Source organism: Schistocerca nitens, chromosome 5 (genome assembly GCF_023898315.1).
Source record: "Schistocerca nitens isolate TAMUIC-IGC-003100 chromosome 5, iqSchNite1.1, whole genome shotgun sequence".
Classification (NCBI taxonomy): Eukaryota; Metazoa; Arthropoda; class Insecta; order Orthoptera; family Acrididae; genus Schistocerca; species Schistocerca nitens.
Genome location: NC_064618.1, coordinates 469,285,140 through 469,422,669, shown reverse-complemented (window position 1 = coordinate 469,422,669; position 137,530 = coordinate 469,285,140). Strand labels below are relative to the sequence as shown.

At 42.5% G+C, this 137,530-nt stretch overlaps 1 protein-coding gene across 1 annotated transcript; it reads right to left on the bottom strand.

Annotated features, from left to right (window-relative positions):
- Nucleotides 1-20,319: 20,319 nt before the first annotated feature.
- Nucleotides 20,320-136,056, bottom strand: LOC126259695 (uncharacterized). The gene is made up of 5 exons (XM_049956658.1): nucleotides 135,975-136,056; nucleotides 114,418-114,519; nucleotides 50,091-50,207; nucleotides 45,846-45,956; nucleotides 20,320-21,617 (listed from the first exon to the last, which is right to left on the bottom strand). The coding sequence occupies exons 1-5, from the start codon at nucleotides 136,045-136,047 to the stop codon at nucleotides 21,043-21,045; spliced, it is 978 nt and encodes a 325-aa protein (XP_049812615.1). The 5' UTR covers nucleotides 136,048-136,056; the 3' UTR covers nucleotides 20,320-21,042.
- Nucleotides 136,057-137,530: the final 1,474 nt, after the last annotated feature.

The window sequence follows — 137,530 nt, the reverse complement described above, 5'->3', positions numbered from 1 at the left end:
CTATTGTCCAGGCTATGAATGGCTCTTGGGCTTCACCAAACGCCACTCTGAACTTTCTGTACGTTTTGCAACCAACAATAAAAGGAGTAGAGCTGCAGTTGATGAGCATGTTCTCAGAGAATATGTTGAACATTTGCAAGTTGAACTGAAAGATGTGCCAGCTAGTAATATATGGAATTTTGATGAAACCAACCTAACCGACGATCCAGGGAAAAAGAAAGTACTCACAAAAAGAGGTTCAAAATATTCAGAAAACATCTGTAATTACCCCAAGAGCAGTATGTCTGTAATGTTTGCTGGCAATGCTGAGGGAGAAGTTTTGCTTCCATTTGTTGTTTATAAATCAGCACATCTATGGTCTAAATGGGCAGAAAATGGGCCCACCTGCTGCCTTTACTCACATAGTCCTAGTGGATGGTTTGACAGTAATACATTTAGCGAGTGGTTCACCAAGTTGATGCTACCAAGACTGAAAAGGCTCGAAGGAAAGAAAGTAGTAATCTGTGACAATTTGTCCTCACATTTGACAACTTATGTTCTAGAGCTCTGTGGTGAGAATAACATTTCGTTCATCTGTCTACCAGCAAACAGTACTCACATTACACAGCATTTGGACACTTCTTTCTTCATGGCCATGAAAGTGGCCAGGAGATAGGTCCTTACAGAGTGGAAAAGTAGCAAGCAAGTTTCAAAGACACTGTCTTGCAGAAACAGCATTTCCCATTTCTGTTAAAGAGACTAATGGATATAGTTGGCAAGAACTCAGAAAAGAACCTAATGGCAGGTTTCCAAAAGCGCAGCATTTATCCAATCAATGTTGATGAAATTCTTTGCCATCTACCATCATGAACTTGTGACAAAGATGCGGTACAAGACTCTTTCATTGAAACCCTTGAGAATAAGAGAACTGAATGGACTACTGGTGTTGCCAGTAACGGAGGAAGAAAGAAGTTTCAGTCACACCTGGTAAAAGTGTGACAGTAATGCAGAAAAAAGTTTTGAAGAAATACAGAAGAATTCACAAAAATCAAGATAGATTCTCGAATCAAGATAGTAGTTCAGGAGAAGATTCTGATACCATCTCTCTCAGAGATTCTTCTGAAGATGAGGACTATCTGAAATCTAATGTCAGGTCACCATCACCTGTAGAGTTTGAAGTGGATGAAACCCATTTACTAACCAGGCCTAAGATGAAAAGTCCAGAATTTGGTGAAGTTGTGCACACTGTGGGCCAGTGTGTGATCTTCAAATATGAGGGGGAATATTTTCCTGGATTAATTACTGATGTAAGCGATGATGGAGATACAATAAGTTCAATGCAAAAGTCTAAGAAATCATGGAAGTGGCCAATGCCGAAAGATGAGATGAAGTATGACTTCGATGAAATAATTTGCACCATTCAGCCCCCAAAACAGATAAGCAAACGTGGCTTATTCTCCATACCACAGCTTGAAGGATATTGGACCTATTAACTCACAATATAGGCTACATTTTGTGTTAAATCTTTAATTTGTTAAACTATTTTGGTAATAAAATTTGTTTCTGCTAACGAGATTGTTATTTTTTCTTAATTATGATGGTCAATCATTGCTCCAGTACTCTGTAGTCCTTATTTCTTTAGTAACTGCTTTATTCCCTTTCATTCCTATGATCAGACATTACTCCAGACCTCTGTAATCCTCATTTTTAATGAAATTTAGGCATCCAGTGCAAGGTATCCCCAGGGCAAGGAAACTTTTCACCACTATTTTTAAAAAACAATAAAAAATAGAAATAAAAGGTTATTTTAAGAGATATAAATACATATTACTTTGCAAAAGACTGTTGTAACTAATCAAATCATTTTGAGAAACAAAAACATTAAGGAACCCCTGTTTTTAAAATATTTTCTTAAAAAAATCTGTAAAAAGTGGAGCAAAGTAACCTCAAATTGAGGGTACTAAGTATATTGCTCGTAGACTACGTTATTTTTGTTTGCATCCATTTTCCATACGTTCCCGCATTTAATGGAGAACTCCATGTTAGCAGGTTTACACAGTATTGGTTTTCAGATTTACATAATCTTGGCACGGAATAAGTATATAATTCTGCTTTGAATGGTTTTGCTTCTTGCAGTGTCTTACAGAGTACGGATTTTGGTGTACGTGTAGATGAGTAGGCCATTTGCTTTGTAGTCTTGGTGACTAGAGCATTCTTTCTTGCAAATGCTAAAAATACGGTACAACAGTAGTTATGCAGATGTGTCCACACACCATCAAAATGTATTACAAACAGTACATTTTAGCAATACTCAATGAAAATTTCGTTGACCTCTTTAAATGCAAGACTACAAACAACGGATGGTTTACAAATAAATGCCACAATAGAAACTTATCAGAATAAGGTAGCAGATCTATTTAACAATTACCAGCATAAACAATCAGCTTAAAAATCACAAATAGGAATTCAGAGAGACACCAGTGGCAGGAAGTATATTTTTGACACCAACAAGTGAAGAAGAAATAATTAAAATAGTGGGTAGATTGAAGAATTCTCATGTAGCAGGATATTATGGTCTTAGTCTGGACACTCTTAAGAAATGTATTCATAAAATTGCATCACCTTTATCAGCAATTAGCCTATCAACTTTCAAATGGAAGATGGTCTATTTCCAGATGAGTTGAAAACTGGTCTTCAAAGCCACAAATGGATCAAGAACCCAGTCAAAATCTTCAAATGTCTTCCCAAAGTAAATTTGAAATTGCTCTGAAAGAGTATTAAATTTTTTAAATTGTTGTTGTTGTGGTCTTCAGTCCTGAGACTGGTTTGATGCAGCTTTCCATGCTACTCTATCCTGTGCAACCTTCTTCATCTCCCAGTACCTACTGCAACCTACATCCTTCTGAATCTGCTTAGTGTATTCATCTCTTGGTCTCCCTCTACGATTTTTACACTCCACGCTGCCCTCCAATACTAAATTTGTGATCCCTTGATGCCTCAGAACATGTCCTACCAACCGATCCCTTCTTCTGGTCAAGCTGTGCCACAAACTTCTCTTCTCCCCAATCCTATTCAATACTTCCTCATTAGTTATGTGATGTACCCATCTAATCTTCAGCATTTTTCTATAGCACCACATTTCGAAAGCTTCTATTCTCTTCTTGTCCAAACTATTTATCGTCCATGTTTCACTTCCATACATGGCTACACTCCATACAAATACTTTCAGAAATGACTTCCTGACACTTAAATCTATACTCAATGTTAACAAATTTCTCTTCTTCAGAAACGCTTTCCTTGCCATTGCCAGTCTACATTTTATATCCTCTCTACTTCAACCATCATCAGTTATTTTGCTCCCCAAATAGAAAAACTCCTTTACTACTTTAACTATCTCATTTCCTAATCTAATTCCCTCAGCATCACCCGAGTTAACTCAACTACATTCCATTATCCTCGTTTTGCTTTTGTTGATGTTCATCTTATATCCTCCTTTCAAGACACTGTCCATTCCATTCAACTGCTCTTCCAAGTCCTTTGCTGTCTCTGACAGAATTACAATGTCATCAGCGAACCTTAAGGTTTTTATTCCTTCTCCATGGATTTTAATATCTACCCCGAATTTTTCTTTTGTTTCCTTTATTGCTTGCTCAATATATAGATTGAATAACATCAGGGAGACGCTACAATCTGGTCTCACCCCCTTCCCAACCACTGCTTCCCTTTCTTGTCCCTCGACTCTTGTAACTGCCATCTGGTTGCTGTACAAATTGTAAATAGCCTTTCGCTCCCTGTATTTTACCCCTGCCACCTTCAGAATTTGAAAGAGAGTATTCCAGTCAACATTATCAAAAGCTTTCTCTAAAGCTACAAATGCTAGAAACGTAGGTTTGCCTTTTCTTAATCTTTCTTCTAAGATAAGTCGTAGGGTTAGTATTGCCTCACGTGTTCCAACATTTCTACGGAATCCAAACTGATCTTCCCCAAGGTCGGCTTCTACCAGTTTTTCCATTCGTCTGTAGATAATTCGTGTTAGTATTTTGCAGCTGTGGCTTATTAAACTGATTGTTCAGTAATTTTCACATCTGTCAACACCTACTTTCTTTGGTATTGGAATTATTATATTCTTCTTGAAGTCTGAGGGTATTTCGCCTGTTTCATACATCTTGCTCACCAGATGGTAGAGTTTTGTCAGGACTGGCTCTCCCAAGGCCGTCAGTAGTTCCGATGGAATGTTGTCTACTCCGGGGGCCTTGTTTCGACTCAGGTCTTTCAGTGCTCTGTCAAACTCTTCACGCAGTATCGTATCTCCCATTTATTTTCATCTACATCCTCTTCCATTTCCATAATATTGTCCTCAAGTACATCGCCCTTGTATAGGCCCTCTATATACTCCTTCCACCTTTCTGCTTTCCCTTCTTTGCTTAGAACTAGGTTTCCATCTGAGCTCTTGATATTCATACAAGTGGCTCTCTTTTCTCCATAGGTCTCTTTAATTTTCCTGTAGGCAGTATCTACCTTGCCCCTAGTGAGGTAAGCCTCTAAATCCTTACATTTGTCCTCTAGCCATCCCTGCTTAGCCATTCTGAACTTCCTGTTGATCTCATTTTTGAGACGTTTGTATTCCTTTTTGCCTGCTTCATTTACTGCATTTTTATATTTTCTCCTTTCATCAATTAAATTCAATATTTCTTCTGTTACCCAAGGATTTCTACTAGCCCTCATCTTTTTACCTACTTGATCCTCTGCTGCCTTCACTACTTCATCCCTCAAAGCTACCTACTACCATATTTCTTTCCCCCATTCCTGTCAATTGTTCCCTTATGCTCTCCCTGAAACTCTGTACAACCTCTGGTTCTTTCAGTTTATCCAGGTCCCATCTCCTTAAGTTCCCACCTTTTTGCAGTTTCGTCAGTTTTAATCTGCAGGTCATAACCAATAGATTGTTGTCAGAATCCACATCTGCCCCTGGAAATGTCTTACAATTTAAAACCTGGTTCCTAAATCTCTGTCTTACCATTATATAATCTATCTGATACCTTTTAGTATCCCCAGGATTCTTCCATGTATACAACCTTCTTTCATAATTCTTAGCTATGATTAAGTTGTGCTCTGTGCAAAATTCTACCAGGCGGCTTCCTCTTTCATTTCTTACCCCCAATCCATATTCACCTACTACGTTTCCTTCTCTCCCTTTTCCTACTACCGAATTCCAGTCACCCATGACTATTAAATTTTCGTCTCCCTTCACTATCTGAATAATTTCTTTTATCTCATCATACATTTCTTCAAGTTCTTCGTCATCTGCAGAGCTAGTTGGCATATAAACTTGTACTACTGTAGTAGGTGTGGGCTTTGTATCTACAGGGTGTTTCAAAAATGACCGGTATATTTGAAACGGCAATAAAAACTAAACGAGCAGCGATAGGAATACACCGTTTGTTGCAATATGCTTGGGACAACATTACATTTTCAGGCAGACAAACTTTCGAAATTACAGTAGTTACAATTTTCAACAACAGATGGCGCTGCGATCTGGGAAACTCTATAGTACGATATTTTCCACATATTCACCATGCGTAGCAATAATATGGCGTAGTCTCTGAATGAAATTACCCGAAACCTTTGACAACGTGTCTGGCGGAATGGCTTCACATGCAGATGAGATGTACTGCTTCAGCTGTTCAATTGTTTCTGGATTCTGGCGGTACACCTGGTCTTTCAAGTGTCCCCACAGAAAGAAGTCACAGGGGTTCATGTCTGGCGAATAGGGAGGCCAATCCACGCCGCCTCCTGTATGTTTCGGATAGCCCAAAGCAATCACACGATCATCGAAATATTCATTCAGGAAATTAAAGACGTCGGCTGTGCGATGTGGCCGGGCACCATCTTGCATAAACCACGAGGTGTTCGCAGTGTCGTCTAAAGCAGTTTGTACCGCCACAAATTCACGAAGAATGTCCAGATAGCGTGATGCAGTAATCGTTTCGGATCTGAAAAATGGGCCAATGATTCCTTTGGAAGACATGGCGGCCCAGACCAGTACTTTTTGAGGATGCAGGGACAATGGGACTGCAACATGGGGCTTTTCGGTTCCCCATATGCGCCAGTTCTGTTTATTGACGAAGCCGTCCAGGTAAAAATAAGCTTCGTCAGTAAACCAAATGCTGCCCACATGCATAACGCCGTCATCAATCCTGTGCACTATATCGTTAGCGAATGTCTCTCGTGCAGCAATGGTAGCGGTGCTGAGGGGTTGCCGCGTTAGAATTTTGTATGGATAGAGGTATAAACTCTGGCGCATGAGACGATACGTGGACGTTGGCGTCATTTGGACCGCAGCTGCAACACGGCGAACGGAAACCCGAGGCCGCTGTTGGATCACCTGCTGCACTAGCTGCGCGTTGCCCTCTGTGGTTGCCGTACGCGGTCGCCCTACCTTTCCAGCACGTTCATCTGTCACGTTCCCAGTCCGTTGAAATTTTTCAAACAGATCCTTTATTGTATCGCTTTTCGGTCCTTTGGTTACATTAAACCTCCGTTGAAAACTTCGTCTTGTTGCAACAACACTGTGTTCTAGGCGGTGGAATTCCAACACCAGAAAAATCCTCTGTTCTAAGGAATAAACCATGTTGTCTACAGCACACTTGCACGTTGTGAACAGCACACGCTTACAGCAGAAAGACGACGTACGGAATGGCGCACCCACAGACTGCGTTGTCTTCTATATCTTTCACATCACTTGCAGTGCCATCTGTTGTTGAAAATTGTAACTACTGTAATTTCGAAAGTTTGTCCGTCTGAAAATGTACTGTTGTCCCAAGCATATTGCAACAAACGGTGTATTTCTATCGCTGCTCGTTTAGTTTTTATTGCCATTTCAAATATACCGGTCATTTTTGAAACACCCTGTATCTTGGCCACAATAATGCGTTCACTATGCTGTTTGTAGTAGCTTACCCGCATTCCTATTTTCGTATTCATTATTAAACCTACTCCTGCATTACCCCTATTTGATTTTGTGTTTATAACCCTGTAGTCACCTGACCAGAAGTCTTGTTCCTCCTGCCACCGAACTTCACTAATTCCCACTATATCTAACTTTAACCTATCCATTTCCCTTTTTAAATTTTCTAACCTACCTGCCCGATTAAGTGATCTGACATTCCACGCTCCGATCCGTAGGACGCCAGTTTTCTTTCTCCTGATAACAGCATCCTCTTGAGTAGTCCCCGCCCGGAGATCCGAATGGGGGACTATTTTACCTCCGGAACATTTTACCCAAGGGGACGCCATCATCATTTAATCATGCAGTAAAGCTGCATGCCCTCGGGAAAAATTACGGCCGTAGTTTCCCCTTGCTTTCAGCCGTTCGCAGTACCAGCACAGCAAGGCCGTTTTGGTTATTGTTACAAGGCCGGATCAGTCAAACATCCAGACTGTTGCCCTTGCAACTACTGAAAAGGCTGCTGCCCCTCTTCAGGAACCACATGTTTGTCTGGCCTCTCAACAGATACCCCTCCGTTGTGGTTGCACCTACGGTACGGCTATCTGTATCGCCGAGGCACGCAAGCCTCCCCACCAACGGCAAGGTCTGGTTCATGGGGGGGTTTTTTAAATTAAGTTTGTCAATACGTTACTATAGTCAGTGAGGGGCCATACAGTTGGGAACATATCACTTGGTCCATTTTCAACTGTCTGTAACCACATATTTAATTTAGTAATAAATTAAAATTACACATACTACTCAGAATATTTTCGTTTCTGCCTCGCATTTCTCTGTTTAGTTCGTTTAAGTGCAGGAAAATATTACATCCCCATCACCACACTTTATGTAGTAAAGAAGTTGTGCAGGACTGCCAATATCAGTGGACTTGTCAATCTGAAATACGAACTCAAGACTCTTCTTTATTTTCTCATTCAAAATGTCTTCGATGTCACTGGGCATGTCACCAACTCGGCAGCTAATTATGTCAGCACCGAATTTTTCAAATTGCTGTAGCAGCTACTGGACCAAGAAGTATTTTTACCATTTCTTTAGACGCGGCCATTAACATTTCCGCTACTGTGTTTTTTTTATTTTTTTGGCCTTTACAATAAGTTCGGCTACCTGTACTTTTTGCAATACATGTACCGATGTGGTCATGAGTTTCACTTTTTTTTTTTTCATTTTGTTCCAACACCCGACAAAAGTAATTCATATCTTTACTTAACAGAGATGAATGTATTGATGGCAAACGTACACTCCTGGAAATGGAAAAAAGAACACATTGACACCGGTGTGTCAGACCCACCATACTTGCTCCGGACACTGCGAGAGGGCTGTACAAGCAATGATCACACGCACGGCACAGCGGACACACCAGGAACCGCGGTGTTGCCCGTCGAATGGCGCTAGCTGCGCAGCATTTGTGCACCGCCGCCGTCAGTGTCAGCCAGTTTGCCGTGGCATACGGAGCTCCATCGCAGTCTTTAACACTGGTAGCATGCCGCGACAGCGTGGACGTGAACCGTATGTGCAGTTGACGGACTTTGAGCGAGGGCGTATAGTGGGTATGCGGGAGGCCGGGTGGACGTACCGCCGAATTGCTCAACACGTGGGGCGTGAGGTCTCCACAGTACATCGATGTTGTCACCAGTGGTCGGCGGATGGTGCACGTGCCCGTCGACCTGGGACCGGACCGCAGCGACGCACGGATGCACGCCAAGACCGTAGGATCCTACGCAGTGCCGTAGGGGACCGCACCGCCACTTCCCAGCAAATTAGGGACACTGTTGCTCCTGGGGTATCGGCGAGGACCATTCGCAACCGTCTCCATGAAGCTGGGCTACGGTCCCGCACACCGTTAGGCCGTCTTCCGCTCACGCCCCAACATCGTGCAGCCCGCCTCCAGTGGTGTCGCGACAGGCGTGAATGGAGGGACGAATGGAGACGTGTCGTCTTCAGCGATGAGAGTCGCTTCTGCCTTGGTGCCAATGATGGTCGTATGCGTGTTTGGCGCCGTGCAGGTGAGCGCCACAATCAGGACTGCATACGACCGAGGGACACAGGGCCAACACCCGGCATCATGGTGTGGGGAGCGATCTCCTACACTGGCCGTACACCACTGGTGATCGTCGAGGGGACACTGAATAGTGCACGGTACATCCAAACCGTCATCGAACCCATCGTTCTACCATTCCTAGACCGGCAAGGGAACTTGCTGTTCCAACAGGACAATGCACGTCCGCATGTATCCCGTGCCACCCAACGTGCTCTAGAAGGTGTAAGTCAACTACCCTGGCCAGCAAGATCTCCGGATCTGTCCCCCATTGAGCATGTTTGGGACTGGATGAAGCGTCGTCTCACGCGGTCTGCACGTCCAGCACGAACGCTGGTCCAACTGAGGCGCCAGGTGGAAATGGCATGGCAAGCCGTTCCACAGGACTACATCCAGCATCTCTACGATCGTCTCCATGGGAGAATAGCAGCCTGCATTGCTGCGAAAGGTGGATATACACTGTACTAGTGCCGACATTGTGCATGCTCTGTTGCCTGTGTCTATGTGCCTGTGGTTCTGTCAGTGTGATCATGTGATGTATCTGACCCCAGGAATGTGTCAATAAAGTTTCCCCTTCCTGGGACAATGAATTCACGGTGTTCTTATTTCAATTTCCAGGAGTGTAGTTTCAATTTCCTAGGAACCACAGTAGCATTAGGTACTGAGTTTTGCACTAACCACAACACACTTGCGGATTGGGCATGTTTTGTCACCACATCAAAAAAACACGTTAGGTAAATAATCATCACTCTATTGTCTTTGAACTACTATCTGGATTTCTTTTTTTTTTTTTTTTTATTTTTTGTTTCTACTTATGCTCGATGGCGTAACTACTTGCTCTTGAAGGATCATACAGTTCAACAGACTTATTCATATAAAAAAAATAGTTTAATGAGAGCGTAACAGAAAATACTGGTGTATCAATCATAAGACTCGCACTACTGCAGAGCACAGCTGTGACAAAACTGATATGACACACTCAAATAATGGGAAATAGTGTTGGACTGACATGTTAGATTAGATTCACCAGATCAATAACAACACGATATATGGAAATCGTACTTTGCTTTAACCTTGTACAGTTCTGTGATGACTTCATATTAGCGAAGTTGCTAAATTTCAGGCAAAATCTTTTATTAGCCGTAACTCCGCAACTAAACATTTACGGACCTATGTTTATACGAACTTTTTTCTTTAGTTTTACTTGTAGAATAACATACTAAAATAGTTTCATATCTTCGTGAATCACCCTGTATAAAAGCCACTTTTCTAATGCAACTTTGTTTTCTAAGAATTTTTATCAAATTCTCCAGCTACTTCCGCCTTCTTAAAGTCTTTCAAAATGCATTTTGCTGTTCTTTCTGACAACTCTACCATTTTTGATGCGGGCAGCATTACTTTCTGTAGTACTGGAAATGGAAATTTCGTGTGGCTGTGGCCTCCCGTTGGGTAGACCCGTCGCCTGGTGCAAGTCTCATTTTGAGTTGAAGCCACTTGGGCGACTTGCATGTGGATGGGGATGAGATGATACATATTGATGTTGCCAAGAACCACTAATCAGTTCACTAAAATCAGAGCATTTCACTTACATTAAAAATTTTGAGGATGTGATATGCAAATTTTGAACACCTTTTGTCTATTACATAATCAAATATTCGAGAAAAGGAAAAAAAGAGGACAAAAAACTCGCTGCAGTATCTCACCAAGAGACTGGCTGTTAATTACTCTTCGATTTTTGCAAGCAGTATTTACTACTTTTATGATAAATGTAATGCATTTATGTTAGCTGTAACAAATACAAAATCGGCTAAAATTTAAAGACGTCTGTGCGGCCATTCTGCTTTCCCTTCTGATGAAACAAATTGATTAGTAAACTCGTTTCGCACTTTCTTGACTGGTGGTACCAATTATGTGTGTTTAAGGGTTCCAGTGGCAGTCTTTGTGCCATTCTCATTTTCGGCAATGAATGTTCGCATCGGTACTGAAGTTTGAAAAAAACTTTCACAAAATGACAAACTCAGCAAGATGCAGCTCGTGGTCTCGCGGTAGCGTTCTCGCTTACCGAGCACGGGGTCCCGGTTCGATTCCCGGGGGGGTCAGGGATTTTTCCTGCCATGAGATGACTGGGTGTTGTTGTGTCGTCTTCTTCATCATCATCATTCATCGTCATTATGGTCGGAGGAAGGCAATGGCAAACCACCTCCACTAGGACCTTGCCTAGTACAGCGGTGCGGGTCTTTCGTATCGCTCCCCTACGCTCTGTCCAAGAGTACGAGACTTACATTCCAGCAAGATGCAAGAAACTAGAACGAATTTTCATCCTACAGCGGAGTCTGCGTTTATTTGAAACTTCTTGTCAAATTAAAACTGTGTGCCAGACCAGGCAAACCCGGTCTGGCACACAGTTTTAGTTTGTCAGGAAGCTCCACGCAAGAAACTGTTCACTAATTTGCGAATTTCTTGAAACTTCCAATGGGAAGAGGGGGGAGGGAGGGGTTATGGATATAGTGGTTGCTATATTCCACCCAATTTTGTGATATGTATGGACAATACGTCATACCACAGCAGGAAGTTCGACAGAATGCCTAATAAATTTAATTTCAGGATTACGATGTTAGAGTGGTTGTGAGACAGGCAAACAATCGCGACGACTTAATGAGGAAGACTGAACTGTGGTCTAAAATCGAAAACAAACCAGCCGTGAAAGTGTACGTCGTGGATAAAAGCGCCGAGAGAAGAGGCCACAAAATAGTCCGTTTACCTCCCTGTAATTGTGACCCAAATCAGATAGAATTGGCATGGACCAAAATAAAACGCAGTTTCAGGGAACACATTGTCACTGGTGATATGCCGAAACAAAGAGTGCAGAATGTTGTTAATGCTGCTTTCCTTTCGGTTACTGCATAGGACTGGAAAAGTTACTGCAGGAAAGTGCAGCACCAGGAGGAGGAGTATTGGACACGAGATGGAATAATGTAAATGTTCATCGATTAAGTTATCATCAATACCACGCCCTGAAGCTGTGATGATAATGATCTTGAATCAAATACAAATGACAGTGATCTTCAGTGAACATCGTTTTGACAATTGTTTCAGGTACAGTTAATTACACTTTGTAAACTTTACTGCTGTGCTGTGTTTAATGAACGCAATGTGCAAACAAATTCCAAAAATCAGTTTTTGACCTTCGAGTCATAGTGTCGTAGGTTGTACATTGCACTCCACCACTCCGTCTACAGGCCACAAGTGGCCATCGGGACCTTCCGACCGTCTGCAGAAGTCTGTAGAAGAAACAGGCATTTATGAGGGCCATTTCCAGCATACGTGTAAATAGGACCCAGTACCATTTTTTCCCTCTAATTACCGTCGCATATTTTCCAACTAACCAGTCGTGGTCAACACCTCCCATGTACGCGTTATACGACTTCAAAACGGCGGGTTGTTGCGCTTGTGTCTTCTTATTTGCTTCTCTACTGTACCGCGTAGCTGCTCCCAGAGGTCCAACTTTGTCAAAATTTGTACCAATTGTAACACATCTGTTGTCGTGGCCATCGAACAAATAAGACTTCACCATTCCTGTCGAACTGGTAGTCGTAGTTTCCTCGAACTGTCTTTTTCAGTTCGTTGCTGCTCAGTAGTGGACAGTCACCAACTCGATTCTCTCTGACAGTCCCAGTTGCTCGAAACGCAAATTTCTCAGATGAATCATAAGGTCTCTACTAGTGAAGAAATTGTCAAAGTACACACAATGATTCCCGAGTGTTTCAATGCAGTCCAGCATGTTTAGGACTACTCTTGAACCCAATAGTAGGTCATCCCTTGCAGTATCTTCTGGATCCTTTCCACAGCATAAATCAAATTTGAAACAGTAGTCACTTGCTCCACAAAGAGACCAAAACTTATAGCCGAACCTAATAGGCTTGCCTCAGATAAACTGTTTCAGCCCACTTCATACATAGTATTTGAGTATCATTTCGTCAATTGACAAATTTTCCTCAAATATTCCAAATTTTTGAAAAGATTCGTTTATCATTTTCAACTGTATTATTTACTAATGGGTAACATATTCATAAATATACTTACATAATACGCTGTAAATTTCAAAGTAACTTCATATCCAAAAGAGGGGTCGTTACTTACCTCAGCAACAAAATCTGCTAAAATTACCACGTTCTAAAATGAAAATACATCAGCAGTAGCAGAGTTTCATATTCGAACGTGCAGCAATACAAACAACTGAAATGATAACACCAAGTCCCACTGTCCTATTTCGAGTACACTAAATTTTATAACAATGGAAAACAATGAATATAACTCCAATTGAGCCAACAATGCAAGTAGTTTAAAAGACACATTGTTGACTATAAATAATCACAAAAAGATCTTTGCCACATATTTCAAATATTACTAAATTGTCGATAAAGTAAATAACTGCAATAACAAAAAGTGTACCTTAGTATTCAATAATCAATTAATGGTAGGATTTATTGCTTTTAATTCCTTGTAAGCATACATTTATTATAAAAAGCATCAACAAATGACGTAGAACAGTAATAGTTGCAAATTAATAATTTATTGTGTAGTTATAAATAAATATGTGCTCTGTCCTCAAAATAGGACACTGTTACTTGGTGGGTTGAGCGGGCATATTTCCACGAGTGGCGCCTCCAGTTCCGTGTTAAGCACAAAACGCTGGTAGTGGTGCCCACACTGCTGCAAGCAGCCGACGCTGTCTTAACCTCACCGTTCCTCACCCCTCGGCAGCCATAATGCGGGGGCACAGGCGTTCCCGACAGCCCTCGCGTCAATGGTCAACTTATCGTGGACAAACAATATATGCGCAACTGACATGAAAGCATTGACAGCGATACGTTTTCTTCGGTCACCACTGTAATTGTTAACAACGTCACTGCATGCTTCCTATAGCGTCCACAGGAGGCCTGGTGTAATGATATGTTTGGGCAGTAGCCGTGAAGTGAGACTCTTAAGGGAGAAGCCCCATCGGGCTAAGGGCAAGGAACCATCTGGACGCAGATGTAGTGGCAGAAGAAAAGGATAGGCTGATGAATGGCCAGATACTATAGTCTGTCCAAAATTACTTTAGGATTCACAGTGAAGACGGAAGTGGTAGTGGCTGAAGCCCTTGTGGCAGACCCCGGCCACTTTCCACCAATGCTATTCCACCTGCAGACGCAGCAAACCGCTGAAGATGCCAACTCTCACCCCACCATCACATTTCCTGCTTGCAGTGAGCTTCAGTTGCTGTCAGCTTGCTGTCCTGTGTGATCATTATGCCCTGTGACTTTATGTGTGTTCATTTTTACAGTCGTCGGAGTTATTCTTTTACTTGTTGTTACTGTTATTCTTTGTTGTGATTATGCGTTGTGTGGTACTCAGCGATGTCAGGGGGAAGCTCGTCTAAAGTTATAAGTGGAGAAGTTCAACGATGTTGACATCTTTGGCGCGCGCAGTTTACATATATAGGTACCCACATAACAAAATTATATTGTCGTAAGTTTTGAATTTTAATAAAAAAAATCTTAATAGCAACTAATTTCAAAGGAAGTTCATCTCAGAAATTCAGTCTTCATCGCACAAAATAAATATTATTGATTACAGTATAACTGCTGTGCCAACGGCCTTGCCGCAGTGGCAACACCTATTCCCGTCAGATCACCGAAGTTAAGCGCTTTCGGACTGGGTTAGCACTTGGATGGGTGGCCATCTGGTCTGCCGAGCGCTGTTGGCAAGCGGGGTGCACTCAGCCCTTGTCAGGCAAACTGAGAAGCTACTTGATTGAGAAGTAGCGGCTCCGGTCTCAGAAACTAACATACGGCCGGGAGAGCGGTGTGCTGGCCACATGCCCCTCCGTATCCGCATCCAGTGATGCCTATGGGCTGAGACTGGCTTATTTAAGATATTTTTTCCCACCATGATAAATATGCTTAATGTTATTTTTTGTTGCGTTACAATTAAATTAGCGGATGAGAAACAATAACAGTTTCATTACAAATCGAAACCACACGGGCGCCCGATTAGTAGTTTAAGCGCGAGCGGGCCATTGCGTGTCATATTTAATTCAAATTATCTGGCATTATAGATCTCTGACAGAGTTCTGGTTTCAAAGATATGAAAATATGATGTATTCTTAAGATTTCATTCGCATAATGTATTCACGTAACTTCAATAACAAAGAACTTCCTCACATCTCCAAAATTTTGTAACGCCGTCAGAAAATGCATTTTCGTACTCTGTTCGTATACCCTCTTAATAATTTGTAGCCGCATATAAAATTAAAATCAAAACCTAGTGTAACTCTTCCAGAATACATTGATGCAATTTTCAAATTTATTAAGTGAATAGCTTGCCTGTTTGAGCTAGTTGAATGAAAGGTGTGTTCCTTGCAGGACGTGGCAACTCCTTTCCACGCCTCCATGTTCTCCTGCTGAGGTGTCAATCCTAAATTTTTGACAGACTATAGAGGAGTATGACGAGTGGAAGAGAACGAATAAACATTTGAAAGCAGAGTACATCTCAGAAAGTGGAATAATAAAGACGATTGTACCCTCATTTCTGTGTTAGCATTAACCAACTAAATGTGATAAATGATGAGTAATTGAAACCCTCAGCTGTCGACAGGTGTTGTTGATACACCTCGATGGGGACAGCTGAAAATGTGTGCTCCGACCGGGATCTCCTGCTTACATGGCAGACGCTCTATCCACCTGAGCCACCGAGGACACAGATGAATTGGAGAGAAGCTGCACGGTCATCAATGGTATCTGTTCTTTCGAGAACAGTTACTATCTTCATATATAGCTTAATGTGTTTTGCATAAGACCTTGTATAACAACTGTATAATATTAAGAAACTAGATACCATCTCACACAGTCTAAAATTAGAAAATAAAAAACAAAAATTCCCCGTACACCCAGTATCGAACTCGAGTATTCTGACTCAAACCTCTTGCCCAAGCACAGCTACGGAGTACCGAATGAAGATTAATGTTGCCGAATTGCCAGTCTTTCATGTTCATTTTCTACCGGAAATAAGCTCGGGACGGAATTTTTTATAGACATTTTTGTACTATTTGTATCCACGGAATTGTACTTGGCTTCCAAGTGCGCAAATTTTGGTTCACCCTGTATATCCAATACTGTCATACACTAATGGTTATATTTATCATTCTGTTTCTTTATATATTAGCGACGTATAACTCCTGTGAAGTAATTATTTGGATAACCATTTATTAAACTAATACAAAGTACAACAAACCTTAATCTCTTTATTTATTACAGTAACACATTGTACACCCATTTCTGACCAGCGTTTATGACTGACGGTGTTTGGTATAGTACGGAATGCTGTCGCACACAAGACGTTGCATGTGTGGAAAGAAACAAAGAACCTGTTAGTGTGTTCAGATAGAAGTGTACCCGGTTATTTTTCTGTTAAATGTGATCTGTTGCCGTAACTCAAAGTGTAACTCAGTGATGCTATTCTCTTTAGTGTGTCCACGATCCAAGCGACATGCTTCTTTCCTCACTGTTTTCGTTTCCACCCCGAAGTCTATGATAGTTTCACATTTTCACTGTAATCTCAGGCTACTAAGTCACATGATGCCATGTACAGAACATCCATTCTTGTTTGGGTAGCAGTATCTCTATATTGTCACTTCTGTGCTCGGGATGTTACCTGGCATTGACAAATTTCCAAGGTATTCACTGGTGTCTGAATAAATGATACTGAAATATTCTTCATAAATAATATAATACGTGCACTTAACATTGCCAAGTTTTTCCAGACTGAGTAGAGCGAAGGAGTTTACGGAATCTGATTTTTATCAGTGTGTGCAATGTAATTACTGGAGCATCACGTGGAGCAAAGGCATTGAGTTCTGTTCACTGAAGAGTGCGTGGTTGATCTGAAGCCTAATGACTATTGTAGAAGAGTATGGAAGTGGACAGGTTTCATTACGTGTCTCGCTTGTCAGGTGCACATTTACGCAGGTTCAAAAGGAAGATGGGTCAGTTGTGTTTTGAACCAGTATTATAAATAGATGTTGGACACTTCTTATCACTATCTAGCGTAATATGGGAGCTGGGCAGTGTCCCTTAATGATCCTATAACCTATTGTCCACGCCTCCATTCAACATTTCTGCACCGGATTCGTCTTTCAAGACAACAATGCATGAGCACATCGTGCCTCATTCATGAACTCCCTCCTACAGGAGGCAGGAACCAACTAAATGGAATGGCTTGCAGTATCTTCTGTCAGGAAACCAACTGAACATGCTTGGCACTTCATGGAACATGCCGTGCATCATTGCACATACCATTCTCACATACTGTGTGACCTGACAAGTGTCACCACTGAAGTATGGGGCGAACTTGAGCAGCGACATTTTGACCGTCCTATGGACAGCATATGGAGGAAGCTCCGCCCATGTCACAATGCATAACTTGGAGCAACATTCCTTTGAGTATTATCCAGCAGCAAATTTTGATTTCGCTGATGTGCACCTTCGAACAGGCAGCCTTTATTTTGATTGACAACTTGCCTTTTCTTCTTCGGCCGACGTTTGTTTCAAGATTATTCTGATGTTTGGCCAGCACGAGTAGCTGGCATTATCAAAAATTCACCCTCCATTGCTGGTCGCTGACTGCAATCGAGCTTGTGGCCGCAGATTATATGTACCTGACGCGCCAACATCCAAGGGCTTTCCATAGTCATTACCGCTGCGGTTTTCCTCTTCCTATCTGTAAAGGTCATTCGCTGCATCACGGAAATCCAAAATCAACTCGTCTTGAGGCTTTCTTAATTATTGTTGAAGTTGTTGTCATTTTTATGTATTTCTATAGCTTCCCTGAACAAGCGAGTGTGATAGCTCATCTCTGCAGCCAGAACTTCCATGTCGGCGAATTTTATTGTGGTCGTTCTGACGCAGCGCTTTCTCCACCAAGGCCTATTTCTCCACCTGCCCCAACCCGCCAAGCCGCTTACGTTCTGTGAGTCTGGTGATCGTCTACTCATTCCAATATAGACTTTTCCACATGTGCATAGTATGAGGTGTATTCTCGAGGTTGTAAATGAGTCCCTTTCCTCCGTTGCCGATCTGAGACACTCATTGATCTTCTTTGTCGGCTTATAAATAATCTTTACGCCGCGTTTGCACACTATATGCCCGATTCTGACCATCACTCTGTGACTGCATGGCAGAAAAGTCGTATCAGACGTTTCTTTTTCCGATGTGTCTCTTCGCCGAGTGTTTGATTTTATGAAACTTCATGTTTAACTGATGGAGTACCCATCGCACCTCAGAAACCTTTATGGGAGTTGAATATTGCGTGCGAAGTGCTGTGGCTGACGTATTCGTCTTGCTCGCGTAACGAGCGTTTCAGTCATGCCCCTTTTCTGATTCAGATGGTGATTTGACACTATGTGTGTGCTGTTTTTGATAGTGTGACCCAGATTTTCGCCATCCATCGTGACCAGCACGTCTAGAAAGGGTAGCTGTTGGTCCTTTCCTACCTCCATGGTAAATTTCAAGCGGACATCGAGATTTTTCAGGTGTCTTAAGAAGTCACCGAGCTGTTCCTCACCATTGCTCCACACAACGAAGGTATCGTCGATGTAGTTATGCCACACCTTAGATCTACAAGGTGCCAAGTCAGCGCCTGTGCTTCGAAATGTTCCATGAAGGAGTTGGCCATCACTGCATTAAGTGGACTACCCACGGCGATGCATTCCAGCTGCTCGTAGAAGTTGCCGTTCTACATTAAATACCTCGTCGTGAGACATGCATCAAAGAATTCGATAATGTTTGCTACATTTACATCTACATGGATACTCAGCAAATCACATTTAAGTGCCTGGCGGAGGATTCATCGAACCACCTTCACAATTCTTTATTATTCCAATCCCGTATAGCGCGCGGAAAGAATGAACACCTATATCTTTCCGAACGAGCTCTGGTTCTCTTATTTTATCGTGGTGATCATTCCTCCCTATGTAGGTCGGCCGTCCGTTGTGGCCGAGCGGTTCTAGGCGTTTCAGTCCGTAACCGCGCGAGTGCTATCGTCACAGGTTCGAATCCTGCCTCGGGCATGGATGTGTGTGATGTCTTTAGGTTAGTTAGGTTTAAGTAGTTCTAAGTTCTGGGGGATTGATGACCTGAGATGTTAAGTTCCATAGTGCTCAGAGCCATTTATGTAGGTCGGTGTCAACAAAATATTTTCGCATTCGGAGGAGAAAGTTGGTGATTGGAATTTCGTGAGAAGATTCCGTCGCAACGAAAAACGCCTTTCTTTTAATGATTTCCAGCCAAAATCCTGTATCATTTGTGTGACACTCTCTCCCATATTTCCAATAATACAAAACGTGCTGCATTTCTTTGAACTTTTTCAATGTACTCCGTCAGTTCTACCTGGTGAGGATCCCACACCGCGCAGCAGTATTCTAAAAGAGGACGGACAAGCGTACTGTAGGCAGTCTCCTTAGTAGCTCTGTTACATTTTCTAAGTGTCCTGCCAATAAAACGCAGTCCTTGGTTAGCCTTCCTCACAACATTTTCTATGTGTTCTTTCCAATTTAAGTTGTTCGTGATTGTAATACCTAGGTATTTAGTTGAATTTATGGCTTTTAGATTAGACTGATTTATCGTGTAACCGAAGTTTAACGAGTTCCTTTTAGCACTCATGTGGACGACCTCACACTTTTCGTTATTTAGGGTCAACTGCCACTTTCGCATCATTCAGATATTTATTCTACATCGTTTTTCAGTTTGTTTTGATCTTCTGATGAATTTATTAGTCGATAAACGACAGCTTCATCTGCAAACAACCGAAGACGGCTGCTCAGATTGTCTCCCAAATCGTTTATATAGATAAGGAGCAGTGGGGAAATGGAACCGATATACTCCAGAAAATCATTTAGTGGCACTGGTAAACAAAGAAACAACATCATAGCTGGCCAGGATGTCATTTGGACGAAGTTTTAGTTTCTTCAGCTTCTCAGTCAAATATCATGAGCCCTTTACGTAAATGTCAGCCTCCCACAAGCAGCTGGAGCTCTGACAATGCCAGCCACTAGGGCTGGCAAAATGTCAGAAAAATCATCAAACAATTGTTGGCTGAAGAACCTGAGACAGAAGGCAATAAGCAATTTGCCAAGAAGTGGCCACGAAAGATTTATGAATTTTGATTTTGTTTTTATTTTACAATAAAGTTTTTTTTTAGTTTCACAAAACTTATTCTTACATTCCCTGCTCCAGTTGAACCTGCATCCATACACGTTCGCACTTATGGAGCTGGTGTAAAACTCTTTTTGAGCTGATTAGAACATGAAGTAATTATAGCATAATAGAAACTACAAACAAAGACAGTACACACCCTCTGTAAGAGTGCTGACTGTGTGAACTGTTAACACTGGAAATTAGAAGCAACTAAGAGAAACAAGCAGTTAAGGAAACACATTTAATAGCTTTAGATTCATTTCATTTTTGTGGTATTCCATGATATGTCTATCAGTGAGAAACAGTTCCTGTTTTCATTGTGCCACTATTTTGTTAAAATGTATGAACATTCCGAAAGAGACCAAACATGGTTTGATGCGTGAACAAGTGTGTGCATCACCAGACAAGTTCTTCAACGTAATCCACAAGATTTCAGTGTTCCTGTTTAATGATATTGACTTCTCGCTTCGATATTTCGGCTGACAGCCAGCCAGCCACCTTTGTTTGAATTTTACAAATGGAGACTTGTTGGGTGCATCGCTATAATTGTACTAAAAAATTTTGTGGTGACATATATACATAGCTTTCGTCTATGTGATCGCCCTCTTCCGAATGCTGACATGCATTAAGAAATCTCCAGCTGTAAATTCGCCTGCCTGATTCCCATCCGAAACATCATAGGAATAAGTCATCACCATTTGGTTGCAATCCAGTAATCTCATGGAATACTCATTACGCTGAGAAAACGTCAAGATGCACAGTCAATCCGTGTTTTGCGAGGACATTGGCTATGCCACTGGACAGGTGAGGCCCTCTGAACACGAGCTGAGGCAGCACTGGGGCCAGTGTTGGACAGCGGCCATAGCCCAGCGGCCGGGACTGTGTGGATCCCTCTCATCCAGTTGGGTGTGTACCACTAGGTGGTAGTCCGCCGCCAGCCACCCCGAGGACACACCCATCTCCAGCAGCAGCCGCAGCGCCACCACTGTGTCCTCCCCCACGTTGTTCTTGTTGTAGTCACCCAGCAGGGCTACCTCCAGGCTACAGTTCCACACGGGACTCTGGATTCCACCGACAACGTCCGCACCGCGACCTACATACACGTAGCCGGCTCTATCTATGAGGAAGCTGTGCAAAATGTCAGGTTGCTGCTGGCCACGCAGCACTGGTCCGCACTCAGCTGGACCAGTACAGGACGGACCGGCGCTCTGTGACAGCACCACCAAAGGAGCGGGGTGCCGCAGGCGGGGGAATTCCGCTACAGAGCGGTTGCTCCATGCTTCGTGTGATACCAGCTGCAGCTTGTATGTGGCCGCCCATTCCTCGTCTGCTGCTGACCGCGCCAGTCTCCCCAAGGATAAATCTGTACAATATCAATACATTCACGTTACAAGTCTGGCTGAAACTCACCATTTAATTCTACACTACTGGCCATAAAAATTGCTACACCAAGAAGAAATGCAGATGATAAAGGGGTATTCATTGGACAATATATTATACTAGAACTGACATGTGATTACATTTTCACGCAATTTGGGTGCATAGATCCTGAGAAATCAGTACCCAGAACAACCACCTCTGGCCGTAATAACGGCCTTAATACGCCAGGGCATTGAGTCAAACAGAGCTTGGATGGCGTGTACAGATACAGCTGCCCATGCAGCTTCAACACGATACCACAGTTCATCAAGAGTAGTGACTGGTGTATTGTGACGCGCCAGTTGCTCGGCCACCATTCACCAGACGTTTTCAATTGGTGAGAGATCTGGAGAATTTGCTGGCCAGGGCAGCAGTCGAACATTTTCTGTATCCGGAAAGGCCCGTACAGGACCTGCAACGTGCGGTCGTGCATTATCCTGCTAAAATGTAGGGTTTCGCAGGGATCGAATGAAGGGTAGAGCCACGGGTCGTAACACATCTGAAATGTAACGTCCACTGTTCAAAGTGCCGTCAATGCGAACAAGAGGTGACCGAGACGTGTAACCAATGGCACCCCATACCATCACGCCGGGTGATACACCAGTATGGCGATGACGAATACACGCTTCCAATGTGTGTTTACCGCGATGTCGCCAAACACGGATGCGACCATCATGATGCTGTAAACAGAACCTGGATTAATCCGAAAAAATGACGTTTTGCCATTCGTGCACCCAGGTTCGTCGCTGAGTACACCATCGCAGTCGCTCCTGTCTGTGATGCAGCGTCAAGGGTAACCGCAGCCATGGTCTCCGAGCTGATAGTCCATGCTGCTGCAAACGTCGTCGAACTGTTCGTGCAGATGGTTGTTGTCTTGCAAACGTCCCCATCTGTTGACTCAGGGATCGAGACGCGGCTGCACGATCCGTTACAGCCATGCGGATGAGATGCCTGTCATCTCGACTGCTAGTGATACGATGCCGTTGGGATCCAGCACGGCGTTCCGTATTACCCTCCTGATGCCACCGATTCCATATTCTGCTAACAGTCATTGGATCTCCACCAACGCGAGGAGCAATGTTGCGATATGATAAACTGCAATCACGATAGACTACAATCCTACCTTTATCAAAGTCGGAAACATGATGGTACACATTTCTCCTCCTTACACGAGGCATCACAACAACATTTCACCAGGCAACGCTGGTCAACTGCTGTTTGTGTATGAGAAATCGGTTGGAAACTTTTCTCATGTCAGCACGTTGTAGGTGTCGCCACTGGCGCCAACGTTGTGTGAATGCTCTGAAAAGCTAATCATTTGCATATCACAGCATCTTCTTCCTGTCGGTTAAATTTCGCGTCTGTAGCACGTCATCTTCGTGGTGTAGCAATTTTAATGGCCAGTAGTGTAATAAAAGCTTTAACGACTATTCACCATAGTCAGAGTGGTATGTTAATGGACGGACTGCATGTAAACTTTCTGGTTTTGGAAGCGCAAATCACATCGTTCTGTTGGAGACACGTAAAGTTTATGGCCTTCGAGATACAGCGAGGAAGTGTCACTTCATATTTAAATGACAGGAAGCAAAGCGTCATATATAGCTCGTGCAGCTCTCATGATGACTCTTTCTCTGAGTGGAAAGAAATTACTACTGGCATTCTGAACTTGCTACGTATAACTGAACTTCCCTCTTAAACGGATAAAGCAGAAATAATACTCTTTACTGATTGCGAAAGCATCAGGATGTAGCCCAACAGACATGCAACAATCGATGGAGTGTAAATGAAATATTCAAAAGTATTATTAATTCGTTCTCAATAAATGGTTTATTACTTAGAAAAATTCACAATTCATTCAAATCAGTTGAAAGGAAAGACAAATCGTCACCAATAACAATGGAGCATAAGGGAAATGGAATATGTAAAACTGATTGTTCACAATTTCTTAGTGGGCATCTGATGAGATAATGAAAGTTTCAAAAGCATATTGAAATGATTTCTTATTGACAGATCCTTTTACTCCAGAGACGAATGATTCATGAGATAGCATGTGTGTCCCCGAGTTACATTCATTGTATTTTGTTGTAAATTAAGTTTTAAAAATCTAGTAATTTAATGGCCAGTGCATAGGCATGATAAACAGAGAAAATGTATCATATTTGTAAACTTAGTGCCACATTCCACAACATAGCAAGTTCTCGTAAATATGGTCCACAGAACTTGTGAAAAACTAAACTGGGAGTGTAGCCTACGCGAACATATGTGTCTTTTGATGGCATATGTTTCACTTTCTTAGTTTAAATGAAAGGATAACACTGGAATAAATACACTTCATTACATTAACTACTGGTTACTGCACCATCGATTATGAGCCACTCACGCTACGCTAATCTCCAGTTTAATTTTGTATTCACTCTGGAGGTTGGATATTGCACCTCACCACAATTCTGTTCTCCTTCAAAACCTTGATCTGACATATCCTCTCCAACGCCAATCCCGCCTTAGTATTTGCTCCACCAAAGTTCTATCACTCCCTTCAAATCCTTGAGTCCCTATCTATAAAAAGATTTGAAAGTCGTGCAACTTATTTATTTATCGTATCCAACACATCACCTTTACGAATTTTTTAAGACTACAATAAAGAGAAAACATAAAGCAGTACAACACATGGTGGTGAGAGAAGTGAAGATTAAAGAAAGTAAAATACAAAAACAAAGAAAACATGTTCATTTAAAAGAGCCGGTATGACTCTGTCTGGGATTACAATCTTTATATCCCCATGCGAAGCATAGTACATTACAGCTTGTACGGCCTTGTCATTTGCATTTAGTAAATCCTGTATCGTGCAAGGTTCATCCAATTTCCTGCAGACAAGTAGGTGTTGAGGTTCTTGCAGTTCTCCACATTCACAGAGCTCGTCTGTACTCATTGAGCCCCATTTCTTCAGGTTAACATTGCATCGTGATACACCCGATCTTAATCTATTCAAGACTTTCAGATGGTTCAACTGGTTCTAAGCACTATGGGACCTAACATCTGAGGTCATCAGTTCCCTAGACTTAGACCTACTTACACCTAACTAACCTAAGGACATCACACACATCCATACCCGAGGCAGGATTCGAACCTGCGACCGTAGCAGCAGCGCGGTTCCGGACTGAAGCGCCTAGAACCGCTCGGCCACAGCGGTCGGCTCAAGACTTTCCTGATCGTGTTTGGAAGTTCAAAGCTGGCTGTAGGTTCTCCCCTGGAGTGTCTTCCTGGTCTTCCTGGTTCCGAATTCCGCCACAGTTCTTCTCGTCGTGTTTTAGGCGGTAAAGGGATTGGATTAGTTGTTTGCAGAAAACTCCTCCTTGATTTAAGTCTTTTAGGTTGGGGGTAGTGTGCAAACATTGGATGCCTGGGATCTATTTCCTGTTTTTGTTTCTCGATTTCTGATGTCTGGAGGGGCCATGCCCATAAGTTGGTACAGCTGGTTTGTGGGAGTTGGGCGGAGGCAGCCAGTTATGATGCGTCCTGTCTCATTCAGAGCTATATTTGCTTGTTTTGCGTGGGTGGATTTTTGCTATACAGGTGCTGAGTACTCCGCAGCGGAGAAACATAACGCTAGAGCTGACGTACGGAGAACTGTGGGTTGTGCTCCCTGTATACTATTTGTAAACGTGTGGATGATGTTGTTCCTAGCATTCACTTTCATCTTTGTGTCCAAACAGTGATCCTTGAAGATGAGAGGGCGGTCGAGTTTGACTCCAAGATATTTTGGTGAGTCGCAATGAGAGAGGCGCTGTCCTCTCCATCTTATGTTGAGTTTTCTTCTGGCCTCTTTACTGCGCAGGTGAAAAGCGCAGACTTGAGTTTTCACAGGATTTGGCTTGATATGGTTATCGTCATAGTAGTCAGACAGATCCTCAAGCACTGTTGTCAGTTTTCTTCCTACGTCTTCAAATGTTTTGTCCTGAGCAGCAATGACTGTATCATCTCTGTAGATGAAGGGGCAAGCTTCTGTACTAATTGGCTGGTCATTGGTATAAATGCTGTACATCAGTGGGGCAAGAACGCTGCCTTGGGGTAGTCCATTTTTCAGGGTCGACGATCGGCTCCTCATTGTGTGCAGCGTAACAAATTAGCGTCTGTTCTGCAGCAGGTACTGGATGAATTGCGCCAGTCGGTAATCCTTCGTTGTGTTATATATGTTTGACATTAACTTATGGTTAATGGTGACAGACACGGCTGTGACGATAAAAGCTGCACCTGTGATCTGTTTCCGTTCGCAGCCATCTTCTATGTGCTGTGTTCGGTTCAAAATTTGTCAACAGCATGCCCTCCCAGGGCGGAACCTTGCTTGTTCCTCAATAAAATTCTGGTCTACATGTGCGGAGATGTGGTTGAGGATAATCCTTTCTGGGACTTTTTAGAGCTGGCAGAGGAGGGAGACAGGCCGAAAATTTTCTGTGGGGCTCTTTCCAGGTTTTGGTACAGCTACTATCTTTGACTTCCACCAGATCTTGGCGATCTTCATTTCAAGGACGCATTTGTTCATCATAGCTAATGACCACCATCTGGCAGCGGGTCCGAACATTTTTATTTGCTCTGGGCGTAGATCGTCTATCCCAGCAGCTTCACTGTTCTTCATTAGAGAGATGCAGTCTTCTAACTCTTCCAGGATAAAGGGACTACCTTGATTGTCGCCTTCTTGAGTAAATCTCTGAAATTCTTTCTTGTGTGTTTGCTGTTGGTTTTTCCATTGAGTAGGATCTGATGTCCTATTTGATTTTGTCTGACCTTATATGAATTTTAAGTGTTAGTTGGTGACTCATTATTGAAATTTTTAAGAAATTGCTAGGCCTTTCGGCTATTCTGTTTCATGTCTAGGCTTGTGATTATGTTACACCAGTTCGCTCTTCCAGAGTCTGATATGGCCTGAAGGAGTTCTTCTCCCGTCGCACTTGTTTCTTCTGAAAATGGGTTTCCCTCAAAGAGCTGCTGGTAATGTTCCAGGAGAACCTTCGAGTTTTCGTCGAGGCCAGGCATATACGTAGTATCTACGATCTCGGAGGATGTTTTTGCGTGAAATACTTTTAACTAGTTCAATTACTTCCCCATGAACCATGGACCTTGCCGTTGGTGGGGAGGCTTGCGTGCCTCAGGGATACAGATGGCCGAACCGTAGGTGCAACCACAACGGAGGGGTATCTTTTGAGAGGCCAGACAAACATGTGGTTCCTGAAGAGGGGCAGCAGCCTTTTCAGTAGTTGCAGGGGCAACAGTCTGGATGATTGACTGACCTGGCCTTGCAACATTAACCAAAACGGCCTTGCTGTGCTGGTACTGCGAACGGCTGAAAGCAAGGGGAAACTACGGCCGTAATTTTTCCCGAGGGCATGCAGCTTTACTTTATGGATAAATGATGATGGCGTCCTCTTGGGTAAAATATTCCGGAGGTAAAACAGTCCCCCATTCAGATCTCCGGGCGGGGACTACTCAGGAGGACGTCGTTATCAGGAAAAAGAAAACTGGCATTCTACGGATCGGAGCGTGGAATGTCAGATCCCTTAACCGGGCAGGTAGATTAGAAAATTTAAAAAGGAAAATGGATAGGTTAAAGTTAGATATAGTGGGTATTAGTGAAGTTCGGAGGCAGGAGGAACAAGACATTTGGTCAGGTGAATACAGGGTTATAAACACAAAATCAAATAGGGGTAATGCAGGAGTAGGTTTAATAATGAATAAAAAAAAGTGCGGGTAAGCTACTACAAACAGCATAGTGAACGCATTATTGTGGCCAAGATAGACATGAAGCCCACGCCTACTACAGTAGTACAAGTTTATATGCCAACTAGCTCTGCAGATAATGAAGAAATTGAAGAAATGTATGATGAGATAAAAGAAATTATTCAGGTAGTGAAGGGAGACGAAAATTTAATAGTCATCGGTGACTGGAATTCGGTAGTAGGAAAAGGGAGAGAAGGAAATATAGTAGGTGAATATAGATTGGGGCTAAGAAATGAAAGAGGAAGCCGCCTGGTAGAGATTTGCACAGAGCATAACTTAATCATAGTTAACACTTGGTTCAAGAATCATGAAAGAAGGTTGTATACATGGAAGAATCCTGGAGATACTAGAAGGTATCAGATAGATTATATAATGGTAAGACAGAGATTTAGGAACCAGGTTTTAAATTGTAAGACATTTCCAGGGGCAGATGTGGACTCTGACCACAATCTATTGGTTATGAACTGTAGATTAAAACTGAAGAAACTGCAAAAAGGTGGGAATTTAAGGAGATGGGACCTGGATAAACTGAAAGAACCAGAGGTTGTAGAGAGTTTCAGGAAGAGGATAAGGGAACAATTGACAGGAATGGGGGAAAGAAATACAGTAGAAGAAGAATGGGTAGCTCTGAGGGATGAAGTAGTGAAGGCAGCAGAGGATCAAGTAGGTAAAAAGACGAGGTCTAGTAGAACTCCTTGGGTAACAGAAGAAATATTGAACTTAATTGACGAAAGGAGAAAATATAAAAATGCAGCAAGTGAAGCAGGCAAAAAGAAATACAAACGCCTCAAAAATGAGATCGACAGGAAGTGCAAAATGGCTAAGCAGGGATGGCTAGAGGACAAATGTAAGGATGTAGAGGCTTATCTCACTAGGGGTAAGATAGATACTGCCTACAGAAAAATTAAAGAGACCTTTGGAGAAAAGAGAACCACTTGTATGAATATCAAGAGCTCAGATGGAAACCCAGTTCTAAGCCAAGAAGGGAAAGCAGAAAGGTGGAAGGAGTATATAGAGGGTCTATACAAGGGCGATGTACTTGAGGACAATGTTATGGGAATGGAAAAGGATGTAGATGAAGACGAAATGGGAGATACAATACTGCGTGAAGAGTTTATAAGAGCACTGAAAGACCTGAGTCGAAACAAGGCCCCGGGAGTAGACAGCATTCCATTAGAACTACTGACGGCCTTGGGAGAGCCAGTCTTGACAAAACTCTACCATCTGGTGAGCAAGATGTATGAGACAGGCGAAATACCCTCAGACTTCAAGAAGAATATAATAATTCCAATCCCAAAGAAAGCAGGTGTTGACAGATGTGAAAATTATCGAACTATCAGTTTAATAAGTCACAGCTGCAAAATACTAAAGCGAATTCTTTACAGACGAATGGAAAAACTAGTAGAAGCTGACCTCGGGGAAGATCAGTTTGGATTCCGTAGAAATATTGGAACATGTGAGGCAATACTGACCTTACGACTTATCTTAGAAGAAAGATTAAGGAAAGGCAAACCTACGTTTCTAGCATTTGTAGACTTAGAGAAAGCTTTTGACAATGTTGACTGGAATACTCTCTTTCAAATTCTAAAGATGGCAGGAGTAAAATACAGGGAGCGAAAGGCTATTTACAATTTGTACAGAAAGCAGACGGCAGTTATAAGAGTCGAGGGGCATGAAAGGGAAGCAGTGGTTGGGAAGGGACTGAGACAGGGTTGTAGCCTCTCCCCGATGGTATTCAATCTGTATATTGAGCAAGCAGTAAAGGAAACAAAAGAAAAATTCGGAGTAGGTATTAAAAACCATGGAGAAGAAATTAAAACTTTGAGGTTCGCCGATAACATTGTAATTCTATCAGAGACAGCAAAGGACTTGGAAGAGCAGTTCAACGGAATGGACAGTGTGTTGAAAGGAGGATATAAGATGAACATCAACAAAAGCACAACGAGGATAATGGAATGTAGTCGAATTAAGTCGGGTGATGCTGAGGGAATTAGATTAGGAAATGAGACGCTTAAAGTAGTAAAGGAGTTTTGATATTTGGGGAGCAAAATAGCTGATGATGGTCGAAGTAGAGAGGATATAAAATGTAGACTGGCAATGGCAAGGAAAGCGTTTCTGAAGAAGAGAAATTTGTTAACATCAAGTATTGATTTAAGTGTCAGGAAGTCGTTTCTGAAAGTATTTGTATGGAGTGTAGCCATGTATGGAAGTGAAACATGGACGATAAATAGCTTGGACAAGAAGAGAATAGAAGCTTTTGAAATGTGGTGCTACAGAAGAATGCTGAAGATTAGATGGGTAGATCACATAACTAATGATGAAGTATTGAATAGAATTGGGGAGAAGAGGAGTATGTGGCACAACTTGACAAAAAGAAGGGACCGGTTAGTAGGACATGTTCTGAGGCATCAAGGGATCACAAATTCAGTATCGGAGGGCAGCGTGGAGGGTAAAAATCGTAGAGGGAGACCAAGAGATGAATACACTAAGCAGATTCAGAAGGATGTGGGTTGCAGTAAGTACTGGGAGATGAAGAATCTTGCACAGGATAGGGTAGCATGGAGAGCTGCATCAAACCAGTCTCAGGACTGAAGACCACAACAACAACAGTTCAATTAATGTATCATATTTTTCGGGACACGAGTTTAGGTTCTGCACCTCTTTCTAAGGTGTGTTTGTCCCACTGGGCACATTTAAAATTAAAGCGGCCTATGAACTGGGTGGTTGCTGGTTTAACTGCTTCTACTAGTTGTGTACGTGGGAAGGACGCTCCCACATCCTTCCTGGTTTGATGTGCAATGTATTCGCTGACAAATATTAGGACTGTATCCGCGGTTACATCTGCTGCTGTTAAAGGAGGATGGAAATTTGGGACCGTGTATTACTTTCAGTCCAATTGAGTCTGCACAGGTTTCGAGGTCCTCTCCGCTTTTGTCTGTGCCTGTACCCCTGGGCTGAGCTATGGCAGTTGAAATCGCCCATTACTAGGTTCGTTGATTGTGATCTGAACTCGCTATTCGATGGCATATAGATATATGTCAGTGTACAGGATTGTATCTCTACAGTAAAGATTTCGATGTCTTCTTGAGCTGCCGTATTGCCCATGTGGTCTTTCAATTACTAATTTCATTCCGTGGATCTTCGGTCTTGTATTTTTTGGGCCACTGTGTATCTCTTGCATTAGTAGGACGCCACTGTTGTGTCTTTTACATGCTTCAGCGAGTAATACCTCTTTCTCACTGAGAGCCCTTCAATGTTTATGGGTTTTATCGTCAAAGTTGGCTTTAATAAAAGCCGTTTGGTGATGTCTTGGCGCTGGCAAAAACCTAACGTTGCCCAGGGTACGCCCGATCGCTTGTCATGATCTTTGAGGAGACTTCATTCGTGTAACCCAGTGCAACGATTGGAGACTAGTTCTCAGTGTTCAAAAGGTATAATTGCTGTGTTCACAAACGCAGAAACCTAGTACAGTATCCTACGACTGCAATATCAGTAAGTCACAATTTGTGCCAGTCAACTCTGTAAACACCTGGTTTAAACGATTCGTGATGGTAACGTGTTGAATGATCACCTATGCTCACTCCTAGAGAAAGGGTTGGGTTGTTTGGGGGAAGAGACCAAACAGCGAGGTCATCAGTCTCATCGGATCAGGGAAGGACGGGGAAGAAAGTCGGCTGTGCCCTTTCAAACGAACCATCCCGGCATTTGCCCGGTGCGATTTAGGGAAATCATGGAAAACCTAAATCAGGATGGCCGGACGCGGGATTGAACCGTCGTCCTCCCGAATGCGAGTCCAGTGTGCTAACCACTGCGCCACCTCGCTCGATCGTAGAGAAAGGAAATCAGTCATTGTGGAAAGAAGATTGCCTACAAAACTCTGGTGCGAACCATCTTACAATACTGTTCAAATCTATGGGACCTAAACCGATAGGACTGACAGGGTATATTTAACGTTTACAAGAAAGGGCAGCACCACTGTTGATTGGTTTGTTTCACGCACGGGAGAGCGTCATGAGAAATCTGAGAAACGTGAACAGGTAAACGCTTGAAAATAGACGTCAATTACTTACAAAATTCCAAGACCAACAACGATCACGAACACAAAATTAGACTAATTACAGCATGGACTGAGACATTTAAGGAACCGCGGGACTGCTACGGTGGCAGGTTCGAATCCTGCCTCGGGCATTTGATGTGTGTGATGTCCTTAGGTTAGTTAGGTTTAAGTAGTTCTAAGTTCTAGGGGACTGATGACCACAGATGTTAAGTCCCATAGTGCTCAGAGCCATTTGAACCATTTGAGACATTTAAGGAGTCATTCTTCCCGTGCCTCATATGCGAATAGGACGGGAAGAAATCCCAAGACAGGGTGGTAAAGGAAGAATCCTGTCATCCAATTTACTGTGAAACTTAGTGATAGATTTAAAGTGTGGAGGCCAAGGTCTAGACAGTGGAACCTTGACCTTTCATGGGCAAGTGCTCAATCAACTGAGTTGTACAAATACGACTCATGACCCGTCCACACAGCTCTACCTACGCTGCACGTTATCTCCATAGATCCCACAATCTAATCCGGTCCAGCTCATAGTTTTCATCTGCCGTGGAGTTCAAATTAGCGCACATGCTGCTTCCGGCTGAAAATTCAATCTGGCCCTTTACTGTGATTTTCGGAGGATAAATATAGATTTAGATGTGGGGGCCAGAGATGTATACTGGTATGTTTCGATTACCTTGGTGCGAAATAGCTATCAGCACCTTTACACACCTTAAGGACATGATATCGTATAAATGACTTCGATTACAAAACTGCTCATCATGTTTAGTATGGCTCCAAGCACTATGGGACTTAACATCTGAGGTCATCAGTCCCCCTAGACTTAAAACTACTTAAACCTAACCTAACCTAAGGACATCACACACATCCATGCGCGAGGCAGTATTCGAACCTGCGACCGTATCAGCTGCGTGGTTCCGAACCGAAGCGCCTAGAACCTCTCGGCCACAGGGGTCGGCTATTTAGTATGATCTGAATCCTACAAATAGAGGCTTTTAATGAGATGGCAACGAAATTGGATTTAGTTATGTTCTAGGGGAATCTCCCCTCATGTGGTTTATGTATGCGCCCCAAAGCACAACAATTTATCACTGTAAATCATATCCCAGGCGTGTTTAATGGGCTGTCAGGTTATGGGGTCTGTTTTTATTTCATTTGTTTATGAAGCAGTTGATTCCCGTTGGTTATGTAGTATGCAGTCTGTATTAGTATCTCCCCCCCTCCCCCCTCCCCCCCCCCCCCCCAAGATGATATAAGTAGGTTGTCAGTGGGCATTCTGACTGAGGTAACACTCTTATCTCAGGAGTTCACATGACTATAAGTTTTGTCATTATGACTTTACCGTAAGTTTTTGCTACTGGTATGAATAATCAACATCAGCAAAAAACATTTGCTGTTGGTGGTCTTACTGCTATGCTAAGATGGATTCCAGTGTTTGTACTACACAGTTACAAATACTAAGGCAGACTAACATGAGGTCTAAACCAGCATCTTCCTGAGCATTAAGTAAATACTATTGACATGACTATTGACTACGTACAAACATTCCAGGTTATCAGGACGACAACTGGTTAAAAAACAATGTGCTGTATGTCTAAAGTTTTAATTATTTAGCCTGAAACCGATTACATGAACGACCAAAAAGCTATTCTGTTCTACTGTGGACCACCTCTGAGTGGACGACTGTCGATTTGTCATGAGCAAATCAGTATCGGAGACAATGTCTCCCCAGAGGTTTTTTTGGTAGTGTTAAGAATGGGAAAATTCTAGTGATAGTAAGTCTGAGAGTGCGCAGAGCAGCTATAAGTATGTAGAGGGCCTGATTGTCTTGCTGACTGCTGACAGAGAGAAAGATCAAATTATACCTTCCTGATATGTAAAGCAGGCAATGTGTTTCAGGCAGACTTAGACCATTAAATGCTAAAATTTTCGCATACGTAGTTCTAAGATCGTTCTGCAATTTTGTCTACTGGGATGTAATACTAGATTATACGTTGATCACGTGGTCATGACGTCTTTTTACTGCTACGTCACATAAAATTAGAATATATAAGTATTATATTTTTAGCTGAATGTGTACATTTTGTTCAAGCCTGCAGTTTTAATGATTATTTAGTAATGGCAGGGTGCAATATCATACCCTGACACTCCTTCCTTTCAGGACCCAGAATGGTTTATAAAACTATGCATTGCATGCCTAGAGTTTTATAGTGAAAAGCGATTACACAAAACATCGATATTGGCAGTTGTTTTATAGATGATCTAATGGTGGAGTTCATAGTTACTCTGCCTGAGGACTGAAATCAGTTCGTCTGCCACGTCACTGCCTTTAGAGTCAGACTGGGAAATATGCTTTATTATGCACTTGCAACTATGGCTGCCAGGAATATAGCCTTTGCAGACTTGGTATGTTTCCATCACACAGCGCTAATATCAGTACAGTGTTGTAAATAAATACCTACGATTATCCATCAGTCTATAATTATTTATCACAAGCATAACATGTTTAGGATGTTTGTAGTGTGTTAGTGCAAATACGTAGGATTTGTTCATCAGTCTGAGACACATACCAGGTTGGATTAATAGATGTGGGCTATAACTACTGTGACAACTATATTGTAGCTCTTCCACTGAAGCATATTTTACTGGAAGTCCAGTGTTTACATACATGTATTTCCGAACAAATACTATACATACACATACGCACTGATTCATAGTATTTTTAATGGCTGTCCAAAGTCTAGGTCACTTATAAGAGTATCACAGAACATGACGCCTCTTCCTAATTTTTTTATCACATACACAGACATATTCCGTATACTTCACGCACAAAAACGGTTTTAGGGAGGAAACATCTATCTGAGTTAGTCCTAATTTCTCTTATCTTATGTCTGTTGTTCAGTTTGAGCACACTTATTTCTAGCGTGTTGATTGAATCTACCTGTCCAACATTACATTATTCATTTTGGGAGAAGTCTTCTACTTAGTGAGGGATGTGTCGCAGCATTTCTGCAAGCAACAAAAGATTCAGGTTCTATTAATAGAAGTGGGATATAATTATCACAAACCCTGTCTGAAACTATGGTCCCTAAACAAATTACCCAGCAGAGTGTCATAAGAGGAAAACATCATATGTAAAGATAACGGGCATTTTCCAGATGAGTTGTTGCACTGACTGCCTTGCAAGAGAAGGGAAAAAAAAAAAAAAGGATTCATCTCTCAGCAGTATCAGGGTCTGAACGTCACTCCGATATTAGCTGATTTATGCTTCGTCGTGAATGGTAATATCAACTGTAGTCGGAGCATTGTCGGAACTCTGACGCTATATGAGAATCAGGAGAGAGGTGGATTCGTGATGACATCTTAACGTCCAACACTTTAGATTTGGTGATATTATTATATTGAGTACATGTGGCGATGTTTTTGCTACTAAATAATGCTTTTTTGTTAGTAAAACTGTATGGGTAAATCCTGCACTTTGCAGTAGTTTTCATTAATATACCGGGTGATCAAAAAGTCAGTATAAATTTGAAAAGTGAATAAATCACTGAATAATGTAGATAGAGAGGTACAAATTGACACACATACTTGGAATGACATGGGGTTTTATTAGAACCAAAAAAATACAAAAGTTCCCGACAGATGGCGCTTCATCTGATCAGAATAGCAATAATTAGCATAATAAAGTAAGACAAAGCAAAGATGATGTTCTTTACACGAAATGGTCAATATGTCCACCATCATTCCTCGACAATAGCTGTAGTCGAGGAATAATGTTGTGAACAGCACTGTAAAGCATGTCCGCAGTTACGGTGAGGCATTGGCGTCGGATGTTGTCTTTCAGCATCCCTAGAGATGTCGGACGATCACGATACACTTGCGACTTCAGGTAACCCCAAAGCCAACAATCGCACGGACTTACGTCTGGGGACCTCGGAGGCCAAGCACGATGAAAATGGAGGCCGAGCACACGATCATCACCAAACGACGCGCACAAGAGATCTTTCACACGTCTAGCAATATGGGGTGGAGCGCCATCCTGCATAAACATCGTACGTTCCAGCAGGTGTTTATCAGCCAGGCTGGGGATTATGCGATTCTGTAACACATGGGCGTACCTCTCACCCGTCACGGTAACAGTTACAAAACCAGAATCACGCATTTCCTCGAAGAAAAAAGGCCCGATAACGGTAGATGTGGTAAATCCAACCCATACCGTGACTTTCTCGTCGTGCAATGGAGTTTCCACGACAGTTCTAGCATTTTCGGTAGCCCAAATTCTGCAGTTGTGGGCGCTGACAGACCCTCGGAGCGTGAAACGAGCTTCGTCGGTCCACAACACGTTACTCAACCAATCGCCATCTTCCGCCATCTTTTGAAACGCCCACACTGCAAATGCCCTCCGCTCCACTAAATCGCCAGGTAACAGTTCATGATACCGATGGATTTTGTACGGATAGCATCGGAGGGTACGCCTCAGTGCCAATCAAACAGTAGTATATGGAATGCCGGTGCAACTTGCGGCTGCACGAGCGCTGACTTCCCCGTGCATAGACGAACCCGCTACAGTTTCCATTTCTTCCTGAACTGTACCAGCAGCATTACGCCTTGTGCTCGGTCGGCCACTACGGGGTCTATCGTCTAAACAACCCGTGGCTTCGAACTTCGAAAGCATTCTCGCCACAGCTGCATTTGCCAACGGACCTTTAACCGTTCTAATCCCCTTCCTATGGCGATAGGATCGTAACGCTGAACTAGCACATTCCCCATTCTGATAATACAGCTTCACTAAAAGCGCCTTTTCAGGAAACGTCAACATGCTGCGACTGCTGGCGCATCTGATTCTCTCTCTCACTACAGCTCCTTTTATACACGATTGTCCTGTGCAGTCACTGACGTTTTGCTGTCCAGCGTCATCTGTCGGACATTTTGTGAACTTAGTTTTTTTTTGTTCAAATAAAACCCCATGTTATTCCAAGCATGTGTGTCAATTTTTACCTCTCTATCTACATTATTCCGTGGTTTATTATTTATTAAGTTTTCAAATTTATACTGACTTTTTGATCACTCGGTATATAAGCCACGTAATAAAAATATTTTAGAACGTTTTAAGGTCGACTTCATACAGCATTTGGAGAGCCCTCAAGCACCTCTATTTAAGAATGGGGTCTTCTTTATGTGGCAGCTTTCTTAAGTGGTGGTGCAAGATATCCAGCGAAAGCAACTGCACGTGTTGCAAAATAGTTTAAAGGAATTCTGGACAATTGACTAGCTGGACATACAGGTCAGGGATTTCCTCCATTTATCAGTTTGCGTAGTACGTTTTCCCAACGTTGTTATCATCCGATGAGGCTACGACCCCACTCTGAGGCTGTGGTAGTTCTTCCCTAGGACTAGGCGTTTCATTTATGCGTGGAATGCTGTAGGTACCTCTGAGCTACCTGGAGCCTTGTGGTGGTCGAGGGAACCGAGAAGAAATGTTGATGATTCCACAGTTATGAGGTATGTGCATCCAGTTTTTTACCCAGCTGTCAATATGTGTATAGTTTGAAATTTGAATCCCGTTGATGGGAAATTAATTGTAATCGGCTTATCGATCTCCGCAGCTCACTGAGGTCGCATTTTATGGAGCAGTGAGAGAGGTGTCGCAACTTCTCTGAATCTACAACTTATGTAGGAATAGTTTGGTTTTGCTGCATTGTGGCCATTGCTCGGTCTCATTTGTGTGTGGCGAGGATATATGTACTTCTGATTATTTCCGTATCTGCTTATGATGTCGCACACTAATATTGTGAGAGTTATATGTGTTTTTATTCTGCCTCGGAGTCCTGATCGATCTCTTCCACAGCCAGTGTGCTTGCAGGATTGTATTTAGAAGTTAGGTAGCATCGCTAAAGCTGTGTTTATTTGTATAAATATCGTGTTATGGCAGGTTAGTAGTAATGTCTTGGCTTTCCACAATTAAAGCATACATATATATATGCGAATTCACTCATTATTCATGCACAGTAAGTTTTCCGCAGCAATAATAATTTTTTAAAAATACTGTGTGCTAGCTGTCCAGTCTTTGTCTTTGGAAGACTATGAATCAGTCGAAATTATGTTAATAGCGATGCTCATGCTTTGTTACCAGTAGTTAAAATATGAGACTTATAGCAATTTCACATACATTCCCACCAGGCTAATCCCACCATTGTGATGGACGCACACAATTCGACTAGATACGTGGATAGACTAAAATTTTGCAAAACATCTAATACCTCACAAGAACCAAATTTAGAAACAATGTCTCTAGATGTGTATAGGTTAGCGCTGTGGTAATTCTTATATATACACACAGTATTTTTGGAAGTATCAGAATTTTACTAAGGTGTCACACAATCCAGTAATGTAGTGGTGACTTAACAGAGATATCTATCACACTGTGGTATTTGCTGTATATACTGTATGTTTAGGTGGATACTGGTAAAACTGCAGACCTTATAGAATTTTCTGGGAGTTCATTATTTCCATCAACATGTTTGCTTCTAACTCACACACACTACTATGTCACACACACTAGTAATGACGTAATGGCTTAGCAATTATAAATAATTCGGCACTTGCTGCATTGTGATTAGATGACATCTACATAACATTCATGATATTGATGTGATGTTGGGGATACTGGAATGGTACTCACGTAAGTGGATAAAACTTTGGAAAAACACGAAAAAAATTGAAAAAATGCGTATAAGTGTGAAAATACGCCAACGGCCTTGTCACAGTGGTAACACCAGTTCCAGTCAGAACAAAGTTAAGCACTGTCGACCTTGGCTTACACTTGGATGGGTGACCGTCTGGGTCTCCAGAGCACTGTTGGCGAGTGGTGTGCACTCAGCCTTTGTGAGGCCAGTCGAGGAGCTACTTCATAGAAAAGTAGTGGCTCTGGTCATGAAAGCTGACAACGGCCAAGGGAGCGGTGTATTAACCACATGCCCCTCCATATCCGCATCCAGTGACGCCTATCAGCTTAAGATGACATGGTAGTCGGTTGGTACCATTGGCCCTTCCGAGGCCTGATCAAATGGAGTCAGTCATATAGTGGAAAATATGAAAGAAAGAGTGAAATATATATAAAATTAGGGAAGAATGAGAGTACTTATGTATCTGCCTTGGTGTGATCTCTATTGGTGCCTTGAATGACGTAATATGCAATTGTTATTAACAAACAGACTTCGAGTGCCATGGCTTAACCTAATTTGTTACTAATAAACAGACACAGCCGATCCTCTCCCTGTACTGCCCAGCACCAGGGTGAACCCAAGCCACTGAAGTGTCCCAGTTATGTAAGGTGATGATGGGGAGGAAGTGCTTAAATAGCAGTGATGAATAATTCAGTCTCATGCTGCATTGTGATTGGTTGAGGGCATCATGACATCAATGCGACGTCAGGAACAGTGGCATGGAACTTGCATAATTGGATAAAATACGTAAAATTTAGGAAAAATACGAAAATTCTGGAAAATGTAGAAAAAATACGAAAATGGACGAAAAAATCATAAAACTGAAGAAGAATGAAACTACTTACATATCAGCCTGGGTGTGATCTCTGCTGGTGACTCAAATGATGTTACAGTAAATTATTATTAACACAAAGGGGTTGAGTGACAAGGCTTAATGTAATTTGTAATTACGAGGCCTGTTCGGAAAGTAAGATCCGATCGGTCGTGAAATGAAAACCAAAGGAAAATCAAAAAAATTTTATCTGAAACAGTTAGCCACCCCGTCCAGCTACCTCTCTAAATAGTCACCGCTCCGATTTAGACATTTGTCGTGGCATTATACAAACTTCCCAGTACCCTCGCCACACAAAGCAGCTGCCTGTGCTTTCAGCCAATGCTCTACACTGGTCTGCCTTTCGTTGTTTGTGCCGAAACGTTGTCTTCGTGGCCAACGGTTCACGTGAGCAGAGATGAACAACAGAGGGAACCAATTAATGGCTGTATTGTGGGGTGATCAAAGACTTCCCATCGAAAACGCTGCAGGAGCGTCTTCATTGCCCCTACAGAATGCGGCTGAAAATTGTCTTGAGGAAAGAAATGCATGACATTTATGTTATGTTGGCTGCAAAGTTTCAGGCGAAATCTCTCACCAGATCCACATACTTGGCGGAAGATACTGTTGTTTTAGGCATTTCTACATTATCACTTTGCGCTCTGAACTGCAAAGAGCAACGTGAAGCAATCGAAAGGCACACTAAAGACACTGCCCAACACATCTGTGCAAAGTTGCATCGGATTTTCACAGTGGTTTCCATTTTGCACCTAACTGGACCTTACTTTCCGAATAAACCTCGTAACAAATAAGTACAGACTCATGCTATCTCTACGCTGCCCAACACCAGAGTGAATCCCTAACACCCAAGTGTCCCAGTTATAAAGGATGAAATGTCTCTTTGGTCCAGGGAGGAGAGAGGAGGATGTGTAGAGCGGGGGGGATGGGGGGGGGGGAAGGAGCTCCTCTGTGTGACTTATATCAGTTCCTGATGGTTCCCGAGGTGAACGTGAGTGGGGAGGTGGCCTTGAATGTAAGTCGCCCAAGCATGTAACATGACAGTGGATGTGTATTCTGATATCCCCCACAGAGGACTGACCCAATTGGAAGTGTTTACCTACCTATCCAACTATCCCCTATACGTAACACAGTCCCACATACTGCATTTGAATATGTGCCAAACAGTTATCTGAGATTAATCCTGCACCATCTGGAATGTCTACCAGAAATGCATGGATACCCATGTCAAAAGCCAGCCACTAGCCTTCCAACACCTCGATGGTGTACTGTATGTCACTTCCTTACTACAGTAGACTTTGTCAGAAACCCCATCCATCCATACTAATATCAAGCATATCCTTTCTAGCTGCCCTCTTCTCTCCTCACAAGCTCTGCCCCTCCCTATGAATCTTGTCACTTATACCATTTATTCCTGCAGACACTTTACTGAGATACATTTACACACCACTGACAGATACAGGAAAACATCATAAACTTCTTAAATGCTAAGGAACTCCAGAGCTGGAGCCAAACATTCATCAGGCTTAACACTACACTCTCCCCATAACTATTCCAAGTATTAAAAAGGATTCCACTGACTCACTACCAGATCTTGCAAAACAACGACCCTGTATAGTATCATAGCTAAACGCACCAATCAAAGTGAATTGCATAGAACAAGTACAACAGAACAGAGTGAAACACTACCTCCACTCATTACCTCTAGACGTTTACAAGATTGCTCCATTCCTTTATAGTAATCCTTGCAACTCTATGCAACATTATCCTCTCCATGACTTACAGTCCTGCAATGTGGAAAATCTCCAAGATGCTACTTTTTCTCAAATCCCTAGTATAAATCCCCATCAGCCAGACCTTAGTTTTAAGCAAGATTATTTAATCCGTCTCTTCATACCTTCCAACCCTTCAATTAACACCTGAAACTACCCTAGCATTTCCTATTAACCAGCGTGGCTTCTTTCGAAAGGTCCCCAATAATGTCCAACTCCTGTGTCTCACCCGCTTCCTATACGATCAGATTAGCAATAAAAAATCCGCCATTTTTATGTACCTGAACCTCAAAAATGCCCATAATTGTATATGACCTTTGATCTCCATTTCTACATTTCACTTTCACGCAGTTCCAGTTAATTATGTCTTCCTTTCTTTGTCCTCCCTATCTCATCGATTATTCCTTGTCACTGTCAACAACACCAGTTCCAATACCTTCCATTCCACAGCACGTCTGCCTCAGTGCTCTGTGTTCTATCTACTCCAATGCATTCTGTATATTGTTGATGTGCCTTAGCCATCTATGCCAATATATCGATGACACTCCTGCATTCCAGAAATTTCACCCTGGTGCTGCCAGTGGTTCCTTAAGATCAACCTCTCCAGAACAGATCTAATAATTATATGATGAGCCAACCACATGTTTCACATCTATGACTTTTACCTAGCCATTTACAGCTATCATGAACCATTAATGAACAGACTAAAATACCCTAAACATATGCTCATCAGGTAGCTAACATGGAACCCTCTCTTACTAAACATCCAACAGAGAGCCCACAGTAGAAACTGCTAGTTGATCTTTACCATCCTCCTCACCTTCAAGATGTGGATCCAAATTATCTTCTCCTTCACCAATGTTGCCTCAATATCCATTCCACCAAAGCCATGATGCTCCTTGCAAATACTGGAAAGTCATTCACTCTGCCTTCCCCACTGCATGTTTTTATCTTCCCCCACATGGATGCTTAACCATCTCATCATATTCCTACCTAGCTCCCCCCTCAAATCGAACAGTATGTCCTACACTACCTACAAACTCGATCACCAACAACTCCTTTGTTTCCCCTGTATTTTCCAATCTTGTTTCGTAGCCGCATTGATACCAACACGTCTCTTCTACCGTGCATCTATTCATACTTAATACCCACGCCCAACAAACACCCTCTTCTCAGAAAATGAAATCCTCCTCGATTTTTATCCGTCCTACCAACTCTAATAATTCCCTCCCATTCCTATCACATAACAGGGACCTCCCCTCCCCATTCATCTTTCCCTATCTCCTTTCTTCTTCACAGCATCGCCTAGCCCATGATCCAGCACCTTATTCCATGTCTCTCTCTTACAATCCAACCTCCACCTAGACTCTGTTTCACAGCACAACCCATCAGACCAGTTTGGTTATACGCCCACTCTACAACCCTATAGAACCTTTAACCTTCCCTTACTAACACATCTTTCCCAGTGCAGGTTCTTCATTTTCAGTGAATGTATAGTGATGCTTTGCAAAACCTTCCCCCCTTTGTATCATCTTTTGTTTGTATCTAAAGATGAGGACAAACTCACCAGTTACATTTTTTGCGTTATCAATGAAAATAATTTTGATGACATTGTTATCATTCTAAGCACTTCAGAATCCACGTAAATGTATAGCTTTAGTTGTGTTATATCGATTTATGTATTTTAAAAACATTAGAATGAAGAGCGAAACGTTTGTACCTCCGACAGTCTACAGTTTTCGGAACAAGCTGGCCAAGAAAGTTCTATGCTGCTGCAACAGTCAGCTGAGCTATTATTGTGGTGGGTGCTGTGCATGGGCGCTTGTGATCTGCCGTTAATGGGGGATGTATGTAAAATTGGTCAAATATGTAAGTTTTTAATTTTTTTGGCACCAGATTCTTCTGTAGTAGGTTTGTAATATTGTATCCAATTTTCGGAGTTTAATTCATGCTACGAATGATATATAAGCTATCGTCTTTAAGCCAACGCGCATTGCCACGCCCCATAACCTAAACGATTCTGCCTTTATTTATGATTTTTTATTACTTAGTGCCATCAGAGAAGATACCTGTAGAGCATACAAGGCTCTTATAAGCCCATTTGCAATGCGATTAATTATGGTTTATTAAAGAAATGCCAAGGTCGTGTTATAGGTGACATGCCCTTGACTTCCTCTGAATTTTGATGTCATTTACCCAGCGATTTATATGGTGACCTGCAGTTTAATGTGGACTCTGGTGCAACGTGGAATTTTTTGCACAGTCGAATTACTGGCAGAAGTGAAAAACGCTAAACAGGACAGAGAAAAGCCTAGTACCGTTTGAGGATTCAATCCCGAACTTGGGATTTAGCGGAACAAAACATTACACTTCACGTGTACGAACGCAAACATCCTGATTCACCGATGACCAGTGGGTTTCTAAGTACCGGTGGTTGTAAGAAACCTGTCTATTCGGACCAGCTCTCAGCAACCACAATCCGGTACAGATACGTAGCATTCTGGAGACACTACTGCATCGAACAAAAGTCATCTCAACTGAAGTTCCTAAAGGAACTGAGCCATCTTCGAAAAGTCATTCTTGAACATGGCTACAATCACTGTTACATATCACAGTCCAATTCCAGCGAGACGCACATGCAAAACACCGTCGAAAACACAACAGAATCTTGGGTTTTTATCATTTTGTGACTCAGACACGGAGCTGCTTAGTGGGCTTCTACATAGACAGAACGTTAAATGTCTTTGAGGACCCCAGCAAAAATATAATGGCTCACGAGTCCTGTTCTAATATACCCACTACGGAACCTACCGCTGCAGCAGTAACTTCCTGTTACAAAACCAAGTCGCTACGCCAAGCTGCCTCATTTACAGCTCCGCATCTGCTCTGTTACTTCGCAACCTAACTTCAAGGGTTGCCCAGAAAGTAATCCACCTCATGTTTTTCTTCAACAATTCTCTACTGAACATAATGAGAATTACATAGCCGGCCGGGGTGGCCGAGCGGTTCTAGGCTATACGGTCTGGAACCGCGCGACCACTACGGTCGCAGGTTCGAATCCTGCCTCGGGCATGGATGTGTGTGATGTCCTTAGTTTAGTTAGGTTTAAGTAGTTCTAAGTTCTAGGGGACTGATGACCTCAGAAGTTAAGTCCCATAGCGCTCAGAGCCATTTGAACCATTTGAGAATTACATACACGAAAGAATGGTGTTTTATCTACACACCCTATTTTTTCACGTAATCTCCGTCCCGTTCTATGGCCTTCCTCCAGCACGAAACAAGGGCGTGTATGCCCTGTCGGTACTAATTCTTCTCCTGGTCGCGGAGCCAGTGCTTCACTGTGTAAATCACCTCCTCATCGTCCTCAAAATGTCTTCCACGAATGACATCCTTTAATGGCCCAGACAAGTGAAAGTCCGATTGGGCTGTAGGATGGATGGGGTAACACAGTCGAACACTATTTTGCTATGTGTTAAGCAGTTCTCAGACTTGTGTGGGGCCGAGCGTTATCGTGTTGGAGCAAAACATCTCGTGGGTTGCTATGGCGCCGAAGTCGCCAGAAGTACGTCTTGAGTTTCTTTAATGTGTTGAATATGCTTCTGAAATAACAGTGCCGCCTCTTGGCATCACATCAATGAGAAACACAGCTTCACAGTCCCAGAACACGATGATCATGGCCCTACTGATGGAAGTAGTTGCTTTGAATTTTTTCTTCTGTGGAGAGTAGGAATGACGCCGTTCCATCGACTGTCTTTTATTTTTGGGCTCAAAATGGTGAATCCAGGTTTCATCACCTGTCACAATTGGGGAAAAGAAGGCCTCCCCCTCAGCTTCAAAACGTTGTAACAAATCAAGACAAATGTTTTTTCTGTATGATTTATGATCCACACTTCTGAATATCCAAGAGTGCGGATAATTGCATCCACACTTCCTTTGCTGCTTCACAGATGCAGCGCCAACTGCAGAGTCGTAATGCGTCTAGTTTTCGCGAATGACATCAGCTCGCTGCAACATGCCAGGTGTGACAGCCATGGATGGTCTCCCGGACCACTGCAAATCGTGGAGCTCCGCCAAACCGCTTTCTGATGACCTCACCCTCCATGCGCAGCAACTAATTGTACTTCTGTCAGCAGCAGATGCTCCATAGACTTTGCACAAACGTTTGTAAATATTCCCCATAGCTTCTTTCTCTGCAGTGAGAAATTCAATGACGGCACGTTGCTTGCAACGTACACCACATACAGACGCCATTTTGAAACTGTCCTGCAGCTACGCTATCTGTCGGAAGTGATGGGAACTTGGCACGCTCACTCAGGAGACTTCAAATAACACATACGTAACGTTTCGCGTTCGTAGCGTTGTTTTCGGCTAAGAAAAAAAAATGTATTACTTTCAAGCAGTCCTCATATAAAGTCAAATACAAGAAGAGAGAGCTCTGATTGGGATGCGGATAAACTATCATAAAAATGACGTTCACAGTCCTTAGAATACTTTTTATTCAGCATTGTATTCCGTGTGTACTTCTATGAAAGATTGTAAGTACCTGCGACTACATTCCAAAAAATCAAATAAGGTAATGTTCGGATATTGTCTGATAACATTTACAGTACTTTGAGACCTAATACTAGCAATGATTATGTAACAGACCTAACCATTTTCCGTTGATATGAACGAGACAGTGCCTCTGCAGCGCCTCACATTCGGATCCAAATCCAGTACAGTGCTTACTTTACACTGATGTTTGTACAACCTCATATACCATCGTTACGGATTGTTTGACAGAGTGATTTCCATTTGTCTCTATGGAGATGAATATTTTGATATACTGTACCAGACTGACTCTTTTAATTAATAAAGAGACTTTCTTAGATATATTTACTAATTACCGTCCTCCATAGTCGAAGTCAGTAACGCTCGCCTATGTTGCGGAGCTTGACTCGGAAGTACCAGTAAGCCTCAGAAGTACTACAGCTGAAGCACCTAGTTTGTCTCATCGCAGGCGGGTGCAGATTTTACTTACTTGTCGAGCTGGGACAGCCGTATCTGTACCGCCAGACGAAAATGAAGGCTTGGATGCCGAGGAACCCCAGGACTAAGAGAGCTGTCAGCATACGTGAGCAGGTGTTGAAGCCTGCGCAAGAACAATATTTAGTTACACTGGATTTCGAAAAACGCAGAAAGACAGCAACAGCTCGCGAAACGTAAGGTATCTGATAGGAACAGAAAAAACTTTACCAAAAAATGACGTAATTCAACAAACAAATCAGCATATACAGCAGATTATACCAAAAGAAGGAAAAATATTTAAATCTAACAGGATTCCTACATTCACTCAGTGTTCCCGGTAAAATCTCGCCAAAAAAGCTTCGAAACATAATCATTCAGCTTTAAAAGGCTCAAATTTCCATTAAGATTAGCTTCTCATATAAATATCAATGAAGAACAAGATCAAATATTCCAGTATTGCGGAGTGAATTTAAAACAATCGTGTTTCGCTACATGTAGCATGTTTACGTGTCAGACAACCATAAAACGTATTCGTTATGAAAGGTGGCTACACTGAGCCACAGCGCCAGAGATCGCGCTAGAGAGTATTGTTCCGCCGCCTCCACTGGCAGTGATTATTGAGATGTCGTAGTGGGCAGTGCTTGGGGTGAGATCGTGGTAGTCAGTGCTTGTTAAGAACTCGTAGCAGAGAGTGTTTGTTGAGATGTGCTAGTAGAGAGTGCTTGCTGAGATGTGATACTGAAAAGTTCTTGTTGAGATGTGGTAATAGCGAGTCGGTGTGGAGATATTTGTAATGATTAGAGTGATTTTGGTCAATATATGAAGGTAACGAAACTTGATTTATTTTTCATTATTTAATGTCGTAAATAATGCTTCATTACAGGTTCAGTCAACAAAGCATCTGGCTTGTGTTCTTGTATTAGAGTGTAATCCTGGTTTTCTTGCGCAATTGTAGTATTTTATTTTCTTTAATTAATTCAGTATAAATGATATTTAAAATTTCTTGTGTTATTGAAGAAGAACCGTGCCAGATGCGTACGTTGAATCACACTTCCACACACAGAACAGTTATACTTGTGCTTTGGTTTCGTAGGTTTTATAGTTGCTGGGGACTTAATTAATTAATTGTGTTAATGAAAATTTCCATTTCATTCTTTGTTGTTGTTCTGTGCAGTCAGATTGCGTAATAATACTAGTCAGGGCCAACCGTTTACGAGACTGCGTAAACGGACAGACAGCAACCAAATCAAAAATTTAAAAGTATTTGCATTTCATAATAATTAAGCCCCCATGCAGTTATTGCACCGGAAAGCAAATTACATAATATAATTTATAAGAATATACTACGAAAAAGTCAGATGCATTACAAACGAGATGATTAATTGCACATCTTTTTCCAGTTCAGAAAAGAAATTAAAAAGGCCAAACGAAGTAATGAAGTGGGTTCTTTCCAACTAGTGAAATTAAAAAAAATATTGAATAAATGAGTTTCTTAATCTCCGAAGATAGTAATGTTGTTAACTTTGTAGTAGGTACATTCTACCTATAATATACTTACCAGACAGAGTGTAATTTCTGTGGGATTTGCACAAACTATTTTTGTCTGTCGAACTCAGCTACATGGTATCTTCGCATTTTTTGTCGTTTCTGACATTAGCTCGTGACCCCGCTAACACAATGACAAAAATCGTGAATTGAAGATTCGGTGTTACTGGGCGATTCTAGAACCCAGAGCCATGTAGCGTTTTCAGTTGCATGAAGAATATCGGTAAACGGAGAAATAGTTCACAAATTTCACGATAGCTGGCTCTGTATGTACTTGTTAAAAAGTTGATACGGCGTGAAGACCCCTGACAATCGCACCGCTGTTGCCAGCAGCGCAAACTGCTGCAGGCGAAAACAAGTAGCCTTCTATAGAGGTGTGACCACACTCAGGCGTTGCCATAGAGACGATTACAAAATCGCATTTCGTTATCGGTTGAGGTAGGCGTGCGAAGCTGTTGCAGCCAGCCCACTGCACCTATCAGGGACCAACTCATCGATACCCATTATGTGGTTTTCTTCAGACTGAATCTGAAATGAAACGTCTATCTGTATGGCGAGGTAGAAGGCGAGTTCGCTTTGCGAGGATCATTATTTTCTTTTTCTCCCTTGCTGTGTCGTTACTTTTCCATAGCATTTGGTACTTTCCTCCCGGTTCACACCTGTTCCATCTTCAGCTTAAGGCGTAGGAATAGCGCTCTATATCTACAACCGGACAATTTGTCCAGCATAGCGATAATAAATTATACAGGGTGTAACAGAAAAAAGTATACCCAAACTTTCAGCAAACATTTCTCACACACAGAGGAATAAAATGTGTAATATAGACATGGGTAGGTAAACTCTTTATGTCCATTTTAGACTATATTTTCCACTTCTCTTCACAATCACATTAATCATGGGGAACACACACAAACAGAAAGCACAGCATTGCATGAAATACTCAAAATATGCACTTGGTTACATTTGGTTAGAATTTACTGTAAATTGTAATTTTTAGGTTCACCGCCAATGTTTGTTGTATCAATGGAACTAAGGTAATGTTCACATTTAACTTCCTTCGTTACTTGACATGCGATTAACCTCATGGCTCTGCCACCACCAAGCACAGCATCAGTTATTTCGTGTTCATCACGGATTTGTTTTCAGGTAAAGTGCAATGAAAACATGCTCAAATACGGAGATGTCCATTTACTGTACGGTTTAGTTTAGCAGATAGTAATGGCCGAGGCGCTCAATGTTTGTATAGGAAAAAAAATTCCAGAACGACAATGTCCCGACAGGTGGACCTTCGAATTAACTGATCGTCGTCACAGGGAGCATGGGAAGTTTAAGCCTACTATTCGCGGCAAGGGGAGGTTAGATAGACGAGGACACCTCAAATGGAGAAGGAACTTCGTGCAGTTGACGACAACCCTAGTGTCAGCGTAAGACAATTAGCTGCAATAAGTAATGTTGACTACGTGACTGTCTGGAAAGTGCTACATGAGAACCTGCTCTATCCGTACCATGTACAACGTGTGCAGGTGACATTAGCAGCGAATTGTTTCCTGTACTGGTACACTTCTACAAACTGTTGATTCAAAAATGTGTCAGTCCCACTTTAGCACGTATGTTCTGTTCACGGATGAGGCTTCGTTTCAACATGATCAGATTGTAAATTTTCGCAGACGGCACGTATGGGCTGTCGAGAATGCCCGCGAAATTGTGCGCTCTCGTCGTCAACAAAAATTTTCTGTGAACATTTGTGCCAGCATTGTTGGTGAGTGTTTGTTAGGACCTCATATTGTTCCACCCAGGTTCAACGGAAAAATTTACAATCTTTTCTTAGAGAATACTCTATCTGTTCTGTTAGAGTACGTGCCTTGACGAATGCGACAAAACATGTACTTCATGCACGATGGATCTCCTCATCCTTTCGGGGGTAATGTACGGACGCCTCTAAATAACAGATTCCGTGACAAATGGATAGGTGGTGGACCAATTCCTTGCCCTCCACGCTCTCCGGACCTAAACCCACTAGATCTCTCTATAGAGAGTGGGGGCATTTGAAAGCTCTTGGATACGGAATTCTCCAGGGCATCAGCGATAGCGAGGTTATGCGTATTCTTGCTAACAGGGTTCAGTGCAACGGTGGTTGATGCATGTATCCTTGGTAAAGGAGGGCATTTTGAACCTTTCATTGAGAAAAGAATTTCACACTGTGCTGATATTTTCCTGTATGTTTACCGTGATTAATATGTTGAAGAGTTTCAGAAACTGTCTAATACGTAAAGGAAGCGTTTTCGGAACCACGTCCAATAGCATATTTTTCATCTTCTAGCGTGCGAGGAACGTTTCCTGAAAGTTTGGCAATAGTATTTTTGTTACGTCATGTGTTCACAAACATTCCTCGTGGATAATTCAATCTCTTAGTATCAACCGTACCAAAATCTCTAAAGCAGTTCCTGAGGTTAGCCATCACATACAGATATTTATAATATGTATAGACTCTTTCTCGGTTATGTATTGTTTCCTACAGTTCCACCGGCGCGACTTCTTAGTTGCCTGCTTTTGCCATGTCGAAGAATTGTGTTACACAGTGTTTTCCGGCGCGGTTACCCGAGCTCGTTTCCGACACGACAAAGTAAAATAGCGCGCGCTATATGACCGCCAGTAACATTTTTAATGGTCTGAGCGAACTCTCATTTAATTTAACACCTGGATTCTCACTCACCTGATAAGTTGGAGTCCTCGCAAATGCAGATTTTGAGAGTATCGCCGCATGCGACGATGGAGGTGAACGTTACAGCCGCACCGAAACACACGACGAGTGTGTACCAAGGCGACCATCCTATACAAAAAAAGTCATAATTTTTCACCAGTTTAATGACCTAATAATATTAAGGCATTTAGCACAGGTTAATCCAGTGCAGAAATCTTATATGGAACCCAAAACTTTCTATGGCATTAGATAATGTGTTTTTTTTTTATTAAAATGATGTGATCGTTTGCAGAAAATGAACAAGTGACTTTTGGGACAGACATTTAAAACATCTAAACAGAAAGTACGAATGCAAAATTGATGCTTCACTATTGTCTTGGGAAAGGATGGGATGTCCTATATAGAGGTCGTATAGGAGGAGGCGAAACTGCACGAGAATGTGCCTGAAGGGGTTAATTTTTTATCAAAAACACGTATCTTCGTGTCACGTTTTGGATTTATGCACCTCAATTTTAAGCGTATCGTGCTGAACAGGTTGGGATGGATTAGATTACATCAGAGATAGACATAACTAGTGCAATTACCTATTCATTTTTCTGTGTGAGCGACACTGCTGTATGTAAGGCAGAAATTGAGATATATCCATAGAATTACGTCCATATTACCCATCGGAGTCTACAAATAGTTACTGTTGTTCTGGAAGTTCCACTGTTACTTTGATGCAGGAAGATGTGGGCTGCTGTTGTCACATACACTGATCTGCAGTGCTTCATATCTCGAATTTATTACCAACTGTTTAAGTAGCTCAAACTACTGATAATCAGTGTTCAAGTTATCCGCACTTCCACCTACAAGCTGTTCACTTTTGTCTTATGACTGCATCTGTTTATTATTATTATTTTAATAAATAATATTTCATTTCGTTCAGTGGCTCGATGCTCGGAATCAATTACGGAGAACAGTTTAACCATTTGGGTCATTCACCCATATTTAAAATAATTTATCCCTGATAAATGACAGTGAAAATGGTGATAGAATTTTTTTGTTTTTTACACGCAGGACTTAAAAAATCACATACAGCAGAACACATTTCGACTTGCTCCTTCGAATTAATACGTTTAGAAGGTGTATACCAGTGGTTGTCAAACTGTGGCCCGCGGCCAACATGCGACAGAATTAAGTATTCGTGTGGCCTGCGTTTCTCATCCGTATTTTATAATAATATGCATGTAGCAACTTACAGCCGAACCCAAGAACGTCAGATAACGTTAAGAGCTTCTTACAAGTGTATATCTCCTGCTCAGTAACAAAGAATAATACTTACAGAGAATGTTTCAAACTGCGGTTAATTTTAATTGACGTTGGTGAATTCGGCCTTGAGCCAAGCAAATTTGGTCTCTTACCTCAGGCTGAGAGGGGTAAGTAACGCAGCCACTACGGCGTTAGAAGATGTGAGAGGGGAATGTGTTATTGAGTTTTTCAGTACTGACAACTCACGTATGTGCGGGACTCATACCTGCTATGGTATAAATTTCGACACGGAGGTAGCATGGATTCGTGAAAGCACATTAGACTGTAGTTAAGGCTATTGTAATAGAACGTAGTAGGTAGAAGAAATCTGGCATTTAAATCATTTATTAAAATTTTATGATGGTGTCTCGTATTCAATAATGCATTTAAATATAAGTACATATAGTATTATTAGGCGAAGTCATTCAGTGTTTAATCTCAATGCTCTCTGCATAGAAAAATTAAAAACGCCTCACTACATTCGCATAGCGTCATAATTGCTAGATAGCTTAGGTTCGCAACTGCATGAAACTGGTGCCGACCTCTAATGATCAATTCTTTGGGGCCGGCGGCCAACTTATAACGTCTTTGCTATAGCTAGTCCATTGGGAACCCATAATCTATTAATTTATGAAGATGCCAATTAACAATGAGATCGGTACCACCCCACAATGTCAGTATTGGTCTTACAACAAAAAAAAGTTCGACGACCACTCGTTAAAACCTTATTAGGGTTTGCACAGTTACAAAACTGACAGCAGTGTGGCCACCCAACTCAAAAGGGTCGAAATTGACCATGGCTTACAAGTATAGAAGGAAGAAACACTAGGGTTTTGGAGACTGAGCACAAGCTTGAATTTTTTTTAAGGAAATCGACCGTTGCCTTTCAGAGGAACCACCCCGACATTTGGCTGCAGCGATTTAGGAAAATCACGCGAATAAGAGTCCAGTGTGCTAACCACCGCGTCACCTACAATCGATGTCAACGTGCAATGACTAATCACAGATGGGAAGTGGCAGCACTAGCAGTGTTTATAAACTGTTCAAGCGCTGTTGTCGTTAAAGTATACTGTGCATGTCAAAATGGTGCTATCCAAAACTGGTGCTGAGGCAAATATGGTGCACCACGGGCAGACGATGAGAGGGTTGGACGACGACTGCGGAGGTGTTTACTGGCGAACAGATGTCCAACTGCTAAGCAACTGACTCACCAGATGAACAAAGGGACCACCAACAGTGTCTCCTCGACGACCGTTCAACGAACATTGCTGTACATGGGCTTCTGCAGAATATGCCTAATTCATGCACCCATGCTGAATGCTATTCGTCAGCGACAAAGGCTGGAATTTGAACGTCAATCCCGCAACTGGACGTCCACTTAGAGGAGAAGGTGGCCTTTTCAGATGGCTCACGTTTTATGCTCCAATGGACAGATGTCTGTTGTGGTGCACGGCGTGTAACGTCTGAAAGCAAACGCACTGCAACAATCATCGGAAGGGTCCAGACTGGAGGAGGGAGCATTATGGTCTCGGGAATGTTTTTGTGTCATTCCCTGGGTGATCCCATTCTGGAAGGCATAATGGATCAACACAAGTATGCATCTATCCTTGGATACCATATTCATTGCTAAATGCAGTTTGTTTTTCTGTGGGATGAAGGCATGTACCAGTACGGCAGTGCAACGTGCAGTGTACATGCATGGTTTGAAGAATAACAGGGTGAGTTTATCGTATTTCCCTAGCCACCAAATTCCCCGAATTAAAACTCTGTCCAGAATCTGTTGAACCTTCTCGGTCTGGCTACCCTTGCCATAAATCCTCAACTGAGAAACCTAGGGCAGCTGGGCACTGCACTGGAGTGGCATGACCTCACATCCCTGTCGGTACATTCCAGAACCTCCATCAATCTCATCCTGTAGGTCTTGAAGCAGTCTGCACTGAAAAAGATGGCTATTCAAGCTTTTTATAGGTGGTCTCATTAATGTGACTAGACAGTATAAATGTTAAACTCGCTCCAGGTCGCTGTTATCTCTTTTATCCCGGCGAGGCCTTCACGCCTTCAATAGTAATAATTTCGGCCGGATGCATGTATACTGATGAAAAATTTAACTCATTCCTCAGCCACTGGACGCCTTATTGTCTAAAATTGAAAATTGTGGTATATACCTCTTGGGTAATATATTCCGGAGGTAAAATAGTCCCCCATTCGGATCTCCGGGCGGGGACTACTCAAGAGGACGTCGTTATCAGGAGAAAGAAAACTGGCGTTCTACGGATCGGAGCGTGGAATGTCAGAGCCCTTAATCGGGCAGGTAGGTTGGAAAATTTAAAAAGGGAAATGAATCGGTTAAAGTTAGATATAGTGGGAATTAGTGAAGTTCGGTGGCAGGAGGAACAAGACTTTTGGTCAGGTGATTACAGGGTTATAAATACAAAATCAAATAGGGGTAATGCAGGAGTAGGTTTAATAACGAATAAAAAAATAGGAGTGCGGGTTAGCTACTACAAACAGCATAGTGAACGCATTATTGTGGCCAAGACAGACACAAAGCCCATGCCTACTACAGTAGTACAAGTTTATATGCCAACTAGCTCTGCAGATGATGAAGAAATTGATGAAATGTATGACGACATAAAAGAAATTATTCAGGTAGTGAAGGGAGACGAAAATTTAATAGTCATGGGTGACTGGAATTCGTCAGTAGGAAAAGGGAGAGAAGGAAACATAGTAGGTGAATATGGATTGGGGGGAAGAAATGAAAGAGGAAGCCGCCTGGTAGAATTTTGCACAGAGCATAACTTAATCATAGCTAACACTTGGTTCAAGAATCATAAAAGAAGGTTGTATACCTGGAAGAATCCTGGAGATACTAAAAGGTATCAGATAGATTATATAATGGTAAGACAGAGATTTAGGAACCAGATTTTAAATTGTAAGACATTTCCAGGGGCAGATGTGGATTCTGACCACAATCTATTGGTTATGAACTGCAGATTGAAACTGAAGAAACTGCAAAAATGTGGGAATTTAAGGAGATGGCACCTGGATAAACTGACTAAACCAGAGGTTGTAGAGAGTTTCAGGGAGAGCATAAGGGAACAATTGACAGGAATGGGGGAAAGAAATACAGTAGAAGAAGAATGGGTAGCTCTGAGAGATGAAGTAGTGAAGGCAGCAGACGATCAAGTAGGTAAAAAGACGAGGGCTAATAGAAATCCTTGGGTAAAAGATGAAATATTGAATTTAATTGATGAAAGGACACAATATAAAAATGCAGTTAATGATGCAGGCAAAAAGGAATACAAACGTCTCAAAAATGAGATCGACAGGAAGTGCAAAATGGCTAAGCAGGGATGGCTAGAGGACAAATGTAAGAATGTAGAGACTTGTCTCACTAGGGGTAAGATAGATACTGCCTACAGGAAAATTAAAGAGACCTTTGGAGAGAAGAGAACCACTTGTACGAATATCAATAGCTCAGATGGCAACCCAGTTCTAAGCAAAGAAGGGAAGGCAGAAAGGTGGAAGGAGTATATAGAGGGTTTATACAAGGGCGATGTTCTTGAGGACAATATTATGGAAATGGAAGAGGATGTAGATGAAGACGAAATGGGAGATAAGATACTGCGTGAAGAGTTTGACAAAGCACTGAAAGACCTGAGTCGAAACAAGGCCCCGGGAGTAGACAACATTCCATTAGAACTACTGATGGCCTTGGGAGAGCAAGTCATGACAAAACTCTACCATCTGGTGAGCAAGATGTATGAGACAGGCGAAATACCCTCAGACTTCAAGAAGAATATAACAATTCCAATCCCAAAGAAAGCAGGTGTTGACAGATGTGAAAATTACCGAACTATCAGTTTAATAAGTCACAGCTGCAAAATACTAACGCGAATTCTTTACAGACGAATGGAAAAACTGGTAGAAGCGGACCTCGGGGAAGATCAGTTTGGATTCCGTAGAAATGTTGGAACACGTGAGGCAATACTAACCTTACGACTTATCTTAGAAGAAAGATTAAGGAAAGGCAAACCTACGTTTCTAGCATTTGTAGACTTAGAGAAAGCTTTTGACAATGTTAACTGGAATACTCTCTTTCAAATTCTAAAGGTGGCAGGGGTAAAATACAGGGAGCGAAAGGCTATTTACAATTTGTACAGAAACCAGATGGCAGTTATAAGAGTCGAGGGGCATGAAAGGGAAGCAGTGGTTGGGAAAGGAGTGAGACAGGGTTGTAGCCTCTCCCCGATGTTATTCAATCTGTATATTGAGCAAGCAGTAAAGGAAACAAAAGAAAAGTTCGGAGTAGGTATTAAAATTCATGGAGAAGAAGTAAAAACTTTGAGGTTCGCCGATGACATTGTAATTCTGTCAGAGACAGCAAAGGACTTGGAAGAGCAGTTGAACGGAATGGACAGTGTCTTGAAAGGAGGATATAAGATGAACATCAACAAAAGCAAAACGAGGATAATGGAATGTAGTCAAATTAAATCTGGTGATGCTGAGGGAATTAGATTAGGAAATGAGACACTTAAAGTAGTAAAGGAGTTTTGCTATTTAGGGAGTAAAATAACTGATGTTGGTCGAAGTAGAGAGGATATAAAATGTAGACTGGCAATGGCAAGGAAAGCGTTTCTGAAGAAGAAAAATTTGTTAACATCGAGTATAGATTTAAGTGTCAGGAAGTCGTTTCTGAAAGTATTTGTATGGAGTGTAGCCATGTATGGAAGTGAAACATGGACGATAACTAGTGTGGACAAGAAGAGAATAGAAGCTTTCGAAATGTGGTGCTACAGAAGAATGCTGAAGATAAGGTGGGTAGATCACGTAACTAATGAGGAGGTATTGAGTAGGATTGGGGAGAAGAGAAGTTTGTGGCACAACTTGACTAGAAGGAGGGATCGGTTGGTAGGACATGTTTTGAGGCATCAAGGGATCACAAATTTAGCATTGGAGGGCAGCGTGGAGGGTAAAAATCGTAGAGGGAGACCAAGAGATGAATACACTAAGCAGATTCAGAAGGATATAGGTTGCAGTAGGTACTGGGAGATGAAGAAGCTTGCACAGGATAGAGTAGCATGGAGAGCTGCATCAAACCAGTCTCAGGACTGAAGACCACAACAACAACAACAACATACCTTATTCTGAAGAAATAATTTTATTTAAGGAAGCAGTTGGAAAAAAAAAATATACCAATATCTTGGAGGAGATAGTACTGGCCAAAACAAGGAAAAGCTCTATAAAAGTATATCAGAAAAAAATCCTTTTGAGATTTGAACCAATGCATCCCATGACAGTCATCTGTCGATTGACACTACAGGAAGGAGTTCAATGTCTTTACTACTCTTTCACCCCTCCTTCTCAAAGAATAACAAACCAGTGCGAACATGCACTGATCAGCCAGAACTTTATGACCAACTACGTAATAGCTGGTATGTCCACCTTTGGCATGAATAACTGTGACGATGCATTGTGATATGGAAGCAATGAGGCCTTGGTAGGTCACTGGAGGGAGCTGGCACCACATCTGCACACACAAGTCACCAAATTCAAGTAAATTCCGGGGAGGTGGGGGATGAGCTCTGACGCCATGTTCAATCACATCCCACATGTTTTCGATTTTGTTCAGATCTGGCGAGTTGGGGGGCCACCACATCAATTGGAACTCGCTTCTGTGTTCCTCGAACCACACCGTCACACTCCTGGTTTTGTGACATGGCGAATAATTTTGTTGAAAAATGCCATTGCTGTCGGGAAGCATAATCGTCATGAAGGGGTGTACGTGGTCTGCGACCAGTGTACGATAGTCCTTGGCCGTCATGGTGCCTTGCACGAGCTCTACTGGACTCATTGATGCCCATGTGAATGTTCCCTAGAGCCTAATGGAGCCGCCGCATGTTGTCTCCATCCCACAGTAAAAAAAAAAAAAAAAAAAAAAAAAAAAAAAAAAAAAAAATGGTTCAAATGGCTCTAAGCACTATGGGACTTAACATCTGAGGTCATCAATCCCTAGACTTAGAACTACTTAAACCTCACTAACCTAAGGATATCACACACACCCATGCCTGAGGCAGGATTCGAAGCTGCGACCGTAGCAGCAGCGCGGTTCCGGACTGAAGCGCCTAGTACTGCTTGGTCACAGAGGTCGGCGTCCCACAGTAAAGGTGTCAACAAGCTGTTCCCCCGGAAGATGACGGATTCGTGCCCTCCAATAGGCATGATGAAGAAGGTCTCGGGATTCATCAGAACACGCAACACTCTACCACTGCACCAACGCCCAGTGTTGACGATCATGTCCCCTTTTCAGTCGAAGTTGTCGATGTCGTAGTGTTAACATTGGCGCAGCCATGGGTCGTCTGTTGCAGTCATCCATCGTTAGGAGTGTTGGGTGCATTGTGCATTCAGACACACTTGCACTCTGCCAAGCATTAAAGTCTGATGTTAGTTCTGCCAAAGTTCGCCGATTGTCCTGTTTTACCAGTCTGCCCAGCTTACGACGTCCTACATCTGTAATGAGGTGTAGCCACCCAACACTATAACATCTGGACATGGTTTTAATGTTAGTTTCGTCACGTGCTGAAGACACACACCACAGCTCTCTTTGAACACCCGACAAATTGTACAGTTTCCGAAATGATCGTGCCGAAATGATCTATCCTCGGTCAAACTCGGATAGATTGCGTGCCTTCCCCATTCTACACACGGAAAGCATGCTCATTGATGCTACATGCAATGTGCGTGTGTATGACTAGCAGTCATTCCACACCAGGTGACGCTGTTATCGCCTCCAAGGGTTGATATAGATAGCAGATCAGTGATCATAATGTTCTGGCTGATCACTGTATCTTGCTGCCCTGGGAGTTGGTCACATGCATGGGAATTACGATGCTCTAATGTGTGATCGTTGTCGATGTTTGTGGAAGACACAAATAACATTTGAAGAAATGTCCTCACGGATGGTATGCTGAAGGATTAAGTTCTGGTGAACTGGAAGGCCATGTTATTGTATCTCCTCGACCATTAAATGTTTGTATTTGGTATTGTCATAGTAGGTGTAGGAGATAGAGTGGAGTCCCGTCAGCGTAAATAACATTCACAGTCTTTCTAGATTGGTAACGCTCTCCGTTAACGCGGATAATTTGCATGGAAAAGAGTACTACCCTATGTTCCAGTCACATTTCTAGCTCACATACTGGCGCTAAAGTGAACCTGATGCCTTGATTACATCATCGCTCGGGGTCTGTATCTTCCACACATGTTTGCTGTGGTAAATTATTGTATCATTCTGTGTGAATCCCGCCTCATTCGGAAATAAAATACAAGCTATGAACATTTTTTTTTCCACTTGCTGTTCGGTATAAGACCCACAGCGTAAGTTCTCATGGTGGGTCGTTTTCGGCCTCTTGGGCGTTACTACAGTCAACCAAGGTTGGAGGGGCCAATGTTGGCGACCAACAATCCCTGCATCCATACACATTGTTGCCCATGTCCGCCGCGTGAAAGCGGGTCGTTTCGTAACTATTCCTTTTACTTTTTGTTGAAGCAACTTTGTACATATTTAAAATGAAATAATAATTTCGAGGAACGGAAATACAAAAATTATTTAGAAGGAAAGGAAACAGAAGATAGGACAGATGATAGACGTTAGAGATGCCACCTTGATGTCTGCAGATGAATACCTCAATAATGGTAATCGAGCCTTTGACCCTAGACACCATACTTGATTGTGTATTGCTGGTAGAGAAATATGACTGAGCTAGATCTAACTTTTTCGGTGTACTATACGTAGAACTAATATTATGAACATGATGATTTATAACGCCTTAGGTAGCAATAGGCTGGCAACGTTAAATATACTACATTATACGTATGCACTGATTTAATGTCACCTTTCCGTAACAATGATCGATATGTATTTAACATAACGTATCTACACTGACGGAAAAAAAATCCACAACAAGAAGAAGGAGTTATGCAACATAAACGAAAGTTGGTAATCGTATTTCTACACCTGGAAGACGATGTCTATTCAAATTTCGCGTTGGTCGCATAAAAGTGGCGCTAGCAGCACCACTATGAGGATGTAAATCAGGTTTGCTTTAAATACACATTGTAACGGTTGTGAGACTGGACGTGGTCAGTTGATGTTAGGCAAGTTATGTCTTTAAGGAGACACAGAAGCCATTATCAGAACCTCACTGAGTTTGAAAGATGTCGCGTAATAGGGCTACGAGAAGCTGGATGTTCCTTCTGTGATATTTCAGAAATACTTGGCAGGAATGTAGCCCACTGTACATGAATGCTGGCAGTGGTGGCCACAAGAATGTACGGTTGCAAGAAGGCTGGGCTCCGAACGGCCACGTGGCACGAGCGAGAGGGACTACCACCGTATTCGGCGTATGGCTCTGGCGCATCTTGCTGCGTCTACAGCAGCAATTGAGGAGCAGTTGACACCCCACTGACACAATGAACGATTACACGCTGTAGCATGCATTCCACTGATCCCAAACCACCACCACATGCGCCTTCAGTGGTGTAAACGAGATCTCAATGGAGGGCAGGCTGGACGTCTATTGTGTTTTCTGATGAAAGCAGGCTCTGCCTCAGTGCCAGTGATGGCCGTGTTTTGATTAGAAGGAGGCCAGTTGAGGGCCTGCAACCAACCTGTCTGCGTGCTAGACACACTAGCCCAACACCTGGTATTATGTACTGGGGTGTGATTTCGTATGACAGCAGGTACATTCTAGTGTTCATCCCACGCACCATGACTGCAAATTTGTACGTCGATCTGGTGATTCGACTTGTTGTACTGCCATTCACGAACAGCATTCCAGGGGGTATTTTCCAACAGGATAACGGTTGCCGACATACCTCTGTTGGAACCCAACATGCTCTACAGAGCGTCGCCATGTTGTGTTGGCCTGCTAGATCACCTGATCTGTTTCCAGTCGAGCACATAAAGGGCTCATGGGGTGACAACTCCAGTTTCACCCACAAACAGCATTAACCGTCCATATACTGACCGACCAAGTGCAACAGGAATGGAACTCCATCCCACAAACCGATATCCAGCACCTATACAACACAATGCATGCACGTTTGCATATATCCATCCAAAATTCTGGTGGTTACACCTGTTATTAATGTACCAACATTTCACATTTGCAATGGCTTATCTCATGTCGACACTAACCTGTGATCTTGCAATGTTAATCACTTAAATACGTTACCTAGGCAGATGTATTCTCGCAATTTCATTACTCTGCATTAATTATTTTTTGGAGTTGCTATTTGTTTCCCGTTAGTGTATATGCCATATATCTGTTGTAAAAGTGTCTGTATTTTATAGTCGGTTAATACGAGGGTTGCAACTTAAATAGTGGCAACTATTTATTCACAATGCGCGGGTGCATACAGCTCAAGCTGTGGCTGCTCTGTTCGGTCGATGGGACTAGGAAGTACTGTACCATCCACCATACTCCCCGGACTTAAGTCCTTGTGACTTTGATTTGATTCCAGAGATGAAGGAACCACTTCGTGGCATTCGCTTCAGAGCTGTTCTAGAGATTCGACAGGCACCATCAACAGAACAGGCTCCGCTAACGGTATATTATGACTTCCACATCGCTGGCAACGGGTTCTACACAACGCTGGTGACTACTTTGAAGGACAGTAACAGGTGAAAACATGTAACTCTTTTGTATCGATTGTGAATAAATAGTTGACACTATTTAAGTTCCAACACTCGTAGTTAAGTGCCTTCTTCTCCTTCTTCTTCTTCCACCCTGTGGGTTCCCTCGTTTAGTTGCTTATTGACTTGCCGTCTGTATGGCCCAATGCATGGGTATTCTTTGTAAGATATTTTAGAAATTTCGTCTGCTAAATTGTTCAGCTGCTTCCATTGATCAACGTACCTAAAGGCTTCGTATATTCGGCGTTCAGTGGTTGTGTTGCGTATCTGTGATGTTTCTCTCATGTTTCTGTAATTCCCAGAGAAGAGGACTCTGTGGTCTGGGGTTCCAAATTCCCCACACGTGCAGTCTAGGGTCTGACAGACTCACGCGGTTTAAGTGAGTAGGTGAGGTCCGTGCCTAGTTAACAAGTGCCTCATCCCCCGGCTACGATCGGCATGTTATATTCTTAGCTGCTCCGATATGTCAGTGGAAAATGTATAGAATCTTCTCCCCTCATTCCCGACCTTCCATTCACCTTTCCAGGTCTTAATTCGCCAGAGTTTAAGTTGGTGCTTGTTGTTAATAAATACACCGGTTATCAGTCTAATCAGGTCTAGTCTAACCATCGCTAACCAATACATTGCAACCCGATAACTGATGGTTATATCAGTCGGACATATCTCATGAACCACACACAGTGCCATTACCGATGCGGTGCCGAACGCCCGTTACAACCTACAGAGGACACTCATTTTCCCTCGTCTAACACCTGTTCTATTTGTAACGAGAGTTAATCGATGTGCCCATGTACTGGCTGCAAAGCAAAGTATTAATTCGAAGAGCGCACTGTGTTATGCTCGTGTAACTGGTAAAGGTAGTAAAGCTGCGGATCTTCTGTGCTCCGCATTGTAATTCATTCGCACAACTGCATTTTTGCCTAGTGTTCTCGTGGTGTGAGAACTTGCAGACGCAGCAGATGATATAGCTGGATAAAGTAACAGTTCGTGCAAAACTGACTATGCCAGAGTGCGGTTGATGTATTGAATATTCATCTTATCTTGTTTCAACATCGTCTTGTACCTGTCGAAACACTCCCTCCTCAAAATCCGGCGTACGAACCGTGCAAGGTCCACCGCCAACTCTTGTCCTTCGTTCAAGCGAAACATCTCATGTCTAGAGGTTGCTGCAGCAACTTGACAAACATTTATTCAGATGGAAGGCGGCGCTAAGTATGTCGTTCAGCTTCCGTGAAAAGTGTCCGACTATTAACGATGCTGGCTAAACCATAGCAGTCTACCACGCCTGCCATATTCAAGTGGAACTAATAGGACTCCGTATCACTGTTACTTTCATGACACTCCAAGGAATCAGTAATATCGTTCTGATGCCAGCACAGGCTGAAAACGATGGTCATGGAATGACATGTAAGAGACAGCTGCAGCTGCAATTGCTATGCCTCATAGCCGGAGAACTAAATACAGGGCCATACACACTAATCAGAAATGGGCAAAGAACGTCAAGAGAAAGACTGCTTCCAACACTGAGTATTAACCGTTCTCTATCATGTAAAACAGCCCATATCTTAACAAGTTTGGACCAATATTATCTCCTGGTAGAGCAGTGAACACTCTTTGATCGCTCTGTGTGCTGAGTCCTCTTCTTCATATAATGAGCAAGAAAATGAAATTATCCGTCAGAGCAAACTTTAATTGGTTGTTTTAGAGGGCTTTCATAAAGGTGTCTATTTTAACAGCTGTGGAAGACGTTTATAAACTTGTTATACAAAAGTAACCTTTAATTGTGAAAAGGGTAAATAACTTACAGAAATGTTTAATACAACGCTGAATGCAGTATGTCTTCAAGTTTCATTCCAGCTTAACCCTGTTGGTTCCCGACGCTCTCGTTAGGTGTCATGCGCAAATTAGTTATTCCAGCAGTCATCATGGAGTTGTATAACGGAGCAAAGCCCGTGCAGTGTTGTTTATGCTTTCATGAATCTAAATCCTCGACTATAGTTCAGACACAATTCATGGCAAGCCATCACCTCAAAGACAAATATTATTAACTGGTATCATCGTTTCACCGAAACGGGACGGCGAGCAGTCTCTGACGCAGCAGTTGAACAAATTCGGCAGTCTTACATTCTTAGTCATAGAGCCGCTGTATCCTCTCCTAGGTCAAGATAGTACACCACTGTTATAACTGGTCCTTGATATCTTGGGTACTGGCGTTGGAATGAATTTGATGTCCGAGCTGTCCTACTCTTATTGGCCATGACAGTACCTCATCATCACGAATAATGTTTATAGAGGCACATTCCATGATTGAACGAGCATTGCCTTGTAGAAAAATAGCATCACAATACTCTTGCGGAGAGATAGCACATGAGGACACAGGATGTTCGTGAGGTACCATTCTGATGTCAAGAGTTCTCTCAATCACTACCTGACGTGGCCTCAACTCATGCCACATGGCTCCCCACACTACGGCGCCAGGAGTAACACCACTACCTCTCCAAAATACTGGAATCAAGGGACACCTCGCCAGGTCGCTGCCATACTCGCCAACGACGATGGTCGTCTTCGGTAGTCCAGAACCCCGATTCACTGCTGGTGTCAGTGCGACGTCATTCATCAGCAGTCCGTACTTCCTGGTCATTGCACCAGTCCAAATGCAGCCGTTTGTGCTGTGGCTTTACTTTATAGTAACTCTGTTGCGCCACAGTCACAGACTGCACTGTCAAAGTGTCTTATGTCATGTTCTTGTTGTGGTCTTCAGTCCAGAGACTGGTTTGATGCAACTCTCCGTGCTACTCTATCCTGTGCACACTTCTTCATCTCCCAGTACCTACTGCAACCTACATCCCTCTGAATCTGTTTAGGGTATTCATTTCCTGGTCTCCCTCTACGATTTTTACCCTCCACGCTGCCCTCCAATACTTAATTGGTGATCCCTTGATGCCTCAGAATGTGCCCTACCAACCGCTTCCTTCTTCTAGTCAAGTTGTGCACTAATTTCTCTTCTCTCCAATTCTATTCAGTACCTCCTCATTAGTTACGTGATCTACCCATTTAATCTTCAGCATTCTTCTGTTGCACCACATTTCAAAAGCTTCTATTCTCTTCTTGTCTAAACTATTCATCGTCCACAAATTTCTCTTCTTCAGAAACGCTTTCCTTGCCATTGTCAGTCTACATTTTATATCCTCTCTACTTCGACCATCCTCAGTTATTTTGCTCCCCAAATAGCAAAACTCCTTTACTACTTTAAGTGTCTCATTTCCTAATCTAATTCCCTCAGCATCACCCGACTTAATTCGACTACATTCCATTATCCTCGTTTTGCTTTTGTTGATGTTCATCTTATATCCTCCTTTCAAGACACTGTCCATTCCGTTGAACTGCTCTTCCAAGTCCTTTGCTGTCTCTGACAGAATTACAATGTCATCGGCGAACCTCAAAGTTTTTATTTCTTCTCCATGGATTTTAATTCCTACTCCGAATTTTTCTTTTGTTTCCTTTGCTGCTTGCTCAATATACAGATTGAATTACATCTTGTTAATATGTTACGAGAGTTTGCAAAATATGTCTGGTGTCATTACACTGCTGCGTTTCTACCTATAGGACAATGCACTTGTTTTAACACATAGACTATGAAGTCATACACACTAGTAATGTTTGGATGACGTGTATTTGGAATGTGGCAAGAGTTTATGTTATCGTGTTGTGGTTTTCGTTAAATAATGCTTCTCAGACCTATGGTGCTGGATGACCATTAATGTTGTACGGAATCCATTACTTGTTCTCTGATGGCAGGCACAGATGTGAAGGGGTTCGAGGTACTGCTGCACATAAGGGCGATCCTCCCTTTTGGAGATTTGGCGTGGTCGACCAGAACATTTACAATGGTTAAAGGAAGACATCAGAGCAATTCAGAGATGTGCTGTTACATTTATTAGCAGTAGCTTTTATCAGCACGCAAGTATTTCGGAGATGCTTTCTGAACTCAAATGGGAATGTTTGGAGGAAAAACGACGTTCTTTTCGCGAAGCACTATTGAGGAGATTTAGAGAACCGGCATTTGAGGCCAACCACAGAAACATTCTCCTGCTACCAACGTGTATTTAGCTTAAGGACCACAAAAATAAAATGAGAAAAATTGTAACTCGTGTGGAGGGCTATAGATAGTCGTTTTTCCCTCGCTCTATTTGCGAGTGGCACTTTCCACGGTGCACCAGATGGTGGCTTGTGAAGTATATACACTGATCAGTCACAGCAATATGACCACTGACCTACTGTCGCTATAAATCCACACAGGTGATAGCAATGTCACCTGGTCAGTAGTGACTGCTAGTCAGACACATGAATGGTGCAGTCCTTGTGTAGAATGGTGAAGGCACGCGATCTATCTGAGTTCGACCGAGGGCAGATTGCGATGGCCCAGAGGCTCAGCATGATCATTCCGGCAACTGCACTGCTGGTGGATGTTCGAGGAGTACTGTGGTGAGTGTCTTCAAGAAAGGATGAAACCAAGATGAAACTATGTCCAGACATTGTGGTAATGAGCGGCCACCCCTCATTACAGATATTGTGGGCTGGGCAGACTGATAAAATAGAACAGGCGGTGAAATATGGCAGAACTAACATCAGACTTTAATGCTGAGCAGAGTACAAGTGTGTCTGAACACACAGCACACCAAACACTCATAACAGTGGGGCTCCACAACCAACGACCCATGCACATGCCAACAACATCAGCAGCTATAACTGAAATGGGCACATGGCCATTGGCACTGGACGCTAGTGCAGTGGCAGCACATTGCATGGCCTGATGAATCTGATACCTTCTTCTTCATGTCAATGGAAGGGCGCGAAACTCGTCGTCCAGCTCCTTGACACCTGTACTGCAGGATGGAGCTAATGACGGCTAGATTATGCTCTCGAGAACACTCACGTGGGCATCCATGCGGCCAGTGGAGCTTGTGCAAAGCATCATGATGACCAAAGAGTATCGTACACTGGTTGCAGACCATGTATACTCCTTCATGATTGTTATGTTTCCTTATGGCCGTGGCATTTTTGAACAAGATAATGCGCCATGTCGCAAGACCAGGAGTGTGATGGAGTGGTCTGAGGAACACAGTGGCCAGTTCCAATTGATATGCTGGCCCCACTGCTCGCCACATCTGAACTCAGCTGAACACATCTGACATGAGATTCAACATGGTGTCAAAGCTCATCACCCATCTTCCCAGAATTTGCGGGAATTAAGTGATTTGTGTGTGCATATGTGATGGCAACTCCCTCCAGCGACCTACCAAAGCCTCATTGTTTATGTGCCACGATGTGTTGCCTCTATTGTCTGTGCTAAAGGTGGACATACCAGCTATTAGGTAGGTGGTCATAATGTTCTAGCTGATCAGTTATGCACATAGCAGAATAGTTTACCTGCTATCACGTTCCCATGCGGTCCAACATGGGGCCACTGTCGCATCTGAATGTCCCACAAATCTGGATGTTGCACACCTCGACCAGCCAACGAAATGGAGACCCATAATGAGGCTCTTTCAAATTCAAACAGATGCTGATAAATCTGTCTCAGATATGTACACTGCATCTCCCTGTCCTTCACAGTGATCACTCGACATCTGACAGCATTTATGAGCTTTATATACCCTAGCAGGCTTGGTAACAACATTAAACATGAGCAATGGTAAGACGCTCTGGTGCTCATTGTACCTGTCACAGAGAATGTCAACTCCATGGTGTGTACGTGTAGGAAGTTACATTGACATCCAAACATTTCTTCTCGGTGCTTCTTTTTTTGTCAGGAAGAACAAATATGAGTAAATCTGTATCCTTTATATTAAATGCCAGCCGTTGTGGCCGAGTGGTTCTAGGCGCTTCAGTCCAGAACCACGTGGCTGCTATGGTCACAGGTTCGAATCCTGCCTTGGGCATGGATATGTGTGATATCCTTAGGTTAGTTAGGTTTAAGTAGATCTAAGTCTAGGGGACCAATGACCTTAGATGTTAAGTCCCATAGTGCTTAGAGGCATCTGAACCATCTATATTAAATCGCCAACTCAGCCGAGTTCGATAAAGATGCCTGTGCTATGGTGCTCAAGTCGTGGGTAATTGGTTCGAACTGTGGTTATGGAAGAAATTTTCACCATATTTGACCAGCAAGGGGGTAGGGTGGGAAAAGGTGATGGGCTAAAGTTCCTGATCACCATATGCCAACATGCTGGACTAAATTCCAAACCTCTCTGCAGTGTCTCAGTGAGTGAAAACATGTGGGACTGTTGATGATTATGCATCCGTCACATGAGGACGTTAAGTTTGGTGGCTTCCTTAGAGTTACTCAAGAGAAGTAGGTGGTAAGCCACCAGCTGGTTTCACCCCATACCTTTTCTTATCGGCACACAACACAAATGTGATGCCACAAAAGTAGTTTCCATTCAGCAAATAAACATAAAACACATCTCTCACAAAGTTTGAAACGCCTTTTGCACCCATAATTCTACACAAGCACATATGGCAAAAGATGCAAGCATAAAGTTTGTAACCCTGTTCATTGTAGTGCATATATTTCTATCAATACTGTTTACTGAGGAAGCCATTTTGTCAACACACAGGATCAATAACACATGTGATATACATAGCTGGTAGAGGACAACGTACATAGTGCATTGGAAACAAAACTTCATGTTCGTTTGTATATCAGTGTGTGGTAGCATGTACATACATCAAAGTGGCAAAAGCCATGGGGTAGCGATATGTGCTACATACAGATGGCGATAGTATCATGTACACAAGGTATAAAAGGGCAAGAGCTGTCCTTTGTACTTAGGTTATCCATGTGAAAAGGTTTCCAACGTGATTACGGCCACACGACGGGAATTAGCAGACTTTGAACACGGAATGGTAGTAGGAGCTAGATGCATGGGACATTCGATTTCGGAAATCGTTAGGCAATTCAGTATTCGGAGATCCACAGTATCAAGAGTTTGCCGAGAATACCAAATTTCAGGCATTACCTCTCACCACAGACAACGCAGTAGCTGACAGTCTTCACTCAACAACCAAGAGCAGCAGCGTTCGCATGGGGTTGTCAGTGCTAACACACAAGAAACAATGAGTGAAACAACCACAGAAATCAATGTGGGACGTAAGACGAATGTATCTGTTAGGGCAATGTGGCGAAATTTGGCGTTAAAGTGTGTGGCAGCAGTCGACCAATGCAAGTGTCTTTGCTAACAGCACATTGCCTGGAGCTCCTCTCCTGGGCTCGTGACCGTATCGGTTGGGCCCTAGGCGACTGCAAAATCGTGGCCTGGTCAGATGAGTCCGGATTTCAGTTGGTAAGAGCTGATGGTAAGGTTCCAGTGTGGCGCAAACTCCACAAAGTCAAGAACTTGGATGACAACAAAGCCCTGGCCAAGCTGGAGGTGGCTCCATAATGGTGTTAGCTGTGTTTTTTTTGTTTAATGGAAGTTTTTTTAAAAATCTTTATTCATCAAAACCAATATTATACATAGTAACCCACCACCTAAAACATTAGTAGGTCGAAGTAACATACAAAAGTTCTTAATGATTAAGCACTAACTTATTGTTAGTATTGGCTGCAGGATGGAAGGTTAGCTACTCTACGGCCATGCCTACTATTTGACCTACTACACTATTAACTCTACTCTACTAAACTACATCCTGCAGCGTTACAAGTGTGCCTGCACAATACAAACCTACTGTCTCTTGGCCATGCCCACCGAGCCAATCCCAGTGGGCGTGCCCCTGGCATTGGGCTGGCCTTAATTGAAAGTCGCTGCAGGTCTTTCAAGAGTATCCTAAAATCTATTTACTACTAGTAAATTCTAACTAGTTCTAACTATTGAGTCATAATTAGTGTGCGGTGTCTATAATTGGTAAGTTCACACCCTCCCCCTAATCCTGGACGCGACTGATCCCGATCGTCACGGAGGTCGGCCAGTACTCGCCCCGGCAGAATGGGATAGGTGTGTGATGTCACTTTATTGCTCATCAATCATTCTATCTCCATACGGTATTCTCGCAGGACTTTGGCGGCTACCTCGCTGGCTAGTCTGTCAAGGATATTAAAGGTAACCAGATTCCTGATGAGATGTAAGGTGTCTATGTTTGGCAGTGAGTTCCTTAATTCCGTGGCAACATCGTCGAAAATGGGACACTCGTAGACCATGTGGTCCAGTGTACCTATCCCGGTGCCACAGTCACACGAGGGAGTCGCCCTTTTCCCGAAACGGCAAAGATATGCTGGATACGGACCATGCCTCATGAGGAAGTGCAGCAGTCCCTTACTAGGTTGAAAATGCTTCATTCTTAAACGTTCCTGGATGTTTGGTATTAACTGGTATGTTCATCTCCCTGTCTCATGCCTATCCCAGATCTCTTGCCATAATTCCTCTCCCCTTCTTCTAATCGATGGTTTTTCCCCCACTCGAACCCCCATGATGTCCTCAGTTTTTTCAATCTGTCGCCTTTTTACCTAGTACCATGCAGCCTGCTCCCTGATTTTCACATCTAGGGGGCACAACCCTATGAGAATCAACAGTGTTCCCCCTTGGGGATGTACAGTAGGCTTCGATTGAACACAGTAGCATGTTGCGATGCACTCTCCTCACGGCCATAGCAGGAACGACACTCGTGAGCCTGTGAGGCCAGACTCCGGACCCTTAGTCCACGATGGAGGTGAGGATTGTGTTATGATACAATTTGATGAGGTGTGGGGGAAGATGGAATCGTCTATGCCCTATCATGATGAGATTATTGAGGACCTGGATGTTTGGTATTAACTGGTATGTTCATCTCCCTGTCTCATGCCTATCCCAGATCTCTTGCCATAATTCCTCTCCCCTTCTTCTAATCGATGGTTTTTCCCCCACTCGAACCCCCATGATGTCCTCAGTTTTTTCAATCTGTCGCCTTTTTACCTAGTACCATGCAGCCTGCTCCCTGATTTTCACATCTAGGGGGCACAACCCTATGAGAATCAACAGTGTTCCCCCTTGGGGATGTACAGTAGGCTTCGATTGAACACAGTAGCATGTTGCGATGCACTCTCCTCACGGCCATAGCAGGAACGACACTCGTGAGCCTGTGAGGCCAGACTCCGGACCCTTAGTCCACGATGGAGGTGAGGATTGTGTTATGATACAATTTGATGAGGTGTGGGGGAAGATGGAATCGTCTATGCCCTATCATGATGAGATTATTGAGGACCTCTAACAACCTGCATGTTGTTACTGCAATGTGCCGGGCGAAGTTCCATTTCTCATCTAGTATAAGTCCCAGGTATTGCACCTCTTGACGACGTATTACTGGTGTGCCATCTATCCTGACTGTTGGGTTTCTGGCCAGTTGGCCTTCTAAGAGCAAATAGGTTGACTTATTTGATGCAACTTTAAGTTTGGTCCTGTGGCACCATTGCGACAATATTTCTATTTTAGGTTCAAGTTCCTCTCGGCTATGGCCGCCAACCAACAGGAGAAGGTCGTCAGCGTTGGCTGTCACCTCTAGCACATCTGCACTGTTCTCCAAGGTGTCAAGGAGAGGTTCCATATTAATATACCAAAAGAGTGGCCCCGGAACAGAGCCCTGTGGACACTCCTTCGTTATTTTCTTGCCCACTCTCCCACTAGGGGATGATAGCCAGACCTCCCTATCCATACAATAGCTCATATGACATCCATATAGCGGCCCTGGACACTCTTTCTTCTGCAAGCAGGAGAAGAGCGAACGCCACCACCAGTTGTCGAATGCGCCACTGATGTCTACCATGATGCCAATGGCGATTGCGTCAGATGCAGAATGCCCAGGCCAGAAGCTGAATTGCCTACTGCTCATCCCACTGAGCACCCGGTGTGCCATGAGCCTGTCAGCCAGTAACCACTCCAGCAATTTCCCAAGCAGATCCAACAGACATATCGATCTGTAGGACTTGACTTCTTTAGGATCTTTATCCTGCTCTTTTTTGATAATTACTGCATTACCTTGTTTCCAGATGGTGGGAAACGTTCTGAGGCTCAGGGCCTCATTGTAAATTCTTGCTAGAGGTGTTATTGGTTGAGGAGCGAGGTATTGCACCACCTCCTCTATGATCCTGTCTGGTCCTGGGGCTTTACCTCTTTTAAGTGATTTGATGTGCGTCGCCACCTCGTTCTTTGATAATGGGTACACCACAGTGTTATTTTGATATTCTTCTCAAAGAGCCCGCCTAATTAGGCCTTGTTCTTCATTGTCCTCCTCTTCCTTGTTGTCCAGAAGCAGGGACCAGAGGAGGACCTCAGCAGATTCCTGCCATGACTCCGTCATCCGATTCTCATCTCTAACAATTGACAGTACCATTGGCGACCGAATCTTTTCTCGAACTATTTTGTATGGTATGCCCCAGGGGTCTATAGCCAATTGGCTTTGGACGTATTTTTCCCAGCTTTGGAGTCTGACATTTTTGCGTTCCTTTGGAATTCTTCCTTAGCGTTCCTATAAATTTGCAGCCATCGCTGTTTCTCTTCCCAGCCGACACTTCGCTAATAGTACGTCCTCGCCCTCCTGACAGACTGACGCATCTGCCCTAGTTCAGCGGACCATGGTGACAGGGAGGCCGCCACGGCCCTCCTCCTGGTTGGTACTGCTGCCTTCACCGCTCTAGTAATCGCTCCAACTAGGTCTTTGGCGTGCTTATCGACGTCTTCATCACCATCTGGCCATGTCAGGATGACAAACTCTCTTGCTAGGCGCTCCCAGTTAGTTTTGTTATAGTTGAACTGAACTTCCCACCCTATGTCCCAGTGAAACTCTCTGTCGGTAAACGCGAAGGTTATTAGATTATGATCACTTGTCGTGACTTGGTTTCTTACCATTCAGTTTTGCAGGTGACCGGCAATGTTAGGTGACACTAATGTTAAGTCATTGTTTGTACCTTCTCTTTCCCAACCAGTATAGGTGGGGGGATTTCCAGCTCTGTTAACAACCAAGTACTGCAGAGACATGATCGTTTCATTCATTTTCTCCCCTCTTCCATCCTGAGTGCCACTGTGCCACAGGGGGGATTTTGCATTTGCATCTTCCACCACCACTATCCTTCGACCTCGCAGTGCCGTGGTTATTTGTACTAGTTAGTCGATGTACACTTCTATTTCATCACCATACTGGAATACATGTTTACCAGGTGTATAACTTCCATGGGCGTCTGGGGTTCGACAACAATACAATGTTCGTCTGAGAGGGAGGTACACAAGCACTGTGACTCTTAAAGCTTTGTTTATTACTGTGATGGTGGCTTTCGGATCATTTCTGAAGCATAATATTTGCCAGTTCACTGCAGCGAAACTATATTTCCCGCAAGAGAGTATGGCTCCTGTAGACATAGTACATCAAGACTCATCTCCTCCACCACCCTCAGGAGCTCCCGCATGACCAGTCTACTGTTGTGTGCGTTTAGTTGTCCTAGCTGTATAGTGGCAGTCATGGGAAATAACTGTGAACGTGTGAATCTAGGATGGTCTTTCTCCAGTCATATGCTGTGTTTACATGATGTGTTTGCATGGAATGGACAAGGTCTTCTGTCCAACTAAACCGATGATCGACTGGAAACAGTTACGTTCGGCTACTTGCAGGCCATTTGTCGCCATTCGTGGACTTCTTGTTCCCAAGCAATGATGGAATTTTTATGTATGCCAATGCATCATGACAGCAGAACACAACTGTTCGTGATTGGTTTGAAAAACATTTTTGACAATTCGAGTGAATGATTTGGCCACCCAGATCGCCCGACGGGAATCTCACTGAACAGTTGTGGGACATAATCGAGTGATCAGTTCGTGCACAAAATCCTGCAATGGTAACACTTTCATTATTATGGACGGCTACATAGGCAGCATGGCTCATTATTTCTGTATGAGACTTCCAAGGACTTTTTGAGTCCATGCCACGTCGAGTTGCTTCACTATGCCAGACAAAAGGAGGTCAGACATTATATTGGAAGGTATCCCATGACTTTTGTCATCTCTGTGTAGGTCCTGTTATTTTGGAGGGATGTAAGCTCAGTGGGCGGAGCACACGCAGGACGATCTGAAGCGCTGTAGATGGTGCAAAACTGGTGCCATGCTGTCACTAGACCCTCCGCTGCTGACTGTGAGTTAAATCATGGCAGTGAAGTGGAATGTTATGCCAATCGATAATATGGAATCAATGCAGTATGATGGGTCAATGTGGAGATGTGACGAAGTTGCAAAAAGGAGTTATCGTGTTTGGACGTGTCCATGTCCACACGGTGAATGAAACTGCATATTTGTTGGTTTAGAACCTTAAACTGCTCAACGTGAGTGACTACAAGTAATGTTGGCATCACTTACAGTCCTGTAACATGGTGTAGGAATAGTGGTTGTAGAAAAATCCTAGCCGTCAGGGACCAGAGCTGAATGTCAAGCCCTATCAAAGAGAATAAGTGTCAAACCTGAAAGTGAATGCAGATCCCTCTTAGCTATAAGGGGCGATCAAAAAGTTTTCGTCTGAGAGCATTGCTGCATAGTATATGCAACCCTGTAGGACTCTGAAGCATGTATATAAACACTGATTTGTAGGCAAGGAATTAGTGTGGCATTCGTGCTTTTCCGACCTGCGTGCGGTAAATGCGGAAATTTGAGCTACGGTGACATTATTACACTATGTGATCAAAAGTATCCGGACATCTGGCTGCAAATGACTTACAAGTTCGTGGCGCCCTCCATCGGTAAATCTGGAATTCAACATGGTGTTGGCTCACCCTTAGCCTTGATGACAGCTTCCACTCTCGCACGCATACGTTCAACCAGGCGCTGGAAGGTTTCTCGGGGAATGGCAGCCTGTTCTTCACGGAGTGCTGCACTGAGGAGAGGTATCGATGTCGGTCGGTGAGGCCTGGCACGAAGTCGGTGTTCCAAAACATCCCAAAGGTGTTCTATAGGATTCAGGTGAGGACTCTGTGCAGGCCAGTCCTTACAGGAATGTTATTGTCGTGTAACCACTCCGCCACACGCCGTGTATTATAAACAGGTGCTTGATCGTGTTGAAATATGTAATCGCCATCCCCGAATTGCTCTTCAACAGTGGGAAGTAAGAAGGTGCTTACAACATCAATGTAGGCCTGTGCTGTGGTAGTGCCACGCAAAACAACAAGGGGTACAAGCCCCCTAGATGAAAAACACGACCGCACCATAACATCACCGCCTCCAGATTTTACTGTTGGCACTACACACACAGGCAGATGACGTTCACCGGAAATTCGCCATTCCCACACCATACCATCGGATCGCCACATTGTGTACCGTGATTTGTCACTCCACACAACGTTTTTCCACCGTTCAATCATCCAATGTTTACGCTCCTTACACTAAGAGAAGCGTCGTTTGGCATTTACCGGCGTGATGTGTGGCTTAAGAGCACCCGCTCGACCATGAAATCCAAATTTTCTCACCTCCCGCCTAACTTTCATAGTACTTGCAGTGGATCCTGATGAAGTTTGGAAGACCGCTGCGGTCGCAGGTTCGAATCCTGCCTTGGGCATGGATGTGTGTGATGTCCTTAGGTTAGTTACATTTAAGTAGTTGTTAGCTCTAGGGGACTGATGACCTCAGAAGTTAAGTCCCATAGTGCTCAGAGCCATTTGAACCATTTGAAGTTTGGAATTTCTGTGTGATGGTCTGGATAGATGTCTGTTGTTACACATAACGACTCTCTTCAACTCTAGGCAGTCTCTGCGAGTCAGCAGACGAGGTCGGCCTGTACGCTTTTGTGCTGTACGTGCCCCTTCACGTTTTCACTTCACTATCACATCGGAAACAATGTACCTAGGTTTGTTTAGGAGTGTGGAAATCTCTCATACAGACGTATGACACAAGTGACACACAATCACCTGACCACATTCGAAGTCCGTGAGTTCCGCGGAGTGCCCCATTTTGCTCTCTCACGATGTCTAATGACTACTGAGGTCGCTGATATGGAGTACCTGGCAGTAGATGGCAGCACAATGCATCTAACATGAAAAACTATGTTTTGGGGGGTTTCTGGATACTTTTGATCACATAGTGTACCAAAAGCATCCGGACAGGACCAATATACTGTTATTCCTTTCTCGGCTGCCGGAGGACAAACACCAGTAGACTTACATTGGAGAATGGAGAATGTGTATGGGGCAACATGTCTATCGGGAACCACAACTGTGGAAAGGTGCACCAAGTTCTAGTGCTGGTCGCAATTCGACAAAAGACTCCAGTCGATCTGGGAGGCCACCCTCATCCATTATGGACAACAGCAAGTGGGCAGTTGATGATGTGATTAGGGAGTACCAGCGCATAATTATTTGTGGCCTAGGAAAGCATCTCGACATCAGCTTCTGTAGCTTTCAACATATTATCCGCAAAAGTTGGGCTACTGAAAGGTCTGCAGCCAGTCGATACCATGAGCGTTGAATGCTGAACAAGAAACAAACCAGACGGCAGTTTGCCTGAGGCACCCAATGTTAAGGTTACACATTACTTAAGCGCATTGCTGCTGGCGACGAAAAGTGGTGCCAGCATTGGGAACCGGATCTGAAAGCATCAATGATGCAGTGGTGTCATCCATTGTCCCGTCGTCCCAAGAAATTAAAGAGTCAGCTAGCTATTTGCTGGAAAGGCTATGCTCACCCTGTTCTTTGATTACTGGGGTCTATTGCTTATTGCTTTCAAGGAAGCTGGTGTTTCTCAGTGGCGGATAGTGGACCTAACTTCTGATGCCAGGAAACATATTGGAAAATTCCCTTTCCTTCCCTTTTATTACACGCATCTAGCACTTCTAATGAGAACCACCACTGCCACTACTACCACCACAAAGACGACGACAGCTTCTACCTCCACCACTGCTAATCTACTACTACTGATGCTGCTGCTAATAATAATAATAATAATAGTAATAAAGTTGACATTATACCGATTATACTATCAACTACAGGAGTCATACCACACAATATCCACCAGTACATCAACGCAATACAGCTACATCCAAACGTATATGTACAAATACAGAAATCCGTAATTATTGATACATGTTCAATAACCCGAGAGTTCCTAAATACAATGTAACATATACCGTGCAGTTAAAAGGAAGTCATGCTTGATCAAGGTCCGCGTCACATTTATTTTAGACATAACATCTGAGAAAAGAAAGAATAATAATAATAATAACCCCGTGGAGGCTCGGGAAAAGAATAGGCCTTCTGTATGTTCTGCCAGTCGTAAAAGGCGACGAAAACAACAAACCACTAATAGGGCTAACCCCCCTTTTAGTGTGATTAGTTGGTTCAGAACAGAACTAATGAAGCCTCGGACAAGCGCTGTCATGGTTGGGGATGATGCTTGAACCCTATGCCCGTCCACAATGGTAACGACACTGCTAGCCACACGGAAAATGACTTAAATCCAAATAGAGGTGTTTTGCAGGACATGCTTCCTGCAACCACTCTAGAAGGAAAACAAAGACAGAGGATGAGATGGTCAGATGAAGTTAACCGACACCTCATGTTCTGTTATTACCAAGCAACAAACTTAGGAACCAACACAACTGGATACAGATCACAAGTATACACAGCATTTATTACCAGATACCCAGAATTAAAATTTTTAACAGAACAACGACTAGCTGATCAGATTCGTGTAATAATCAAAAATAACAGGATACCCCAGTCAGAATTAGAAAACATCACACAACAAGTACGACAAATACTGGAACAAAATAATGTGCAGTCAGAAGAAGAAGAAGAAGAAGATGAAGAAGAAAATACAGTAACGAACTCAAACATCCCAGAGCAAACAAACAAAGAACAACACACATCAATTAAACAATCAGAGGAAAACGAAATCTTAAGACAGTCACCAGAACAAGCACAAATAGAACACAAAGTGACACACATGTTAGATATAGAAGAAAAACTTCAGCTGACATATATAGAATACAAAGACACAAATACAGACATTAGACCATTCTTGCATAGACCACCAAATAACCCACAAGTCGAAACAACATTAACAACTATCAACACAATCATACACAACAAAATAAATGAAAACACAACTATGGAAGAGTTACAACTACTGGTTTATATAGGAGCACTCACTACACTAAATATACACACTAGGCAGAGATCAGAACAAACCAACACACAGAAGGAATCCACAAAACCAGCATGGCACCACAGGCTACAGATCAGAATAGAAAAACTGAGAAAAGACATCGTACACCTAACACAATTTATAAGAAATGAAATATCAGACAAAAAACGAAAAAGGTTAGGTAAAATCTCACAACAAGAAGCGATAGAGCAATTAGATGAAAATAAGCAGATATTACAAGTATTGGCCAAACAACTTAGAAGATACAAAAAAAGTGAAAATAGAAGGAAACAAAACCAAACATTCAACACAAAGCAAAATAAATTTTACCAGACAACAGATAACACACACATTAAAATAGACAATCCACCAAACATAACAGATATGGAACACTTCTGGAGCAACATACGGTCAAACCCGGTACAACATAACAGACATGCACGGTGGATACATACAGAAACAGACACATACAAGATGATACCATAAATGCCTGAAGTGATAATTTTGCAACATGAAGTCACCTGAGCAATTAATTCTATGCACAATTGGAAAGCCCCTGGAAAAGATAAAATAGCAAATTTCTGGCTAAAGAAGTTCACCTCAACACATTCACATCTAACTAAATTATTTAACAGTTACATTGCAGACCCATACACATTCCCTGATACACTTACACATGGAATTACTTATCTAAAACCTAAAGATCAAGCAGACACAGCAAACCCAGGTAAATATCGCCCCATAACATGCCTACCAACAATATACAAAATATTCATTTCAGACATTACACAGAAATTAATGACACATACAACACAGAACAAAATTACAAATGAAGAACAAAAAGCCTGTTGCAAAGGAGCACGAGGATGTAAAGAGCAACTGATAATAGATGCAGAGGTGACATATCAAGCTAAAACTAAATAAAGGTCGCTACACTACGCAGACATTGATTACCAAAAAGCTTCTGATAGTGTACCCCACTCATGGTTACTACAAATATTGGAAATATACAAAGTAGATCCTAAATTGATCAGTTCCTAAACATAGTAATGAAAAATTGGAAAACCACACTTAATATCCAAACAAATTCAAATAATATCACATCACAGCCAATACAGATTAAGCGTGGAATATACCAAGGAGACTCATTAAGTCCTCTCTGGTTCTGCCTTGCTCTGAACCCACTATCCAACATGCTAAATAATACAAATTATGGATACAATATTAGTGGAACATACCAACACAAAATCACACATTTGTTATACATGGATGATCTAAAACTACTGGCAGCAACAAATCAACAATTCAATCAATTACTAAAGATAACATAAGTATTCAGCAATGATATAAATATGGCTTTTGGAACAGACAAATGTAAGAAAAATAGCATAGTCAAGGGAAAACACACTAAACAAGAAGATTACATATTGGATAACCACAGCGACTGCATAGAAGCGATGGGAAAAACAGATGCCTATAAATATCTAGGATACAGACAAAAATAGGAATAGATAATACAAATATTAAAGAAGAACTAAAAGAAAAATATAGACAAATACTAACAAAAATACTGAAAACAGAATTGACAGCAAGAAACAAGACAAAAACTATAAATACTTCTGCTATACCAATATTGACCTACTCATTTGGAGTAGTGAAATGGAGTAACACAGACCTAGAAGCACTCAATACACTTACACTATCACAATGCCACAAATATAGAATACATCACATACATTCAGCAACAGGAAGATTCACATTAAGCAGAAAGGAAGGAGGAAGAGGATTTATCGACATAAAAAACCTACAGTATGGACAGGTCGACAATTTAAGAAAATTCTTTATAGAACGAGCAGAAACTAGGAAAATACACAAAGCAAACTACTCATATAAATACATCAGCTACACCTTTGCAATTTCATAATCACTTCTACAACTCTTTAGATCACATAACATCAACAGATATGAAGAAAGTAAATTGGAAAAAGAAAACACTACATGGCAAGCACCCATATCATCTAACACAGCCACACATCGATCAAGACGCATCCAACACATGGCTAAAAAAAGGCAATATATACAGTGAGACGGAAGGATTCATGATTGCAATACAGGATCAAACAATAAACAATAGATATTACAGCAAACATATTATTAAAGATCCCAATACCACAGCAGATAAATGTAGACTTTGCAAACAACAAATAGAAACATTAGATCACATCACAAGCGGATGTACAATACTAGCAAATACAGAATACCCCAGAAGACATGATAATGTAGCAAAAATAATACATCAACAACTTGCCATACAACATAAACTAATAAAACAACACGTTCCCACATACAAGTATGCACCACAAAATGTACTGGAGAATGATGAATACAAATTATACTGGAACAGAACCATTATAACAGATAAAACAACACTACATAACAAACCTGACATCATACTCACCAATAAAAAGAAGAAATTAACACAACTAATCGAAACATCCATACCCAATACAACAAATATACAGAAGAAAACAGGAGAAAAAATTGAAAAATACACCCAACTGGCTGAGGAAGTCAAGGACATGTGGCATCAGGATCAAGTTGACATTATACCAATTATACTATCAACTACAGGAGTCATACCACACAATATCCACCAGTACATCAACGCAATACAGCTACATCCAAACTTATATATACAACTACAGAAATCTGTAATTATTGATACATGTTCAATTACCCGAAAGTTCCTAAATGCAATGTAACATATACCGTACAGTTAAAAGGAAGTCACGCTTGATCAAGGCTCGCGTCACTTTCCATTTTTAACCAGACATAACGTCTGAGAAAGGAAAGAAAAAGTAATAATAATGACACTAATTTTTATTTACAAACGAATTGGTAGATTGGGTATTTGAGCTTTGTTTCTTGTAAAACACGTTAACTTGACGATACATCTTCCAGAATCTTTCGATGAGACTGTCATACCATATGTCTTGACTTTCAAGTGATCGCAGTACTGGTATTTCAATTGAGGTACAAGCAAGAACTGATAGGTGATCTGGGCCTCCAGCGCTTTTTACGCATTTAGGATAAGAAAAACTCCTTTCCACTGACGCACTTTTTGTAAGAATGGTAGCAATTAGACAAAACAGTTTGAAAGCTTCTGGAAAAATTTGGTACGTTTCACTCTCAGTCATTGTTTTCACCCAAACTGACAGAGTGAAATGTTTATTTACGCTGGGAAGAAAATACAGGCTGCATGTGACAATGAACCAATACCATCCACAGGGAAATGCCAAGCGTAATTGACAAGCCGAAGATTGTCGCCTAATTGAAGGGAGATGATGATGATGATGATGATGACTGGTTTGTGGGGCGCTCAACTGCGCTGGCATCAGCACCCGTACGAAGTCCTAATTTTTACACAGTCCAATTTTTTTTTCACACTCCAATCTAGTCACTGTCACGAATGATGATGATGATGAAATGATGAGGACAACACAAACACCCAGTCCCCAGACAGAGAAAATCCCCAACCCGGTCGGGAATCGAACCCAGGACCCCATGATCCAGAGGCAGCAACGCTAGCCACTAGGCCACGAGCTGCGGTCGTTTAAGGAAGAGCATTTTATCACAATGTGAAAATCTTGTTTCTAATTGTGTTGCAACATTGCCCAATACGTGGAAGTATACCTGTTTGTATTTCCTCATCAATGGTTTGCCATTGTATTCATCCATCAGTTCAGCTGTATTACGGTAGCTTCAGGTTGTGAATTAGGCGAGCACTTCACGAAATTTAAAAAGTCGATCAATCTGTCTTCGTTTTTTAAGTTTCTCGTGTGAACTATGCATTCTGAGACAGCATTATTGCAAAACTGTGCATCATTTTTTCTGAAGAGTGTTAAAAAGCAGTTCAATCTTTAAAAATTTGCTTTGAAAAACGCAGAGAAGAAAAACCAAGTCCAGATCTAGAGGTCTATTTTTGAAACCACTGGCTTCTCTTGTACTCGTTGCACTAGAATCTGCTCTCTTAATAAATGTACCCCATTGTGAGACAACACTGCCAGTGCCTTCATGGAAAGATGTTTTTGGTTTCGTACTGAACCATGAATTTAACCAGGCGTGCACCTCTTCGTCCTAAGCAAATCGACAGCCACGAATATCTTATTTTAGTGCTCCATCAACATGGAAATCGCGCGGGAAGAGATCAGGATTGTATGGAAGATGTGCAGGGTTACCACGAAACTTGTGCAGCGTAGACGAAAGAACTTTGGTTAACATGTGGGCAGGCATTATCCTGCAACAGAATGATGCTGTTTCGATTACGCAGCAAACGTTACGCTGGAAAGCCCTTGTACAACCTCGATACGGTCCCGATCCCTTCCCTTGCGGTTTCCATACGTTTGGAGCCATGAAGAAAGATATTCGTCGCCATCGATTGCTTCGGAAGAAGAGATGCACGCCTGGTTACAATCACGGTTTCGTAGGCAACCGCAAACATTTTTTCATGAAGGCACTGACTGTCTCCTCTCGCAGTAGCGAAAGTGTATTAACGTTTATGGCAATTACTTCCGAAATAATAAACAGTTTACATTCATTTTTCCGTCTGTCTCGTTTCCCTTTGAACGCCCCTTATACACTGACAGCAACACGAATAAATAATTAATGTAGAGTAATGAAATATTTTGAATACATTTGCCTAGGAGACATATTTAAGTGATTAACAATGCAAGGTCACAGGTTAATGTAAGCGCGAGATAAGCTACTGCAAATGTGAAATGCTGCTACCTTAATAACTGGTTTAAGCACCAGAATGTTGAATGCAACCAAGCAGACGTTCATGTATTGTATCTTAAAGGTGCTGGATGTCGGTTTGGGGGATGAAGTTCCATGCCTGTTGCATTTGGTCAGGGACGGATAACGCTGTTTGTGAATGATGCTTGGAGTTGTCATCCAATGATATCCCATACATGCTCGATTGAAACAGATCTGATGATCGAGAAGACCAAGGCAACAGGCCAACAATCTGTACAGCATGTCGGGTTACAACAGCAGTATGTGGGTGATCGTTACTCTATTGGAAAACATCCCCTGGAATGGTGTTCATGAATGGCAGTACAACAGGTCAAATCACCAGACTGACGTACAAATTTGCAGTCGGGGTGCATGGAATAACCAGGGGAGTGTTCTTGCTGTCATACGAAATCGTACCCAGACCATAACTACAGGTGTGGGTCCAGTGTGTCTAGGTCGCAGACAGGTTGGTTGCAGGCCCTCATCTGGCCACCTTCTAACCAACACACGCCCATCATTGTCAATGAGGCAGAACCTGTTTTCATCAGAAAACAACAGACTTCTACTCCACCCTCCAATGAGCTCTCGCTTGACACCAATAAACCCGCAAATGGCGGTGTTGTGGGGTCAGTGAAATGCACACTACAGGGAGTCTGGCTCAGTGCTGTCCTTGAGAAAATCGATTTGTAACAGTTCGTTGTGTCACTGTGGTGCCAACTGCTGCTCAAACTGCTGCTGCAGATGCAGCATGTTGCACCAGAGCCATACACCGAACACAATGTTAGTGGTAACATAATGTCTGTTCTGGCGCATTTTGTTTCTGCAGGTTGCATACATTCAGGAGGAAGCATACACTCAGGGACAAATTAACCCCCTCCTCTTACCCTATTGTTACACTAATTGATTTATGACCCCCCGGGGATAATTCTTCCTACCAAGAAACCTCCAACCCTCCTCCTCCTCATCCCCACACCTCTGGGAAATCCCCAACCCCTTTCCCTTCCGCTCACCAAACCAAGCACGCTTTCAATATCAAATTAATTGACTAAGTAATTAAATTGATCAATTAATTATCGCATCCTCATCTTGGGAAATCCCTCAGCATCTCCATCCCTCTCCCATTCTGCCCCTCCCCATTTGAAAATTTGCAGCAAAAAGATTCAATCTGGAGAGGAAGGATTCATAATATGAAATTGAAATCAATGTCAATTACATAGCAGACGATATACTGTTATTTATAAAATTGAATTTCCAGGGGTTATTCGGCATGAGAAGCTCACATCCAGCAAATACATGTCTTAATTATATAATTACTCTTCTGCAAATTGGAGATGTTGTGTTGTTGCAAAATTTTCACATGTGCACCTCTCCTTGAGTCACAGGGATCGACTGAGCTAGTGCACAACGCCACCTAAAGATGATTTTCCACCCCTCCCTTCTCAACCATCCCACAAAAAAACCGGCGGGAAAAATTGCTCAATCTGTGCTGAGATAGGACTGGCAGGATCCCATCACAGCTAATTCAACTACATTGCTGAGGGTATAATAATATATTGTTTTTATAAAATTCAGTTTGCAGTAGGTCTTGAAAATAAATCGAAAAGAAGAAACTAAATACACAAATGGATCGAACTTTTTCCAGTCATGCAGGGATTATTGCCATGAAATCGCAGTCAATATAACTCACCGTATCTAATTACACTGTTACATATCTAGCTAAAAATCTCCCTACTGGATCCTCGTGCATGCCGCACTGCACCACATGCACTGGACTACCAGCAATCCTTTGAGCCATGTGTGCTGGACTGAGTGGCGCCAGTCGCCTGTGGAGGAATGCTTGATACTAGATGTTGGCATCCCTTGAAATCTGATAGTCTCCTTCAAGTTCTGCTCCCAAACACACAGCTTCCATAGCAGGTCAGTAGAAGCAGCTGCTCCATATGATGACCCTGCTGTCCAGATACTTACTGAGTTAGTTCAAAATACCACCAGTGGAGGACGCTGAGAGAAACAACCTTCGCACCCCTCCTCCGTCAAATCCTCTATTTCTGCATTCCCCTCGCCCCACAGGTTACTGGACAAAGTCATTTGCCAGCAACTCTTTTGATATTGATACCTGAGAAACTCCTGTTGGAACACATGCTATCTCTCTCTCTGTGTTTGTCTCTGTTTCTCTCTCTCTTCTCCCTCTCTCTCTCAAGAGGTTACTTCCTGACCAGCAAGCATCTCTCATGTGCCACCGGAAACCACACTAACCACTCTTCTATCCGGAACAAAGTAGTGGATACCTGGTAAATCTATGGCCATCCCCAAGTTACTGGGCTGTGGATGTATCGGAAGTAGTCCATTTCTGTTACCCCTCACTCACTCAAATTGGTTGACTAATTAAATAAATCGATACCCTCTGTGTGGGAAAGGTTTTACTTGCTTCCTATTGGTAGATACTAGGACTGGCATATTTGGTGGGAAATTCTGGGGCTATCCATGATTTCATCCCATGACCGCCTGGTTTCCAGGCCCTACTTTCCCCCTGCTGGTTTTTCCTTCTCACCTATTGGTGGATACTGCCACAGTTAGATCATTTGGCGGGAAATCCATTATGTTGAATGTAGCTGAAAATGGTAGTGAGAATTCTAAGATTCAGCTGAATTGTACTAGACGCTTAAACAATTTGCAGAAAATGTGGCAGGGGTTTGACTGGAGTGTGTTCGAAATACCACTATTGAAAACAAGAAATTGAGGAATCGGGAATCTGACGTCGAGATTGGAAGTGTTACTTTTGACGTTGCAACTAGAAGCTGTGCTGTATAAAGTGATAGTTGTAATTTCAAATTTCGGCTGGAATTTATGCCATCACGATTGTGTAATTCCCAACCATCCAGAGGTCTGCTAAATGCATTTATTAAAGAACTCTCAAGCTGGTTCTCTCTGCTGCACCAGGAAGAAGAAGGAGAGGATCTACTGTGTGATAGGAGAGTAATAACAACAAATGCACCTTTATTTAAACAAATACCATTCCATCTGTCTGTTGCAAGACAGAGTCCCCTGGGATGTATTGTGAAGCATTCAACACCACACACAGCAGCGGTCACCACAGGGGCAGGGCACTCTGTAAACACATCCATTTAAACCAGTATCCGTTCTGTAGTAGCTGTCATAGTTAGAAGTCGGAGATCACGGGAACGTCTGTATGCCACAGCTGCACATTCGCCACGCTGGTAGCTGAACGCTCACCTCCTGGCATTCACACACCGGCCGTCCTGGTACTCAGAGGTTGCAGGCAGTACCACTGTGACCACCCAGCTTTTAACCAATCAATTTACATAAGGAGGGGGGTAGGGGGGGAGGAAGGAATAAGCAGGCAGAGAAGACACTCATTATATTGAATCTTCTCAAATTTCCACGTAAAAATCAGAATGCTCGCCAAACATGTGATCATGAACGCTGCCCCACACATACTGAGTATTAGTTCGCTATTCATTCACCCGGAGGGAGACACGTTTAGGTCAACAGCACCCTTGTATCCTGCCTGACCAGATTGGGAGCCTCAGTGGTGGCTTGTGCCTTAAGCCAGAAGAGTCCATTCATTCTGGTCACTGGCTACCTTCATATTGTGCCCGGACACCAAGCGGGATCGTTCTAGGAAACCAGACAGATATTTATCAGTTTAATTACAATCAAATATTATGATTGCAGAAACAGCTGTGTAACATTCGACAATGAGCGAAGTATTGGAAATACCTCTGCCCGAGGACTGTGGGTCTACAAATATCAATTTCCCATGTAAAGTTATGTCCTCCTTATGATTGGGCATATTTTCCACAGAAAACCTTTCACACCCCTTACGACTATCGATTTACTGAAATCGCAACTTTCCACTGAAAGGGTACAGTACCGCCAGACATTGAAAATAGGTACAACATACTTCATTATTTTTGTCAGTGCACTCCCACAAAATAAATCCCTACAACCAGTTTGGTGAGATCTGTGAAATGAATGAATGTATGGTCGTCTGCTAACCGCAGATAGTGAATGTGAATATATGATCATCTTTGAGACGACCCTTTGGCCACCTTTGGTGGGACCAAAGAGATGAAATTTACCTGAGCTTTGAGCGCCTCAAATGTGGCTGACCAATACGGTAGCAAGGTGCTCCCCCACTTCAGCAGAGGTGCGAGAGGACCTGGAGTGCGGCCATGTTTTAGCACTCTGCCGCTGGATCTTGTGCTGTTAAGACCTGTTTTAGTTGTGCTCCGTAATGACAAAAGAGTGGAGACATGATATGCATGTGGAATATTTAAGAGTAGTTTGAAATAATAATTTCTCTATTTCAGGAACTTTTGTGGGGAGAATTAAATGTCAGGCAGGTAATATTAATGGGATTGTAGTAATCTTCGGAAGTGACCAACGGTCACAATGAAACCACGTGTAGCAATAAGTTGAAATACTTCTGTGTGCTTAAGTTAAGCTGAATTACTAGCGTGTGAACGATAAGTTGAAATATTTAAGAAATAGCGTGTGTACCATAAGCTGAAACATTTAAGGAATGGCGTATGCAGGACTTGAAATTAGAGACGAGTACTTCCACGTGGTGAGTACTGTGTGAGTCTCAATCTGTGTGCGAGACAAAGGATAAAGAGAAGTACTCGTCCATGGTATCAGTTGAGGACTCGTGTGTGTGATGAATATGTTCTTAATAGAGGGTGATTCAAAAAGAATACCACAACTTTAGGAATTTAAAACTCTGCAACGACAAAAGGCAGAGCTAAGCACTATCTGTCGGCGAATTAAGGGAGCTATAAAGTTTCATTTAGTTGTACATTTGTTCGCTTGAGGCGCTGTTGACTAGGCGTCAGCGTCAGTTGATGCTAAGATGGCGACCGCTCAACAGAAAGCTTTTTGTGTTATTGAGTACGGCAGAAGTGAATCGACGACAGCTGTTCAGCGTGCATTTCGAACGAAGTATGGTGTTAAATCTCCTGATAGGTGGTGTATTAAACGTTGGTATAAACAGTTTACAGAGAATGGGTGTTTGTGCAAAGAGAAAAGTTCTGGATGGCCGAGAACGAGTGATGAAAATGTAGCACGCATCCAGCAAGTATTTGTTCGCAGCCCAGGAAAATCGACTCGCAGAGCTAGCAGAGAGCTGCAAATTCCACAATCAACTGTATGGAGAGTCCTACGAAAAAGGTTAGTTATGAAACCTTATCGTCTGAAATTGGTTCAAGCCGCCAGGCAGCCCGTGACAGAGCTCTTCATCACTGGCCTCCAAGAAGCCCTGATCTTACCCCCTGCGATTTTTTCTTATGTGGGTATGTTAAGGATATGGTGTTTCGGCCACCTCTCCCAGCCACCATTGATGATTTGAAACGAGAAATAACAGCAGCTATCCAAACTGTTACGCCTGATATGCTACAGAGAGTGTGGAACGAGTTGGAGTATCGGGTTGATATTGCTCGAGTGTCTGGAGGGGGCCATATTGAACATCTCTGAACTTGTTTTTGAGTGAAAAAACCTTTTTAAATACTCTTTGTAATGATGTATAACAGAAGGTTATATTATGTTTCTTTCATTAAATACACATTTTTAAAATTGTGGTATTCTTTATGAATCACCCTGTATTACTTTGCATGATATGATTCCGTGTGACGCTAGATTCAAACTCTGAGAGAGAAGCAAGGTGAGTCGGCCGTCTATCCAGCAACGCCACTTGGCTTGCATTGCACAGGAAGACGTGCAAATATCTCCAGAGTTCATAGTAGGAAAGTAGAATTACAAAGTGGGGCAGTGTCGTGTGAAACTGGGATAAATACTAATTGAAGTGGGAAAGCTGAAAGTGATAGTGTTGTGACTATTTAGTGTTTTGTATTCCATGTCGTAGTGTGGTGTATGTCATGTAATTTGGGTATGTGTGGTTGGCATGGGAGTGTAGCAAAGTAGTTTCAAAAGATTAGTGGGTTATGCCTGTTCCTTCGGTACCGCTCGGTCTGGAGGAAAGTTTCGTGATGATGATTGTGAGAGTCGAAGTGTGAGGTATAATAAAAGATCCACCATCCTATCCAGAAAGTGCACTGTAGCGTTAAATAATTACGAGACCATAATATAGAGATTCACCAATGTAAAGCCATGCCCACTGGGCGGAATTTCTCATGTGTTATTGTTGTAGGTTATAGAATTTGTGTGTTTAGGTTATAGAATTTATCGGAATAAATAAGATAGTGAAAAGAAAAAGATTGGTGGACTTTTCCTTCGAATTGTATGTTGTCATGATGTCCTGAATTTATAATGTGTGCGCCATTCATATTCAGTGCGGTGGCCACGTGTTGATAAAAGCCGTTAAATAAAAGACAAAAAGAAAATGTGGTATTGCCAGTGCGTAGTGAACAGTCAGAGTTCTGTAAATCACTGATAGTCAGATATGCATTTCCGTTGCGTATTATTCATACAGGAGGATAATTTGAAACTTAATTGTGAGTACAAGAGTTCATGTTACTCGATAAATAAGAATGAATCCACTCGCTTGGCAGACCACTCATCTTGCAGGCCTGACTGCTTGATGCCACAGTATGAGCAAGGCATGTGGGTGCCTCTCATAATTTTGATCCTGCCAGGATTTTTTTTTGCCATGATTCTGCTGTTAGGGTTTGCTGTTAAGATTTTTTTATGGAATGTATTGTGATAGCGCTAAGAAGTAAAATTTTTTTGTTTGCAATTTCTTTCTGGATTGGTGAGAATCTTTTATTTTTTTTATGTAATCGCTTGCTACATCAGCTAAGGCTGGAAGATCGTTGTATAATTTTTTTTGCGTAATGACCGTAGTAACTAGGTCGCAGTCGAAAAGTGTAGTCACCATGGAGAATAGCGATTCTGGGGTGAATGTAGCAGTGCAGCAGGAAGTAGGTGTCGACCATGGGCTAATGAGCGGGAACGGCAAACACTCGGAAGGGGCTGAATTGTTCAGTGGACCGCTGCTAGGTGATCCTTTGAGCGGCGGGCTTTGTTCACAATCGGGGGCTTTTCCCGACGATGCGGGCGAGCCGGGACTAGGTCAGGTATGCAGTGAAAGTGCAGCTACCCTTAGCGAAGCTACGGTTTCTCAGGCGAATGAGGTGAGCGCACCGAAAGTAGCAAATGACAATGTGCTACTGCAGTTTTTACAGAAGGTGGATAAAGATAATAATGAAAGATTAGAAGCGATGAATAGAGATAATAAGGAGAGAGATAGGGAGAATAAGGAAAGATTTGAAGCAAATAAGGAAAGATTGGAAGCAATGGATAGAGATAATAAGGAAAGATTGGAAGCGATGGATAGGGAGAATAAGGAAAGATTGGAAGCAAATAAGGAAAGATTGGAAGCGATGGATAGAGATAATAAGGAGAGAGATAGGGAGACTAAGGAAAGATTGGAAGCAAATAAGGAAAGACTGGAGGCAATGGATAAGGGAAATAAAGAGGCAATGAGGAAGCTACACACAGTTATCGATGAGCGTCTGTCCGCAGTTAATAATCGGTTAGATGAGGGGGAGAAGAATCTGGATGCGTTGAAGCAAGTATGTGATGCCGTGAAAGAAAAAGCCAATAATTTGGAGGTACGAATAAGTGCAATAGAGAACGATATTACAGAACGTAGGGACTTGTTGCGGGATGAGCGAATCAAAGAGATAGTGGAGGACTTACTTGCAGATAAACAAGGGGCATTAGACAGCGTGGAAGCTCAAGTCACCCAGCAGGAAGTGGCGCTAAATAAACACAGGGATGAAGTTGCGGAGGTAGTGGTCAGAATGAATACGATTAACGCAGATGTAGAAAAAGTCAGTATGAGAGGCGAAACAGGCTCTGACAGTACGCAGCGAGAGGTTTATGCCGACCAGGAGGAGATACAATCACTATTACAGTTTAAAGAGGCACAATTAGAAATAAATAGGAAACATAGGGAAGAACTAGCACAGTTGCAAATAATGTGCAGTGGCGAAGGTGACACACCACCAGTTAGATTGCAGACGGAGGGTGAGATAAATTCAAAAAAGGAAAATAGGCAGAAAGAGGAAGACGAATTCAGAGAGTCAGAAGAACGGTTGTGTCGGATAAAACAGGTGGCAAACCCAACTGGGTATAGTCCAAGGCTGTCTCAATTTCAAGATTCATTACCTTCATCGTGGGGACTGCCCCTCAAAATGAAGTTTGTGTCTAACCATTTGAGGGACAAGGCTAGAGCGAAAATGCAGGAAGTTATTAAAGACTGTAGTAGCTATTTAAATGAATTCTGGTCGAAAAGTAAGCAGGACCAGGTTACGCAAAGCATATTGATGATGCCAAATTGTAACGAAGGTGGTATAAGAGATCCAGTGGCGTGCTATCAGGAAATGCTGAGACGAAATAGGTATTTGGATGTGCCATACGAACCTGGGGAGCTCTTTAGGATCTGTATAACGAAGTTGCCAGTGAAATTGCGCAGAGATATAGTGATAGCAGGCAGAGGCTTAGACGATTCTTCGTCATTTCAGCACTTGTTACAGGAACTTGGTAATGAGAGCAACATCGTAAACGGAGCCACGACTCATGGGTCAGACAGAGTCGAGGATAGGAATGGCAGAAACTATCAGAATGACAGAAGAGCATTGAATCCTGGCATTTCATTCTTGTCATAATGGATTGAAGAATAGGAGAAACTAATCCAACATATCAGCCCTTAGCATCTTGCCTTAAAACACATGCCACTGGCACTGAAAATTGTCTATGTAACAGACATACTCTATTGATATGTAGGAATGCAAATACCATACTTCTGATCAGAGAATAAAACACCAGTAATGGCATCTGTTAGGCTGGTCTCTCAGAGCAAAATTTGCAAATTTTTATTTCGAACACTAAAGTAAAAGGACTGTTTCCTCAAAGAAACCAGTTGCTAAAATGTTATGTAATAATGCCAATTAGTCCAGTATAATTAGTGCGATTTGACTATTGCAGGTACTTAACACGGAATGTAAAAAGTCAACATTGTGACCGAAGTTTTTAGATTAGCTGCCATCTGATCGGTAGTATGTCATTGTCATAGTGACAGTTATAATGAGGAGCTGCGTATGGTTGTTCGGAATCTGGTGTTAGGGAAAGAGGCCACTAGCACCAAAGTTTCTAACACTTGGGCTGTCCCATTTCTCCCACCTTGTATACTCTCTGCACACATTTAATTTTCATGTAAACACAGATTCCTAACTAGCAAATTTTTTACTGTGTATAGTTAACCATTTAGAGTGAGGCGGCTTGTCCATGAAAATGCTGTACTGATTGAGACGATCATGGGAAAACAATCATGTGGGCTTCATCACATTTCTAACATCAAATTATGGAAAAGGTAAGGGTAGATCGAAAGTAGGCAACTTATGGTAGATGGTCAGTGTATTTATTTGTGGTGTGTAACGTTGTGCAGGGGCAAATCGAACATAAGAATTTTCACGCGGGATGTCAGGAAGTATGACGGAATAGACTGGTCGAATGAGTCATGAACAGGAGTCGACGGAGTGGTGTATGTACGTATTTTTTGTCGTATGAATAAGGATCAAGCAGAAACGACGTGGTGATTAATGAGTGGATAAAGATGGTAGATAGTGAGAGAAGCGACGTGATAAATAGTAGTTGATAAAGGTGATATTTAAGGAGAGAAGCGACGTGAAGCAGTGTAATTAATAAAGAGAGATTCGACGTGATGAAACAGTGGTAAATAAAGGTGAGTAGAATTAATAATGTGGAGATGTCTTAGATGTATGTTACAGAGAGGCCTGTGTATGCTGCAATCGAGATTGATGCGAATGGCGAAGGAAGACCAGGAAATGATGGAGTAAAGGACGGACGGTGAGCCGAAATACGAATGAAGAGATGAGGACAACTGCACAATGTGAAGGGACATAAAGGGAGTATGAGATCCAGATGGTGAACGTAGTGGAATACTGACGTGAGATGTAATATAAGTGTAAATCTAATTCTTACCATAACATTTGCTATATAAAAAAGAAATTGTTGTTGTTGTTGAAGTCTGGTACCAGTATAACTAATCAAAACGGTACCAAGAATGTGTACAGTTATTTTGCAGGATGAATAATTTGTGTATTTTTTGTTTTTAGATGAAATGTCGCAATTGTAAGTTGATATTTAGCAGGATGAATAATCGGTAAAGTGAATGCAGAGGTAAGCCAATGGAGAGAGGTGCCAGAATGAGAGGACGAATTCGGAGGCTGGAAAGCTATCTCCAAAACAGCTTCATCTGTTATGTGGTTGAGTATAAGGGAGCAAAGGTATGGTATGTTGTCGTGAGTGTGGTGGTGTTAAGGTTAGCTGACTTCAAGACCTATTCTGTTAGTGTATTAATGGATTGAATGAGAAGGAAAATGTGATGTCTGGTGAGTGAGAGTCGTAGAGTAGTGTGATCAATGCGCTCACTCCTGTAAAGGGGATGCTACCAATCCGTAACTAAAACATTATTGTGTCATTGTTTGATTTGGATGAACCTCGATGGCAGGTCAGGATCTGACATCATGTGGATGGTACATACGTGTGCTAGAAATGTTGTTATATATAATAAAATGTAAAATGTATAAAGAGATACTAATTTCAGTCTGTCACAAGCACAAAGGTGCATTGTATGTTGTAGATTTAGAGCCACCAGTTTCTAAAATGTTTATTGTGTTAGGATGTTAAAGTAGTTTACTATTTAATAACATGTGGTAGGTAATTGTGAGCTGGGTAGATTATTTCTTATTTTTTTGTTAGAACACTTTCAAGGGGTATTAATTTCAGTCTGTCACAAGCACAAAGGTGCGTTGTATATTGTAGTTTTAGGATCAACAGTTTCTAATGTTTTCACTGTGATAGGATGTTAAAGTAGTCTACTATTTGATATTGTAATTATGAGCTGTATAGATTGTTTCTTATTCCTTTTTTTTTAACACTTTCATGTTTTGTATGAGGGATGACAGGTACAATCAGTAGCACAAGTATGGGCTGTATATAGAAAAGGGATATGTTGTATGTGTAGAAAACTAGGGTGTATAATTTTATTTTTTTTTAGGAAAAAGATTCTTTTATTACCAATGTATCTAATAGATCATACATGTAATCAATGAGTATTTAAATACTGTAAGAATATCCTTTTGTCTGTAATGTTGTGAGATGCACGGAAGGGTCTGACTGAATGGGTGTCGTAACGCACATACCGCTATCAGGGCGAAGCTGACGTCGCCATGGGAGAGGTGACAAAGCTGCGACACTCCCCACTCCACTGCCGGTCGGGGTACACTCCACGCGCCCGCTACAGCAGGTCAACGGCCTGGGGCGACACGCACGTACCACTGGCCATTCATAAGTTCCGCCACCCTTACGACTGGGGAAAGTATCCCACGGAGGCAACAGCGGGTGGTTTCTTCTGCTCAATGGCGGAGCGACGGCAGAATGAACGACGCACGGCAGAGTCCGGAGGGCATTTTTTACCAGCAACTACGTATTAACTAGTACTGGACTGTGGAGCTGTGAAACAAGATGACTGCTCGTATGTCTCCATAAGGTGGAAAGTGAAGGACTGGTGTTTCCGAGTTGTGAGTGGTGAAAAAGATTTTGTCTTTAGCAGACAGGACGATTGTTTTGTTTTGTCTTGACCACTGAACGGTGGGATCCATAAACTTTTGGCAGTGACTTGTTAAGTGCGCTTTGTGAATTGCATGTGGGACGCTTGGTATTCTTGAAGAGGACAGTTGTCGTTTGGTGACTAATTATTGTATGAACGCAAGAAACTAGAGTGGGACATTGACATTTGCGTCTGTAGTAGGAGACATTTCTTGAATTGGTGTGGGAATAAGTGCTGTTTGTTGGAACTTACGACTTTTAATTACACCATGAACTGCAAGGACAGAACCGTGGGTAATAGTAGTTGTAGGGCCATTTCTGGACGACCAGATTCGTGTGGATGGTACGCTGAGGGTGACTATGACATTTGTGTTTAATGTGAGATACAGTTTACTGTTCAGTGCATGTTCAAAATGCCGATTTGAGTGACTTAAAGACTTTCGTCCGGGCAACCATGGGAGAGCTTTGACACCGAGACAGTGTTTCTAGGGAACCTGTCAGCAACTTTTTTGACCCCAAGAAAATCACAGAATGAAATGATTCCGTGTGACTCGCAAGATAGGGAATAATGTATTTGTACTTGTAATTGTGTAAATTTTTTTATGTGTTTCATTCCTGAAGGGACAGCAAGTGTAATTGTATTTCATTAACATTTGTGTTTAGACTAGTTAGTGCTTTTTTTTGGTTTGTTCTGGGTTATCAAGTTCACGTAGCATGTTTATTAGAATATTTGGTACAATGATGCTTTAATTATTAGCCAGTGGCGTAATACTAACGTAGCATTGATCAGTAAGGTTGTCACAGGGGACAAGGGTTTGCATTGCACAACAAATATCGGAATTAACTGATGCATTTTGATGTCGTGGACAGTAATGATCTTGTTGGTGTGTTGACTGAAGCCACTTATTTTCATTATCACAGTGGTGATATTTCACATTAAAGTGTAATGAAGGCTAGTCGAAATGCAAGTTCTTGTCGTCTAAATGTGTAACAATAGAGAAATGAGCAGTAGAGTAAGATACGAGAGCTACTGGAGGATTCAAGCACTTATTGCTAACTATTTATTGCGTGTATTGATCAAAGTTGATGGACTGACTAGCTCAGCAGCAGGTATTTGTACTGGTGGACAAGGATAAGGTTAAACTCACAGTCGAGTAGTGGTGGCAATTGCTTAGGTGATGATAGTTAATGAGGTATGACATGATGTCTTAGACGAACTATATTACGTAACCAGTATGTAACTTGTGGTATATATCATTGTTTTTCTTCTCAGTTTTATTTCTCTGTAGGCTTGACGTATATTTTAGAGTACTGATATGGAGCCTGACTTCTACGTGTAACTAGTGTACGAAATTTTTTTCTTTTGTTGATTTTGTTTTGTATTTAGACATTGCCGTGTAAAGATTATTACAACACAATTTAGGAATGTCAGATTACTTGTTCTGTGTTTGGACGGTGAGCTATTTAAAAATTTCATGAGTACAATTAGTATTTTTCTTATTTGTCATAGAATTAGTGAAGTTTGGATTACTCCTAAAAATAACGGAGATCCCGGTAACTAAGCAAATTTTTATCTCACCATTATTTTTTATTTTCTGTATGATGTAATGTTTTATTTGTCATTTGGATTGATGTAAATTTGTATGTGTACGTTACTCCGGATTGTGGAGAGTACAATAATGCAACAACTGTGTCAATAATTTGGTAAAGTAACAGCATTTGGTCGTCTATTTGAGGTCACCAGGGGCTAAGGTCTCCTCCTGGTTATTTTGATGAATTGCTACATTTGTTCTAATACAGTTTTCTTAAAAAAATCCTCGCATTGCAAGGATAGTACCGAGCTATTTTTTTCTGCATGGGTAGCCGGTGGTGAAAGGGTACAGTACCGCCCGACATTGAAAATAGGTACAACATACTTCATTATTTTTGTCAAAACAACACATTTTTTTTGTAAAATAACTCAATTTCAATTAATACAGCGAAGCCGGATACCAGTGTGGGAAAGAATCACAATTTATTTATTTAATTGATCACATGTGGACTCCCACAAAATAAATCCCTACATCCAGTTCGGTGAGATCTGTGAAATGAATGAATGTATGGTAGTCTGCTAACCGCAGATAGTGAATGTGAATATATGATCATCTTTGAGACGACCCTTTGGCCACCTTTGGTGGGACCAAAGAGATGGAATTTACCTGAGCTTTGAGCGCCTCAAATGTGGCTGACCAATACGGTAGCAAGGTGCTCCCCCACTTCAGCAGAGGTGCGAGAGGACCTGGAGAGCGGCCATGTTTCATCAATCTTCCGCTGGATCTAGTGCTGTTAAGACCTGTTTTAGTTGTGCTCCGTAATGACAAAAGAGTGGAGACATGATATGCATGTGGAATATTTAAGAGTAGTTTGAAATAATAATTTCTCTATTTCAGGAACTTTTGTGGGGAGAATTAAATGTCAGGCAGGTAATATTAATGGGATTGTAGTAATCTTCGGAAGTGACCAACGGTCACAATGAAACCACGTGTAGCAATAAGCTGAAATACTTCCGTGTGCTTAAGTTAAGCTGAATTACTAGCGTGTGTACGATAAGTTGAAATATTTAAGAAATAGCGTGTGTACCATAAGTTGAAATATTTAAGGAATGGCGTATGCAGGACTTGAAATTAGAGACGAGTACTTCCACATGGTGAGTACTGTGTGAGTCTCAATCTGTGTATGAGACAAAGGATAAAGAGAAGTACTCGTCCATGGTATCAGTTGAGGACTCGCGTGTGTGATGAATATGTTCTTAATATTACTTTGCGTGATATGATTCCGTGTGACGCTAGATTCAAACTCTGAGAGAGAAGCAAGGTGAGTCGGCCGTCTATCCAGCAACGCCACTTGGCTTGCATTGCACAGGAAGACGTGCAAATATCTCCAGAGTTCATAGTAGGAAAGTAGAATTACAAAGTGGGGCAGTGTCGTGTGAAACTGGGATAAATACTAATTGAAGTGGGAAAGCTGAAAGTGATAGTGTTGTGACTATTTAGTGTTTTGTATTCCATGTCGTAGTGTGGTGTATGTCATGTAATTTGGGTATGTGTGGTTGGCATGGGAGAGTAGCAAAGTAGTTTCAAAAGATTAGTGGGTTATGCCTGTTCCTTTGGTACCGCTCGGTCTGGAGGAAAGTTTCGTGATGATGATTATGAGAGTCGAAGTGTGAGGTATAATAAAAGATCCACCATCCTATCCAGAAAGTGCACTGTAGCGTTAAATAATTACGAGACCATAAAATAGAGATTCACCAATGTAAAGCCATGCCCACTGGGCGGAATTTCTCATGTGTTATTGTTGTAGGTTATAGAATTTGTGTGTTTAGGTTATAGAATTTATCGGAATAAATAAGATAGTGAAAAGAAAAAGATTGGTGGACTTTTCCTTCGAATTGTATGTTGTCATGATGTCCCGAATTTATAATGTGTGCGCCATTCATATTCAGTGCGGTGGCCACGTGTTGATAAAAGCCGTTAAATAAAAGACAAAAAGAAAATGTGGTATTGCCAGTGCGTAGTGTACAGTCAGAGTTCTGTAAATCACTGATAGTCAGATATGCATTTCCGTTGCGTATTATTCATACAGGAGGATAATTTGTAACTTAATTGTGAGTACGAGAGTTCATGTTACTCGATAAATAAGAATGAATCCACTCGCTTGGCAGACCACTCATCTTGCAGGTCTGACTGCTTGATGCCACAGTATGAGCAAGGCATGTGGGTGCCTCTCACCACATCAAATCTATACCCCCCTTAGGACAAGACATAATACCACCCATATCGTTTCCCTTGCACCTGTTGGAACACTGACCACAGTTACTTTACACTCTAACACACAAACATTTCAGACAAGCAGTACAATTATCATTTATTATGTATAGTGTCCGAAGAAATCATGGTATGTCCACACTCCCACTTTATAGATGTCTCGATTCTCCTTAGTTCTAGAAAATTACTTGATGTTAAGTCTTCCAGTCAATCAGATTCGAGGACAGATTGGAAAGACATCACGGATATGACCTGTCAGATACCTCCCTGCGTGGCAAGTGGTAAGGACAGATCATAACGACCGGGGGAGTACATTAGAATTTCATGAGCAGGATAGCTACAGTCAGTTCTCAATTCTGATTGGATGGAAGACATATATGTTAAATCATTTCGTGGAAGTGACAAAATCGAGACATCTCGTGGGGATGAGATGGCTGGGAGGTTGAGGTGATATTCTCATAGAAGGTAGCTGGACACTTCTAAGCAATGTAATGAACATCGCAGTCGATAATGCGGCAGATATGTGTGGGTCTGCTTAGGGGAGCCCATGAGAGGACGTTATGCAAATACATGATGTTACAACCGTATTGCCTGCCCTGTTTGTATACTATAGCAGATGTAGTTGAGCCCTTGCATTTGTGTATTGTGCAGGTGTTTACCAAATGAATCTATCACCTCTTATGGTCGGATGTACTTGTCAACGTCTTGAAACCAGAATTCTCCACGTCAAATCTATCTTCCCCTTATGGCTAGTCTTGCGTAAATTTTTACAGGAATAGCAGTCTGATCACTTCCCATACCTCTGGTGATATGTCAGAACACAACACCGCAGTAACATTACGTTCCAGCAATGTAACATTCCTGATTAGTAGCTTGATTATCACTTACAAGAGTATAGCAGTCAAAAATTTATGGTATGTCCACACTTACTCCAGCTGGGTGTCGTTTCGCACAGCCTACCATAGTTTCCCAGTAGTAACACACTCCCGCCACATCATCGTTACCACATATTTGTCGAGGACTAAAGGACGTAACTACAATTACAAAGCACTCACTTCTTTTATTTATGTTACGTAAGTTCTTGTATGATAGTCGTCGTACGCCTGAGCAGAAAGAGCTGACACACTTAGTGTAGAAACAATAACTTACAAATGTCCAGCTAACTTCTGTGAGAACATCACCTCAACCCCGCAGACACCTCGTCCCCACATGATGTCTCGATTTCATCACTTCCAAGAAATGATTTAACATATATGTCTTCCAGCCAATCAGATTCGAGAATAAATTGTAGCTATTCTACTCCTGGTATGTCGTAAATAAATGGATCGATCCCCGGATTTCACCATGAGAGCAGCGTCATCAAACATTGATGTAACAGATAGTGACTATCGGTATATTCCCATCCATACTCTGTCCTCGCGATATCGCTGGAAAAAATCCACAGTTCATTGAATGGTGTGTATGTTGGAGTCAAGTAAAGCAACGAACTTGGTCTAAGATATTGTTGTCGATGACGGATGAGCAAACTGCCGAGGTCGGAGCTGTGTAACAATAGCTTTTGCCATATTTTCAGCAATTTTACGTATTTCCCATCAATTTCACAGTTTTACCAGGTTTTTCCATAATTTCATAACATTTTACCCAATTACTCGAGTTCAAAACCACAGCTCTCGCGATGCTATTTCCGTATCGTTGCTAAAAGACAACCTCCATTGCTTTGCAAGTGCTATATATATATGGACATACCGCGAACTCTGTTAGTCACCTGAATGACATGATGCAAATACTGTTTCGTAGTGCAGGCAATAGCCAGCAGCAGAGAGGAGGTGCAAAAACTATGTGCCTTAGTCGAGACACTTTATAAATCCAGTAAGATTTTATTACAATTGACCACCTCCCCATATGTGGATAGGATTCACAAAATATTCTCACTTTCTGGAGGTCCCCAGCGCCCACTGTACACGTCCGATTATTGTTCGGAAATTATGCTATTCTTGCATCAGTCCTCTAAAATGATGGACAGCTACGGAAAATGCATGAAACAACGACATCTTATGAGAAAATAGACAAATGCATAGCAGCGGTGTTTGACATGGGAAATTACACGCCATGCTGCATTAACCCCATGAACAGAACACAGTCTCTTCAACACATGTGTCACGCAAATGTATACAGAGGGATTGCAGTACTTCACAAACCCGTAACTGATTTAGGATCACTGTAGTTGTGAAACTGAGGACTCGATTTACGTCCAAGATATGGCAGGGGAATGGAGTACTTTGCATACATCTACACTCGTCTAGAGATGATGTCGAAACAGGTTTACCATTGGCTTGGTGGACATGATTCACCACACATGCGCTGACAGTCGTCCGCTGAGTGTGGTATGGGGAGGCTTGGTGTTAACGACTGCAGGTAGATAGTGCTCTAAGTCAAACCCAGAACATGCAGTTGTATACGAGTTGAACATAGGTTATACCACACAGCTGTACAGTCCGAGAGAACAACAGAAAAAAATGGTTAAATGTGCTATAAATGACCAGCTACAACATCTCTCTCTCCCTCCAGTATGCGTCATCAGTCTACCATTAAATCATATTTCGTTACAACCCCTTTAAAATGATTACTCCATCAACTTTCTACCATCCTTCAACGGGATCCATCTCAATTTAGAAGCAAATGCTTCTCTTTGGTAGGAAAACATCCAAGACAGCGGTCAACTTGCATGTTTTTTTATTACTTCAGCAGACATAAAGAATATTGTTGTTGTTGTTGTCTTTAGTCCTGAGACTGGTTGATGCAGCTCTCCATGCTACTCTATCCTGTGCAAGCTTCTTCATCTCCCAGTACTTACTACAACCTACATCCTTCTGAATTTGCTTAGTGTATTCATCTCTTGGTCTCCCTCTACGATTTTTACCTTCCACGCTGCCCTCCAATGCTAAATTTGTGATCCCTTGATGCCTCAGAACATGTCCTACCAACCGGTCCCTTCTTCTTGTCAAGTTGTGCCACAAACTCCTCTTCTCCCCAGTTCTATTCAATACCTCCTCATTAGTTATGTGATGTACCCATCTAATCTTCAGCAGTCTTCTGTAGCACCACATTTCAAAAGCTTCTATTCTCTTCTTGTCCAAACTATTGATCGTCCATGTTTCACTTCCATACATGGCTACACTCCATACAAATACTTTCAGAAAAGACTTCCTGACACTTAAATCTATACTCGATGTTAACAAATTTCTCTTCTTCAGAAATGCTTTCCTTGCCATTGCCAGTCTACATTTTATATCCTCTCTACTTCGACCATCATCAGTTATTTTGCTCCCCAAATAGCAAAACTCCTTTACTACTTTAAGTGTCTCATTTCCTAATCTAATTCCCTCAGTATCACCCGACATAATTCGACTACATTCCATTATCCTCGTTTTGCTTTTGTTGATGTTCATCTTATATCCTCCTTTCAAGACACTGTCCATTCCGTTGAACTGCTCTTCCAAGTCCTTTGCTGTCTCTGACAGAATTACGTCATCGGCGAACCTCAACGTTTTTCTTTTGTTTCCTTTACTGCTTGCTCAATATACAGATTAAATAACATCGGGGAGAGGCTACAACCCTGTCTCACTCCCTTCCCAACCGCTGCTTCCCTTTCATGCACCTCGACTCTTATAACTGCCATCTGGTTTCTGAACAAATTGTAAATATCCTTTCGCTCCCGGTATTTTACCCCTGCCACCTTTAGAATTTGAAAGAGAGTATTCCAGTCAACATTGTCGAAAGCTTTCTCTAAGTCTACAAGTGCTAGAAATGTAGGTTTGCCTTTCCTTAATCTATTTTCTAAGATAAGTCGTAGCACAATGTTGTTAAAACCAAGCAGCTTCTGTTCTGTAAGGTATTTGTTAGCTGACATCGTATAGTTGTGATTGGTAGAGAATAGTTTAGTTTCACTGATCTGCAGTGGATCCATGTCGGGTTTTACTCACATTCCTCTTGCTGTCATACACTCTTTCCCATACACAAGAATTTTTCTGCACTAAGCAGACGTGTAATTTCTCCCTTATTCCTCCTCAATTTTCCCATCTTTTGGGTATTTTCCCTCAGTTTATACGTGTTTTCCGTCAATTTTTGTAATTTTATCGATTATATGTCACTTCTGCAATTCTGATTATGACCTCACTTCTAGCCACGTATTCTAATAATGCGTGTAAATATAGAATAACTGGCAACACGTAGCGCAACACTGCAATTTTTCTCTCTCTCTCTCTCTCTCTCTCTGTGTGTGTGTGTGTGTGTGTGTGTGTATGTATGTGTGTGTGTGTATGTATGTGTGTGTGTGTATCGGATTCACGTGTGGACCACCAAGGCACAATGTAGGTTCGATGCGAATGTGAGAATACTTTTAGCAATGATATAGAAATTGAGAGCCATGGTGCAATATCGTCATCTGGTAGGAAAGGAATGCTTTCAGAATCAGAACGGGAGGTCTCTGAAAAGCACGAAAAACATTGTCGCTAGGTTTCTTTTTTCGAAACAGAGAGCAGGACTCCGCGTGGCCGCCGTTAGAGGAGCAATAGACGGAATTCGGATTTACGAAAAATGTTGAGTCGCACAAAATAAAGTTAACAGCGTGTCAGAGACGACTGGACAGAACACACATAGAAAGACCACACCTGATGCCTGGGAATGCTTCTCGGAAAGGAATTCTTTCAGAATAACAACGGGAGGTCTTTGAAAAGCACGAAAACCGCTGTCGCTAGGTTTCTTTCTTCGAAGCAGAAAACAGGCCACAGTGGAATAGCAACTCTATTTTTAACAAATACCTGCATATTACGTGATGAAGGCGTGGAGCAAACGAGGTTGCACCTGGTCAGCTCGTGTATGGGCAGAGTCTGAAAGGATAGGAGCGAAACATGAATGCTATAGGCCAGAAGGAAAGTAGTTTACACCTCCAATACGCTTCTCAAGCCTCACTGGGCCAAGAAACGACGCAAGTCATACCACAGTCAGCATTGCCAACTACTACTTGTGGTAGGGGATGAACATAAGGTACAGTGGGGGAAAGAAAAAGATATACAGGACGGTCTCAGCAGAGAGAAGGAGAGAGGTCTCTTCAGACCGGGCCGTGGGTAGAAGGGAGAGAGATCTCTTCAGGCCAGGGCCGTATGTAGGCGGAACACTTCCTGTTCTGTCGGCCTAGAAGAGCTTTTTTTTTTGAACACTTGCGTTCACAGGGTTCGAATATGTCGTAAAATCTCCAGAGTGGAGATTACGTATTTCGACCCGAGTTAGTTACGTTCTGCGGAACAATGAGAGGTCAGAGGTGTACACGTCGCTAAGCCGAAGCGAGTGGACATCGTCAATAGTTTAGCTAGGGAAAAACACAGTTTTTCGCCTCACGAAAACTCACGGCAGTTTTCGACTGCTGATACAGTCAATGCCAGAATGGTATTGAGGTTTACAGGTCCGCACAGTGTCGACGCGCCGCCGTTATCATACGCAGCTGCCAACCACAGCAGCCGCCGATAAAGCACGGTAAATATCGCATTTGCTCAGGTGGTCAGTGAGGGAGTCACAAGCTTGTGGGTGCACTTCAGTTCATTTGGAGATTGGAGTTACGTTATGTATTTTCTTCTCATTCTCTCGTGTTCATTCTAGCCACATATTGCGTGTGTGTTCATAGGGCTTAAAAGCTAGAAAGGAATCGGTAAATATATGTTATTGTCCAGATAAAATAGCGTACACAATAGGGTATATTGAATTGTTGCGAGCGTAATAATTTGGAGGGTAAATTGTTTTGTGATCATTCTATTGTAAGTTACGCTAGGGGTTCTTTTCTCATGTAGGGACGCTTTTGAAAGGTTGTTGTGTGTTCATGTTTATCACGATTAATTTCCTTTAGTTTGTGAATTGATTGTCAGGATCTCCCTTATTATAGAGGATTTTCCAACGTCATCAATTACACCTCTGAAACCCAATGTGTATGGTGATTCTGTAATAAAAACATTTAGTACAGGTAATAGATGTTTGTGTGTTCTAGAGTAGAGGATAGCCCTTCCTCACTGCAATATTTTAGGGCATGTATGACGGCTGTTATTCTGAATTCTAATAGTGACTTCATCCGGGGCCTCCTTACCTTGCAGGGCCTGGACTCGCAGGCACATTAGTTCTGTCAGATACCTCCCTGCGTGGCAAGCGGTAAGGACAGATCATAACGACCGGGGGAGTACATTAGAATTTCATGAGCAGGATAGCTACAGTCAGTTCTCAATTCTGATTGGATGGAAGACATATATGTTAAATCATTTCGTGGAAGTGACAAAATCGAGACATCTCGTGGGAATGAGATGGCTGGGAGGTTGAGGTGATATTCTCATAGAGGGTAGCTGGACACTTCTAAGCAATTCTTTCTACATTAAATGCGTCAGTTCTTCCTGCTCTGGCACACGATGACTATCATGCAAAAACGTATGTAACATAAATAAAAGACATGCGTGCTTTTTAATTGTGGTTAAGCCCTTTAGCCCTCGACAAATATGTGATAATGACGATGTAGCGGGAGGGTCTTGCTACTGGGAAACTATGGTAAGCCATGCGAAATGACACTCAGCTGGAGTGAATGTGGACATAACATAATTTTTAGGATGCTATACTCTTGTATATGAGAATCAAGCTACTAATCAGGAATGTAATGTTACTGTGGTTTAGTGTCCCACATATCACCAGAGGTATGGGAAGTGATCTATTCCTGTAAAAATTTACGTCCAGCCATAAGGGTAGGATAGAGATGACGTGGAGAATTGTGGTTTCAACGCATTGACGAGTATATCCGACCATAAGAGGTGATAGATTCATTTGGTAAACACCTGCGCATTATACCAATCCAAGGGTTCAACTAGATCTGCTATAGTATACAAACAGGGCAGGTAATACGGCTGTAACATCATGAATACGCAGAACGTTTCTCATCAGCTCCATTAAGCAGACCATCACATATTCTTTGACGCATTATCGACTGCTATGTTCATTACACTACACCAGGCCATATCTGTGATGTCTTTCCAAAGCGTTCACCCATGGGGTGCTACTGATTATCACATAGTGCAAGGCGGCTGTGCTTTACAAAGCACATTTGAGAGAGTCTTGGAGGGACGCAGCACCCTCCAGAAGTGCTGACTGAAAGTACCTACAGTCTGTTCTCGAATTTAATTGACTGGAAAAGTCAACATCCAGAATTTCCTAGAACTGATAAGAATCGAGGCACCTAGCCAATGGAAATGTGGGCATACCATAATTTTTTCAGGCGCTATACATACATAAATGATAATCACATTACTTGTCTAAAATGTTTGTGTGTTGGAGTGTAAAGTTATTGAGGTCAGTGTTCCAACAGGTGCAAGGAAATAGATGTAGATGGGATTACGTCTTGTCCGAAGGGGGTATACATTTGACCTGGAAAATTACGATTTCAGTACATCGATAGTTGTAAGAGGTATGAAAGGTTTTATGTGAAAATTTATGTCCAGTCATAATGAGGATGTAGACTTACATGGGAAACTGATGTCTGCAGAGCTATAGTCCTCAGGAGGAGGTATTTCCGATTCTTCGCTCCCTGTCAAATGGAACCTGATTGGTGCTGCAATATTTAATTGTAATTAAATATTTAATTGTAATTAAACTGATAAATACGTGGCTGGTTTGTTAGGATGACATCACTTGACTAGAACGAATGGACATTTCCGGCTTAAGACGTGAGCCGCCACTGAACCTTCTAAATCAGTCAGGCAGGATATGAGGGTGCAGCTCACCTAACGACGTCGCCCTCTGAGTGGGTGAATAGCGAACTAATACTCAGTATGTGTTGGGCAGCATTTGCGATCAGGTGTGTTGCGAGTATTCTCCGATTTTTACGTGGAAATTAGAGGAGATACAACATGGTCAGTGTTTGCGGTGGACCATTATCCCCCCATGTAAATTGGTCAGGCTTGGCCAACGAGCAGTGGTGCCCTTCGGAAGTTTCCTCGATCTCCGATGTCTAACTGTGACAGCTACTGTGGAATTTATTGTGGTTTAAGTGTATATGTTTACAAAGTGCCCTGTCCACGTGGTGATGGCTGCTGCGTGAGGTGTTGAGTGCTCCTCAATACATCTCAGTGCACTCTGTCTTGCAGTGGAAACTGGAATGGTATTTGTTTAATCAAAAGTGGGTTTTTTGTGGTTACTGTCCTATCACTTGGTAGATACTATCCGCTTCTTCTTCTTCCTGGTGTAGTAGAGAAAACCAATTTGGGAATTCTATAGTGCTTTAAAAATATACTATCAGACCTGTAAGTGGTTGCAAATTACACAACCATGACAGTATAAATTCCAGTAGAAATTTGAAATCAGAATTGTCATTTTATGCAGCACAGCTTCCAACTGCAAAGTCAAAAGCACCACTTCCAATCTCAATGTGAAATTCCCGATTGATCAGTTTCTTGTTTCTGATAGCGGTATTGTGAGCACACTCCTGTCAAACCCCTGCTGTGTCTACTAAAAGTTGTTTAAGCACAGCACAGTTGAGCTGAAACTTGAAATTCTCACTACCATTTTCAGCTACTTCCAACATAATGGATTTCCCACCAAACGATCTAACTGTACCAGTATACACCAATAGGAGACAAGGAAAATCCAGACTGGGGAAAAGTAGGGCTTGGAAACCAGGCAGTTGTGGGATCGAATCGTGGATATCCCCAGAATTTCCCACCAAATATGCCAGTTCTAGTACCCACCAACAGGAAGCAAGGAAAAACTGTCCCACACAGAGGATATTAATTGATTTAATTAGTCAGTCAATTTGAGTGAGTGAGGGGTAGCACAAATGAACTGTTTCTGGTACATCCACAGCCCAGCGGCTTGGGGACAGCCAGATATTTACCAGGTATCTGCTACTTTGTTCAGGACAGAAGAGGAGTTAGGGTGACTTCCAGCAAACGTAACAGATGCTTTCTGGTCAGGAAGTAACCTCGTGTGTGTGTGTGTGTGTGTGTGTGTGTGTGTGTGTGTGTGTGTGTGTGAGAGAGAGAGAGAGAGAGAGAGAGAGAGGGAGAAGGAAGAAGGAGGGAGGGGGGGAGAGAGAGAGAGAGTGTGTGTGTGTGTGTGTGAGAGAGAGAGAGAGAGAGAGAGATGGATAAAGAGAGAGAGGGAGAGAAAGAGAGAGGGAGAGGGCATGTGTTTCGACAGGAATTTCATCAAAGAGTTGCCGCCACCAGATGTTTTGTCCAGTAGGAAGTAACTGGGGGAGTGAGAAGTCTATGGGAAGAGTGGGCTGGAAGGAGGTGGGTTGGGGTAGTAGTTTTTCTCAGTATCCTCTGCTGGTGGTATTGTGAACTAACTCAGTCACTATCTGCACAGCAGGGCGAGCACATAGAGCACCTGCTTCCACTGACATGATGCAGAATGTATGTGTTTCGTACAGAGCAGGAATTAAATCTGCTATTAAATTTCAGAGGAAGCCAGCATCTGGTATCACGCACTCATCCACAGGTGACTGGCACCTCCCACTTCTTTTCTATGTATTTTACAAGACCTGCATCTTCCAAAATTAAATTAACAGCAGAAAATGGTGAGCTTTTGCCACCAAATAAAGAAATCCAATCTCTGCAACTGGTACACAAATTGATTTTTATAAATAAACAATATATTATTCTGCTCTCTGCAATGTAGTTGAATTTTCTGTTGTGGGATAGTTTTAGTTCACCATCTCAGCACAGACTGAGCGATTTTTCCAGCCAATTTTTTCTTGGAGGGGTTGGGAGGGTGGGGATAAGGGGTAGGGGATGGGACACCCTCTGATGGTGGTGTTGTGCGATAGCTCAGTCGATTTCTGCATGTCAAGGTGAGTACACACACGAAAATTTTCCAAGGAGAGAACACCCACAATTTGCATCAATGCACTTATGTAAGTAGTATGCATAGTTGCTGGATGTGAACATTTGGCGCCATATAAAGAGGTCCAACTCTGAAAATGGAATTTTATAAATAAATAGTATATATTCTGCTATGCAATTGACAATGATTTCAATTTCGTAATGTGAGATCCTTCCTCTATAACCCATATTGAGTCTTTTCCCCACCAGTTTCGAAAGAGGGGATGGGGGGAGTGGGGGAGGGGAGAGGAGGGGAGGGCTGACAGATTTTAGAGAATGGGAAGGAGGTAATTAATTGACTAATATAATTTATTAGTCAATTAATTTCATATCAGAAGAGAGCTTGTATTGGCGAGGGGGAGGGGTTGGGGATTTCCCAGAGGGGTTAGGGAGGAAGAGGTGATGGGTAGGAATGGGGGTCTCTCAAAAGGAGACATTAACCCCAGTGGGGCATAAATCAATTATCACAGCAGTAGATTAAGGGAAAGGGGAGGGAGTTACGAGGGCAGTTCAGAAAGTAACCTCCGATTGGTCACAGTGCGGGTTGTGGGGGGAGTAGCGACGCCATCTGTGCGTTCACGCACTCAACAGGTCAGTCGGCATCAAGCCGTGGTCGAGTGAACGTCGTACCTGCGCTAGTTTAGTTTTTGTGGCAGTTTGAAATGTGTGCTGCAATAGAAAACCCCGCCAAATGTGAAGTGCGTGCTGTCATAAGGTTTTTTACAGCCAAAGGATATTCTGCAGCAGCTATTCATCGTGAGCTTTGTGCCGTGTACGGACCAAGAGTTATGAGCGAAGGAGTTGTCCGTGAATGAGTACGTTTATTTAAAAGTGGACGAGAAAACGTTCATGATGAAGAGAGGAGTGGTAGACCATCATTGGTGACTGACGAACTCGTTCAGACAGTTGATGCAAAAGTTCGTGAAAATCGACGTTTCTCAATGTCGGAGTTGTCTACTGGTTTTCCACAGATTTCTAAGACTCTCTTGTACGAGATAGTGACAGCAAGATTGGGTTACCGTAAGTTCTGTGCACGATGGGTGCCCAAAATTCTTACCGACCACCACAAAACTCAAAGAATGGCCTCTGCATTAGACTTTCTGTCACGTTATGGGGACGAAGGAGAACCATTGTTAAACAGAATCGTGACCGGTGACGAAACCTGGATTAAGTACGTGAACCCTGAGACAAAAGAACAATCAAAGATGTGGGCACATTCAAATTCGCCTACCAAACCAAGAAAAGCCTCGCAAGATTTTTCTGCCAGAAAACTGATGGCAACGGTGTTTTGGGATGCCAAAGGGGTGTTGTTGGTTGAATTCATGGAACGTGGTACGACCATTAATCAAGACGTGTACTGTGAAACAATAAAAAAGTTACGACGGGCTATACAGAACAAACGCCGTGGTATGCTGACTTCCGGTATCGTTTTTTTTGCACGTTAACGCCCGTCCTCACTCTGCTCGCAGAACAACGGCCCTTCTTGAGTCCTTCAAGTGGGACGTTATCAACCATCCACCTTACAGCCCAGACATGGCGACAAGTGATTATCACCTCTTCATGCATTTGAAGAAATGGCTCGGGTCACAGCGGTTTGATGACGACGAAGAGCTCAAAGATGCGGTCACAGGCTGGCTCCAGGCACAAGCGGGTGATTTTTATGCAGAAGGAATTTCAAAGCTTGTGAAGAGATACGATAAGTGCCTCAATCGCTATGGAGACTATGTAGAAAAATAGTGCAAAGATGTAGTTGTAAGATATATATATTAAAATATTTTTATTTAACTTGGTGTATTTTTTTAAATCAACCGGAGGTTACTTTCTGAACGGCCCTCGTATTTTGCCTCTTAATGTATGTTTGTCCCTGAATGTATGCAACGCACACAAACAAAATGCATCAGAACAGACGTTACCCTACTACTGATAGTCCTTCCTCTCGGTAGTGCCGTGTGGCCGCCCAGAGTCCGGTCTTCTTGCAACCATACATTCTCGTGGCCACTACTGCCAGCAATCATGTAAAGTGGCTACATTCTTGCCAAGTCTTTCTGTAGTATTGCAGAAGGAAAATCCAGCTTCTCGTAGCCCAATTATGCGACCTCCTTCAGACTCACTGGAGGGTTTATAATGGCTTCTTTGTCACCTTATAGACAGTCTTGACTAACATCAACTCACAACGTCCAGTCTCAAAGGTTACTGAAGCTCACGACTGTTACAGCGTGTGTGTACAGCAAACCTGATCGGCATCCTCACAGTGGCGCTACTAGCGACACTCTTACGTGACGCATCTAGAAGCACAACTACCAACTTTCGCTTATTTCGGACAACTCCTGATAGTTTTTTTTGTTTGTTTGCATAAGTGTATTTGGATCTGATGAAACGTCCCTGCAGTTTGATAACTCTATGGGATCTAACCAGCAATGAGGCGCTTTATTTGGATATTACATACCTGAGAAACTTATGGAGATTCCCTTCCTTAACAAATTGAGGCAATTACCAAGGATACAGCTTGTGTTAGACGGTATTAATGTGGTGTCTCTAACAGGTGACTAATTTTTGTGCAATTTACTTTGCCAGGAAGTAACTATTTCCATTCTCGGACAATATGTCAGCTGAAAAACTAGAAGGCATCCATTGGCCACATGTGGTGCAATGAAGTATGTTTAAGACCTTCATCATCCAACCCTAATCGATGGACTGATCGTTACTACTAAACCTGACTTCCCTTGATTTTTATGGGGGTTTTTGAAGACAGAAGTGCACAGAGGAAGGACTTTTTTGTCGCGTCTTTGGCTGGTTTGATGCTGCTCGCCATCTTTTCCTGTCTTGTGCTAATACTGAGACCTCTACATAACTGTATCTTCTACGATCTGTTTTGAATTTTCTCGTCTTCCTCTACCCCTATTTTTTCCCTTTTCTGGTCATTCGAGTGTCAAGTTCATTATTCATGGATGCCACAGCAGACGTCCCACAACCTACCCCTTATTCTGATAAGGGTTGTCCATAGATTTCTTTCTTAATATTTTCCTGATAGCACTTCATTTCCTTAGAATCTGTTCACTTAATTTTATCGCTCCTTCTTTAGCGAAGGTGGACAAATGAGATAAACTTCTACGTTAAATCACGGACACTGCTTCCTCCATGAGGAAATGTAGAAGTGCTTTAAGACTTGTTTAACGCTATAAGTTCTCTTAAGAGTAAAAGAAGACATTGCAGTTTATGGTGGACTATTTTGTATAGCTGTTGTTGTACAGCGTTAATGAAGGTTAAAACAGCATTACGAAATATACAGCTGTAACAGTATTTTTTATTAAAGACGATTGATTTCGGTCAAGATCAGACCATCATCGGATCCAAAAACATCTCAGCTAAGCATTTACACAAATCAGTCCAGGCCATGATAACAAGCACACACAAACGTTTCTGAGGTTAGCAGAACATATATGTGACGCACATACAGCTTAATATTTGTAATGGAACGGTTTACAACTGGTATTCCAGACCCATAAATAGCGGAGTATTTTTTTGGTCCCCATGATGGTCTGATCTTAGACTAAAATCGATCGTCTTTAATAAAATAATATGGTTACTTTTTTTTCTTTTTACAGTTGGGGTGCGAAGTGTAGATTATTTCGCCGATGGTGCACCCTGGGCAACGCTGCGTCATGGGTCAGCGGCGAAGAATCTACTCAAAAGCGGTGACCGAACGCACGAGTGCCTCCCGGTACAAGCAAAGGCGAACGAGCAGTAGGAGAGCCCGCCCCAGCGGCAACAAGCGGGACATTATTATGTATATGCCATCTCAATAGAGAAGAATATACGCAGGCGAAAGAAGAAATCCTGGAAAAAATCTTAGTAAGGGAAGGAGTAAATGTAGTGTTTTTACAAGAATCCAGTCTGAGGAAGGAAACGATTTCGTAACTTGTAATCCCTGGTTTTACTTTGGTTGAATGTAACGGACATGTCACACAAGGCCTAGCAGCCCTGGTCCAACAAAATCTCACAGGAAATGTGAATACAGACCTAGAACAAACGGAACACGCCATAAGAATCAAAATGAAAGAACCAGCTCTTTACAATGTGTACAAACCTCCATCTAAACTTTGGCCACTGGAGATACTGCCCAAAGCCGAACACCCAGCTGTGTACGCTGGCGATTTCAATTCACAACACACTAATTGGGGTTATTCAGAATGCAATACAGAAGGTGAAAGACTGAGTAATTGGGCTGAGGGGAGAAATATCCACCTCCTGTACGATCCAAAAGACCGAGCGACCTTTTCATCAGCAACATGGGGATCACAAACAACACCTGACTTGACCTTCGTTACAGGGGGAGCAACAGGAGACGGGCTCCAAGCGGAAAGTATTACCGAAGTTCCCTAGAAGCCAACACTGACCTGTGCTCGTCGAATTGAGACTGTCGATTTTTGTCTTACAAAACCCTCCAATCCCACGATGGAATCTAAAACAGGCTGACTGGGAGACATTTAGGACTCTCACAGAGAGACAGTGAACCGTATTCCTCCACTACCAGAGAACTATGAGCGGTTCACTACTCTGATATATAAATCTGCACTGAAAAGTATACCACGCAGTGCGATGAAAGAATATACTCCGTGCTGGACGAGAGAGTGTGAATCATTATTGGAAGTATACCAGGAGACGGAAAACTATGAGGTTGCGGAACAACTGGTTCAAACAATGAACGAAGAACACAGGTGTAGATGGATGGAAATGATGGAGAGCTTGGATTTCACCCATTCTAGCTGCAAGAGCTGGAATCTGCTAAGAAGATTAGGAAAAGCTACAACCCTTCACAGACCACAGACGAGAATGACACCCACCCAGATAGCGTTGCATATAAAACAAACCTCGAAAATACATCTAAGAACATTTGAAAAGAAAGACTTCGATCATATGATAAAAGAGGTTATGAAGAACAAACAGGAGAACACATATCTGATAAAAGATGTAGAGATTCAAGAGATCAATAACGCAATGACAGGGGTGAACGCCGGCAAAGCAGCGGGAGTAGATGGAATACTACCAGAATTCCTTAAAAATCTAGGACCAGTAGGAAGAAATTGGCTAGCACAAATCTTCCCTGGTGCATCAATCAGAACAAAATACCTACTACATGGAAATAAGCCAAGTCAGGGAAGACTGGGGACAACCCCAAATATTTTAGACCAGTTTCTCCTTTGTGCACTGTGTATAAATTATTTGAGAGAATTCTGATGACCAGACTCTCCTCATATGTAGAACCCTTCCTACCAATGGAGCAAGCAGGTTTTAGGCCCAAAAGAAATTGCTGTGATCAAGTCCTTGCTCTCAAACCTTTATCGAAAAGGGCTATCAGGATAAGAAGAAAACTGGCGTTGTCCTGTTTGGTCTAACCTCAGCATATGATACAGTGTGGAGGGATGGCCTACTTTATAAAGTGATAGAAAAAACTCAGAGCAGCCAGACCTATAAACTTACGAAGAACACTTTAACTGTAAGAAAAATTAGAGTAACTCTTAATGGCAAAACCAGCAGATGCATAGAGCTCAACAACGGACCCCCGCAGGACTCGGTAATGGGCCCCTCATTGTTTAACTTGTACACTGCAGATATCCCAGAAACAATGACCAATAAGTTTATATACGCGTACGATATGGCAGTAGCTTATCAAAGCAAATCCTTCGAAAAAATAGAGCAGAAATTGGACGAACACCTAAACCTGTTGCACCTATACTACAACAAATGGCACCTACAGCCGAATCCAGACAAGACAGTAAGTGTTAACATGCATCTCAGTAACAGGGAAGCCAAGAGAAAGCTTAACATCTGCATGAATAACCAGGCCATTAAACATGAAGATAATCCTCGGTACCTTGGAAAAGCTCGACTGGTCCCTAACGTACAGAGTCCATCTAGAAGGTACAAAACAAAAACTAAAATGTAGAAATGCCATTCTTGCCAAACTTAACGGAACCACTTGGGGATGTGATGCAAATAGCTTGAGAACTTCAACCTTAGCACTGGCATACAGCGTGGCCTAGTACTATGCACCTGTATGAGCCAGAAGTGTGCATATATCAAAAATCGATATCCAGCTAAGAGAAACAATGTCAATAATATCGGCAGCACTTAGACCTACACCTACAGATTAGCTACCCATACTGTCTTAACATAGCACCACCTGAATCAGAAGAAATCAGCTACTATCAAGAGAATATAACAAAATACTGGCAAACCCAAACCTTCCTATATACTAGGACCTAACACCAAGAAACCGCTTGACACCAAGATCACCTCTATGGAAAACAGGTGAAGAGGTGTTTCCGTTCGACCCAGAAAATGAATGGAAAAGCTTATAGAGTAGAAGCACAGTAAAGAACAGAAAACTGGTTACTGACCCAAGCATACCAATAGAGGGCCTTAAGCTTTCCAGACGAGTGTGAACTACGCTGAACCGTGTGAAGACGGGTGCCGGAAGATGCAGGGAGATGATGACAACATGGCCCCTCGTGGAGGACCCTCAGTGCGATTGTGGACTCAACCAATCAATGACTCACTTGATTGAGTGTACTGTGCATGGTTTTAATGGTAAACTGGAGGATACACATAACCTCACGGACAATGCCATTGAATGGCTTAAAAAATAAGCCATACTGTATAAAATTTTGTATTTTGTATTATGTGATTAAGTAATGCTAAATATGTCATTTTAATGCTGCAATGCCCTAGTTTAATATTTCGCCTTGTAAATGCCGATCGAGTAAATAAATAACTGTGAAAGTTGTGTGTTTCATAATGCAGCTTTTAACCTTTATGGTGTACATTTAGAACCTTTGTTGTGATTTGTTTAAATTCGATTGTGAAATGTTGTAAATTTATTGTGTGTTGCCCTAAATCTTCTCCTTGGAAAGAACAAGTGGACCTTTTAACGTAACAGGGTATTTATTGACGTACGAAGTCATTGTCACAACAAAGGCTTATAATAGTGCATGGGCAGTTCAGACGTAGACTTTAGCTTGGGGCAATTTATCAGTTGGATTTGAAATTATTTGATGCAGTTAATACGCCAAAACACATTACCTTTTTACTCACCTGGCAACATGTATTCACATCTAGAGATGAGGAAAGCACTGAAGGTCAAGCCGATTTCAGCAAGCACGAGTATCAGCAAGCGTCTGCCGCAGGCTTTGTGACCTGAAAGACATGTTTTGTCTGTCAGTTACTATAGTAACGTGCCGCTACAGTTCAAGGCCGAGCGCGCACACATGGTTCAAATGGCTCTGAGCACTATGGGACTCAACTCGCGCACACATGGAAAGATGTTTTCATACAGAGATTACAGTTTTGACTATCTTTCCCAAAATTCAACGCTTTATGTCACCTGGTATTTTATGGGCGAGAATCCGATATGCTCAAGAAACGTGTTCTATTACATTATCAGAATGAAAACTCGAACCCACATATAACAATTGAAACAAATTGTAAAACAGTTCAGATTTCAAGGCCCGTTTATTAGAAGGTGACCGGTTTCGATCATCACATGATCACCTTCAGTCCTTCGACCATATTAATAGACAATGGCTGCGCAAGGTGCTGAAACCGCTGAATGACGATACGGTAGTCAACTGCATGTTCCATGCTCAAAAATGATTCAAATGGCTCTAAACACTATGTGACTGAACATCTGAGGTCATAAGTCCCCTAGACTTAGAACTACTGAAAACTAACTAACCTAAGGACATCACACACATCCATGCCAGAACGTGCGACCGTAGCAGCAGCCGACCAATTCTACGAGTATATTGCTCCAGAATTTGGAGCCCTTATGGAGTGGGCATGACAGCAAGCGAATCCACGACGCCCTGATAGAATCTTAACAGGTGGACACAGTCCATACGAAAGTGTAACACAGGGGATCGGATAACTTAAATGGGAATGTCTGGAAGAAAACTGACTTTCTTCTCGCCAATTTAAACCACTGGCTTTCAGGAAGAACAGTGTATAGTCCTACTTCCACCATCGTATAGACAGTCATTTTCCCCATACTCAGTATGGGAGTAAAATAGGATAAAGAGTCACTAATATTGTACACTCACCCCGCACTGATCAGTGGCTTTGGGAGCTTGTACTGTATTATGTAGAATTACAGAGAGAAGACATCTGAGAATGGCAGAATGAGCTTTTCACTCTGCAGCGGAGCGTGCGCTGGATGATACTCCCTGGCAGATTAAAACTGTGTGCCGGACCGGGACTCGAACCCGGCACATTTGCCTTATGAGGAATAATACTGTAGAGACTGAGTTACCCAGTCACGAGTCAGAGCCTCTCCTCACGGGAGATACGGTACTGGCGGAAGTAGTGCTGTGAGGAGCCGTCGCGAGCCGTGCTTGGGTAGCTCAGTCAGCGATGCACTTGACTGTATATGCGAAAGATTCCAGGCTTGAGTCCCCGTCAGGGACATATTTTTAATCTGTCAGGATCTTTCATACCAGCGCAGACTCCGCTGCAGAATGAAAATCTCATTCTGGACACATGAGATTGTCAACTTGCTCCAGTAACATCAGAGTATTTCTGTCAAAAATATTGAGATGGGTGGTTTTTCAAATTGGGCTGACATCAAAGTCAAGGATGGACAGCAGGTGAAAGATGGCTCCTTCTTAGTTCATTGACTATGATCAAGGCCGGTTCGAGAACATTTTTTCACACAACCACTTTATGATTTGGGGCCATTTCCCTCTCCCCTTTTCCCTCGAACAGTTTCACCTATGTCAGCTCTATAGTAAATGTGGTACTTCCCACATATAAATCTTACGGTTGTGGCGCATCTGGCGATCCTACCAGTTTGGTGCCTCAAGCAGCGACTTGTGTCGCTTGGACCTTAAACCGAGCGTGACTGTGGCAATAACTTATGACCACAAGTGCGTCATCCATAAGTTTCAGGAAAAGACCGTCTAGTGAGACGACTCGAGCAGATAACCAATATCTGGCGTTGCACAAGGAAGGAATAAAACAGCGGCCACCTCTTGCTGTGGTTTTCAAGAGCGCTTTACATGCTCAGATGTTTGCGCCGATTTCTTTGTTCAGACAGTGATCGCACAGACAATTCGTTGTTTGTGAATGAATAGCCGACAGAACAATTTGTCTGTGTTACCGTCTGTGTTCGGTCTGTGCACTTGAACTGATGGAGACCGGATGAAGTGCTTCATATAAGGCACGACATATTTCCGGAATGTTGTGGCTCAACGACGAAGGCGATATAACAGCATAAAATTTCAGATCAGCATAGCTACTGCCAATTGCCAATATCTCAACGTCAAGTCTCTTATAAGCACTTACCGATTTTCTCATTCCAGTGTCATTTCTTCTTACTTACGATGTAAGAAACAGCAACAACATAAGTACCGCTTCGCCCTAGGTAGTTAAAACAGCCCTCTTTTTCAGCTTTTAACTCTTTCAAAAGACCAGCGCGAAAGCGTTAAGCATTTTAAAAGTCAGTCTTTTGCTGATCTTCTCCATACTAATATTATTCTTTTTATAACTTCCGAAGTAAAAGCACTAGGCAGAGCAATCAACTTATAAGCAAATTTACTTAATTTGGCCATAACCGGAAAATACTCTGCACTTTTGGACTACTTACTCAGGATTGTGCAAAAACTGCATTGCGGTAGGTAGGTCTAAATGCGAACTAAATACTGCAGACCAGATATGCAGAAGGTCGTTGCGAACATGGACTGCTCAGATGAACCTGACCGTTTAAAACCGATACCGGTACTTTAGTACCGAATAACGGGTATTTTTCGGTATTTGTCTGGTCCCATTGTTTTAGTGGAACCGTGTACCTTTCACAACTGCGTTCAGTATCTCTTGGAAAGACAGTTACAGTTGTATAGCGTTCGTTAGTTTTTACATTGAAACTTCCGCAAAAGAGTCCTTGAAATGTTCTAAAACTGGAAAGCAATGTGGCCAGAGTCGGTCATGCCAGGCTCCGTAGTTATATACAGCAAGATCGGCCTACGCTACTAAGATTTCCTATACGACATAGATACAGGGTCAGATACGGTTTTTGTATGTGGAACTAGGGCACATGCAGCCTCTGGCGCATCAGATGGCGCTTAAAAAAACTATTTCAAATGTGTGTACTGGTCCACGTTTTTGTGGAAACAACTACAGTTTCGTCAGGCAGTTTCCATTATCATTTCGACAGCATTTGTTTGACATTCGCCAAATAAAAGTAGCATACCTAATGTCTCCTCTTTCGTATGCATGCAAGAAATGTTGAAGCAGAGATGAACCACCAGTAGACAATGCAGGTCCTGCTAGTTCTGCAGTGCAGACAAGTAAACAATCGAAACGCTTCATATAACGACGTAGCCTGGCATGAGCGTGTTTACAATGCAGTAGCTAGTTTCGGCCGGCTTGCTTTTCAGTTTTAGAATATTTCGCGGCTTCTTTGCGAAGAGTTTCAACCTCAAAAGTAATAAGTATTATGTCGCTGTACTCATCTTTTCGAGCGCTTTCGGATGCTGTTAAAAAAAAAGTATGTCATTCTATTTTTAAAAATTCGTACTAGCTTCAGTATCACGGTGTATACTAGAGTTAAAATTATTTAATAGATACCAAAGTACGTGCCCCTTAGCATACCATCACTTGCATAAAACCTGGAACCGTTAAGGAAATTTAAAGGTGTTCGTCTTGACAAGAATTAGAAAGTCACCTCATTGTGAATCCACATTTGACCAGCTTATTGCACAAGAACACTTTAGAACACCCTAATTTTTGATATGTTGTGGATTTATTGTTTCTTTTCTTTGATTGCTATTAAACTTAATGGAGATTCTGTAGTCTGAAATACACGGCATTCCGCGAAACTTGACATCAGGGTCGTGAGCACACCTTCAGTTGTGCACGGTTTAAGGAGCTTTTGCGCACGCGTAACTGGCGTGACGTAATTGCCTTACTGGCCAAATACATACGGATTGGATAAACAACGTGCATGTTCACAGTGAGCTCAGCTAACCCTTACCACTCAACTACAAGTTTATGTCAATGCCATCAGGTGGTAACACACTACAGCAGACTTTTATCCCCATTCGCTTCGCATAAATCCTGCTAGACGTAGGACACTCCTTAGATATGCAAATTCACTCACTATACAGTAAAATTAGATCGGACATCAGCATATGTTATAACTATACTGATAGGAAAATCTATTTTTTGGGATTCTGAATGAGATATACTATATTAAATTTTGGATTTTGTCACACAGTAATCCATTTGAGGCGCTGAGAACCATCAAGCATATCATCGTCGATTGTGAGACTGTAGCTTTTGTTCATGCTTCTGACATCTCGTGTGCAGTGTCAACATGAACTCTGTTGAATCTGTTTCAAGTGCTAACCGAAAAGAAAATTACCAGGAAAAGTTAACTGCAGGGCACATCCGTTGACTGAGAAGGTGACGGAATCAAATAAGTGTGACTGCAAGCGAACATTTAAGAAAGAAGTGTATAATAAGTATAAATTATTGTTTGTGTGCAACTTAAGAATGTCTGATTTTTCTGCGCCGAAATTAGTTCAGTAACTAAAAGATGTATTAGGGATTAGTACACTTGTCCGAAAAATTTAAAAAAAAAGATTCGAAAATTCCCACTAACACAAGAATGCGGAACGGAGAGTAGCGAAAGCTTAAACAGTATTTTGTTCTTGCCCTAAACTGTACTTAATTGTTTCAAAACAACAAAATTCCCCAGAAACAATTCTTTCTTTTTTGAGACAAGTTATGTATATTATTATTACTGTTATTATTATTGTTGTTGATATTGATTGTAGTTGTACAAATGTGTTGATAAGCATAACTGCTATGTAGCAAATGCTATTAGCTTTACATTCTCATATTAACAATAGAAGTTACTATCATTGGTGGATGTCGTAGACACCAAAATCATATCGTTACTCAACTCTCTGTGAACTGTATCGCTGACCGGGTTGATCACACTCCTTATTGACATTATGGTAAAGCTGTCATCTATCCGAAGATTGGTTTCAACACCAGATAGCATTACTAGTACAGTTGCGCTGCATAAATGACGTAGTAAATAGTGGGATTAACTGTAGTATTGGTGGAAGTGATAAGAAAAGACACTTAAATGAATTTGTAAGAGAGAACCTGGGAGCCCACGACGTTTCTCTGTTTTTCTCTTTGTTTGGTCGTTTGTTTTGCACATAATTACAACCGCAAATCATTACGTGTTAGTCCACTGTGTATTTTATATCCTTACATAATATAAATTGCACTTTATGTGAAATAAAAATTGGTTGATCGCGTAACTTCTGCGCTTTTTGTGTAATCAAAGCATTTCCTTTTGATGCAATTTACATGCACAAACATAAAAGTATATGTACAATTATTGTTTTTATTTTGTTCTCAATAGAACGTTCTTCATCATGATCAAAAGCAAGAGTGTCCTGTTATTAGTGATCAATGCGAAAGTTGTTTATGAATAACAGAAGCATGGTTTATGTACTTTCGACGAAGTATTGAAGCAATGTTAGATATATTTTGCTTTGTGTTTATTTTACGTTTTTGTTGAGTAAATTGCATCTTCTAGCCCTATTCATAAAAACCATAATGTCACTGAAAAGTTTAGTTGGATTCTAGGCGCTACAGTCTGGAACCGCGCGACCGCTACGGTCGCAGGTTCGAATCCTGCCTCGGGCATGGATGTGTGTGATGTCCTTAGGTTAGTTAGGTTTAAGTAGTTCTAAGTTCTAGGGGACTGATGACCTTAGAAGTTAAGTCCCATAGTGCTCAGAGCGATTTGAACCTTTTTTTTTTTTAGTTGGAAAAGCCCTCTTTTTTCGCTATTTCGACGGATAAAGGAAGTTACGAGTATAAAACCACTTGTTTTGACATCTTCAAACTTTTAGGAAATAGTAGGAGTGTCAAAATTAGATGGGACGCCTGTTTATATTCTTAGTCCTGAAAATGTTCTCTTGACTGCCATACAACACTGACGGAGATCTCGATTGCCTTTTATAGCCAGGTATCCGGTAGGAAGTCATAATACAAAATTTGTGGAATATTCGATCAGCACTTGGAATAACAAAGACATATGAAAAACATAAATTGATGTTTCTCAATAACATTAACTTTATAGATCGTTTTCGGCTGAAGACAAAACAGATAGTCCACACATCAGCGAAAGTATATAACTGGATTGGATTGTTTGGGGGAAGAGACCAAACAGCGAGGTCATCGGTCTCATCGAATTAGGGAAGGACGGGGAAGGAAGTCGGCCGTGCCCTTTCAAAGGAACCATCCCAGCATTTGCCTGGAGCGATTTAGGGAAATCACGGAAAACCTAAATCAAGATGGCCGGACGCGGGAAAGTGTATAACTGTTTTTCCAAGATACGTGACCTTCTACAACTATATATTATCCATACAGAAACACAAGCGTAATGAAATTCACAAAGAAGTTTTGAACATAAAAACCTTGTATTACTTCAAAATAGAAGAATACAAGTATAAAAACGTGCAGGCCAGAAACAGTGTACAAGCATGTATTGGCAGAGACTACTTTGTCATATGGACAAAAGTGTGAATGTGATGAGCAGGCCAAAGGGGAAGGGGAGAGCAGAGCAGAGGAAGGAATCAGTGGGATGAGAGTGGATAACACTTATAAGAAGCATATTATCTAACGATGAGAAAGAATACTTACTTGCTGCTGCTTGTTGTAATTGTCCCCCAACCACAGTCTATTTACTCCTTCCTCCCCTCTGCGTCCCCCCTTTTTTGCCTGTCCAGAACAGTAACCATTTATTTTGTCCATATGACGTAGTAGTCTGAGCTAGTACTCACTTATACACCGTTCACTTCTAATCTTTGAGTATAACATAATATAAGCTTTATTTGTTCAAAGTTTCGTTGAGAATTTCATTATGTTTGTGTTTTTCAAGGTATATATTAGAAACGTCACATGTTTTAGGAAAAACCATCCTTGTGCAGCTATAAATTCTCGCTGATGTGTGGACTCTCTGATTAGTCTTATGTTATCTGAGGATGGCCTACAAAGCCAAAAGCAGATTCATAACGAAATATAAAAAAATGCTATTGTAGAACATAAATACTGGAGAGAATTGGAAAAATTAGATCGCCTGTCAAAATTGATCAATATCATTTGCTGGGAGTTCAAGAGAGACTGAACAATATGAAGAATCATTCAATACGTGCACATGAAGTCAATCAAAATAATTTGATTGTTGATAGTCGTCTACATTTAACACACTTAAGCGGCTGGGAGCAGAACACCATAGTTCCTTCATTAAATATCATGTTGCTTCATCTTTTCTGATTTGTGAAGCAGTCAATCAGCCGGTAAGCAGTTCTACGAAGGAACCACCTGCTTGTATAGCGCCGGCAGGATAACTCAGCGTGTTCGGTCACAGCACTGGCTGCTCTCTGTAATTAAAAAAAAAAATAAAAAAATAACTGCGTGAAGTATTCAACGATGAACTCGAAGGGGTGTCCTGTGACGTCCGCCCAGACCAAATTCAAGGAACGAAATGAAAGGAAAAAAAGAAGGAAAAATAGCGTAACGCGCAGCGCTCTACCTTAAAACTCAGGGAGGTTAGCCATAGCGCACCGAATCCGCGCTGCTGAGCCTTAATGTGGGTTTTGGGCTGTTTCCCACACATGGTTAGGCAAATGCTGGGTTAGTCCCCAAATTCTGCCTCAGAGCATACGATACACAAGCAAGTAAAATATGAAGACACGCAACATATGGTGCACAAAACTTCTCTTCCTTACATTACATTGACGCCTATGACACAGGAAGAGCATCTGGCGACAAAGTTGAAGTAATAATATAAAAACTTCACAAATCTTGCAAAAAGCGCACACTGTACCAGGCCGTATAAACGCTTTCGAATACAAAGAAAAAAAATAGTTTAACATGGAACCCTAATCTCAGCGCAACTTAACTTCTTTACTTTTGCAAGCGGCTTCCTTTGCTGTAAGTTACGTCAAATGTGACAAACAAATTCTGTCAGACACTAGTCCTAACGACTACTGATCCGATACTTGGTATTATATGCATACATGTCGCAGTTTCTCGTATGATCTCTGGAAAATTTGCAGTAACGTTTAAGTAATATTGTCGACGTCGATTAAAAGTCTCTGTAAATGTTTTTTCTACCCACTGCAATACCTGCTTTCGTAAACGAAGCTGCTAATGTATGCTAGTGCTGTGATGTTCAATCTGTAGGTCTCCCTGCATTTAAAACTCACAGTGATGACCTGTAGAAGCGACTGCTTGCGTTCGTAGCATATTTGAACTCGATGTTGCCCTATGGAGTAAACTTCTGTTGTAGTGTAGTTAATGTCGAAAAGTCAATATCTTGCAGTAGCCTCTTCAGCGATCTTCAGATTCTTACACTCGTGTGTCAATATAGTCCCTCTCTAATGGCATTTGTAGTTAATAATAAGACTGAATTTAAAATGAACTGTGAAATTCATAACCATAATACTAAAAGTACAATGCTGTGTAAAACTTAAAGAAGAAAGTAATATACTCATGATGTGTCACTTCCAAGTAACGTAGATCGATTCTGCTTGGGTTGTACACAGGAAGCGCTGTTAACATTATAGTAAGGAGGAAGCTGACAGAAATATGCAATGAGACGAACAGAAGTGACACTTTTATTCAAAGACAATAACTATACTGGAGTCGCCGCGATTCATGATGATCCCTTGGACATTACAAAAGGCAGAAGACGCGTCTTAAGCCGAGTGTGTGATTACTCTAGACCTGATTATATGCATCATAACAACCTTAAAATATGCAGTGCAAATATGTACAGGACCAACTTCGAGGTATATCGCACGCAGAGGGGCACTCTCGAACACCCCGGAATATTTTATCTAAAAAACAACATACGAACTGAATTTTTATGAACAGCATTAACTTTTAATTGATACTATTGGACCAAAGCATTATTTGCAATTTATTTTACAATTTTCTACTATTGTAAACGTAAACATATATTTACTATCAAAAACAGTCTTCATCACAATTTATTTATTACTGTGGTGATTTACCACCAGAAGTAGGTTCTTACTCATTGGTCTGAAGATGACCACAGTAATGGTTGAAACCGGTCACCGTAATAAATAAATTGTGATCAAGACTATTTTTGATAGTAAATGTTTGTAAGACATTGATCACTGTTCACTCCCACAGTGTATTCAAAAGTAAGTAAACGTAAACGACAAAGTACTGTTCCAAATGTTCGGTAGTAAGATTGAGTCTTCGATCACTCAAAACATTTTTATGGACCGTTACCGTTCTACATCAACTGATGTAACTAGGCAGTATTTGAATTTCGGTGCTATGTTGGCACTTATTATTTCTGGTAAAAGTTCACGCGTCCCATTGATAAAACTATCAATTTGGCACAAGGTTTCAAAGCCTGGATTATTGTTTAAAATTATTTCAAACTTTTCTTTAAGTTTTCTTGGGAATCCCTCCGGCAATGAGGAGTTCACAAGAATAATTTTATTAATTAACTAAACAGATTCATTCAGCGCTAAACCTTGAGCCTCAAGTTTTTTAATGTTGTTGAGGTCTTCAGTCCTGAGACTGGTTTGATGCAGCTCTCCATGCTACTCTATCCTGTGCAAGCTTCTTCATATCCCAGTACCTACTGCAACCTACATCCTTCTGAATCTGCTTAGTGTATTCATCTCTTGGTCTCCCTCTACGATTTTTACCTTCCACGCTGCCCTCCAATACTAAACTGATGATCCCTTGATGCGTCAGAACATGTCCTACCAACCGATCCCTTCTTCTAGTCAACTTGTGCCACAAATTTCTCTTCTCCCCAATCCTATTCAACACCTTCTCATTAGTTATGTGATCTACCCATCTAATCTTCAGCATTCTTCTGTAGCACCATATTTCGAAAGCTTCTATTCTCTTCTTGTGTAAACTATTTATAGTCCACGTTTCACTTCCATACATTGCTAGACTCCATACAAATACTTTCAGAAAAGACTTCCTGACACATAAATCTATACTCGATGTTAACAAATTTCTCTTCTTCAGAAACGCTTTCCTTGCCATTGCCAGTCTACATTTTATATCCTCTCTACTTCGACCATCATTAGTTATTTTGCTCCCCAATTAGCAAAACTCATTTAATACTTTAAGTGTCTCATTTCCTAATCTAACTCCCTCATATCGCCCGATTTAATACTTGGCAGGTATATGGGAAAAATGAGTGCTTATCACAGCAATGTCTTTTTTAATGCTGGAATCATTAAAAGCTTCCTTGCACTGGCAAACTGCCAAAGCCTCTGCATTATCGAAGTCGTTTACTATCCCTCCAATGATCTCGAAATGTTCGTTGTAAAACAACACAATTTCGACCCACGTACCCTAACGAGTTACCACTGGTTCGAGAGGCAAAAGCACATTTGGCAGTTTTTCATTGTAGATCTTGGTAGGAGCAGGAGCCTCCAGAAACACTTTCTTTGTTGATGAAATCTGTTTATTTACATTCACACACGTGGAAAGTACTTCTTCAGCAAGGCGATGTACTCAATGAGCAAAGCACGTCACATTAATCAAATAGGGATAAAATACTCGGAGGGGTTTTCCTGCTTTGATCATATAGGGAGTAGCATCTGAAACAAACACAATTCCATCTGCAGAAGATTCTGGAAATATTTTTCTAGTACCCTCATTCACAAATCTGGCGATCGTAGAATGATTTAAAAGTTCTTTGCAGGCCACTAAATAGGAAGAAGAAGACTCTTCTTTTAAAGCACTAACAATTAAATTTGCAGTGTAACGGCCACAAGTGTCTGTAGTTTCGTCGATTGAATTCCAGATAATCCTGTCCTTGAAATAAACGATATCGGAATTGAAAAACAACTGCTATCACTTAGTAGCGGAAAAGCATCCGGACCAGACGAAATACCCGTAAGATTCTACAGTGATTATGCTAAAGAACTTGCCCCCTTTCTATCAGCAATTTATCGTAGATCTCTGGAAGAACGTAAAGAACCTAGCGACTGGAAGAAAGCGCAGGTCGTTCCAATTTTCAAGAAGGGTCATAAATCAGATGCGAATAATTATCGGCCTATTTCGCTTACGTCAATCTGTTGTAGAATAATGGAACATGTTTTATGTTCTCGTATTATGACGTTCTTAGATAATACAAATCTCCTTCATCATAACCAACATGGATTCCGCAAACAGAGATCATGTGAAACTCAGCTCGCCCTATTTGTCCAAGAAATTCACAGTGCCGTAGACACTGGTGAGCAGATTGATGCCGTATTCCTGGACTTCAGGAAGGCATTTGATACGGTTCCGCACTTACGTTTAGTGAAAAAAATACGAGCTTACGGAATATCGGACCAGGTTTGTGATTGGATTCAGGATTTCCTAGAAGAAAGAACACAACATGTCATTCTTAACGGTTCAAAATCTGCAGATGTAGAGGTAATTTCGGGAGTACCGCAAGGAAGCGTGATAGGACCTTTATTGTTTACAATATACATAAATGACTTAGTTGACAACATCGGTAGCTCCGTGAGGTTATTTGCAGATGACACGGTTGTCTACAAGAAAGTAGCAACATCAGAAGACTCGTACGTACTCCAGGAAGACCTGCAGAGGATTAATGAATGGTGCGACAGCTGGCAGCTTTCCCTAAACGTAGATAAATGTAATATAATGCGCATACATAGGGGCAGAAATCCATTCCAGTACGATTATGCCATAGGTGGTAAATCATTGGAAGCGGTAACGACCGTAAAATACTTAGGAGTTACTATCCGGAGCGATCTGAAGTGGAATGATCACATAAAACAAATAGTGGGAAAAGCAGGCGCCAGGTTGAGATTCATAGGAAGAATTCTAAGAAAATGTGACTCATCGACGAAAGAAGTAGCTTACAAAACGCTTGTTCGTCCGATTCTTGAGTATTGCTCATCAGTATGGGACCCTTACCAGGTTGGATTAATAGAAGAGATAGACATGATCCAGCGAAAAGCAGCGCGATTCGTCGTGGGGACATTTAGTCAGCGCGAGAGCGTTACGGAGATGCTGAACAAGCTCCAGTGGCGGACACTTCAAGAAAGGCGTTACGCAATACGGAGAGGTTTATTATCGAAATTACGAGAGAGCACATTCCGGGAAGAGATGGGCAACATATTACTACCGCCCACATATATCTCGCGTAATGATCACAACGAAAAGATCCGAGAAATTAGAGCAAATACGGAGACTTACAAGCAGTCGTTCTTCCCACGCACAATTCGTGAATGGAACAGGGAAGGGGGGATCAGATAGTGGTACAATAAGTACCCTCCGCCACACACCGTAAGGTGGCTCGCGGAGTATAGATGTAGATGTAGATGTAGATTGCGTATTTCTTCCAGAACATTTACGTAAATTGTCGGTATGTAATTTTTACACGATGTTGATTCATCTGGTATATTTTGATTTACGCAATATTTGCGCAGGAAGCCTTTGAGGATAGGGTTTGTAACTTTGTGTGGAGGAATATTGCTTGCAACGAATGCTTCATATAAATCCATGTTAAACCGACGTTTTTGGTTACCTTTGGACAAATTACAGCTACTGCAACATGCTGTTCTCAGAAGTTGTTGTCATGGTGCTTTCTTCTGCTTTCCTGTCATATGAAGACTTGTCTTTACATGCTGGTGTATTTGAAACTTGTTTTTGCACGAAACGATTTTGTCGCAAACTCGACAATATAAAACAATTCCGTCGTATGTAAATGTTCCAGGATGGTCAGGTATCCATGAAACGTTTCTTTTTTTTCGGGCGGCATAGCGCACAACATATTACACACAACGATTTTCTCGCAAAATCGGCAATATAAAACAATTCCGTCATATGTAAATGTTCCAGGATGGTGAGGTATCCATGAAACGTTTCTTTTTTCGGGCGGCATAGCGCACAACACATTACACAGTACACGTCGTAAACACTTTCAGCTGTGTACAAGTAAAGAGAAAGCTAAACTGAAACAATGGAAGTGCGACTAAAAGCTTGCTTAGTTTAATTTAATTGTTGCCGACGCTTACGGTGGGGCAGCGGAAGGGATTAACCGGGGACGTGGGCGCAGGAGCATTGACTCTGCCCGTTCTTGATCCTCTTCTGTAATGATTTCTCTAGGCAGTGGCATCTCGATTAGCGATTGCACGCAGTTCTAGGTCGCGGTCATTATGTTAGACATCAAAACTAGATGGAGCTAGAGACTTCCCGACAAAATTTTTAAAATATTGTAAACATAGAGCGAAAATATTCATCGTCACTAGTTTTTACTTAAAATATGCAATAACCGGTGGAAAGGAGAAAATATACAAATGCACATGCAGCATGCAAATGCATATAATCCGGTCTCTAGTGATTATCATGGACGGCAATTCGTGCTCTGCAGTGTATCTCCATGCTGGAAAGGAATTCTTGTGGTAGGTCTTTCCATTCCTCCACCAGGGCGGTTGACAATTACTGGATGACCATTGGTACACGCGGATTGATGCATGTGGAAGTCTCTCCAACGTATCCCGCGACGTGCTCCGAGGGAATTAAGTCGCAGGAGCGAGCATTCGTGGAGGGGATTAACCGGGGTCGCGAGTATTCCCCAAATACCCTCGCGTTCCAAGAGGTCCTCCACCTAAGCTTTTCGATGCGGTCGCGCATTGTCATGGGCGTACAGTGTTCGAAGATTTGGAGGTTCAAAACATGGTTCAAATGGCTCTGAGCACTATGGGACTTAACATCTGAGGTCATCAGTCCCCTAGAACTTAGAACTACTTAAACCTAACTGACCTAAGGACATCACACACATCCATGCCCGAAGCAGGATTCGAACCTGCGTCCGTAGCGGTCGCGCGGTTCCAGACTGAAGCGCCTAGAACCGCTCGGCCACTTCGGCCGGCGATTTGGAGGTCAGTAAGCCCATGCAGCATTATGCTTCCCCAAACTATGACACCTGGATAACAAAAACGAACATGTTCAACAGTGCTGGACGTATCCTCATACGGCGAAAGATGGAAACACGTAATGCGGCCAGGAACATTGCACCTTTCATGCTATTCGAGAGGAACTGTTTAAGCTCTGCCCTCGAATTCTTTTTTCCCCTTTCCCTCATTTCATTCTCGACTTTAAACTGAGATTACAAAAGTCATGGGATACCTCCAAATTTCGTGTCTGATCTCCTTTTAACCGGCGTAGTGCAGCAACTCGACGTGTCATGGATTCAGCAAGTCGATGGAAGCCCCTGCAGAAGTACTTATCCATACTGTCTCTAAAGCCCGCCATTATTACGAAAGCGTTGCCGGTGCAGGATTTTATTCATAAACAGACCTCTCCGTTATGTCCTGTCGATGTTGGATGGTATTCTGTCGGGCGATCGGGGTAGCCAAATCATTCGCTTAAACTGTCCATAATGTTCTTCAGGTCAGTCGCAAACAATTTTGGGGTGGCATGGCGCATTGTCATCCATGAAAATTTGGAAACATGACGTCCATGATGATGATGATGATGAGTCCCATACTCCTTTACAGAGCGTAGGGGAGCGACGCGGGAGATCCGCGCCGCCTTACTAGGCAAGGTCCTAGTGGAGGTGGTTTGCCATTGCCTTCCTCCGACCGTAATGGGGATGAATGATGATGATGAAGACGACACAACAACACCCAGTCATCTCGAGGCAGGAAAAATCCCTGACCCCGCCGGGAATCGAACCCGAAACCCCGTGCTCGGGAAGCGAGAACGCTACCGCGAGACCACGAGCTGCGGATGAATGGCTGCAAATGGCCTCCAAATAGGCGAACATAACCATTTCCAGTCAACGATCGGTTCAGTTGGACCAGAGGACACAGTCCATTCCATGGAAACAGAGGCTACGCCGTTATGGAGCCACTACAAGCTTGCAAAATGCCTTGATGCCAACTTGGATCCACGGTTTTGTTAGGTCTGCGCCACACTCGAACCTTACGAGTAACTGTTACTAACTAAATCGGGACTCACTTGAGCCGGCCGGAGTGGCCAAGCGGTTCTGGGCGCTTTAGTCTGGAACCGCGCGACCTCTACGGTCGCAGGTTCGAATCCTGCCTCGGGCATGGATGTTTGTGATGTCCTTAGGTTAGTTAGGTTTAAGTAGTTCTAAGTTCTAGGGGACTGATGACCTCAGATGTTAAGTCCCATAGTGCTCAGAGCCATATTTTTGACTCACTTGACCAGGCCAAGGTTTTCCAGTCGTCTAGGTTCCAACCGATTATGATCACGACTCCAGGAGCAGGCGATGTAGATCTTTTAGCAAAGACACACACGTCAGTCATCTGCTGTTAAGGCCTATTAAATGGCGCCGCACGGTCCTACCGGATACGTTCGTCGTAGTCCCACACTGATTTCTGTCGTCACTTCACGCAATGTTGCTTGTCTCTTATCACTGACCATTCTACGCAAACGCCGTTGCTGTCGGTCATCAAGAGCAGGTCGTCGGTCACTGCGTTGTCCGTGGTGAGAGGTGATGCCCGAAATTTGGTATCCTTGGCACTCTCTTGACACTGTGGATCTCGGAATATTGAATTCCCTAACGATTTCCGATATGTAAACTCTCTTAACTGCTGTCGTGCGGACATAATCACGTCCGTAACGTTTCCGCATTAGTCATCTGACAAGGGAACCTCCCCATCGCACCCCCCTCAGATTTAGTTATAAGTTGGCACAGTGGATAGGCCTTGAAAAACTGACCACAGATCATTCGAGAAAACAGGAAGAAGTTGTGTGGAACTATGAAAAAAATAAGCAAAATATACAAACTGAGTAGTCCATGTGCAAGATAGGCAACATCAAGTATAAAGTGAGCTTAGGAGCGCCGTGATCCCGTGGTTACAGTGAGCAACTGCGGAGCGGGAGGCCCTTGGTTCAAGTCTTCACTCGTGTGAAAATTTTTCTTCCTTTATTTTCGCAAAATTATGATCTGTCCGTTCGTTCATTGACGTCTCTGTTCACTGTAATAAGTTTAGTGTCTATGTTTTGCGACCGCACCGCAAACTTACAGTTCGGAAAATATTCATTGACCTTGTTATTGAAGTCGCGAGCTATATTTGCTGGATTCATATTGCCCACGGAATACATCTCACGTATTTAATGCACTCTCGTCCAAAGTAGCGAACAGTCAACTGCCACACAGGGAGCCTCGTTAGCAGGAATACTCTCTCTTCCGTGCGCTGTTGTCGACTGACGTCTACATCTACATCTACATCTATACTCCGCGAGACACCTTACGGTGTGTGGCGGAGGGTACTTATTGTACCACTATCTGATCCCCCCTTCCCTGTTCCATTCACGAATTGTGCGTGGGAAGAACGACTGCTTGTAAGTCTCCGTATTGGCTCTAATTTCTCGGATCTTTTCGTTGTGATCATTACGCGAGATATATGTGGGCGGTAGTAATATGTTGCCCATCTCTTCCCGGAATGTGCTCTCTCGTAATTTCGATAATAAACCTCTCCGTATTGCGTAACGCCTTTCTTGAAGTGTCCGCCACTGGAGCTTGTTCAGCATCTCCGTAACGCTCTCGCGCTGACTAAATGTCCCCATGACGAATCGCGCTGCTTTTCGCTGGATCATGTCTATCTCTTCTATTAATCCAACCTGGTAAGGGTCCCATACTGATGAGCAATACTCAAGAATCGGACGAACAAGCGTTTTGTAAGCTACTTCTTTCGTCGATGAGTCACATTTTCTTAGAATTCTTCCTATGAATCTCAACCTGGCGCCTGCTTTTCCCACTATTTGTTTTATGTGATCATTCCACTTCAGATCGCTCCGGATAGTAACTCCTAAGTATTTTACGGTCGTTACCGCTTCCAATGATTTACCACCTATGGCATAATCGTACTGGAATGGATTTCTGCCCCTATGTATGCGCATTATATTACATTTATCTACGTTTAGGGAAAGCTGCCAGCTGTCGCACCATTCATTAATCCTCTGCAGGTCTTCCTGGAGTACGTATGAGTCTTCTGATGTTGCTACTTTCTTGTAGACAACCGTGTCATCTGCAAATAGCCTCACGGAGCTACCGATGTTGTCAACTAAGTCATTTATGTATATTGTAAACAATAAAGGTCCTATCACGCTTCCTTGCGGTACTCCCGAAATTACCTCTACATCTGCAGATTTTGAACCGTTAAGAATGACATGTTGTGTTCTTTCTTCTAGGAAATCCTGAATCCAATCACAAACCTGGTCCGATATTCCGTAAGCTCGTATTTTTTTCACTAAACGTAAGTGCGGAACCGTATCAAATGCCTTCCTGAAGTCCAGGAATACGGCATCAATCTGCTCGCCAGTGTCTACGGCACTGTGAATTTCTTGGACAAATAGGGCGAGCTGAGTTTCACATGATCTCTGTTTGCGGAATCCATGTTGGTTATGATGAAGGAGATTTGTATTATCTAAGAACGTCATAATACGAGAACATAAAACATGTTCCATTATTCTACAACAGATTGACGTAAGCGAAATAGGCCTATAATTATTCGCATCTGATTTATGACCCTTCTTGAAAATGGGAACGACCTGCGCTTTCTTCCAGTCGCTAGGTACTTTACGTTCTTCCAGAGATCTACGATAAATTGCTGATAGAAAGGGGGCAAGTTCTTTAGCATAATCACTGTAGAATCTTACGGGTATCTCGTCTGGTCCGGATGCTTTTCCGCTACTAAGTGATAGCAGTTGTTTTTCAATTCCGATATCGTTTATTTCAATATTTTCCATTTTGGCGTCCGTGCGACGGCTGAAGTCAGGGACCGTGTTACGATTTTCCGCAGTGAAACAGTTTCGGAACACTGAATTCAGTATTTCTGCCTTTCTTCGGTCGTCCTCTGTTTCGGTGCCATCGTGGTCAACGAGTGACTGAATAGGGGATTTAGATCCGCTTACCGATTTTACATATGACCAAAACTTTTTAGGGTTCTTGTTTAGATTGTTTGCCAATGTTTTATGTTCGAATTCGTTGAATGCTTCTCTCATTGCTCTCTTTACGCTCTTTTTCGCTTCGTTCAGCTTTTCCTTATCAGCTATGATTCGACTACTCTTAAACCTATGATGAAGCTTTCTTTGTTTCCGTAGTACCTTTCGTACATGATTGTTATACCACGGTGGATCTTTCCCCTCGCTTTGGACCTTAGTCGGTACGAACTTATCTAAGGCGTACTGGACGATGTTTCTGAATTTTTTCCATTTTTGTTCCACATCCTCTTCCTCAGAAATGAACGTTTGATGGTGGTCACTCAGATATTCTGCGATTTGTGCCCTATCACTCTTGTTAAGCAAATATATTTTCCTTCCTTTCTTGGCATTTCTTATTACACTTGTAGTCATTGATGCAACCACTGACTTATGATCACTGATACCCTCTTCTACATTCACGGAGTCGAAAAGTTCCGGTCTATTTGTTGCTATGAGGTCTAAAACGTTAGCTTCACGAGTTGGTTCTCTAACTATCTGCTCGAAGTAATTCTCGGACAAGGCAGTCAGGATAATGTCACAAGAGTCTCTGTCCCTGGCTCCAGTTCTGATTGTGTGACTATCCCATTCTATACCTGGTAGATTGAAGTCTCCCCCTATTACAATAGTATGATCACGAAACTTCTTCACGACGTTCTGCAGGTTCTCTCTGAGGCGCTCAACTACTACGGTTGCTGATGCAGGTGGTCTATAGAAGCATCCGACTATCATATCTGACCCACCTTTGATACTTAACTTAACCCAGATTATTTCACATTCGCATTCGCTAATAACTTCACTGGATATTATTGAATTCTTTACTGCTATAAATACTCCTCCACCATTGGCGTTTATCCTATCCTTGCGGTATATATTCCATTCTGTGTCTAGGATTTCGTTACTGTTCACTTCCGGTTTTAACCAACTTTCCGTTCCTAATACTATATGCGCACTATTTCCTTCAATAAGCGATACTAATTCAGGAACCTTGCCCTGGATACTCCTGCAGTTTACCAATATTACGTTAACTTTTCCTGTTTTTGGTCTCTGAGGACGGACGTTCTTTATCAACGATGCTGATGTTATCTCTGGTAAGCCGTCAGGTATTTTATCGTTTCGCCCAAGGGGGGGTCCCTCTAACCTAAAAAACCCCCGTGTGCACGCCACACGTACTCTGCTACCCTAGTAGCTGCTTCCGGTGTGTAGTGCACGCCTGACCTGTCTAGGGGGGCCCTACAGTTCTCCACCCAATAACGGAGGTCGATGAATTTGCAACCATTATAGTCGCAGAGTCGTCTGAGCCTCTGGTTTAGACCCTCCACACGGCTCCAAACCAGAGGACCGCGATCGACTCTGGGCACTATGCTGCAGATATTAAGCTCAGCTTGCACTCCGCGTGCGATGCTGGTTGTCTTCACCAAATCAGCCAGCCGCCGGAAGGAACCAAGGATGGCCTCAGAACCCAAGCGGCAGGCGTCATTCGTTCCGACATGTGCTACTATCTGCAGCCGGTCACACCCAGTGCGTTCAATAGCTGCCGGAAGGGCCTCCTCCACATTACGGACGAGACCCCCCGGCAAGCACACCGAGTGCACACTGGCATTCTTCCCCGACCTACCCGCTATTTTCCTGAGGGGCTCCATAACCCGCCTAACGTTGGAGCTCCCTATAACTAATAGGCCCGCCCTCTGTGACTGTCGGGACCTTGCCGGAGAATTGGCCACTGGCCCAACAGGCGAGGCATCCTGTGGTGGCTCGGAAACGATGTCATCACCACTAGGAAGCACCCCGTACCTGTTGGAAAGGGGTAAGGCAGCTGCCACGCGGCCAGATCCCACCTTCGCCTTTCGGCCAGGCACACGCGAGCCCACCACTGTCCGCCATTCACCCTGGAGTGATGGCTGACCGGTAAGATGCTCACTGCCGGAAGACGCAGCGACATCAGGGGTTCCATGTGATTCCAAGGCCACCGAAGTAGGCATAGGTCTCACCACAGTTGCCCCAACGCCACTACGAGCCGACGCCTGCGCCTCGAGCTCGATGAGCCTAACAGACAAAGCCTCCACCTGCCCCCGAAGAGTGGCCAATTCTCCTTGCGTCCGCTCACAACAACCACAGTCCCTACACATGACTATGTTTACCCTACTCTATACGGTGACAAATTCCCAAGATAATCTTCTGATGAGCTACTCTGATAATCAAGAAACACTCACTGAAATACGAGACGCGAAAACTACGTCGTGTGTTTCGATGTTTGTTTAGGTATAGCATCCTCATGCTACGGCGCAGTTACCTCGCATCGGACGGACAGATAATAATTGTCTGAAATTAAAAAAAAATAAACTCTTCACTCGAGGGAAGACTTGAACCAATGACCTCTCGGTCCGCAGCTGCTCACGCTAACCACGGGACCACGACGCTCCTGAGCTCACGTGATCCTTGATGTTGCCTATCTTGCACATGGACTACTCAGTTTGTATATTTTGCTATTTTTTCATAGTTCCACACAACTTCTTCCTGTTTTCTCGATTGATCTGTGTTCAGTTTTACAAGGCCTATCCACTGTGCCAACTTCTAACTAAATCTGAGGGGGGTGCGATGGGGAGGTTCCCTTGTGAGTACAAATGACAGCTCCGCCAATGCACTGCTCTTTTATACCTTCTGTACACAATACTATCGCCATCTCTACATTTGCATATCACTATCCCATGATTTTTGTCACCTCAGAGTAATAACACAAATACGACACTACACTGCACAATAACACAGCACATAGACATAAACGACACAGCTACACAATATGCATGCACTTCATAAGTTGGTCGAAGGCAACGGTAAACAAACTCCGCGACGCGGCGAACCTGCCCAGGACAGCAATGCGATATTCGAATATTCTCCCGGAAGTTCACTGGTTCAAATGGCTCTGAGCACTATGGGACTCAACTGCTGTGGTCATCAGTCCCCTAGAACTTAGAACTACTTAAACCTAACTAACCTAAGGACATCACACACATCCATGCCCGAGGCAGGATTCGAACCTGCGACCGTAGCAGTCGCACGGTTCCGGACTGCGCGCCTAGAACCGCGAGACCACCGCGGCCGGCAGTTCACTGGTGAATATGGGATTGAATTATACTCTGGACAGCATCCAATAGCAACACCTATGTCGTAAATTGCAAGTGCAACCATAAACTCGTGTTTCTGCTGAGTACTTAAGTACCTTTATATAACACATTAGTCAAATCAGCGAGTCTCTGTACTTATACAAGGTATCAAATATAGACGTCACCGAAGGCAAAATTATACATCACATAGACGAAGTTAGTAGCGACTAAAATCGTTTCTTTATGCCCGTGGACGGGCATGAAGTATAGACGTTTTCGTTACTGGCATCTAGTCATGGTAGCACGATCAACTGGAGCGGCATTGTTGCTTTGTCCAGAGTTCCGTTGGCTCTACATTTATCAGGTTTCCTCATTCCAGTGTACACACATCATATTTAGACCTTCATAGGGCCTCGCCGCGGTCACTGCCGGTACGGCAGGGACCTACGACTGCCTAGCAAGTGAGATTGTTGTTATCATACGTACGATAACGCCGCCTCTCCCTGCGCGCCGCGTCCTGCCCCCTAGACGGCCGGGTGTCTTCACTGTTGCCTGGCATCTTGCGGACTGGAACCCACACGACTCGCCCAACACGCCCCACCTCGCGCGCTGTTGGCTTTTCGTGCCTCTTCCGCCTTCGAGGGCAGAGGGCATACTTACTTACTGGCGGTAAACACTATCGCATAAATAAAGGAACCTCACTTTCTGAGTAAGATTTCTGCACATCCCTCCGATGCAGACCGGGCGAAGTGGCGCAATGGTTAAGAAAATGGACTCGCATTAAGTGGGACATTGGTTCAAATCCCCGTTCGGCCATGCTGATTTAGGTTTTCCATAGTTTCTGAATGGTTCACTCATGATGTATTTCATTTAGAAATAACGAGGTGTGTGAGATAATTAATGAAACTGTTCTTTTATCAATCAAAGTTTCTTCTTAGAAACAACAATACTGTCCCCTTCAAAGTACTTCCCATCGGAAGCTAAACACTGGCAGAGTCATTGTTCCCAGTCTTGGTAGCAGCACTGAAAAGCTTCAAGATGTAGGGCCTTTAATATCTCGGTCACATTCCTTTGAATGTTCCAAAATGAAGTACTTTTAAGACATCTTTCAGATTCTGGAAAAGCAAAAAGTCGCAAAGACTCAGGTCGGATAGACAGGGGGGCTGCGGAACAGCAGGAATTTTTTTTGAGGTAAAAAAATTCCGTGATGGAAGCGAGAGTGTGACATGGGGCATTGTCATGACGCAACATCCACTTGTCTGCAATGTCCGGTAACATATCTTTGTAAAAATATCATTGTGAAACACGTGACTGACAATTTGTCACGGGGGAACAAATTCTTTATGGATGATATCCCTACTGTCAAAAAAGCAAATCAGCATTGCTTCGATCTTTGATTTGCTGATTCGAACTTTTTATTGATCAAGGAGATGTCCCAGTGTGCCACTCCTCACTTAACCGTTTTGTCTCAGGATCGTACTCAAAACTCCATGATTCATCACCGCATGAATGAACCATTCGTCGTCATTGGCAGTTCTCTCAAGAAGATCAACACACACGTTTATTTGAGTGTCTTTCTGCTCAATTATGAGGTTCTTCGGTACCAATTTGGCACAAATCTTTCGCATGTGCAAAGCTTCGGTCAAAATTTGATGTGCGGTAAAAGAGTTTAACAGGTCATCCATAATCCTTGTTGTTAACCGTCGGTCTGCTCTCACAAGCGCACGCACACGTCCGATGTTTTCTTCGGCATTTGAAGTTGAAAGTCTCCCTGAGCGAGGTTCATGGTTCAAATGGTTCAGATGGCTCTGAGCACTATGGGACTTAACTTCTGAGGTCATCAGTCCCCTAGAACTTAGAACCTAACTAACCTAAGGACATCACACACATCCATGCCCGAGGCAGGATTCGAACCTGCGACCGTAGCAGTCGCGCGGTTCCGGACTGAAGCGCCTAGAACCGCTCGGCCACCGCGGCCGGCTGAGCGAGGTTCATCTTCAACTTGCCCGCCTCCCGTATTCCACTAGCCTTTCTAACTGACC

What these genes read in the sequence shown, in the direction of transcription:
- LOC126259695 (XM_049956658.1), bottom strand. Translation starts at nt 136,047, where the DNA reads ATGCCAGGCAACAGTGAAGACACCCGGCCGTCTAGGGGGCAGGACGCG. An exon ending in CGAGGACTCCAACTTATCAG is followed by an intron (nt 45,957 to 50,090) that starts GTGAGTGAGAAT and finishes GTTCTTGCGCAG; the next exon opens with GCTTCAACACCTGCTCACGT. An exon ending in CGGCTGTCCCAGCTCGACAA is followed by an intron (nt 21,618 to 45,845) that starts GTAAGTAAAATC and finishes GATATTGTACAG; the next exon opens with ATTTATCCTTGGGGAGACTG.